We start from the raw sequence: 144,179 nt of genomic DNA, 5'->3' as shown, positions 1-144,179 counted from the left end.
AGGTATGTCCCGATACTTTTCCCGACACTAGCTTTAACTAAATGTATCAGCTATAGGTAAGACATTTGCTGGCTCTTTACCTTGCTTCATGAAGAAAACACTATAAAAACAGATGCAGAGATGGAGATGCATCCAGATATTCGGTCTACTTTCTCTGCACGCAACTGAGAGCGTACCCACCCCCGACCACCGACATCCGGCCACACACAGATTGTGCAGCTTCATCAGGTCTCATGAAGCAGCTTGCTTGTTTGATATTTCGGAATATATAACTAACCTCTGCAGTCGCCATGAACGTTCAAGATAAAAGTATCTGCAGAGTTGGGTAGTAACGAGTTACATTTACTCCGTTACATTTACTTGACTAAGTTTTGGGAAATTTTGTACTTTTAGGAGTAGTTTTGGATCACTATACTTTTTACTTTTACTTGAGCAGATTTGTGAAGAAGAAACTGTTTCTCTTACTCCGCTACATTAGGCTACGTTGAGCTGTTACTTTTCTTTTATCCCTTTTATCCGCGTACGTGTCAATCTCATGACATCACTGAGTGATTCTTTGGGAAAAATGTTTGTTTTTGCATGTTTTGTCACATTTACACAGACTCAAACACACACAGAGTTTCTATGAGTTCATGTTTGTTCTAGTTCTGCCTGGTTAAAAAAGAAAAGTACAAAGGCTGGAAATTTTGTGCTACTTGTGCTTAATTTATTTTTTTATTCTGTTATTATTTTATTTATTAAAGTACTTGAATTCACTTTAAGATTTTCAATTTAAGCTATTTTTTATTTTTTATTAATTTTAATTTATTTTATTATTTTATTGATTTAATTTGCCTGAAGATGATTATTTTGTACTTTTGTCTGTTTGAATGGTTGTGTTAAAAAAATAAATCAGACGTTACTCAACAGTTACTCAGTAGTTTTTTCACCAAGTACTTTTTTACTTTTACTCAAGTAATTATTTGAATGACTACTTTTTACTTCTACTTGAGTCATATTATTCTGAAGTAACAGTACTTTTACTTGAGCACAATTTTTTGCTACTCTACCCAGCTCTGTTATCTGTCACGTCAGTGACGTCTCTGCAGGACTGGATCTTTCTGTAAAGCTCTCACCCTGCCACGCTCCATCTCCTTCGTAGTCATGACGATGACGTGTGTGTTCTCCTGATACACCATCTTCCAGAAGTCTATGACCGTGTTCTGCAGGCAGCCCTGGGTGGCGATGAAGACTTTGCCCTCCATCACATGGCGCCCGTCTTCATGCATGCTCTGCAGGCGTGGGACAGTGAGGCGAGGGGTTTTCATGAGACATCGTCAGAGGTGTCAAGTAACGAAGTACAAATACTTTGTTACCTTATTTAAGTAGAAATTTTGGTTATCAATACTTCACTGGAGTAATTACTTTTCATTTTACTCCTTACATTTTCACGCAATTATCTGTACTTTTTACTCCTTACATTTTAAAAACAGCCTCGTTACTCTATTTTATTTCGGCCTTTGAAAAAAAACTATCCAGTTAAATTGCTCCATCCGGATAGAGTGAATTTGGTTGTGGTTGTTTCAGATGTTCTTACAGTTTTGTTCTTACATCCGTTCCCTCAGATTCCTGCAACTAAACTTGGATGTACATTCCAATAAAGGTTAGGATAAATGATAACATGCCTCTGAAGTTTGACTTTTTGCACCATTACAATACTTATAGGCAACTAGTCATCATATCTTCTGCTCTCTGAAACACATGTTAATGCTCAATAGTACACATATATGGTTCTTTAATATATTTGCATTATAGTAAGATGCATTCATTTTCAATGGCTTTTTTCCCCCTTACATTACTTTTACTTTTATACTTTAAGTAGTTTTGAAACCAATACTTTTATACTTTTACTTGAGTAAAAAACTTGAGTTGATACTTCAACTTCAACAAGAGTATTTTTAAACTCTAGTATCTATACTTCTACCTGAGTAATGAATGTGAATACTTTTGACACCTCTGGACATTGTGTAATTCTGTTGAAACTAAATGCTTTTACCCACAGAGAGACTCACTCTGATGTAGTTGGCGTTGATGTAGTCTGAACCGGGAACGTCTGGATCCGTCTCCCTGATAACAACTCTGGTCGTGTCGACTGAAAACGCAAAGTTAGACGCGTTAATACGCAAATGCTGACAGTTTCCTGAGCTCATGCAAATTCAAAATGTCAGTTTAGAGGTTGCGGGTCAATCAAAGCTAAAAATCTTCACGGCCTGCTCGGGTCTATGTGTTGTTTCCTGTCTGTTTTTTGCTGGTTTTTTTGTTTTGTTTTCGTCTTTTCCACAGGAAGCTGGAGGCAGGAAACGGCAGGTTGCTGCGTGACTTACAGGGGAGGATATTCTTGTATCTGTTTTTACTCTTGCTTTCGGGCCGCTGGCCTTCTTTCCGGGGATACAACAGCTTACACTCCTGCTGCTGAAGTACCTGGCAGAAAAAGGAGAAGAAAAAGGCTTGTTTTTCTGTCTGTTGCTGTCATTCTGAAAGGGGATTAAGGAGGTTTGGACAGGAACCAGACCGGGTGTCGCACCGGACCGAAACCAGTGAAGAACTTAAGATTCAGAGACAAACAGGAAGCGTTTGTCCGTTTCCTTCAACTGCTCTGCATTTATACTCGTTAAAAGAAGAAAAACAGAACTAAAATACACTTTCTAATGATGTACTAATAATTAAAAAAAACAAACATGCATACTTTGGTTTGGTTTAGTGTGCCTGTATGTATATGTGTGTGTGTATATGGTTTTATTTAATTATTTATTGGTGAATTCTGGATATAAGCATAGAAATCAAACAGGAAGGTTCCTATAAGGGCAATTAGACGGAGAAGGGGTATGAATAAATAAGTTTTGCTTCTTCATAACCCTTTTCAGACAATTTGCATCAACCAATGTCATATCTGAAGGTATAAATACTTACAAGTTTATTCAATTGGAAATTTTGTTTATATTATTTTTCTATTACATACACATTTATATATATATTGTGATGATGAGCATAGTGAATAAAAATTGGTTCTGGTGGTGAAACTGTTGGTAAATACTGTTTACCAATCACTTTTGTGGTAATTGTGTGAAATAAATTAAGAATTCATTCATTCCTACTTCCCTACAATCCTAGAATTAATCAATTAACTTCACCCTGGATGTGTCATATTTGACTTCTCTTCCAGCCTGATTATTAAAAACATACAAAAATAATTGAAAACAATAAAAAAATGAATAAATAAAGAAAGGAAAAAAAATATTCATAAAATGATCCTATTTATTCATAATGATGTGGAAATTATAATTTAAAAACTGTTGGAGATAAAAAAAAAACATTTTTTTTATTTCAATATATAATAAACACAATTTACTCCAATTAAATTTAAAAAAAAAGCTTTCTTTATCAATTCAAATCAATTTAAATTAAAGAATAAAGAAGAAAATAGGATTTTCTGTGCATTATTTGACATGTTAAGCATTAAAGGGTCACGTGCACCCGTAAAAACAGAAATAAATACGGCGTATACCGAAAAAAGTCGCAAATAAACTGCAACTAGCAACTTTATATGTGAATCTATGTGACAATTACATAGAAAATAGTGAACTTAAAACATTTAAAAGTCAGTGTTGAGGGTGTATTTGTAGAAAAGATTAGATCAGTTTCCCTTGGTCTTACACAGAACCTCAACTAACAAAACATTTACACACCAAACCTTTTAAATGACTGACATTAGCTGCCGCTTTACTCTCACAACGTTCTTGTGATGCATGCTGATCGACAGGAAGGAAAGTCAAATACCTCAAATTCTTCCCAGAAGCCTTGTTTGGGCTTCTCCGAGTTGTCCGCCACTTTGTTGAGCTCTCGCACGCGATTTTCAATGTTGGCTGCATTAATCCTGGTGGCATTAAAGGGCTGCGGTCGTCACGGGAACAAGAAGATTATATTAGAACACGACACAGATCAGTACACTGTCTTCCCCCGCCTCGCCCCGTCAGGGTCGAGGAAAGGGCAGGGGGTCGATCCTATCTCATCCATCCCAGAGACAAGAACAATCTCAAATTAAATCTTTTTTTCATGTTTTCAATTTTATTTCTATAAGATCCTCGAGCGCTATAGACGCTCAAGATGAAGAGATGACTCCGCCGGAGCGAGCGTTTGACCTCGTCGTGTTGTCCTTCGGAGAAAATATCTGAACCTTTACTCTTTTATCCTTCATTTAAAATACTAGAGGGGATCATAATCGGTTTAACGTCTCCTCCAAACTAAAGTTGCTTTCCTCAATGAAAATGATGACTGAATATCGTCGTCAACGAACCTTCATCACCTAAGGAAAGAGATGCAACGAAAATAATGGTCATGTGACGATAACGATAATTAAATATACAGGACTCTCTCAGAAAATTAGAATATTGTGATTTTCTGTAATGCAATTACAAAAACAAAAATGTCATACATTCTGGATTCATTACAAATCAACTGAAATATTTAGAGCTTAAGAAAACTCAAATATCCTATCTCCAAAAAATTAGAATATTCTGGGAATCTTAATCTTAAGCTGTAAGCCATAATCAGCAATATTAAAATAATAAAAGGCTTGCAATATTTCAGTTGATTTGTAATGAATCCAGAATGTATGACATTTTTTTTTTTTTTTTTTTTTTTTTTTTTTTTTTAAATTGCATTACAGAAAATAAAGAACTTTATCACAATATTCAAATTTTCTGAGACAGTCCTGTATAATGCAATATCGTAGACGAATAAACAACAGACTAAAATGTAGATGGGTGACGTTAGTCCTCAATCCCAGTCGCTGCAGCGGGGAATCAGATCCAGAAGATGCAGCTGCAGAGTTAGAGACTGATGCCGTTAACGCAGAGCTCTAGGTTCACGTCAATTAAAAACAAAGTTACATAGAGAAACACAGGGATCTGCTCTGGGAGGGAGAAGAAGAAGAAGAACCATCTTTGGATACACTTTCCTACATAGACGTGGAAAAGAAAACCCAATGTGTCGTGGAAAAAGAAAAAGACGGGGAGAAATGCGGAAAAATAAATATGTTGTAAACTCAAATTAAAGTCTTCTGTATCTGCAATGAATGTATTCTTGAGTCTATAAGGTAACACTAATATAATCATAAGATAACCTTGTTTGATGTTTGTAAAATGGGTTTGGCTAAATACAATATTTGACTAAAACGAGACTAAAGGCCACTAGTGCCACAAAAAAACTTTTTTTTATGAAAAAGGAAGTTTTTTCTGTCTGCACGGCTTCACTGTCATAAGGACCATAGATAACAGCAAACATATTTTACGGTGTTCGATGAGACGCTAATTTGCCCCGGGGGGTAGTAAATCTGCCCCCAAGGGCTTTTAAACACAGATAAAAATAGAAATAAATAAGACTTGAGGAGCATAATAATAAGATAACCTTGTTTGAATTGTAAAATTAGTTTGGTTAAATACAATCTTTGACTAAAATAAGAAATGCTCAGACTTTTAGTCGACTGAAACTTGACACGACTAAAAGGAGAATGAACGTGACTAAAACTAATAAAAACTAAAATGATAGCTTGACCCAAAGACTAAACTAAAACTAAAATTGAATCAGAATGACAGAAACAACACTCCTCCGTACCTGTTTGAGGTGAACCACGATGCCACTTTTCTCCACCATGGGGTTCTTCTTGTAATGATCCACCAGGTCGGCCAGCGTGTCGAACCGCTCGCCGCCGCCGACGTCGTACTTGCCGTCCTGCTGAAGACAAACGCCGCCGGTTCAGACCCGGGAACAGATCTCCCTCTGCAACCCTCGGCCTCCTTCCAACTACCGCTCTCACCTGGTAGCGGATCATGACGTGGGTGACCTTGGTCCTGCGGTCCACGTTCTCGTGCTTCTCCTCGTTGGTGAGAACCGAGAGGACGAAGTCTCCCGGTTTGCTCTGGCTCTCCCGGACCAGGAAGCTGCCAGCTTTGCCCTTTTCCATGAGCAGCTTCTCCGCATCCTTCCCGGAGAGATGCCCGTGGTACCACCTGCACAGAAAGTGGGCCAGTCGCACATGAATATCATCTTTTTTTATTTTTATATGTTTTTATTTGGGGGCACAGTAGAACAGGAATCAATGACACATTTACATTGAGTATCATATTATTTCTGTATGGCAATCTTCAATATATGGGATATTTGACACCATAAAAATACTGTTAATCTCGATGAAATGAGAAAAAGATATTCAGTCTACCTCCTAGGACATTTTTCTTAATTTAAAGACAAAACATTACACAATTCAACAAAAATAATATTAATAATGATAAATAACTGAAAATTATTTGAAGTACTAATAAACTATTAAAGCTATGCAGTATAAATTAAAAAATAGATGAATAAAAAAGGAAAACAAAACAAAAAAATAAAAAAACAAAAAAAACAAAGAAAAAGTAAACAAATAAATATATATCATAATTTTTAGTGACAATTTAAAATAACATTTTTAAAAAAAGGCATCGAGTGAATCAAGATGCCCTACTTGTGCCAGTTTTTAAGAGCTATTACGGTGTCTCACTCAATCTGGTGGTTAAATGGCGCCGCTCTAGTGGTGGCCCGAGGTTGTACGCGAGTTTTTCACTTTCATGTTTGAATTTTATTTAGTTTTTAAGGGATTCAATCACTTCTTAAATATTGGTTTTGATGAGTAGCGATAGCAACGGGAACTTATTGAGCGACTTATTGAGTCTTCAATTGATCAATCAGCATAGAGAATCTGGGTGGGTTGAAGAGAGAGAAAACTGGGGCCAGACGGTACCGGCAGATTCTGGAAGACCAGCAGACGAGGGGGAGGAGGACTCGTGGTACTTGTTAATAGCTGAGTCCTGGACATCTTGATGCTGAACTGCTGGTGAGAGTTTTCCTGCACCTGAACCGCTTTTACTGCTCCGACTCAGACTGGATAGAGCCCTGATTTTAAGGACTTGTGACTCGACTCTGACTTGGGCAATAACAGCTGAAACAAGTGGCCTTTCTTTTGACCCAGATCATTTTTATTTATTTATTATTTTATTTTGTATTCAAGCTAAATTGAAAAAGAAACAAGGGGTAGTTTTTTTACTTCCTCCTACTCCTTTTTGGGCATGAAGGTTTATTTCCCTTTGATTTGTTTAATGACTGTTTATTTGTGTTCTTTTCTGATGTTTTGTGTAATTGTTGTTTTTTTGTTTTTCTTTTTTATTTAATATGCTCAAAATAAAGATTTCAATCAAATCAATCAATAAATAAATACATTTAATAAATCAATAAATCAATCAATAAATAAAAATAAACAGTGGCAGGTAGGGCTGTGCGATTAATCGATTTTAAATCTAAATCGGATTTATTAATCAAGACGATGTTAAAAAAAAGGAAAATAGGAAAATCGATTTTCCTTTTTTGCAGCTGGCTGCATTACAGACAGAGCTCGTCTAGTCATCTTTGTTTGGTCAAGAAAATTGTAAATGTTGTCACTTTACTAAACTCAAGGAGGATTTACAGTATCTTTCAATTGCACTTCATTCCCAATAGGGAAATATGTTTGCTATTTTTCTTTAACAATAAAGATAAAATATTTGAAACAATTTATTCCATTGTCTTTTGTAGTTTTACCAAAAAAAATCGAAATCGAAAATCGGGTTTTCAGAGAAAAAAAAAAAATCAGGATTTTATTTTTGTCCAAAATCGCCCAGCCCTAGTGGCAGGTAAAAAAAACAACAATAAAACTCCCTTCTAAGCGGGCAGAGGTCTTGGACCTGGATCATAAGGTGGAACCTCCTCATCTTTAAACCAAAATACAAACAAACCATTTTACTTTACTATTTTACTTAAAAACGTGTTTATAAGAGATGTGCACGTGTTTTTAAAGCTGACGGCTGCGTCGTTCTCTGTAAGGACCTGGATTTGACTTGGACTCAAACACTGAGGACTCGAGACCGGACACAGACTCAAAGTTTGGTGACCTGAGTACGATGCCGCCCGCATTCATCGGTCTCTGGAGACTTCAATTAATGCTGCTTTCTCCGATGTAATTCCCAGTTTGCAACCTAGTTATTAGTAATATTTCAACTCTAATTTACGGTGTAATGTGGGGTTTTTGTGATATGAATTAAGTGGATTATTCCTTTTCACACCTTAAACGACGACAACTGTATTGTGTGTGTTTCTAAACCTAGAAGCTCAGATCTTTCTTCAAAATGACCTCAAAAGACGTTCAGACGATGAACCTTCACAACGCCGGATCAGTCTCAATAGGAATAAACTCAATAAAATACAAAGCAGGCACGTTCAGGCACAAACTCAGCCCGGGTTTTATTTCTCATTTCTTCATTAGCCGTCCGCTCCTCCGCCTAGCAGAGGATCTCAAGAGTTTCACCCTCAACAGAAGATGCTGCAAGTATTCAGACGAACAAGACAAGTGGAAAGAGTTGAGATTAAACCTGATAAAGATCTATAATGTTTCCTGTGTAAAAGTGAAAAGTGCACGACCGTATCTCCCCAGGTTATAATGTATATCTGCAGACTCCCACTCAAGACTGATACCGGCTCCTATACGTCGCTGCTGACAGTGTGTAAGTGTGTGTGTGTGTGTGTGTGTGTGTGTGTGTGGGGGGGGGGGGGGTCTCCTATACCGCTGGTATTCTGGTAAGAAGAAAAACTTGCACATCTGCAATTTTCTTTTCTTTTTTTTTCCTGCGTGGTGAGCAAAAACACACAGGAAGCGTTAACGAGAGACGAATGTAGAATGGAAAGAAACCACATAAACCAAAACCGCAGATCACAACTTGTTCTCAGACCTAAATAGAAACCCGGGGAGAAGCTGAAGCTGGTGCGTGCAGACGTGTGAGAGATGGAGATTGTACGCGTCACCTGCTCGGCGCATGCTCACCTCTCCTTGTTGTGTGACACAAACACCATCACGTCAGTCCCCAGAAAAGCGTGCACGTCATCGCCAAAGAGATGCCCTAAAAAGGACACGTGAAGGCGAAGGAGCAAACGCGATAACTGAGCGTGTTTACTTTGTGGAAGGATGTTACTTTGGGGAAAGTTTGAAACCATGAACAGAGATAAGATCAACCGCTGAGATCGACCAAACATGTCAACATGAGCCGGTATCTGAACTCTAAGAGCTGGAGAAGGTGAAGCGTCTCCTCAGAGCATGTAGGGCAGGGGTCGGCAACCCAAAATGTTGAAAGAGCCATATTGGACCAAAAACACAAAAAACAAATATGTCTGGAGCCGCAAAAAATGAAAAGTCTTGTATCAGCCTTAGAATGAAGACAACACATGCTGCATGTTTCTATATTAGTTATAACTGGAGGAAGATTTTTTTTTTTCATTATGCACTTCGAGAAAAAAGTTGAAATGTCGAGAAAAAAGTTGAAATGTCGAGAAAAAAGTTGAAATGTCGAGATTAATGTTGAAGTACAATCTTGAGAAAAAAGTCGAAATGTCGAGAAAAAAGTCGAAATGTTGAGAAAAAAGTCGAAATGACGAGATTAAAAAGGAAAGGAAAAAGTTAGAAAAAAAGAGGAAAAAAAGAAATAAAAGAAAAAAGGAAAAAAGAGAAAAAAAGGAAAAAAAGAAAAAAAAAGAAAAAAAAAAGAAGAAAAAAAAGGTCAAACATTTTTGAAAAAGCTCCTGGAGCCACTAGGGCGGCGCTAAAGAGCCGCATGCTGCTCTAGAGCCGCGGGTTGCTGATCCCTGATGTAGGGTAACTAATGCATCGACACTTGAACACATAGCACTTGTTGTTATTCTGAGGACTAGTGTTGTTTTTGTCAGCCTGTTTGCAATTTTAGTTGTAGTCTGGTCTTTGGGTCAAGCTACCATTTTATTTTTTATTAGTTTTAGTCACGTTCATTCTCCTTTTAGTCGTGTCAAGTTTCAGTCGACTAAAAGTCTGAGCATTTTAGTCTTATTTTAGTCAGAATTGTCCAGGACCATTTTAGTCAAAGATTGTATTTAGCCAAACCCATTTTACAATTCAAACAAGGTTATCTTATTATTATTATATTATTGTTTCCTTATAGACTCAAGAATACATTCATTCCAGATACAGAAGACTCTAATTTGAGTTTACAACATATTTATTTTTCCGCATTCCCCCCCCCCATCTTTTTTTCGATGGCGCTCTGCAGGACGCAGCGAGTCGAACAAGCTTAATGAAGGGAAATACAAAGTAAAAAGTCACCTCTCAAGTCTTATTTATTTCTTTATCTGTGTTTAAAACCATAAAATATGTCTGCTGTTATCCACGGTCCTTCAGTGAAGCCGTGCAGCGCTTCACCACATCCTGGTCATTGGTTATATCTCCCTGCACTCGTGGTTGGTACGCCGGCGACGCCAGTTACGACCTGTCCATCCTCTTCTATGTATCTGTTGCTCCTAATGTTTTGATTGGAAGAGTTAAGGCATGTTTTTCTCTTAATTTTGCACCAACCCTGAGTCGTATCGGATTATTTAACCGAATCTGCAGTGATTCGTAGTGTTGTTTTTGTCAGCCTGTTTCAATTTTAGTTTTAGTCTGGTCTTTGGGTCAAGCTATCATTTTAGTTTTTATTAGTTTTAGTCACGTTCTTTCTCCTTTTAGTCGTGTCAAGTTTCAGTCGACTAAAAATTTTACAATTGAAACAATCTTATTATTATATTATTGTTACCTTATAGACTCAAGGTTACATTCATTGCAGATACAGAAGACTCTAATTTGAGTTTACAACATATTTATTTTTCCGCATTTCTCCCCATCCTTTTCCTTTTTCTACGACACATTGGGTTTTCTTTTCCACGTCTATGTAGGAAAGTGTATCCAAAGATGGATGTTCTTCTACTCCAGCCCCAGAGCAGATCCCTGCGTTTCTCTATGTAACTTTGTTTTTAATTGACGTGAACCTAGATCTCTGCGTTAACGGCATCAGCCGCTAACAGCAGAACTAAACCAGAGGAAACTACTGAAAACATGGACATTAAGGATCTTTGTTAGAACATTTCATCTCGTTTTGGTCAACGAAAATGAAGACACATTTTAGCAGTTTTTATTTTGTAATCTACATTTTAGTCTCGTTTTTATTCCTCTACGATATTGCATCATATGTCTAATTATCGTTATCGTCACATGACCAGCATTTTTGCGTCTCGTTTTCCTCAGGTGATAAAAGGTTCGTTGACACAGATATTTAGTCATAATTTTCTTTGACAAAAGCAACTTTACTGTGGACTCGTCGTTGTGACAACAGCATCACAAATTAATTAGTTTTCAGGATTTCCACCTCGATGTTTTAGCTCATTCTTAGTTTACTCTTAAAAGCTTCTTTGAAGTCACATTAGGCAACTTTTCTGCAAGACCCGCTCATTTCCATCGTTGCTCTGATGACGTTCAGACGTAGCGCAGAACCCACAACTCTAGTGCTTATGTGGCGGGTGTGAATGCATCACTACCGAGGTCGTGATGAGCAGACACGGTTGGTATGCAAGAAGAGTTTACCAATAAACCAAGAAGAGATTTAAGGGATAAATAACCTTGAATGGGATTGTATTCCCCGGAGAGAAAAAACAAAGAGTTGCTAGATTGCTGGAGCTACGACGAGCTGGAGGATCGTGATGAAGACTGAAACTTTTTTGTGAAACGCACATCCATCTCACTGAGATCTGTCGCCTTCCCGCCGACTTCACTCGTCAAAAACAATGATATAATCCCATTAACTGTATTATGTCTTCTAACGCTCTCCTAGAGGTAGATGATAGCCGACGTATCACTTACAATCCACCACCACCCTGATACAGCAGAGATGCTGGGATAAGAGCGATATGAAGCAACCGCTGATGAAACGTCTGAGCAGATAATGTAACGGCGTCATCAAAATTGTTGAAATACTCAGCAAGGGATTGATACATTTATTGGATGAGAAAAATGTTATTTTTGAAACCCTACATTTATTCTCTGGTTTTATTCTCAGCCTCATTTGCAACCAAGTTTTAAAGAACTCTGCGTCCGCCTTGGAGGCCAAGTGTCTTACAATCAATTCACTACCGCCGCCGGAGTGAAACTGGGGTCGGGGTGCCGGCGGTCCGTCCCCAAACCCGCCATAAAACACCGCTGAGGGACCTGGGAATCCGCGGCGTTGGCCATCAGCGCTGGATCAGAGGGAGTGGAGAAAAAAGCAGCCAGCGGCCCTGGATTGATGCTTGCTGGGGCCCCGAAGCAGCCGGACAGGAGATCTGCACTCAAACCCCCCACAGCCATGCAGAGCCCTTTGGGACGTCTGTCATTTGAAAACAACTCTAATGACTGACTGGGCAGGGGATGCAAGCTCCGGGGAGAGTGTGACTACGTTTACATGCAGTCAAAATTTGGGTTATTGCTAGTATTCCGGTTACTGAAACATTCTGAATATTCCGTTTCCATGCGTGAGCAAACAGGGTTATCTCTGTATACGTGGTAATTCATCATTTGGGATATCTGGATCAAAACAGCGACGCGCGGAGAACATCATGACGCAGTTCCCGTCATTTCTGCTTCTTCTTCCTGTATCCAAATTCAAAACAAATGCTGCTTCGCGCAACTTTTCGCTCACCTTCTTGTAAATCTCGCTAACCCGGTACTTTCTACCGTCTACAAATGCAGAAATGTTCATATCCTTCATATTCTGGTCTTGCGTTTCTCTGTGTTTAGAACCACGTCCTGGACTAGGGCTGGGGATCAATTCAAATGTCAAGAATCGATTCCGATTCTCAAGATTCAGAATCGATTATCACGCTTTGATTCGATCCGATTCGATCCGATATTGATTTGGGTTAGTGTTAATAAAACTGTTTTTTCAGCGGTTGCATGAATTATATGACTGTAGTTCTGCAACATATTAATACTAGTATTATATTGAGATTCACCAGCAAGTATTGCAGCTAATGATGCTGTAAGGACCAATCAGCTCCCAGAATGCTGATAGAACTGCTTTCAGAAACATCATGTGGGTCAGAATTATCAAACAGATCCAGGGAGGAAACAGAGGCGGATGAAATCGCTTTTATTTTTTCCCCATTTATGAGAATTTGGTTTTTAACATTTATGCAAATGTAACCCCAAGACAGTATATAAAGCAAAGAAATATAGACAATTTATGCAATTATAACTGAAAACTTTAATGTTTTCATACCTTTAAACATATTTAAAGGCAAAAACATGGCACCAGTTATTCTCGTGTCAAACAAAATATTCCTTTTTTGGGGATAAACAAAAAAGTACCAAAAGTTCTTTTCTTCTCAACATATTCGGGTTGATAAAAATCGGAATATGAGCAAATTTGGGTCATTCAAAAGGGGTTATTGGTGTTTACATGGCCGTGCAAATTCGGGTTATTGCTAATATTCAGGTTTTAAAAGGGTTATTGATGCATGTTAACACAGTCTGTGTCGTGTGAACGGCTTAAAACTCCCAATGAACTAAAAGAGCACGACAGACGCTGCATCCCAAACTCACTTTAATTAAAACTACAGCCCCAGTTTTCATCGTCTATTCATCCACAAACTCTTGAATGCATTTCCACAAAGGACATAGACTCCTCGTCCTGTGTTTTGGGAACTCATTGAAGGGTTTGTTTACCATCATGGCAGGGGACCTGCTGCTCTTGTAAAGACATTCTTCACTAATCCTGAACCTATTAAAAGTGTAAATACACGACACCTTGTACGTCTCATTAAGAGGCCGGCGAGTGGCTGTAACTTCTGCCGAGCTGAAGTTATTCCAAGCCAAGCAGGGACATTAATTAAAACAAATTTCATGCCTCATGAATCAAACAAGGGCGTGACACGTTGCCCAGAGGTTTGCTCTCGGTACGGTGAGAGAATTTACACTCCACACAGGCTGTAAATGCTGCAGACGCTCTCAGGTGGTTTGGCGGATTCTCACCGCAGGACGAGGCTTCACAGTCTCTCACCTCCAGCTATGCTGGTGAAAATAACCGTCCGCGGTCAGGAATGAGCAGACACTTTGACCTTATTTGGGGACCTTTTTTGGATTTTTTGCCTTTATTGGACTAATGATCTGAATCATCTACTATATTAATGAATGTGTTTACACAGGACTTGATTATTTAATGTATTATTCATTTTTGTTCCAGTATTGATAGACATATGTTAAATGATTTTGAATGATGTAATCTATTGACCATATGAGGGAGGGAAGGGGAGAGGGGTGTGCTGTTGTTTTTTATTTTTATTTACTTATTTATTTTTTTAAAGTTTTTTTATTTTTCTTATTTTTTCTCTCTTAATAATAATAATAATAATAATAATAATAATAATAACAATAATAATTATTATTATTATTTACTTTGGTTTAATTAATGTTATGAAAAGTAAAAACAAAGGGGGGGAAATATTGATAATTATATTGTTATTGTAAATCTTATTATTCCTTTCTTTTTTTAATACCCTCAATAAAGATATCTATACAAAAAAAAGTCAGAAATCACTGTAACAGATGATCTAAAGCATTTCGTTTCAGCCTCAGATTCGTTTTTTTTTTTTCCCAGCAGCAGTGCGTGGAGTGGGCGGAGCTTTAAATCACCTGATATTTGATTGACAGCTTATTTAAGGATGCGGGTACGATGACGATACTGTGCACTGCCTCGTACAACAACAGGGCCGTGCGTCAAGCAGGATGACACATTATTTTAATGCAGGTAACTGATTTAATTGAAGAAAAACCTGCAGTTTTATTAAGTATACTTAACAAGGCAAAGTAGATCTCTTTATGTCTCTTTATCGCACTTCCGCCATGTTTTTTGCACTTTTTTGAGCAACTTTTTAACATTTTTGTTCTCTTTTTAAGACAAATTGTTTGACGTGTAAGTGTTTCATCCCCGATGCTCTTTTAAAATGTTATTTGTAACTATGGAATACAGTAATCCCTCGTTTTTCATGGGGGCTACGTTCCAAAAAGAACCTGTGATACGAACGGAAGAAAATAGAAGCAGGGTGTCCGACAAATGTTCAGCTCAAAAAGTGAGCGCTACGTCGTGCTGCGCAGCGCTGCAGCCAGTTAGGACAGTCCAATAGAAAATAAAGCAATGAAATTGATTTTGTCGCTGATGCTCGCTCGCATCGCATGCAGTTAGGACACGATAGGGATGGGCGGTATGGACTAAAAAATGTATCATGATAATTTCTGGCATTTATCCCGATAACGATAAAAATGATGATAAAAAAATACCAATTCAATTCCACCTTTGTAACTATAAATCTATCAACACATTCAGTCTTTGGAGCCAAAACACTGCTCTAAAAGAATACTAAATACTACTAAACTACACCAATTAAATTTAATTAATAAAAACCAATTAAATGAGTCCACCTGTACTGCAAAACTGGAATGACTCAGATCCTCCCTCCCTCCCTCCCTCCCTCCCTCCCTCCCTCCCTCCCTCCCTTCCTCCCTTCCTTCCTTCCTTCCTTCCTTCCTTCCTTCCCGTTGTGAGTCGATTTAACGCAGATCCATAAATCAGGCTTAAACACAAAAACGTCATCAACGGGAATTTATCGTTTTTCCTGCGAGATGACAAATTCTTACCATGGGGAATTTTTTTGACGGTATATCGTGAACGGTAAAATATCACCCATTACTAGGACACGGTGTTACAGGCGATAGCTTGTGGCCTGATTTTAATCAACATGCTGTGGCGTTTTTTTCATTTTCCTTGCAAATAAACGTCTGAAGTAACGGCCAGCGGGTGGAGCCCGGCGGGCCGAGGCCGGCGGGTCAACACTCACCTCTCGGAGGTGGGGTCCTTGCAGTTGAGCGGATACTTGAGCTCGATGACATGGCCGTTCCTCTCGCGCAGCAGGTCCTGCTGCTCGGTGTAATACTGCACCAGCTCTGCCAGCGTTGCAAACTTCTCGCCCCCGTACAGGTCATAGTAGTCTCCAGAGTTCTGGATCTTTATGTGGGTCACCTCATCGTTACGTCTGAGTGGGGAGGGAAGAAAAAAAACACAAAAAACACACAACAAAGAGCTTCAGTCAGGGTTATTGGTCAAGCGTGTAAACAACAAAGGATTTGTTCTAGAGAAGTATTTTTTCTCTGACAGAAATGTCCTTTTTTTTCTTCGTTACCCTGCAGGAGAGCCACCCACACGAAACAGTACACGTTTTACTTTGAATAAATGTTTATACAGACGAACATGCTCAGCTCATATAAGCTGTTTCCATTTCAAGCCTTGGAGTCGTCTTGAAGACGAAATCCCTCTTTTCCTCCGTCATCTGTTGCACGTATGAACGAACAGTGCAGGAGGATGGAGACTACTCGCTTTTGCAGTTTCAACTCAAGAAAAACTATTCATTTCCATCTGCGTTAAAGCAAATTATTTCAAATCAACCACATGAAATAGAAAAATAGCTAGAAAAATGATGCTAAATAAACAAATCTCCATAAAGGATCATCCCTTTTTTTTTTTTTTTTATATCCTGGAGTTTTTGCAGCGACGGTTTTTGGATAAAGGCTGGACTCTGATTGCAGCGCAGCAGAAAAGAAAAGAAAAGAAAAGCATGCAGCTGGTGAGGCTGATAAGCCAGGAAACATTTGGTACCACTTTGCATATCCAAAGTCCTGTGGCTAGTTTGAATAGTTGCAGCTACTTACACACACACACACACACACACACACACACACACACACACACGCTTACACACACACTTCTGATCCAGGAGATATTTGCCCAGAAGCATAAGAAGAAAGAGAAGCTTCTTAACAGCCCCGGTTATGTAAATGTGCCAGGTAGGTCGGTGAACTCGTCCCATCGGCGGCGGAGACGAACAAAAGGTGTTGAATATGACGACACACAAAGGAAACACTCAGCAGATCCACAACGGACTTATCCAGGAAGTCAGCGATATCTGATCTGCAGATCAGATACCAGCATCTTTTTTTCCCTCACTTATTTACTTTTTATCTCAAATGATCATCAGCTAATGGTCGTATCGAACGGCAAAAAAAAAAAAAACATCTTCTCCATCATTTTTTTTTATCTTTTAAAGAATTTCACATCCTTTCATCCATTTTTGCTTTTATTTCTCCAATAACCCCCTCCTCTCTTCTCAGTATTTCCTGGTAATTGTCTCATGGCTCGATTAGTGGCTGTTGGCAGGCCGCCGCAGGTCTGCGGCCCCGTTACGGCCCCGTTACGGCTCCCTCCTCGACTCTTTCTGTCAGTTTAACACCATTAACTCTGGAATGAGGCAAAACACATCACATTAGCGTTCCCCTCCTCCCTCGCTCTCCGGCTTTGACTCGCTGATAGCCTTTATGGATTTATCGCAATTTGGTTTTCTTTAGAAAACAGGGAGGCGGGAGCAGCATCCGTCGCGCTGAGGTCTGCATCACTCCTTTCCCGTCCAATACGGGAGGGATGGTGACGGTAAACACGAGCTGCTGAAGGAGAATCAGAGGCGCTGAATCTGAAGCTGAAGCTGCTCCGTTGGAAAAAAACGGCTGGACTCCTCGTCTCTGGGTTGGGGGTCGATTCAAATGTCAAGAATCGATTCGATTCCGATTCTTAAGATTCAGAATCGATTATCAAGATTTGATTCGATCCGATTCCAATATTGATTTGGGTTAGTGTTATTAAAACTGTTTTTTGAGCTGTTGCATGAATTATATGACTGTAGTTATGCAAAATATTACTACTAGTATTATATTTAGTTTAGTTTAGTTTATTTGTTTTCACATATAAAAAACATTTGTAACACAATATAAAAGTAGAAAGAAATGTGAAGGAGAAAGCCTAAAAACCCTCCAGGGGCTTGAGAAGTGGCTTTCTCCATTTACATACATCCAGAGCATTGGAAAGCAGATACACTCAATAACAAATGCAGGGGGGGGGGGGGGGGGGGGGTAAAACTAAAGTTAAACTAAATACAGAAACATTAAACAAAAATCAATAAAAATGATAAGATTGGGTACACCTGGTTAAGTTGGAAGACCATATGGGAAGTATTTATTGTTTAAAAGAGTTGATTTTAGAGCTTTTTTTAATTGATTGGATGAGAATTGCCATAGGTATGAAGGTAATGAGTTCCATATTTTTGATCCTCTGAAACCAATATTAAACTGAGATTGTGATGTGCGAGTCTTTGGGGGTCTGAGGTGATTAAAGCTGCGTGTTGGATAGGTATGGACTTGTGAGTTGTGACTAAAAATATTATGGAAGCTGTTTAATTGAGATTAAACAGCAAGTATTGGCAGATAATGATGCTGTAAGGACCAATCAGCTCCCAGAATGCTGATAGAACTGCTTTCAGAAACATCGTGGGTCAGAATTACCAAACAGATCCAGGGAGGAAACAGAGACGGATGAAATCGGTTTTATTTTTTCCCACATTCCGTTTTTATTTGTTCCATTTTCGGTCTATTTTGGTTTTTCATTTTTGAGCATTTGGTTTTTAGCATTTTTTGCAAATGTAACCCCAAGACAGTATATAAAGTAATGAAATAAGGACAATTTATGCAATTATAACCTAACACTTTAATGTTTTCATACCTTTAAACATATTTAAAGGCAAAAACATGGCACCAGTTATTCTCGTGTCCAACAAAACATTCCTTTTTTGGGGATAAACAAAAAAATAACCAAAAGTTGTAATGTAATGATGAAAAAAAATTAAAAAAAATACATAAATAAATAAAAGAAGAAAAAAATAAAAAACCCAAAAAATTAAAAAAAAAATCGATCTTTAGACATATGAATTAATTTTTAGGAATTAATATGAGAATCGATTTAGAATTGGGAAATGGATTTTTTCAACACAGGCCTAGTGCTTAGGTCTGCATCACTCCTTTCCCGTCCAATACGGGAGGGATGTGACGGTAAACACGAGCTACTGAAGGACAATCAGAGGCGCTGAATCTGAATCTGAAGCTGCTCCGCTGGGAAAAAAAGGCTGGACTCCTCGTCTCTGGGTTGGGGGTGATTTGCTTCAGCTCGGCTGTTCCTCCACGTCGTACGGCGCCCGTGGAGCCGGTCTGGGCTTCAGCGAGGCCTTCTGCTCCTCCTGATACGTCCCACTGGGAGGAGGCGGCGGGGACGATGCAGGACTTGCTGGAGAGATGATATCTCTCAGCTGTTTAGAGGAACGCCCGAACGAAGCTGGAAGAGGAGGCTGGGGGGGGGGGAGGTCTGGGAATCTCCGCTCCTCGCATCCGTCCAACATAAGCAACAGATACTGGGTGAATAGTTGGATGACGGTTGTATTCAAGAATAAGAGGGCATGCAGAACTAAGATTAGCAGCACCATAACGTTGCTTCAATAATCTACGCTGACACTTCTCTTGATTTGAATCCTGGAACTATTTTGATGTCACTTCACCATAAAAAGTGGTGGTGGAGAGCGTTTCCCACCTCGCGGACGGACGGTTCCCTGTTCAAATCTCCGCTAGGACCTCGCCAATGACAGTTATGGCGCTTTTCCACTAGTACCTACTTAGTCCACTCGGTTTGGTTCTTTCCCACTAGGGTCTAACGTGCCGAGTAGATACTTTTCTGTAACTATTCTGCCGAGGTTCTAAGCGGCTGAGTAGGCTGTATCTGACATCATCACACTACAGGCCACCGATTGGTCGGGGGGTTGGAGTCAGACGTCTGAGTCAGGATGTGACATCAGAGAAAGAGCAACTCCGACGGCTTCTTGTTCATTTTATTCGATAGGAAATGGTAGCGCAAACTTCATTTCATGATCCCACTCTGAGGTGCAGATGTTCATAAACCTGGTGCTGAGGAGAGAATTAAAAAGGGATCTAGACGGGCGATAAGGAACGACCAGATCTACCAGGAGCTCTGTCACTTCATAGCTGCTCAGCTGCAGCGCCGAGACAAACTAAAAAAAAATGTAAAAAGCTTGAAGCTACTCTCACTAATTTTTTAACTTGATATCAAGCACAAGTCACAGTTTCATTTTCATTTTATTCTTTATTTCATTCAAAAAATAAAACAATTCAATACAAATACAAATATAAATGTTCATAAATTGTGAATGAAAAGGGAGCAGAAGGAAGAAGAATTTTATCTGATCTGCCCCTTTTTCCAAGAAATAAATTCACAAATAACATAAATAAAAAAAGAACAACTAAGTAAATAAAAAACTAAAATAAAATAAAATTACCGCCGTCTATGGGTATGTCAATCAAACTTAACTAACATATTTCATTATATTTACTTAACATACTGGCTTTAATTGTTCTTTTGAATGTAATGTTTTATTTGGATTATTTGTTTTCTTTATTCAGATTGTTCCATAAACTGATTCCTTTCACAGAAACACAAAGTTCCATCAATGTTGTCCTGAATCTTGGTTTTTTTTAAATCTCTGTTCCTTTTAAGTTATACTTGCTTTCTCTTTTTTCAAATCTTTTCTGAATGTTGATTGGTAAAGTTTTTTTATGAGCTTTAAACATAATTTGCAGAATACTATAGTCTACTAATTCATGAAATTTCAACAATGTTAACTGAAGGAATAATGGATTTGTTGGATCTCTATATCGTTTTCTACTGATTATTCTTATGGCTCTTTTTTGCAGAATGAAAATTGATTGAATATATGTTTTACAGGCATTTCCCCAAACTTCAACACAGTAGGTCAGATATGGAACAATCAGACCCAGCAGCACATTATCATCTCCTCCAGGTTCTACATCTTTAGTGTTGTTGTCTTCTTCGTTTAGATCAGGTGTCGGCAACCCGCGGCTCTAGAGCCGCATGCGGCTCTAGAGCCGCCCTAGTGGCTCCTTGGAACTTTTTCAAAAAAGTTTGACCTTTTTTTTTCCTTTTTTTCTTCTTTTTTTCCTTTTTCTTTCTTTCTTTTCTTTTTTTTCTTTTCCTTTTTTTCTTCTTTTTCCTTTTTTCCTCTTTTTTCCTTTCCTTTTTAATCTCGACATTTCAACTATTTTCTCAAAATTTTGACTTTCCTCGACATTTCGACTTTTTTCTCAAGATTGTACTTCAACATTAATCTCGACTTTTCAAATTTTTTCTCGACATTTCAACTTTTTTCTCGACATTTCAACTTTTTTCTCAACATTTCGACTTTTTTCTCGACATTTCAACTTTTTTCTCGAGATTGTACTTCAACAATAATCTCGACATTTCAACTTTTTTCTTGAAATTTCGACTTTTTTCTCGAAGTGCATAATGAAAGAAACCATCTTCCCCCAGTTCTAACTAATATAGAAACATGCAGCATGTGCCTTCATTCTAAGGCTTATACGAGACTTCATTTTTTGCGACTCCAGACATATTTATTTTTTGTGTTTTTGATCCAATATGGCTCTTTCAAAATTTTGGGTTGCCGACCCCTGGTTTAGATCACAGCAGCTTCGCTCCAACCCTCCTACTTCTGCTCCAGGTGCTGGATTGTTATTGGAAAAGAAACCAGGCCGAGTTGAGTCGAGCCGAGCTGAGATGAGCAGAGCAGAGTAGGTTCTAGTGGAAAAGTGCCATTACATACACTGCTCGTCCAGCAATGACAGTCATACACACTAATACGCCGTTGGACCGCCCTCAGCTTTGATTACGGGACTCATTTGCTGTGGTATCAGTCCGATAAGCTTCTGCAATGTCACTAGATTTATTTTCGTCCAGAGCTGCATTCATTTTTCAATAAGATCTTGTATTGCTGATGGGAGAGTGGGACCGCTTCACAAAGTCTCCTGGTACCACATCCCAGAGACTCTCAAAGACGTCGGTGTCTGGACTGGTGGCCGATGAAGTTTCGTGCTCCCTGAACTGCTCTTTCACAATTTGAGCCTCATGGATCCTGGGATTGTCACCTTGGAAATTGCTTGTGTCATCAGGGAAGGAAAAAAATCCTTAGTTTTCAGTATCTTCAGGTAGAATATTTGTCTTATTTCTAGTTAAAATGTCAAATTTTTAGTCAAAACAAAATCTCATTACACTTAAAACAAGACTCATCACTGGAAAAAACAACAATTTTCACCTGTTTCAAGTAGATTTTCACTTAAAATAACTAGAAAAATCTGCCAGTGGAACTAGGGCTGGGCGATATATCGAGATTTTAATATAAACAGTATATCGATATATTTTCAAACGCGATATGGTACGAGACAATATCGTTTATATCGATTTAAAAAAAAAAAAAAAAAAAACACATTTTTTAAAAACATTTTTTTTTATGATTTTGATATAGCTTATTTTGTGACAAATTGAATTGAATGTTTTATTTGAGATTTGCACAAATGTTTTGTTATTTGCACATCTGTCAACCTCAGTGGAAAAGTCTGCCTGTTACTGTCTACATTGTATTAATTGCACAGTGTATTTTAATTTAATTGTTATGCAGGAAAGGGATATTTGTTTTATTTTATTCAAGACGCATTTTTATTCTATATATGAAGGCAGTTTATTTTTATTTCATTTGTTTTATACATTTTGATATTGTGCAGACCTCTGTTAATAAAGGAACCTGTGTGACATTTGGCACGAGGCTTTGTATTAAAACTGACCTTTTTTTTAAGGGTTTGCCTCAGAAAAAAATGAAGCTAACAGAGATGCTATGCTATAATGCTTTGGGGGAAACCCCAATTATGGCACAGAAAAAATATCGATATATATCGAGTATCGCCATTCAGCTAGAAAATATCGAGATATGACTTTTGGTCCATATCGCCCAGCCCTAAGTAGAACAAGATTTTTTTGCTTGTAATGAGAAGATAAATCTTGTCCAACTGGCAGATTTTTCTACTTATTTCAAGTGAAAATTTACTTGAAACAGGTGAAAATTGTCAAATAACAGGTCATTTTTCTGGTAATGACTCTTGTTTTAAGTGTAATGAGATTTTTTGACTAAAAATGAGACATTTTAACTAGAAATAAGACAAATATTCCTGGTAAGATTTTGATTTTTTGCAGTGCTGAACCGACCCCACAGGCCTGCACGGCAGCCACTCGGCATGTTTGGAGCTTCACTCCATCAGCCTCTCTTCTCACCCTGATGCGCCCATCACTCTGGAAATCTGGGTAAGAAGGGTCCGAGCTGGGATAGGCTCCAAAAACGAGTTTGGAAAAATGGATGGACAGAAAAAAAGAGCGATGAGACGTCACCTCCAGAAGACGGCGGAGGGTAAATGACAACAGCCGTTGCTGGACGGGGCTAACTTTGTCTGCGCGGCTGCTCGGTGCAGTTGTCCAGCTAAATATGGCAATCTGGCTCTGTTCAAATTAGATTTTCCCTACATTTAGATGCCGTTTCATCTCATTAATAACACAGGGTTCGGTCCACAAAGACGGGGAGTAATTTAATCTACGCAGGAAGTTTATAGGTTGGCAATGACAATTATGTTACGGTTTTACCGACAGCTAAATCGGATTAAAAACTTCCCATAAATGAGACCTCACTTCCTCTCGTCATTAACGTCCGTGTCCTCAGACCTTTAGAAGATCTAGGAAGCAGAATACTGCAGTTAAATCCACCAGCGGGACATTTACGAGGCGGCTCTTCCTCACAACAATGATGAAGTTCTGCATTTGAAAATGCTCCCGTCAGCATGAACAACAGTTCAATTCAGCTGCAACACAGTTCTGCATGAAAACTCTGCTCAAAGTTACTGATTTATTACCGATTACAACAATCTATAATCATTTTCTTTCTGTCTTTTTGCTCCTTCAACTGCAAACAACGTTTACAATAACCATTTTGATACTTTTCTGTGTAAAAGTGAAAGTAACGAGGCTGCAGTGTGAACATGGAGATGAAACCAGGGTAAGATTAAGTAACACGGGAGCAAATCAGTTCGGTCTCTGTGATTATTGCTGCTGCTAAATTCTCTTTTAAGATCCAAGTTAAAGTGTCTCCTTCTTGTCCTCAAAGTGTAAAAAGAGCATGAGAAATGATGTGGGAAACTGGCTCAGGACACTTTCCTCGCAGAGCAAAACTGAGCTTTGAAGAATAATCACATTTTTGCTGCTTCAGACTTTATCTTTGGCCTCGTCATGTCAGGGATGTCAGCGCTCAGAGCTGTTGCTTTTTCAGACATCTACAGTAGATCTATCAGGTTTGTGAACCCAGAAGCAGCACAGAGGTATATAAGAAATAATAATAAAGTACAAATAACTACCCAAACATTTACCGTGACTGTTGAGCTTACGTTAATCGCCGCTTCAGGCAACTTTCAGACTCAGAAATGCGTTAAAATTGTGCGTGTTTCGACAACAGAGCCATAATAACGCCAGCGGCTCGATTCTCACAGGGTTGCAGCGATAATCTGGGAATTAATTTGATAATGAGTTGTAGCCACAGCTCAGTCTGACGAGGCCCCTCGCTGGACGAGCTTAGCATCGTCGCTGGAAGCGGATCGTTTTATCAATATAAACCTCCAAAGAACTCTATTATTATTATTATTATTATTTTTTTTTTTTTTTACATGTTTTGACTTATTTTCCTGATGTATTTACAACATATTAACTTCTGCACTGCAAAAATCTAGAAATAAGACTAATATTCATGAATTTATTCAAAATTGTCTCATTTTTTATTGTTGGATTATTTTTGTTGGACTGAAGGAAAACATTAAAATGTTCTGCTCATAAGTAAATCAAAATTAAAATAAATGTCATTTAAAGTAAAAAAAATAAGTTTAAATTACCTAAAATTTCCAATTGTTTAAAGTAAATTCACAAGATTTCCCACACATTACAATTATTTCCAACGAAAAGCTTTCGAATTGGAATATTTCCAAATTCCCGCTGCTTAACTTCCCATGATAAGCTTCTGGAAAGTCTCCAATAGTTTAGACTATATTTTTGTTGCCCTTTAGCACCCTAACACTCAACAATGTAATTCAGTATTAGCAGAAACAGTGTGTGCACTCGAGTGAGCAGCAGTACATTTTACAGCTTAAGAAATAAGCTTTTCATTTGTAAGCAGAGGATTGTCTTTTTCCTTTTTTTTCTCCCCCCCCCTGCAAGTTATATAAACAGTTTAAGATGAATGGTGCACCAGCCTTGATCGTGAGGCCCCACACACTCCCCACTTGACCTCGGCGTGTGTGTTTAAAGCTCGTCGAGACCACAAGCTGCGGCTGAGACTCGCCCAGCACCTTCCGGTGGTCGATCACGACCCCCGCAGCAACACGAGGTCGGAGGCGGCTGAGGTCGCAGCCCGGACAGACAGGTCTCCCGCTCCGGAGCATCGTTTAAAACCCCACTGCTTATCTCCTCCCGTCCCTCGCTCCAGCGTCTCTCTGCTTCACGCAGAGAGACCGTGTCGCAGTCGCAGCCTGACTAATGCGTCCGGGCTCTCGTCCAGGCGCTCGGGTAACCGACGCGTCTCTCAAGAGCTTCTGTTGCCAAGGAAGAGCCGCTCTTCAAAACGGCCTCTTCTTGCATCTTAGTTTGTGACTTGTGTCGCCACAAACCTTGAAACCGCAGTCATTCAAACAGCTGGGCCCAGATTTACTACCAAAAACCCTGATTAACTGCAAATATTCACTTTTTTTTTTGTTAAATGACCCCACAGTGGTAATATAGAGACCACTGCAGGCATGGACCTGTGCCTGATTCATTTATGCATTTAATTTGTAGATTATTTAACCGAATCACTGAAAAATATGACTAAACAACGATGGAAATGAGCAGGTCTTGCAGAAAAGTAGCTTGATGTGATTTCAAAAAAGCTTTTAAGAGTAAACTAAGAGTGAGCTAAAACATCGAGCTGGAAATCCTAGAAACTAATTAATTTGTGATGCTGTTGTCATGACGACGAGTCCACAGTAAAGTTGCTTTTGTCAAAGAAAATTATGACTAAATATCGGTGTCAACGAACCTTTTATCAACTGAGGAAAACGAGACGCAACGAAAATGTTGGTCAATGTTGGAGGATAACGATACTTAGACATATGATGCAATAACGTAGAGGAATAAAAACGAGACTAAAATGTAGATTACAAAATAAAAACTCTGCTAAAATGTGTCTTCATTTTTGTTGACCAAAACGAGATGAAATGTTATAACAAAGATCCTTAATGTCCAGGTTTTCAGTAGTTTCCTCTGGTTTAATGTCCATGTTTTCAGTAGTTTCTCTGGTTTAATGTCCATGTTTTCAGTAGTTTCTCTGGTTTAGTTCTGCTGGGTGACGTTAGTCCTCAATCCCAGTCGCTGCAGCGGGGAATCAGATCCAGAAGATGCAGCTGCAGAGTTAGAGGCTGATGCCGTTAACGCAGAGCTCTAGTTAACGTCCATTAAAAACAAAGTTACATAGAGAAACGCAGGGATCTGCTCTGGGGCTGGAGAAGAAGAAGATCCATCTTTGGATACACTTTCCTACATAGACGTGGAAAAGAAAACCCAATGTATCGTGGAAAAAGAAAAAGACGGTGAGAAATGCAGAAAAATAAATATGTTGTAAACTCAAATTAGTCTTCTGTATCTGGAATGAATGTATTCTTGAGTCTATAAGGTAACAATAATATAATAATAAGATAACCGTGTTTGAATTGTAAAATGGGTTTGGCTAAATACATTCTTTGACTAAAACAAGACTAAAATGGTCCTGGACAATTCTGACTTTTAGTCGACTGAAACTTGATACGACTAAAAGGAGAATGAACGTGACTAAAACTAATAAAAATTAGTATGATAGCTCGACCCAAAGACTAAACTAAAACTAAAATTGAAACAGACAAAAACAACACGACGAATCACTGCAGATTCGGTTAAATAACCCGATACGATTCAGGGTCGGTGCAAAAAAAAGAAAAAAAACATGCCTTAACTCTTCGCTTCAAGACATTTAGAGCAACAGATACATAGAAGAGGTGGCCGAGTCGATCCCCGGTCCTGATGAACTGCTCGGTGGGCCTTTTGCCCCCAAACACATCCCAGATTGCATCAGGAAGAGTTGCGAGTCTCTGTTATGTCACCGAACACGACCGACCCGGTCCTTAGAAAATCACATGCAGCCAAACTCTAGATCAAACTTTTTTAAACAAAAAAGATAAGGACGCTTTGGGGCCCTGGATAGCTTTTGTGGGTTGAGCGGGCGCCATTTGTAGAGGCTATAGTCCTCGTGCTGGCAGCGCAGGTTCGATTCCTAGCCTGTCGCTATATATTGCAATGTCTCACACATCTTTGTAACCATTTCCTGTTTACTTTCTAAATAAAGGCTACTAGTGCCACAAAAAAACGTTTTTTTTTATAAAAAGGAAGCTTTCTCTGTCTGCACGGCTTCACTGTCATAAGGACCGTAGATAACAGCAAACATATTTTATGGTGTTCAACGAGACGCTAATTTGCCCCGAGGGGGTAGTAAATCTGCCCCCAAGGGCTTTTAAACACAGATAAAAATAGAAATAAATAAGACTTGAGGAGCAAATTTTTACTTTGTATTTCACTTCATTCAGCTCGTTCGACTCGTTGCGTCTTGTTTTGAGTCTAATACCCCGTCCACACGTAGCCGGGTATTTTTAAAAACGAATATTTCCCCCCTCCGTTTATAAAAAAATTTGCATCCACACATAACCGAAGATCTGCGTTTTCGACCACATTCATAAGCATTCTAACCTGTAGATCATCTGCGGCTCCCGGGGAAGCTGCGCCTCTGCGGCTCCTACACCGTAGGGTGTGCGTACCCTACGGTGTAGCCTCTGTGTCGGTGTAACGCAGTAAGCGGTGGTCAAGACCAGAGACCATTTATTTAATAAATAGCTTGGAGAACAGATGCTGGATCATCTGTAGTTGTGTAGTAAACAAAAGTCGCACATCAGAGCAGATTTGTTGTTGTTTTGGCGCATAATGTGACGTTCGAAAACGCAAAACTCCGGTTGTCTCTGTCTACACGCATCTACATAAACGGAGTTTTCAAAAATCTTCACTTTGCCCGGAGTTTTTTTAAACATTCGTTTATTTGCGTTTTCATGTGGATGACTGGTCCAAACGTAGGAAAATATCTCCGGTTTAGCAGATATCCGCAGATATCCGGCTACGTGTGGACGGGGTATAAATGTTACCAAATGACACTTTCTAAATGCGTCGTCTCCTAGAAACAACTGCAGTTTAAATACCACCTATTCACTCGCGGGCGAAATATTACGGTCACTGCCGACTCAACGGGGGGGGATTTCAGGGAATCCAGGGTCTTTTCCAGCACCTGAGTGGGAAACTTCCCACTTTTATCCAACCACAGAAGTCAGTCCTGGTTCACGGACCGAAAACACACAAAATCCAACGTACTGAGCAGGTTAGCTTTGCACTATGGGTAATTTTTGAGTTCATCTGGGCTCAGAAAACCACTTTTTTTTCTCCTTTTTTATAATTCTCAGGGTTAAACTTTGAACAGCTGCAAACAGTGGTGTTAAATACTAAAGCTGCTGATGCAAAGAGAAAAAAAAAAACATAAAAAAAAGGTGCTGTTACCTAACAGAGAGGGTAAAATCCCCGGGATTGCTCTTGCTGGGCCGGGCCAGGAAACTGCCGTGGACGCCCCGCGTCAACAGGAGCTGCTCTGCCTCGTATCCAGTGATGTTTGGGTGGAACCACCTAGAAACGAGTCAACATCAGAGAAAGACGTGTCACATTTAGGTCAGGAAGGAGAGTTTAGTGGTCCAGCTGGCCGTGACCAACCTTTATCAGTCTACCGATGTAAAGACCCGCACGAGTGTTGTTTTGATTCTGCAGCTTAGAGGAGGGTGAATAAAACGACGGCATCAAATCAGTGAAAAACCTTGAATTTTATTGATGAGCTCCAACTTTAAGCCAACTCCTGGTCCTCCCCTCTGCAGGAATTATACCTGATTGCACCGCATATCAAAGTGTTTTCTACACAAACATTATGCCTATTTGCTGTTATACCGATGCAACCCATGAAGAATTCACAGGAATTTCAATGAGCAAATTAGAGAGTAGCCTACAATCCTATATCTAACTAATATTACTACTACTACTAGCACTAATAATTAGGCCTGTGTTGAAAAAAATCGATATCCCAATTCTAAATCGATTCTCATATTAATTCCTAAAAATCGATTCATATGTCTAAAGATCGATTTTTTTTTCTTTTTTTATTATTTATTTATTTATTTATTTTTTTTCATCATTACATTACAACTTTTGGTTATTTTTTTGTTTATCCCCAAAAAAGGAATGTTTTGTTGGACATGAGAATAACTGGTGCCATGTTTTTGCCTTTAAATATGTTTAAAAGGTATAAAACATTAAAGTGTTGGTTATAATTGCATAAATTGTCGATATTTCATTACTTTATATACTGTCTTGGGGTTACATTTGCAAAAAATGATAAAAACCAAATGCTCAAAAATTAAAAACCAAAATAGACCGAAGATGGAAGAAATAAAAACGGAATGTGGGAAAAAATAAAACCGATTTCATCCGTCTCTGTTTCCTCCCTGGATCTGTTTGGTAATTCTGATCCACACGATGTTTCTGAAAGCAGTTCTATCAGCATTCTGGGAGCTGATTGGTCCTTACAGCATCATTAGCTGCAATACTTGCTGTTGAATCTCAATATAATACTAGTAGTAATATGTTGCAGAACTACAGACATATAATTCATGCAACAGCTGAAAAAACAGTTTTATTAACACTAACCCAAATCAATATCGGAATCGAATCGGATCGAATCAAATCTTGATAATCGATTCTGAATCTTAAGAATCGGAATCGAACCTTGACATTTGAATCGATCCCCAGCCCTACTAATAGTACTAATACTAGCAGGTATTTGAAGCGTCCAAGCAGATCTGTGTGAGTGTTTATGCACAACATGATCCATATGGAGGCTGGATGCTGCTGAGGAGGCTACAGTCATCTTTTGTGACTGAACTAAACTAAAACATTTTTAGCAAGACGATGAAAAAGACATAAAATACAACAAAAAAGCCCAACCAGCGGGAACCTGGCGACTCAGCAGCCGCCTGAAACCATCCAAGTCAATTACATAATTGTCTGATTGCAATCATTTGAACGGCACTGCAAAAACTCATTTCTTAGAAAGCTAAAAAGCCTTGTTTCAAGAAAAAATAATACTGTGTTCAGACTATTTTTGCTGGTTTTCAGAGTTCTAGTCAAGAAAATCTTTCTTACTCCATTGGCAGCGATATTTTTGCTCATAATAATACAAATTTGACTAGATTTAGGAATATTAGGCTTATTTCTAGCAGGGCTGTTTTTGCAGTGAGTTGAAGGTGTTTTTTTTGTCTGGAAATGTATTTTCCCAGTTTATTTAATTAATAATTAATTCTCTTTCTTGGTGGGTATCAAAAAATTATCTTGTACACATGAAGATTAACAATTGGAAAAATTCTAATCAGTTGTGTTTTTGTTTTATTTCTTAACAGCTGATCAAAACATGTTAAACAGTTAAAATGCATCTTTACTGTACAAATGCGTCACTGCACATTTAAAGTTGTACTACTGATAATGAGACCTTTTTTTTGGGGGGGGGGGTAAAGGTTATGCGAGTTTAACTGTCAAGGATTGAGTCAAAATATTTGTTATTAGGGTTTAAATGAAAACGAAAGCGATTCCTTCCTGATGAACCGGTGGAAACAAACCAGGCGTTTGTCCTGTCCGGGTCCGAAGGGGAACAACGTCACAGTTTACAGAAGTACGAAGCCAAAGCTAATAATTACACGTTACTTCCTCGGCTGCAAAAACACTGAAGGCAAATATTTATCACGTCCACTTCTCAGTCATGCCGATAAATTACTTGGATACAAACCGAGAGCAAAGCGCGGTGGCGAGCACAAGCGTGCTACGGAGCGGGGCAAAAAGTGTGATTAATGAATCAGGGACTAAATTAGTCTCAAAGAGGCAGTGATTCATGTCCCGGCGAATGGCTGCATGTCAGCTTATGTTTAAGCAGGGATCACTGGGTTAAAACTTCCTACATTACTGAGCTCCATTGCTGACTAATCCAACGCACCATTAGCCATCTGGGACCCTATTTGTGGCGAAGCAGGGGGTGTTGGCGGAACCCACTGGAAATGGCAGCCGTACAACAAGTACAAGTACAAGCGCAGCGATTTGTTGCGTTACCAATGACGACGTACTTCCTTCTTACAAATGTTTTCTTACAAAGATCAAAAACAACACATCACTCAGGAAGCAACACGAAAATTATACAAACTTCAACGACTAAAAAGTCACATGGTGCTTCCGAAATGCCATACTAAACAGTATATACTAAGGCCACGTTTACACGTAGCCGGGTATTTACAAAAACGGACATTTCCCCCTCTACGTTTTGAAAAATATCCTCGTTTACACGAACCCGGATAAATACGCTGTTACGGTGCTATGAGCATCCAAACCTGCAGGGGGCAGTGTAACGAGAAGCGTAAAGTCATGCTAGCCAATCAGAATCCTGGAAAAAAACATCAACAAATGACACGTGTGAAGCCTGAATAATATGGTTCCGCGTTAAACCGACGGCGTAGCCTACGTACGGGGCGCGTCGCCGCGTACCCTACGCCGTAGGCTCTGCGTTGGTGTAACGCGGAACCATAAATCAGCCTTGACTGCCAGTTACTTCCAAGACGGAACGAGAGTCTTTCGTTTGGAGTGACAGAGAAGTGGAGTTACTTTTAAGTGTGACTTTAGAATATAAGACCGGTAAAATACAAGAAAATATTGACGGTGGCCAAACAAATTGTAAACACAGGTGGCACTAAAGACGCTGATGACGTTTCTGTCTCAGAATGTGACGTTCTGAAGCCTAAATCTCCGTTTCCCTCCGTTTACAAGCAAACGTGAAAACTGAGTTTTTGGAAATCTCCACTTTGGCCGGAGTTTTCAGAAATTAGCGTTTTTGGTGACTTTGAGCTTCGTTTTCGTGTAAACGAACGGCCAAAACGCATGAAAACGCCACCGTTTTTGCTCCGTGTAAACGGGGCCTTAAAGGTATACTTAAGTTCGGCACACTTTTGAGTAAATATCAGTAGTGTCCATTAATTCGGACGTAATATTAAGAGCCACACGTCACTTCCTGCTGTTGGGAGGAAGTGACGTGTCACGGCAGCAGTAGCAGCACCGCTATTTCCTGTTTATCCTGGCCGAAACAAGATGACATTATATACAAATATTATAATAGTAATATTATATAATAATATTTTTATACTTTATATTATACTTATGACATATACGTATCACTTAGCAACCAAACACCGATGCATTGCATTGTGGGACGTTTCTGCTTAGCTAGTGTCCATCAATCCATACTAATACATTTCTCTGGAATGAGTATGGATAGCGCATACTATTGAGTACGTACTAATGTTTCAGACGCACTAAAAAATCTCACATACTGTTTTTGCTACTCATTAGGGTGGAAGTATGGAATTTTGGACGCAGCCACAGTGTCCATAATAAATTGTTTTGTTGAGACTAACTGGAGGTTTGATTGTACAATTTAATAACTCTAATACATAGGAGACATTTGGTCTTTAGGTTTTAAAGTATACATCTGTTATGTTTATGTAATAATTGCTCGGGGGGCATGTTCTGGGTCTCTGGAAAGCGCCTAGAGACAACTTCTGTTGTAATAGACGCCATTTACATAAAATTGAATTGAATCTGGAATAATTTGGAATTAATTATTGATAGAAATGTGAACAATTAACTTTTTTACATTTTAAACAGTCTGGTGTAACAAGAGCTATTATAATTTAACCATCAACCCTCCATAACTTATGGGGGTGACGGAGGTTCTCGCCGCAGGGCCTCACCTGGTTAAACATGCCCGAAACACCTGCGGAGCCAGGCATCCAGGGGGAATAGCAACCTTTAACTTGTTGCAATAGCCTTACTTAATTTGTCCTGTTCAAATAAAACTGTTAAAAAAATGTTTTTCACAGAAAAGTGGATGGGCGCATTTCTAAGAAAACAATAACAATCATTTAACTGGTTTGGCTACTCCAATGTGACAATTTCCTGCTTTTTTCCCTTTATATCATCAAAAGAGGGTTGTTGGTTTTTTCCATCGGCTGTACTAACTTGTTTTATAAAATACAGTCTATTTTCAGACATTAAATGAATTCTGAAATACATGGTCTTTCACTCATTTCAAAACCGACTATGTGGATCTAACCCATATGGTAGGTTTTTCTTAGATTTACAGGTAGCGTGTGCAGCTCCTTTGGTTACAGTACAGAAATTAACATCCAACTCCAGTTTTTGTATAAAACGATATTATTTATTGCCCCACAAAAGGGTTAACTGAACGCCCTCCCCTCACAATCTCTCTCAAGTGGCATAACAAAGACACAACAGGCTTCCATTAGTGAGGGTCTGGAGCAGTTTTACGGGACCACAAACATCGTGCATGCCCCCATTTACAGGAACTGTCTCGCAACAAGAATTTTTGGGAGGTTATACGCAGACAAAACAAGTACCATGAAAGGGTGCTGGGTGTGGGGCGGCGTTGAGTCGATATGCTGTCGGCTCAGCTGTCTCAATGTGTCTCCTTTGAGTACGAGTCGTCTCTTCTCATTAATCGCCACTAATACAGTACAAACAGCAAACAGCAAGTACGGCAACTATTGCAGCCCCTTCAAGGCTAGTTCTGTTGTTCCAGTTTGCTTTTTCTCATTTCTTTATTGAATTATTTAATAGTTGCCAGCAAAAAATGGAGCACTACTGCCACCATGATGTACAGAGTTTGCTGAATCAGTGGATCCTACCGGGTCCGTCACAGACTACGTTTACATGCAATCAAAATTCGGGTTATTGCTAATATTCCAGTTACTGAAACATTCGGAATATTCCGTTTACATGGTAATTAATCATTCGGGTTATCTGGATCAAACCAGCGACGCGCGGAGAACGTGATGATGTAATTCCCGTCATTTCCGCTTCTTCTAAAACAAATGCTGCTTCGCGCAACTTTTCTCTCACCTTCTTTTAAATCTCACTATCCCGTCACTTTCTACCGTCTACAAATGCCAAAATGTTCATATCCTTCATTACATTTATGAAGTGATTAGTCTCCTCTTCACTCCAAAAGTGTGGCGTGGTCTTGAGTTTCTCCATGTTTATAAGAACGTCCTGGACTCAAAAGACCAGGATTCCTTGTGAACAGAACATGTGCAGAAAACAAATTCATGTTCCGTTTGATCGGGATATTCCGTTTGGTGTTTATATGACCGAATATTCGGGTTTTAAAAGGAGTAACCCAGGGGTCATATTCGGGTTTTTAAAAACCCGAATATGAGCAAATTCGGGTTAGTCAAAAGGAGTTATTGGTGTTTACATGGCTGTGCAAATTCGGGTTATTGCCAATATTCGGGTTTTAAAAGGGTTATTGACTGCATGGAAACGCAGTCACAGTAAATGGAGGCGGAACGGCCGAAATGATCGAGGTTTAGCTAGGGTTGACCCGATCAGGATTTTTTAGCTCCGGATCTGATCACGATCACTTGAGTTTGAGTATCTGCCGATCCCGATTTTTCCCGATCCAATCACTTTTTTTGGCTCCCGATACATTTCCATTTTTTCCCGATCAGATACATTTTGGCAGTGAATTAAAAAAAAAAAAAAAAGTTTCTTTTATTGTCCATTGGAGAACAACATGGACATATATTTCAACAAAGCTTATCAGCTCTGGTGCCACAAAATGTAAAAACATGAAATTGTAAACTAAAACAAAAAGTGCAGAATAGTGCAATAACAAAAACAAAAATAAATTTAACTTCAAAACTTACAAACACAAGAAAATTTAAATACTTTTTGGCTTAACCTTAGTGCAACATTCTGAATGGCATGAAATGAATAGCAGCAGCTTAATGCAACATGAACATAACGTTTCACAATTCAAAACATGTAAACCATGTTAGTTTCGCTCACTTCGTCACTTCCGCCAGCCAGAAGTGACACCGGACGCCGGCTGGAAGTGACATTAAATGCAACAATATATAAAACGATTTAATATATATAAAAAACATTAATAACTAGGTATGTCCCGATACTTTTTTGGCCGATACCAATGTTTTGAAAATGCCGTGATCGGGCCCGATCGATCGGGACAACACTAGTTTTAGCTAATAGTAAACAATCTTACAAAATCAGATCTTCATACATGTAATAAGGCTTTAAATTGTTATCTCCAGGAAACCAATCTTTCCACCCATCTTATGCACAAATAATTTAATCTCACACTGAACTTGGAACTTTTTTCCCGCAAGGTTTTGAGTTTTCTAATAAGAAATAAGACAACAATTTAGATTGATAAATTGTAGCAGCCCTTGACCTTGTCTTAGGAAAGAAAAATAAATGTAAATTTGATTCAGCTATAATGAGAAAACTTTTTTTCCCTTTCACTCTGGCATATGAATCAACTGAGTCAAGGAAATCATGCATTTCACATCCCAAATCAAAGACCTTTGCCTCCGACTGTGACATCTTACGAAAGCTTGCTAATAATGAATCATTACCCAGCAGAGATCAGCGGTGGGGGACACGCCAGCGTCTTCATGAAGCTCATGCTGGGATGATAATATCTGAAGCTTTAACAGTGGGCGAGCATTTAGGCGTTTCTGCCTTTGAGCACTGTATGAGACAAACCCATGACAGTAAGATAAAAATAAGACTGGTGTCAACTCAGCAGAGCTCCTGTCACCTCGGAGTGGAAAGTACACATCAGAACACGTTTGCGGTAACTCCTGCAGCAAAGGTCTGAATCTCAGAAAGTGTTACTTGACTCATAAAACCAGTATTGAATTGCTTTTTTCAAAGTGACAATTTGAAGGAAATGAAGCGAGGGCGATATTTAACAGACACTTTAACCATTACACCATTGTTCACGTTGCTAAAGTCTGCACACAAGTGAAAGCAGGAAGCACCTTCACTTTAAAGTATCTCAGCAGAAAAAAACAAAAAAACAAAAAAAAAACCCCATACTTAAATAACTCAACGGCCTTCTGGACGATTACAGCGTAACCTTGCAGCCAGCCATACCAATGCCAAGAGTAAGAAGTAGAAATAAATGCTGTTCGTTTGCATGACCGGGTCTCTTCGGCTCTGGAGTCTTGGATGAAATTCAGAAAACTGCAGCTAGACTTAATCTGCAAAGAACCTGGAGTTAGGGCTGGGCGATTTTGGACAAAAATAAAATCCCGATTTTTTTCTCTGAAAACCCGATTTTCGATTTTTTTGGTAAAACTACAAAAGACAATGGAATAAATTGTTTCAAATATTTTATCTTTATTTTTAAAGAAAAATAGCAAACAAATTTCCCTATTGGGAATGAAGTGCAACTGAAAGATACTGTAAATCCTCCTTGAGTTTAGTAAAGTGACAACATTTACAATTTTCTTGACCAAACAAAGATGACTAGACGAGCTCTGTCTGTAATGCAGCCAGCTGCAAAAAAGGAAAAATCGATTTTCCGATTTCCTTTTTTTAACATCGATTGTGATTAATAAATCCGATTTAGAGGTGTCAAGTAACGAAATAACAAATACTTTGTTACCTTACTTAAGTAGAAATTTTGGTTATCTATACTTCACTGGAGTAATTATTTTTCAGACGACTTTTTAATTTTACTCCTTACATTTTCACGCAATTATCTGTACTTTTTACTCCTTACATTTTAAAAACAGCCTCGTTACTCCATTTCATTTTGGCCTTTAAAAAAAAAACTATCCAGTTAAATTGCTCCATCCGGATAGAGTGAATTTGGTTGTGGTTGTTTCAGATGTTCTTGTCCAGTTTTGTTCTTACATCCGTTCCCTCAGATTCCTGCAACTAAACTTGGATGTACATTCCAATAAAGGTTAGGATAAATGATAACATGCCTCTGAAGTTTGACTTTTTGCACCATTACAATACTTATAGGCAACTAGTCATCATATCTTCTGCTCTCTGAAACACATGTTAATGCTCAATAGTACACATATATGGTTCTTTAATATATTTGCATTATACTAAGATGCATTCATTTTCAATGGCTTAATGGCTTTTTTCCCCCTTACATTACTTTTACTTTTATACTTTAAGTAGTTTTGAAACCAGTACTTTTATACTTTTACTTGAGTAAAAAACTTGAGTTGATACTTCTACAGGAGTATTTTTAAACTCTAGTATCTATACTTCTACCCGAGTAATGAATGTGAATACCTTTGACACCTCTGCATTTTAATGATGCCAATTTTGTGACAGCTTCTAATTCTAATTTAAAGCTAATCAATGAAGTAATTTCATTAAAGTACTAAGACTGAGGCCAAATGAAGATCTTATTTTGTTAGAATGTAATAACAAAATAAAAAAGTGCACAATGGGGAATTTATTCCAACCTGAGTGAACAGGTTGAGACTAAAGCCCTGGGAAAAATTGTTAAACGCCACACCAGCCCAGACATCTGACCCAGACTGCACCTTATCCTACCAGGGAGCAAACATTGATCTGTTGCTCTGCTCCCTCGGCTCCGGATTGGGAGGAACTTCAAAAGTAATTCATTTTATACGATTACAAGAGGATTAGTCATAAATACATTTGAGAACAGGGGGCAAAACAATTGTAATAGGCCCTCTGTGTACGATTCAAAACATTTCACAAAGTCTAGTAAAGGATATTAGCTATTTGTAACAAATAGAAAATGATTTGAAGGTGCGGAGACGTTATTAATTGTAACATAGAAAATATAGAAAGTGACACTATGGGATATATTGGCTATATTCTTTACACTTTTAACATTAATACAGGACTGTCTCAGAAAATTAGAATATTGTGATAACGTCCTTTATTTTCTGTAATGCAAAAATGTCATACATTCTGGATTCATTACAAATCAACTGAAATATTGCAATCCTTTTGTTATTTTAATATAACTGATCATGGCTTACAGCTTAAGAAAACTCAAATATCCTATCTCAAAAAATTAGAATATTCTGGGAATCTTAATATTAAACTGTAAGCCTTAATCAGCAATATTAAAACAATAAAAGGCTTGCAATATTTCAGTTGATTTGTAATGAATCCAGAATGTATGACGTTTTTGTTTTTTTAATTGCATTACAGAAAATAAAGAACTTTATCACAATATTCTAATTTTCTGAGACAGTCCTGTATATACGTAAATAACTTCTAAAAGACATGTAGCAGTAGAAAACTTGCAAAAGGAGTAATATTTTCATCGGTTCATCCTATTCTGAGTCGTGAGAGGAAGTGTTTTCTATCCCAGATGTGAGATGAATGAAGAACAAACCTGAAACACGTGCCGAGGTTGGTGAGCTGCACCGCTCAGAGAAGACAATTTATACTCGGTGGATTGAAAGCTCCAAATGAACAAACAATCTTGCACCAATGTTCACACCATTTTGTGAAGAGCCAGGACCAGACTACAGAGGTTACAGGGATGCATTTCTACCCAGAAGTTAAGCTTGATAAATGCTTGGTTGGTTGCCTTTGCGTCAAAGTGATTGACAGCTGAGGATCCGAGCCAACACCCAATCTTCACCTTATCTCACTGCGGCTGCATAACTAGCAGCATACTGCCCTCCAGGAAAGATAGAATAATGTTGCCAGGTTAGCCCACAGCTGGAAAGGGTTTATGTCGACAAAAAGAAGGACTGATAGCTGCCATTCAGCAAACAGCTTAGAGCAGAACGCACTGATCCTTTTCTCATGACTTTGACGACTACAATAGTTTTATATTCTTTGCATTGGCTTTTTAGCAATCACATTGAGCTCAGTTGTTGATCAAAAAAGAGCCTGAAAGCCAGTTGAGACCTGGTATTAAAATGCATTTTAGCAACTCCAAACACAAGTATTGCTCTCTCTCATTGTTGTTGTCGATTTATTTTTGATAGTTTTGGGGGAGGTATTTACTATTCTTGTTTTATTTCTGTTTTTGAAATTGTCTTTTCGTATGTGAAAATAAAAACTAAAATTAAAATAAAGTGGTCAGTGCTAATGCAAGGATTGAACACAGTTCAGGATGGTTTCAAGTCCAATCTAAACACACATTTTGGGTGGGTGGATTAAAATGCCATGTGTGAACAGATGTGCTCAGTGCCAGACACTTGTGACTGGATTTCTCAGAGCGCATGTTAATGCCAGGACTGAATAGGGCCTATGATATACAAAGATCAACATGTATACATACAGGACTGTCTCAGAAATTTAGAATATTGTGATTTTCTGCCTTTTATTATTTTAATATTGCTTATCATGGTTTACAGCTTAAGAAAACTCAAATATCCTATCTCAAAAAATTAGAATATTCTGGGAATCTTAATCTTAAACTGTAAGCCATAATCAGCAATAATAAATAATAAAAGGCTTGCAATATTTCAGTTGATTTGTAATGAATCCAGAACTTATGACATTTTTGTTTTTTTAATTGCATTACAGAAAATAAAGAACTTTATCACAATATTCTATATTTCTGAGACAGTCCTGTATGTATTTATATTTAATTTCACTACAGAGTCATGATGTTGCGGAGAGGATATCCAGCTGATATAAGCAAGTCTTTATGTTAAAATATGGCCTTAAAATAAAACCTTAGATTATTTTTTTTTAATACTGTACCAATTTTTAGGTTTTAGCAATTTTTCTGGGGAAAAAAATGGAAAAATTCATTCGATTTTTGTAGGTTTTTTAACTATGAAAATGTATGACTATATACTCCAATATTTAAATTAACCATTAAAGTCCAATTTTAACTTTGAGACTTCATTCATTGTACAATAAATAATAATGCAGAAGCATTACTGTAGCCGTGGTCGACGGCTCTTTGACTGCAGATAAGAACGCAGGAAAACGCTGCTGCCTTGCTGTTTTTAGCCGGAAGTGTATGACGTGTGACATACAATGCTATATAAAATTATGCAAATTGAAGTGACCATCAATTTTTTTAACACCAAAAACTATAAATACAAAGTAATATTAAATTTGCAAAAGATGTTTTTACATGACATTTCAGAGACCTGTGTTGTCTTAGCTACTGTTTGCTAGCCCTGTTGGACTGTTGGACTAACAAATGTGAACCTTCAAATAAAAACAGCCGTGCTTTTCTTTCGTGTCATTGCACCTGATGATAAATAAAACTCCCCTAAGCAAAGAGTCACGGTTTTAATGTGATAGTTTGAAACAGGACAGAACTGTGCAAATATTTAAGACCCCGGGGGGGGTATCAGGGAATCCTGGGCAACGTCACATCTGTTGACATTTGAACCAAAGCATTAAGAATAAATAATTAAACACTGACAGCTGGCTCCTGGTTTGCATATTTAGCAATATTTCATTACAAACCACGTTATTATTCATAAGAACACCTTTAATCAGTATTACCACTATATTTCAAATTTACTGTACAACTTTGACACCCTGTGAAGATCATGCAGAAAAATTCAACACTGAATTGTGGAATTGACAGAAAGTTTTGGTGTTATTTTGTGACAATTGCATCCATCAGCTCACTTATAGCACCTTCTTTTGACTTTTCCCAGTAGTACGGGTCACCAAAGTGGATCGTTGTGGTCCACATATTGATTTGGTCCAGCCATTAACCAAAGAGGTCATGCATTTTAACGTCAAAAGTGTTCAAAGTACAGACTTGCTTCACTACAGGTCGGGTGTTTGTCTAATGTTTTGACACGTGTATGTTCTGACACTACTACTCAAATTGGCCGGTGCATTTAGGTCAGTAGTGCTGAAGAGCCACAGACGGGTCATACGTGTCAGCCGGTGGACAGATTACGTGTGTATTGTTTTTAATCCCACACTCATTCATACGGAACAATAAAAACAGTGGGATAAAAATGCCTTGTGTCACTAATCCATCTCTAATCCTTCATCACAGCGCTGCTGTCACTGGCCGCGTTATTAAAACAATGGAGACGGGCCGAAGCCAGACACACTGCATTCAAACAACTCAGGAAGAAGATCTACCGCCATTGTTCACTTTGCTAAAGTCTGCACACAAGTGAAAGCAGGAAGCACCTTCACTTTAAGTATCTCAGCAGAAAAAAAAAAAAAAAAAAAAAAAAACCCCATACTTAAATAACTCAACGGCCTTCTGGACGATTACAGCGTAACCTTGCAGCCACGCATACCAATGCCAAGAGTAAGAAGTAGAAATAAATGCTGTTCGTTTGCATGACCGGGTCTCTTCGGCTCTGGAGTCTTGGATGAAATTCAGAAAACTGCAGCTAGACTTAATCTGCAAAGAACCTGGAGTTAGGGCTGGGCGATTTTGGACAAAAATAAAATCCCGATTTTTTTCTCTGAAAACCCGATTTTCGATTTCGATTTTTTTTTGTAAAACTACAAAAGACAATGGAATAAATTGTTTCAAATATTTTATCTTTATTTTTAAAGAAAAATAGCTAACAAATTTCCCTATTGGGAATGAAGTGCAATTGAAAGATACTGTAAATCCTCCTTGAGTTTAGTAAAGTGACAACATTTACAATTTTCTTGACCAAACAAAGACGACTAGACGAGTTCTGTCTGTAATGCAGCCAGCTGCAAAAAAGGAAAATCGATTTTCCGATTTCCTTTTTTTAACATCGATTGTGATTAATAAATCCGATTTAGATTTAAAATCGATTAATCGCACAGCCCTACCTGGAGTATTATTTAAGGGGAAGAGGATGGGGCTCAAAGCAGTGCAAAGGTTTGTCCGACGGGACGGACGGGGTGGTCTGTGCCCTACCTCACCATTGTGGTCGAAGCCAGCCTCGGCCCCCTTGCCTCAGCAACCTCAGATCCTGGTAATCCAGCACTGGGCACTGTTACACAAGGGAGGGAGGGAGGGAGCCAGGGAGATATGGAGACGCGAGCAGGAGGGAAGGGAGGGAAGGGAGGGTTGTGGGGTGGGCTGAGGTGCTTGTAAAAGTGTTACTGGGTTAGACAGAGCCAGACAGAGACAGTGAGAGAAATGACAGAAGCAGAGGGGGAGGTAGTGGGGGGTGCTTTGTAAGAGTGTTAAGAGAGAGAAACAGAGAGAGGAGAGGAGGGAGAGCTGGCGGGGGGGCGGGGGCCTTTTAATCTGGGATTTGGATGAGCGTGAGCAGGCCTGATACCAGCACTCGTCCGTGCTATCAGCCGTCCACCAGCCTTCCCTCCTTTCCTGGACAAACGTGACGGGCCGCCGGCCGACCGGTCCAACCACAATCTACCTCCCTCCTCCTCCTTCTCCGCCTCATCGCGTCTCCTCTTTTTGGACCCCAAGGAGCTCGGGGGACTCTTGTCGTGGCTCCGCTCCAGACGCCACACCGGCGTCCCCGGAAGCTCTCACAGCTTTGTTTTCTGGCTGCGATGCTGGCCGGGCCAGACCAGGTCAGGATGGCGGTGCCAGGTCTCGTCTACGAGGACCTCGCTATCTCGTCAGAGGCTAAATACAACAGCTGTGTCGCCTGCGCCTGTAGATTACATGTTGTAGTTACATCGGATCATGGTGAGGCCTCGCCGGGGCTAAACCCCACAATCCAGCCAATTCAGCAGGATGCTGCGAGCCTCTATTAATTTTGTGAGAGTGGGCTGGAAAACTCTGAAGAGGAATTAAAGCATAAAAGCAATGAACAAATAAATACAAGGCTTAAGTTTACAAAAGTTCACCTCCCAATCACAACAGAGTAATTCTGATTCTGATTCAGATTTATGCATTCATTAGCATTGTGGTATTTTGATTGGCGGCCTGTGATAGTCTAGGTGCTGGTAACTGTACGAAGAGACGGCTGCAACCAGTTTTGGGATAAACTGGGAGGGTTTACAGACACAGGAGGACACCAGCTGGACGACCTCAAGTCCCCTGGCTTTTACCTCCGACAGCAGCCGCGTAGCCAGATGAAACTCCAGTCACCAAAGCTTCGGTAGCTTAGGCCTACAGGCGACCTCGAGCGACCGCCGGCTGACCGGCCGAGGCGTAGCGTGGGCCAGTCCGGTGATCAAACGACCGACTGGAACGTTACCCGCCCAACAGACCTGGCCAGTTCTGATCAGACCGACAGAAGACACTGACTGCGTTTACATGCAGTCAATAACCCTTTTAAAACCCGAATATTGGCAATAACCCAAATTTGCACGGCCATGTAAACACCAATAACCCCTTTAAAAACCCGAATATGACCCCTGGGTTACTCCTTTTAAAACCCGAATATTCGGTCATGTAAACGCCAAACGGAATATCCCGATCAAAAGGAACATGAATTTGTTTTCTGTACATGCTCTGTTCACAAGGAATCCTGGTCTTTTGAGTCCAGGAAGTTCTTCTAAACACAGGGAAACGCAGGACCACGCCACACTTTTGGAGTGAGGAGGAGACTAATCATTTCATAAATGTAATTAAGGATATGAACATTTTCGGCATTTGTAGATGGTAGAAAGTACCGGGATAGCCAGATTTACAAAAAAGGTGAGCAAAAAGTTGGGCGAAGCAGCATTTGTTTTTAATTTGGATACAGGAAGAAGAAGCGGAAATGACGGGAATTGCATCATGATGTGCTCCGCGCGTCGCTGGTTTGATCGAGATATCCCGAATGATTAATTACCATGTATACAGGGATAACCCTGTTTGCTCACACATGCAAACGGAATATTCCAAATGTTTCAGTAACCGGAATATTAGCAATAACCCGAATTTTGACTGCATGTAAACGTAGTCACTCAGAATCTAAAAACACGACCCACAAGGCCACCACATCCAAGGGGCAGCCTCAACGGATGCTTATTAAACTACCTTTGCAGGTCAACACTCGATCCGATAAGAGCAATGAACAAGGTGACTCAGGGTGCTTTCACACCTGTGGCCCGTTTGTTTTGTTCCGATTCAGGGGCTAAATCGATACAGTTGTTTTGTTTTTCATTGGTGGCGTTTGTGTTCACAAGGCAAACGTCTGTAGCGGTTCAAAGCTGTTAAATGCCATGCGCGAACCGACTGTTCTCTCATTGGTCAAAAATGAACGCGGGAGTAGTTTCCTCTTCTGTACCCCGGGAAAAAAAAAGAACTATGGAGCATCGTAAGCACAGAGTGAGTTGTGTCGGTTGCTGTGTGGATTATGTTCTCACTGCAAACGAACCGCTCCAGGTCTGGGATGGAATCGGGCCGAGACCACCTCTCCTAGGAGATCTCAGCTCGCTTGTTTTGTCCTGCATCCGAGCGTAATTGCTGTGTTCACCTATACCAGGGGTCGGCAAACCGCGGCTTTAGAGCCGCATGCGGCTCTTTAGCGCCGCCCTAGTGGCCCCTGGAGCTTTTTTAAAAATGTTTGGTTTTTTCCTTTTTTTTCTTCTTTTTTCTTCTTTTTTTTCCGTTTTTCTTTCTTTCCTTTTTTAATCTCAATATTTTGATTTTTTTTCTCAAAAATCTGAATTTTTCCTCAAAATTTTTACTTTTTTCTTAACATTTCAACTTTTTTTTCAATATTTTGACTTCTTTCTCGACATTTCGGCTTTTGTCTCAAGATTGTACTTCAACATTAATCTTGACATTTCAACTTTTTTCTCAACATTTCAACTTTTTTCTCGAAGTGCATAATGAAAAAATAAATCTTCCCCCAGTTATAACTAATATAGATACAAGCAGCATGTGTCGCCTTCATTCTAAGGCTTATACAAGACTTTTTTGCGGCTCCAGACATATTTGTTTTTTGTGTTTTTGGTCCAATATGGCTCTTTCAACATTTTGGGTTGCCGACCCCTGACCTATACCAAACGAATCGATCTTTAGGGGGAAATGCTCCCTGTTTCGGAACAACTGCTCCAAAAGGGACAGGTGTGAAAGCCTTTAATCAGAACGATAGAAACCAATCAACGGGTTCAAGTTTTTAACTGTCCACGTCAAAGCTGATTCAAACAATCAATCAGGCCGTGACACGTCAGTCAGTCAACCCACCGATGCACAGAAACCAAGACAGCCGCGCATACATCCAAGCAGGAGTACGATTTTATCCTCGAGTTCAAACTACTCAAAGCTAGTAATTTGTGAAGACTGTAAGACAAGAATAAGCTTTTGAGAACAACAGCTAAAACATTTGGGTCAGCAAACTTAATCCAGCATTGGGCATGTTCAGCATCAGTCCACTAAAACGTGCCGTTTGTGAGTGTTATCAATCTAACGAAGGTCGGTAGCACGCTACAATCAAAACCTACCAGAGCACACGCCCAGCCACCTCTTATCTGTCCCTGGTATCAGCAAGGAAACAAGTAAAGCCATAAGAAGTAGGAAAAAATAAATCATAAAATTCTCTGTCCTGGATGTTCAGCCACTTTCAGCCGTCATGGATGGAGGTTTGATAGATGCGAGCGATAACCTAAGCCCTAAATACACAACACGCCACACGCACAGGCGGCTGAGAGCCGGTCCCAGCGCAGTAATCAGGTTTACAACGAGCATTTGGATATCTGATGTCAGCTTGATGTCATTGTTGTACCACCTGGTGCTCCGGTTTGTATTTACAAAAAGGTACAACTTTCTTTTTACATTTGTTTTAAATAGAAAATATTTTTCTTTATATTCTAAGATGATTAAAAAAAAGAGAGAAGGCTTAGCACCCTGTAATCTGATGCATAAAAGGAGTATATATACATATATACAGTACATACATTTTATACAGTAATCTGCAACAATATTAATAGATTTCTGGTGACAGAGATAAAGTTATGCAAGTTGACGGGTTTTGGAAAGAATTAAAGTTATTTATGGTCAATGTATTTTACTGGCGGATGATGATAAAAGATGTGGTCAGAGGGATCATTTTTCCACGTATTTCTATAAAGACATGGGAATCACAAGCCCCACACCAAAACTGTAAAAAGATGCTCCAGACCATTTTTAAAGATTTAAAAGCAGCATAATGCTTCCAAGGCCACTTCTTTAAGGCATGGGTATGGGTACTAAACTGGCCTGCCAGTACTACTTACCTGTCTAAAAGAAAAAAAAGAAAGAATCTATGGAGAATTTTGAACCAAAAAAAAAAACCTACACTTTTGCACAACTTAAAACACACTTGCAAGAAAAACGGAAACAAAACAACATTTGAAAGCTTTTCTCATTTGGTTTCCTTGAGGTTAAAAGATCTTTAGAGGAATGGAAACGTAGTGAAGTGGTAAATGCTTTCCTGTTCCAACTTTTTTTGGAATGTGTTGACCCCCTTAAATGTAGAAATGAATGTATATTAACATATGAAATGAGGTTGACATGCAGATATTTTGGTTCAAACTGCGATTGCGTGGAGTGGCCGCTGAATAGTGGGTGGAGTCGGCTTCCCTGTAAGCAGAAGGTTGGTGGATCATCCACAAACACACTCTGGCCTTTGCCTAAGTCAAAAGTTTGTCAATGCATGTTTCAGCCAATTACGTTGCGGCTGCCCAGCTAGAGCCTCCTAGCAAATGAAATGTAACGCCAAGGTCTGGTCTAAAGTGAAAACTGGTTTCTTAGGACACACATCCGAGGACGAGCAAAAACTAATCATCGCTGTCTTCAACTGTGTTATTCAGATGAATAAAAATGGGGGTTGGCAGATCTTTGGAAAGCATAAACAATCCCAGGCCATGACGTGAATCCAGCGATAGTGCTGGTCCTCGGATAAACGGGAAGGACAACCAACATGAAAACTAAAGTGGAACACAATGATCTGAGATAATCAACAAGCGCAAACTCTGCAATGGAAAAAGCCCCAAACATTAAGTATAATTGCACTTTTTCCATACTTGATTTACATATTTCCCCAATTTAATTTAATTTGGAGTCATAAATATGTGCAAAAAATACCATGTCAATATAAAATTAAAATAAAAAAGCCGAAAATGCAATCACAGAGCCATAACTGTTCATAAATAAAGAGTTTATATGTAAGTAGAGCTCCTGACATCCTTTTCACACCTTAATAGTTTGGATTGTGGACTGTTGGTTCCAGTTTATGTTCACATTGCACTCTCTCAAATGAACCGAACCAAGAACCGTATTCCCTTCCTCGCCTGTGGTGGCGCGACATCAGGAAGTACTGAAGGAGATGAGAAGACAATGACCAAGACAACTCCTTCATCTATTGGTTCAAGCAGGGCAACCTTCTCGTTTCCGTTCCCTACAATGCCCTGCAGTCGCCGAGAACTACTGACCTACCGTTTCTAGGCAGACCAGGGTTCACTTCTTTGGTCCGTATCATTCGATTGCATCTCCCCAAATCAAAGAGTTTCCAAGCCAACGGACGAGAGCTGGAATAACGATGGGCTGGTCGGAATGCACCTCAGGACAACAACAGGTGAAAACTTCTAGTTGTTGCCCTCTGACTTAGTTGAGCGAATTCTGGAAGCAGCCAGATGTTTGTCCGTTACCTAAAATAGGCACGCTTTTGAAATAACCCAATACTTTTTTTAGCAGTTGGCATGACTCATAAAGGAAGTTATTTAAATATAGTTCAATGGACACTTATTATTATAGAAAAATAAATACTTACACGATCTATGAAGAGAGTTTTTGTGTATTTGTGTGTCTACAACCCAAACAGTTGGAAATAATTACACTTTAATAAAGGTAAAATGCTTCCCGCCACACTTTTGCTGACCAAATATTAAAGTTGTCCCCCAAGTATATGTATACTTTTAATCTAATCAAGGAGATTTGTCCATGAGGGCCTGCAGAGTGAAAAACATACCCTTCCTGTACAACCTTATCCATGCTCCCCAGCCAACCCCCCCCCCACCGGTCAGATCATGCCTGCAGGAGCAGGAGTGAGTCAGGGTTTTCCAAGAATAGGATTTCCTTTCACAACCACCGCGCATCCTATTTCCTTGCATCTGTCCCTGGGCAGCGCGGAGAAGACGAGACTAAGACAGGAGAAACCGTCCTGCAAGATTTCTAACGGCCGGGTTTAATCTGACGGGACGCCTGACGGGGAAGAGCCGAACAGAACGAGGGCAGTGTGGGAGAGAGAGGAGGGCAGCTGGGGGTTGCAGGTCGCCTGGGGCTGATCGAGGGGAAACAGGCCCGCTGTGCATCCAGCCACCGCTCTATCCTCTTACATAATGTCTCAAGTTCAATATAGCCCCGGTCAGCTATTTAAAGCATGCCTGTCTAGGCTCGCCGACAAAAAGGTGATAAACTTAGCAGCCGCAGCGCGGCACGAAAGCCTCAGCTGGGGTTAAATTGGTCGCATACAAGCCCCGAGCTGCTGATCTTGGAAATGCAACAGTTATTTTTAGCGCCGCTGATGATCACAGCTATATTTACACAAGGCCAAAAAAAAAAACTGGCCCCCTGCCCTTGATCACTAGAAAGTTCAATTCCCTCGTCCAAAAGTGATTTGCACCACAGAGCAGCTTTTTACAGAAGTCTCACCACCACTTGTGCAACGCTGACAACTAAACGTGGTTCTGAGTATTATCGGTTAATAAATAACCCGTGTTATTTGTTTTTTTCCCCCCACAAACACATCCCGCCTTATTCTGAGCAAACAATAGGAGATAGGTTTTACTGCTGGTCAGAGATGAGCTTTCAGTCAGGCGTTCTGTCCACAGGAGGATATTACTGATGGCAAAGATATCATTTAAGCAGAATACCAGAATTGTCCTCCCACCAAAGACAAGTTAGTCATAGTCAGTGGGCAGCGGTGTCGACTTTTCACCGAATCACATTCATGATTGTGACTAACATTCAACATCAGTGATGGAAAAGGCTCAGAAAACAACACTAGCAGTGGCTGAATTAACCTGGTCGCACCTCGGCTCGGGTCTGCACGACTTTTGACATGTTATGTAGTTGTCATATACCTGAGAAGAAGTACTTCCTCTCAGTTTCTAAAGCACGTGCCAACAGTGGGGGGAAAACAAAGACGTGGAGTTTTGTTCACCATCTGCACTAGGGCTGGGGATCAATTTAAATGTCAAGAATCGATTCGATTCCGATTTTTAAGATTCAGAATCAATTATCACGATTTGATTCGATCCAAATCGATCCGATTCCGATATTGATTTGGGTTAGTGTTATTAAAACAGTTTTTTCAGCTGTTGCATGAATTATATGACTGTAGTTATGCAAAATATTACTACTAGTATTATATTGAGATTCAACAGCAAGTATTGCAGCTAATGATGCTGTAAGGACCAATCAGCTCCCAGAATGCTGATAGAACTGCTTTCAGAAACATCATGTGGGTCAGAATTACCAAACAGATCCAGGGAGGAAACAGAGACGGATGAAATCGGTTTTATTTTTTCCCCACATTCTGTTTTTATTTTTTCCATTTTCAGTCTATTTCGGTTTTTAATTCTTGAGAATTGTTTTTTTTAGCATTTTATGAAAATGTAACCCCAAGACAGTATATAAAGTAATGAAATATAGACGATTTATGCAATTATAACTGAAAACTTGAATGTTTTCATACCTTTAAACATATTTAAAAGGCAAAGACATGGCACCAGTTATTCTTGTGTCCAACAAAACATTCCTTTTGGGCATAAACAAAAAAAATACCAAAAGTTGTAATGTAATGATGAAGAATAAGAAAAAATAAAAAAATAAAAAATAAATAAATAAAAAAAATTGATCTTTAGACATCGATCGAGAATCGATTCTTAGGAATTAATATGAGAATCGATTTAGAATCGGAAAATCGATTTTTTCAACACAGGCCTAATCTGCAATGTGTCATGTATAAAAAAAACAAACTGTGGAGCACTCCTGGAAATTTCTGCAGCGCTATCTTATTCCTCCACGCGGCCTGTTGTGTTTCCTGTCGGCCCATCGAGAAAAAAAACACAAAAAAAAACTGGCTTTCAACTGGTCAAAAGAGTTTCGACGACAGATGAGGTCTGCTCCGTAAACAAAGGAGAACTGGAGCGCTTTTCCATCGTGGAAAATCTGCAGCAGCACAAAGGATGGACCAGAAAAGCAGAGTCACACAGCCTCACATCTTTGGCCGGGTCCGAACCAAACAAAAGACAGAGCCGACACGTTTCTCAAACACACTGAATAACAGGACAGTAGAAATTATGATGCAACCGCTTCACTAGAAAGACAACAATGACCAAACTCGAGGACGGAAATTCCAGCGCTTCCAGTATTACGATGAACTAAAATCCTTCCCGGGGAATTTGACCATCATTGTCAGGAGAATGGGTCGCCTAATCAAGAAGCCACACATTGTATTTTTTTTTTTTGCTGCCCTGTGGTATTTTAAAACAGGAAGAAGAAGGAAAAAAAAAGTGACTCATGGAGCAACAGTCATATGTAGAAAATAACCAGAAAAGCTGGTGGATGAAAACAACGTTTTAACTCCGTCCTCCATGTCTTATCTTCGCCCACTGGAGGCGTTGCCTCTGGTGGAAACTGAGCGTCTGCTGCCGCTCACTCAGCACACAGGTGTTTATAGTAAACCTCAGAAATATCTGTACCTTGGATTAACATGAAATAGTTCTCTATTATACCGCCAACATTTCTCTCTTTTTTTTTTTAAATTAACAGCAAAAATTACGTAAACTCAACTACAAGTGTAGAGGAACGCGCTTTCGTTGACCCACGTCGTCGACTGAGTTTATTCTTCTCTTTGGAGCCTCAACAGTAGACCTGTGTTGAAAAAAATCGATTTTCTGATTCTAAATCGATTCTCATATTAATTCCTAAAAATCGATTCTTATGTCTAAAGATCGATTTTTTTCTTTTTCATCATTTTCGCCAGGTGAACTTTAATCCCAGTAGTCGGACACACAGTTTGTCATGACACTTCTGAAAAATGCCAGGTGCTTCATGGCAATATGTGTGCGTGGTGACAGAATAAATTAGATAAGCTAAAATGATTTGTTTACTGCATGAACTGTTGCAATTTCTTTCTTTTTTGCACTTTAAATGGATATTGGAAGGCATGTTTGAGTTATTTATTTCTTAGTTATTTCACAATAATTATTGGGAAATTATTATTTCACTAGTTATTTTACAGTCATATAATTCAGGCAACAGCTCAAAAATAATTTTAAATAACACTAAGCCAAATCAATATCGAATTGGATCGAATCATGTTAATCGATTCTGAATATTAAAGCGACACTACGTAACTTTTCCACCTTAATATAATATTTCCAGAGTCATTGTGATGGTACATCAACTTACAACAGGTTTAATGAACCTCTGTCATGGTCTGAGGGGTCTGTATCGCCTTCACTGGCACTATGTAACTTTGAGGTGCATGGTAGGAACCCTGCCACACTACTGGTAAAGCACTACCGCTTTTGTCCAAAGGAGACGCCAAACTCAACAAAAGCTGAAAGTTACGTTGTGCTGCTTTAAGAATCGGAATCGAATCGATTCTTGACATTTGAATCGATCCCCAGCCCTACTCAACAGTTTTTCTTTGGCCACAGTTTCACTCCTCTGCCTCCCTCCTGTCGTCACGATGCTCTCAACAGTCTTCGTGTGCTTTAGGACCTCAGTCGTGAGTGTTTGTGGCCCCTGTGCAGAGCGTGCGTCAAAATTCATCCTGGGAAACCTGATCACAAGTGGCCAGCACTAATGCAAAGTCTGAACACGACCTAAGGTGGATTCAGGTCCCTGAGGACACATTTAAAGGTGTCCACGTTGTACTCAACACAAAAGCACCCCAAAAAAATAAGAAATAGTCACATATTCAATGATAAATAAAGTTAGAGCGACATATAACTAGTTATTTCAAGCTGCTGCCTTCATCACAACTCATTTGCTGTTTCCAAACCAAAATGATGGGACATCTTTGTTTACGTGGGCACATTTTAATACCAGGTGTGACTTCGTGCATTAACAGCCATTTGTTTTCAGATTACTCAGTTTGCGTGTTGAGTGTAAATGGGGCCTGTTTCTACGTCCACACTAGTGACTTTTCATCTTAAAAGATATCATTTTGTTTTGGTTACACCTGGCATCAACAGTGCAGAAAAACCGCAGACCCCTTTTTGAGTTTGTAAACGCTCTAGTAGTTGTTGTTGTTAAATATTGATAAACAGAACTGGAACTCTTAAGAAGCGATGACATTGCTGAACAGATTTCTCTTCATAATTAACTTTTTTCAGGGTCGCTTTGCATCCCTCCCTGATTCACCAACTTTACATCACATCTCTTTACTGGAAGTTGGAAAACCAAAAACGCCTTAAGGACGTGTGTGTGTGCTAAACAGCAGCATGAAGGCGGCACAGCAAGTGCTGCTGGCTTTGCCGTCCTTGACATTCGCTGTTACGCAGTCAAAGTCCACGTTAGCAACGCTGCAAATGTCTAGAAGTGCAAGTGGAGAAGAAATGTACAGCTGCACTATGCAATAAAAGGTTATTGCAAGCAAATTTTGCATTTACAGTGGTTTGAAAAGGACAGAAATCTTATGTGGAAACATACCACGTTGGTTTTAAAATGGCTTTTTAAAAAAAACAATAACAAAATCAGATTAATATCGATGTAGTCTAAATTGAGGGGGGACAACAATAGCAGTGAGACGTGCACCCACTAATTCTTCATATATTTTAGTGAGATTCAAACTGTAAACGCAAATCTTTCGGAAAAATAATAAACTGCCATTCAATTCAGTCGAAGCATTTTTGTGACATTGATGTAACACGTGTTTTTATCACAGTAAAAAAGAACATTTCAATATATTGTTTAGCACAGTGTTTCTCAATCCTGGTCCTCGAGTACCACTGTCCTGCATGTTTTAGATGCTACCCTGCTTCAGCAAACCGTGATAAAAGTACGTGTGTCATCAACAGAACTGTGCAGACCTTGGTGACAAGCTAATGAGGACCTTTAATTAGAATCAGGTGTGTTGGTGCAGGGAAACATCTAAAACATGCAGGACAGGGGCCCACGAGGACCAGGATTGAGAAGCACTGGTTTAGCATATTAATATGACATGAAAGTTTGGACACACGTTGAACTTCAGCTGCAGGGATGGACCAAACAAAACAGGCATGTGAGCTACGGCTGGGGATCCATTCAAATGTCCAGCTCACTTTTCTTTGCTGTTGTTTCTGAACCCGAAATGGAACCAGATACGAGATTTAAATCTTTCACCAAGTTTCAAAACCGGCGCTTTGTTAACGCTACCACTACTTTTCGACGCCATGTTGATTGTTAAGATAGTTTTACACCACGTGCATGCTTGAATTAAATTACGTGACCACTGGGATTAAAGTTCACTGGGTGAAAATGTAATAATAATTAAAAAAAAAGATCTTTTGACATACAAATCGATTTTTAGGAATTAATATGAGAATCGATTAGGAATCAGAAAATCGATTTTTTTTCAACACAGGCCTAATGTTAACACCAATTTTTGTTGAGCTTTACATCTGTATGCGTTTGCGAAAAATAAATGTAGTAGAAAATCGAACTAAAAAGCCTCGCAAACATCCTTATAGTCTGATTTACTAGCAGCAACAAGTTTGCAAGTATTCCTGTTTTACTTGATAGGTCACAAAGTTAAATCACAATGGCAATAATTATGGAAACAATTTCAAATTTAAATGTTTTTTCCGGCCCCATTGCTTTATTGTTTGCGGGTCAAAGCCATGACCTTGAAGAACCTTATGTTGGATGGAAAAAAAAAAAGAAAAGTGCTTTTGCAAAATTCAACAGTTTTCGTTCCAGGAAAAGGACAAAAACATGCTGCTGCTGAGTTATGAGAAACTTAAAATGAGCTTACTGGACTTTTTTTTTTTTGCCTCAGATTCAGCGCATCACCTTCTTAACCTTTGGAGGATTAAGTTTCCTGCAGAACACGACTGCATGTCAAACACCATGTGATACAGCACATCTGCTACCTTCTCCGCCCATATAATGCCGGCGCGTCTGTATCGACTGTAAACTCTGTGGCTGCAAGCGCAGCAGTTTCTGGAGTCCACATCGGGCGTTTCGGTCAAGAGACACGCTGAAGAATGCAATCAACATTTTGTAAGTCACCTTGAAGAGAATCACTTCATTTTGCTCATGTAAATGCTTAGTGGGTAAGAAACTACTACGCTGGAGAGGGGGAACTGGAGTTGGTATGACCTGATCTCGCTGCAAGAGGTCAAAAAGATGTACATGTAGTTTATGATTTATTTACTTATTTAAATTAGGAAACAAAAATTATTATAAAAGTCACTGGGCAAGATGATCTTATCTTCCAAAGAGTAGATAAATAAAAAGTTCAACGATAAGTTGGACAATGTTTCAAGAAGAGCTATAAACTATTACTGACTCAGTGATGAATATGTTCTTAATAATAACAAAATAAATATATGTCATTAGAACAAAACAGCTCCAACACACACATATACAATTAAAAACGCATCTAAATAAGAACCGATTAAGGTTTCTTATGATGTATAAGCACCTTATTTGTAAGACTATCATTATCATTATTATTATTATAAAAACAATAATTTTTTTATTATGTGTATTATTATTATTGCTTATTTAATTAATAATAGTAATTAATATTATTATGTTTTTGTTTATTCTGTATAAACCTTTGTAATTAAAAACATTGGACAGCTTTTGTTTGTTTGAATTTAAAAAGTGTAATCCTCTACTTCAGGGTTTATCCTGTAGCTGTGACAACATCCTTCACCATGCACATAGAAAACAAATGGATTGAGCAAAAAGTAAAACAAAAAAACAAAACATTCAAACAAAATTAAAGACCAGCTTTAAGAAATTGGGTGTAAATCAAGTCATTCACAAATCCACGCACCAAACACTCAGATTATACATCACACAGTAGAAGTAATAATTACTGTCCTGCAGAAAGTAGAGGAAAACCTCCTCCTGTCTTGTCAAAACTCTCACTTTAGACACTTTTGTGTCTAAATGTCAGTTTTATGCTGCAGTTCAGAGTTAGGTTATTGATAACAGGATGAAGATAGAAGTTTCTCTGCATGAATTAAGAGAAATCAAACATCAAGTGTTGAAGTGCGCCGGCCGGCAGGAGTTAAAGGCTGATTTATGGTTCCGCGTTACAGCAACGCACACCGTACGGCGAAGCCTACGCCGTAGGCTCTGCGTCGATTTGACGCAGGACCGTAATTCAGGTTTTAGTGCTCCTCCGCCGCGCTCGCTCGGGGACTATTTCCTGACCAAAAAGAGTCCGAAGAGTCTGCGAGACAACGCGCAGGGAAAGGTGACAGGTAAGAAACACACGGCAGACTTTACCTGCGAGATGTCATAGCAGTCTCTGGAAGTTGGCGAGTTCCCTGAGATGTTGCCTGTGCCGAGCCGCTGCGGGGATTGAAGACTCCGCGGAGTTGAACATTGAGCTGCACATGATTACCGACACCTCTTCCGGTCTGCGCCTGCCAAAATAAAGGCCGCCTCTCAAACAGAAATCCGCAGCTGAGACTTTTATTTTGTAACTTGAAAACTACCAACCTGGAGATAAATTTTTACTCCTCTTATTATGTTTTATGCATAGGGTTTCCACCTTTCAGAAATAGAAATAAGGGACGCCCCGATTTCAGCAGCGCAGGAGCCAAAAAAAAGGGACATCCCCAAAACTTCTAAACTGCATAGAAATGTATTTATTTTATATGAAAAAACTAAATGCTTTGATTTAAAGTTTAAAGTGCTTTAATAGCATTGAACTTGCATGACTGTACAGACAGACAACCATACCAGCAACTCAATAATTCGATTTAAAAAGGTGAAACTAATATATTACATAGTCTCATTACATGCAAAGCAAGATATGTTAAACCTTTATTTGTTATAATTTTGATGATTGAATTGTTTATTGATAAAATATTCTAAGTTTTTATTTGGGGTTTTCATAAACTGTGAGCCATAATCACCAAATCATAGCAAATAAAGGCTTGAAATATCTCACTTTGAATGTAGTGGGAAATAATATATTTGTTTCACCTTTAGTTGAATTTACTACGAATTAAGTTTTGCAATATATTCAAATTTTCCGACCTTCACCTGTATATTATGACATAAATAAATATGAGCATAATAAATGTCCGTATTGGTTTAATATAGAACGCAACTTTTAATTCCCAATTACGGAACAATTCCGTATTTCAAGGGATGGGTGGCAAGCCTATTTATGCGTGTTATTCCTTTCAAAACCTGTCAAAAGTTTAATTATTTGCCCGATTTCTTTCGGTGACTTTGATTCTTTGTTATTTTCATATACATTTTCAAATACATGCTTGATCTGTTAGTTCCCTCTGAAGCATCCAGACCCCTTAGGTCATCTGGATCTGGGGCCTCATTTATAAAGCTTGCGTGCGCACAAAACAGGGCTTGAAAGATGCGCACGCCACCTTCTACGCAAAGGTTGGGATTTATAAAAAAAAACGTAACGGGGAAATGTGCGTATCTCTACACAAACTTTGATCCTAGCGCACAAGCATTTTGAAGATATGGGGAACTGGCGACGCAGACGGTGAGGTGGTGAAATGAAGCCAGATTCATGTCATTCTTTTAATGTCATCAAATATCAGACTTATAGATCCATGTACACCCAAGCCGGGCGGCAACCTTTTTTCAGTGATGAACCCCCTGTGAAATATTTTTTCAGCCAAGTACCCCCTAACCAGCGCAAAGCACTTTTGGTTGTTAAAAAAAAGACCTAAAACAGAGCACTGTGCCATCAGTAACTGATTTATTAAACATACAAATATTGCTGCTATGCTTCAACCACGACTCCATCGTTGGTCCAAGTGATTGACAGGTGAAGCCAGGTGGCATTTGACAGGTTAGGTGGAACCATCCTGGTGTGGGGGATACTCTGGGGTTTTAGGATAATAAGCTGAATAGCCTACTCCTGAAGATAAAATTCATTTTATGAATTTAGACCTATATTTTCCTCAATTATTTATGAAATATTTATTTTTAAAGGATTTTTGCATGGATGCTACTTTTTAAATATATGTATATTTTAAAATCTCACGTACCCCCTGGAGTGTCTTCACGTACCCCCATTTGAGAACCACTGTTATAGATCTATGTCTTCCGTAAGTGAGCCATTACGCCTCTATTTGCAGTAGGTACTACGTTCATATATCATACTTCCATCTTCAAATGGTATGGAGTGGTGAATAGCACCAGATTGATTATTTATCTTGACAAGGTGTGTAACAATCAGTAAGAATATAAATTGCATGGTGACAGCCGTGCGTAATGCTGCACAATGGATGCGCTGGCACTGCTTGAGGATCACGTAAATGGATCAGGATGGAGACAGTATTTAGGGACCATGAAGATTTCCTGGCCCATGATGATGACTGGCTAATAAGATGATTTGGATTCCCTAGAGCAGTGCTCTTGGATCTATGTGCTGAACTGGGTCCAGTGTTAGACAGACCGACCTGCCGGAATCGGCGGGTCGACCCGCACTCACATAGCTATAAGAGCTCCGAGCAAAAATGAATTTGGTTGTCTTTGTCTGTGAACCGTAAAAATTCGCATTCCATAAATGTACAAGTCATTTGTGCCTCAAACATGATTCTGACAAATTTAGTGGCACGGTGGCTCGACACGACTCATTCATCCTGACGCACAGCAGTGTAGTAAACAGACTGCAGGATCACGCTGCACATGATCAGCAGACTCATTTATATGCAAATACAGTCATGAAGTAGTTTGCATTGACCATTCATGGTAGAAAGTGGGCGTGTAGAGGGCGAATTCACCTGTGCAACCTTCCATCTGGACTGTGATTTATAAAGAGGACGTGCAAGTGTGCGTGCACACGGTTTTATAAATCAGGATTTTTTTGTGCACACGCCATTTTCGGCTTTGAGCGCACGTACACTTTTAGTATGAATCCTACGCACTCTTTTATAAATGAGGCCCCTGGTTTGTTGTGGTTCCAGAACCAGAACCAAGCAAGGTGAGGCAGCGTTCAGTTATTCTGCTCCTCACCGGTGGAACAAACTTCCTGTAGACCTGAGGTCTGCTCCAACTGTCAGCTCCTTTAAATCAGGCCTAAAAACATTACTGTTTACTGAAGCTACTCTTAAATTAAATACGTACCTGCTGTACTACTGCCCTTACTTTTTAACAACTTGTGCTTTTTATTATTTTAACTCTTTTCTTATCATTTTTTTTGTTATTTACTGTTTAATTGTGACTTGCTGCTTTTAATGTTGATGTAAACACTTTGAATTATCTTGTGTTGAATTGTGCTATACAAATAAACTTGCCTTGTCTTATTTTCCTGACTTATTTACTTTTGTAGCTACCGACGTGGCTGCCATGTCTCACGATGAAACACTTGCAGTTTTTGTTACTTCAACATGCAAGTGAGATTGTTGCTGCTTGAAAGCTAAAAAATTAGGTGCTTATAAACCACCATGATTCATAAGAAACCTTAATCAGTTCTTATTTAATTGCGTTTTTAATTGTATATGTGTGGATGTGCTGTTGTTCTAATAACATACATTTCTTTGTTATTATTAAGAACATATTCATCACTGAGTCAGTAATAGTTTATAGCTCTTCTTTAAAGGAGCTTGAGGCAGGATTTATGAAAAAAATTCGTAAACGTTTTAAGTTTTCTAGTAATAATGTCAGATGAAGCGTTCCAAAACCAAAACGAATGAGCCCTCTACCGTATCTCTCCGTTGCCTCGAACAGGCTGTGTGCTGCAAAATGTGCTGCAGTGCTGGGGCCGAGTTCCCCGCGCTGTCCTGCGGATGTGACGTCACATGACCCTGCATGCGCGTTCTCCCCGTTCTCCCGTGCCGGCTTCGCTGTTGGCTGCAGTACCCCCGACGGCCGTCGTGGCGAAGGGTGGCGCTAGAGAGTCTCATTTCTTAAAGGAGCCTCAGGCTCCTTTAAATATTGTCCAACTTATCGATGAGCTTTTTATTCATCCACTTTGTGTGAGATAAGATAATCTTGCCCAGTGACTTTTATAATAATTTGTGTTTCCTAATTTAAATAAGTAAATAAATCATACACTTTCAAATGCGCAGGATTAGTAATATTTATGATAATATTCTAGGGTGCGGGGCCACGACGGCATTTGCCCCCTAAAATGTGAACGACCACGATTCCCTGCAGACTCTTCCAGTCGTCGTTTCAGCTCCGGCAGAACCTGTTTCAGTCGTCGTTTAGTAGTTTGGCTGAATATGAGGATGTTTGGACGGCTCTGATGAGAGTGAATGGCTGAATGTGATTGATATAAAGCGGGCGTGTCCGGGCCAGCTTCCCTGATCCTTTTCTGCAACATCTACAATCTTACTTGCATGTTGAAGTAACAAAAACTGCAGCTTGTCTACTGACCTCTTGGGGCTCCTATCTTAAAATGTCCAACTTTGCAGAAAAAAACATATTTACAGCCTGGTTCAATAAACAGTTTGGGTCTTCTGAGTTAGATTTCACATCCACAACAACTCTGGGGAGATAATTTAACATATAAAGCCATGCATTTATCTCCAATGTGGGGCTTACTAGCCTTTTGATTGGCAGTTGGCTCCATTATCCACATTTTAAAAGTAAATAACTTAAATAGACTATAGATAAATAATAAATGTTCCATCTCTCTCTGTTTATGTCTTTACCGACTGTCGATAAAATTCATTTTCACCTGGGGATTTAAAGCAATTTTGTGGTCTTCAAGTTCTGGCATTGCAGACAAATTTAATAATTTCTGAATGGCATTTAAATAAAATTTATAACATTGAACAATAAATGAAACCCCTGCACGTATAAATACTTTATCTGCAAGGGAAATTCACAAATACTTTGACTTTAAAAGTAATTTTCATTTATTATTTCCACTTCGATTTATATCCCCTTTTTTCTTTTGCAAACAACACAATGGCAGTAACTTCTGCAGGGTATTGTTGAGTTTCAGTAAGGCTGAGCTATTGTCATGTGAGAGATAACGCTGATCTATACCTCCTCTTCAGTTACACAATCATCACGGGGGGGGGGCTTCTTAGTGCAGGAGAATGGTGCATGTTGGTGATTCAGGAGAGGGGAAAGTATTGAGGCAGAGCGGCATTGACGTCAGCAGCCTTTAGTTATCAGTGTGGGTTAATCTGCTGGATGGATGGATTTATGCAATTGTCTGTGAACCCACAGGCTTCGGCTCCGTGGATTTACTTCCCCACCGCCAGACTCGGTGTGCAGCTGCAGCCACAGAAATGCTGAGGTTACGGGGCGGTATTTCCTTCTCTCGGTGGAATTTCAATTCATCTTTATATATATATATATATATATATATATATATATATATATATATATATATATATATATATATAATTTATTGTTTTGGGTCATCGAAATTATGATTATTTTCTCTGAACGGGGTTTTCAACTCTTTTCCACGTCCCGGTTCATCTATACACTGCAAAAACTCAAAATCTTAACAAGAATATTTGTCTTATTTCTAGTCAAAATGTCTCATTTTTAGTAAAAAAAAATCTCATTACACTTAAAACAAGACTCGTCACTGGAAAAAACAACAATTTTCACCTGTTTCAAGTAGATTTTCACTTAAAATAAGTAGAAAAATCTTGTCCCACTGGCAGATTTTTCTACTTATTTCAAATGAAAATTTACTTGAAACTGGTGAAAATTGTCAAATAACAGGTAATTTTTCTGGTAATGACTATTGTTTTAAGTGTAAGGAGATTTTTTGAGTAAAAATGAGACATTTTAACTAGAAATAAGACAAATATTCCTGGTAAGATTTTGAGTTTTTGCAGTGCACGAACTAGCAGCAACAGGAGAGGAGACCGGGGTCAAGCAGAGGAGATACAGGTGACGATGATGATTGATGAGGTCACACCCACCAGGCACATGATCAGACAGCAAAACATAAAACCTGACACAAACTGATGAAGATGCAAGAAATATTCAATACTGGAACGACAGATACGATGAACTCAAGAGTGAGAGACATTGTGATATGATCGAGCAGCTTTGATAAGATGTTGATGAAAGGATTACTAAACCTGCCTAAGTGATAGAAAGAAGGTAAAACTTGCCTAAAAGCTCAAGTTTTCTGATTTACATGACTTATTTTGCGTAAAACCAATCTTACAAGCAGGTGTCTCCGTCAGCGACCCGATCCGCCGTCTGCAATCAGCGTCCGAGGCCCGTGGCTCTTCCTGGCCTGGGAGGATACGGTTCCTGAAGTCATCACCATCCGTCATCGCCTGACCACGGTTCGCTGCGACAGTCAGAAATAGTTCACGTTAGCTGCTTGACGGAAGCCGTGTTACGTTTTAAGAAACAAAAACTGACAGATAATGAAACAACAAAAGTATGAATGAACAGCTTTATGACTTGCCGTGGGTTTGTGAGGCTGAGGCGGCACATTGGGGTTTTATCACCGTGCCGACTGATGTCCTGTGAAGTCTGGGAGGGACCGGCCGACCCGCCAGCACAAAGACCAGTTTCCTTCAGGGAAATGGAAACCAGGATGTCGCATCTACCTCGGGATGACTTCCTCGACTTGGGTTGTGACCTTTGACCCGTCAAAGCGGCTTCAGACTTTTTTGTCCGAAGACAAAACAAAGCAACAAAGAGGCTCAAGTGTGATGCAACGGGACCGCTGGGGTCTCGTCAGAGAGAACCGTCCAGGGAGACGTTCAGGCAGGCCAGCTGACAGTCTGGCCGGGGCCCCGGACAAAATAATCTAAGATGGGCCCCCCTACGCCCGGATCTCTCCTTCTCCCTCTTCCTCTCCTCTCCCTCTGCTCTTCAGGTTTTTATACAAGCTAATGGACGTTAACATTAGAGCTAGCCAGTTAGGTTAAGTTACAAGGTTGGTAAACGTTGGCTGCTCTGTTTCTTACCTTGCTCTATGCCGACTTTATTAATTCCAGCTTCACCGTCACCCCCTTTTTAAAATATTTGTGTAGAGAATCTCTGAGGCCTCTATTTTCTTCTTCTCTTCTTTTCTGAGCACCGGACTTGTGCTGACCGGACATTTTGACTCTTGTTTTAAGTGTAATGAGATTTTTTGACAAAAAATTTGACATTTTAACTAAAAATGAGACAAATATTCAAATATTTATGTAACTTAAATACTACATATTTTTTCCACAAATAGGCATATTTTGAAACATTTTGAAAAATGATTCCATAATTTAATGAGAATAAAAAAAAAATTAAAAAAAAAAAAAAAAAAATATATATATATTTTTTTTTTTTTTTCCAGTTCTGGGCCCCCCCCTACCCTGGGCCCGGGACAACAGACCCGTTTGTCCCCCCCTATCGGCGGGCGTGCGTACAGGGGGTGACGACATCCTCCTCTGTCATCTGAAGCCGTCAGATTTTTTTGCTTTTGGCCCGGGGTGAAGAGATACGCTGAAACTTCAAGACCCGAGTTTGTTGCATAATTCATGAGCTCATGTTGACCTTTGAGCAAACCGCATTACCCAGCATGCTCAGAAGCAGGCGCGTATCTGAAAATACTCCGGCTGCCTCGCAGCTCTCCCCCCCCAGAGTTACTCAGCACATGAATCAAAATGAGATTTCTGCGCGTCTTTGTGCCGGAGAATCCCGCGTCCCCGGAGTGACTCACTTAATCCTGCACAAACTAGGCCTGCGTCGTCCCCTGGGTGTCACCGCCGTGCTGACGCTCCTCTCCCTCCTCATTACTTAACCACGTCTGCGGATCCATGTCGCGTTTTGTTTTGATTTAATTCCGGGGGAAACCCTTTAATCAAACTACTTACTCGTAATAATGTGGAAAATGATGTTTCCCCCTGGTAGGATCCTTCGCCGGGCTAAAACTATTTTATTTGAAGCATTTCAGCGAGTTTTAATTAACGCGCCACGACTGCGGTGTCCTTCTCTGTCATTAGCGAGGAATAAATCCGTCTCATTAAATCTCAGGCTCAACGCGAAGGCGAGGAACAGATTTGGGATGTGAGGACTGACGCAGTGAACTCTGGGAACTTTAGTCAAAACTCCTGCTGTTTACAGACGTTTGCATTTGTGTGTAAGTTAGTTCTGGTCTCGACTAATGCAGCTCGTCTTGGATATTCACTTCAGACTGCGGCAAGGTGAATTTATTAAGAGATGTTGAATATTGAGGCTTTAAATTGGCAAGAAAACAAACCATAGAGACAAAATCTTTACCATCAATTGGCTCAAAAGTGACCTGTTCCCTGAAATATCTGTCAGATGAAACCCTGGAGCTCCTCCCTATTCCCTTCGCTCTTTTAATGCAGAAACTAAGCGAGTATTTTGGTATTAGTCTATTAGTATTTGACATAGACAGAGGTGTCAAGTAACGAAGTACAAATACTTCGTTACCTTACTTAAGTAGAAATTTTGGTTATCTATACTTCACTGGAGTAATTATTTTTCAGACGATTTTTTACTTTTACTCCTTACATTTTCACGCAATTATCTGTACTTTTTACTCCTTACATTTTAAAAACAGCCTCGTTACTCTATTTCATTTCGGCCTTTAAAAAAAAACTATCCAGTTAAATTGCTCCATCCGGATAGAGTGAATTTGGTTGTGGTTGTTTCAGATGTTCTTGTCCAGTTTTGTTCTGACATCCGTTCCCTCAGATTCCTGCAACTAAACTTGGATGTACATTCCAATAAAGGTTAGGATAAATGATAACATGCCTCTGAAGTTTTACTTTTTGCACCATTACAATACTTATAGGCAACTAGTCATCATATCTTCTGCTCTCTGAAACACATGTTAATGCTCAATAGTACACATATATGGTTCTTTAATATATTTGTATTATACTAAAATGCATTCATTTTCAATGGCTTTTGTCCTTAATGGCTTTTTTCCCCCTTACATTACTTTTACTTTTATACTTTAAGTAGTTTTGAAACCAGTACTTTTATACTTTTGAGTAAAAAACTTGAGTAGATACTTCAACTTGTACAGGAGTATTTTTAAACTCTAGTATCTATACTTCTACCTGAGTAATGACTGTGAATACTTTTGACACCTCTGGACATAGACTGTATAAAAATAACTGGACAAACTCGATGTTAGTCTATTTCAACCCATTTTACATCATAAAAGCTCCTACCATATTGGTATGACCTGAGTCTCACTGGTTAATCCAAAAGACAAATGACATCGTTAGCTGTTCAGAGCTACGATGCTAATTAACCCGAATCTCTAATTCTGCGTCAAACTTCATCGAAACTCAACTATCCCCAAATGCAACTACATGTTTTGCAACAAATGCGATTGGTAGATTTGTTCCCGTTTTCAAATTTCCCACCACTATTAGCTCCTCCTAGTGGTTGGGTGTGGAATTACAGAGCGGCGCAAACAATAACGCAGAAATATGAATGCCCCAGATGGACCAGCGCCGTGTGTAGCCTGCTAAGCAGGAGTATAAAACAGGTTTAAGTGTTTATATCAATTCCATCCATCCTCATTTCTGATGTTGCCACCAAGATGACATGTTGGAGTTAAAACAAGGAAACGAGGACCCTTGTAAGCTGATGCTAAACGACCTCAGCTTCAGTCCTCCGGCTCTTCCAGCTAAGCCCCCCTCCAGGCTGACGTGCGCCCTTTCAGATTGATTAACTTTGCCCAGATCTGCACCGGGGGCCAGCGGTGATAAAGCCATGGGAGCCGCAAGGCTGCAAGGTCATCTAGAGTCGGCTCATCGAGGGTCTCGCCGCGACCTCCAGGCGACTTCCCTCATTATTCATTATCTGCTGTTCTTGGGTATTAAACTGAAGCTCTGACTTGCTGTGGCCGATAGTCAAGGATGGAAACCTTCGTCATAAACCTGCTACGTCAACAATGTATTATTAATCCTTAGTATTAGGTTGTATAAAGAAAAAACCGGAGAAATTCTTCCATCCAGGTTTTTGAAAAATTAGCGAAGCCAAATTTTGTAAGTTCTGGTGGTCTTCGTATTGGCAGGAGCTGACGCTGCCCGATCCCTGTTTAATTCTAAATCCTAAATGGGGCTAAATGGGTGGAGCTAACAAGCCTGGCAGTTACATGCCCCCCTCAGCTCAGCTATGTTAGCTCAGATTACCCTATGATGCTAATTTCAGATGTTGCTGTCACATTGACATCTGAATCAAACACTGGAAGAAGAGGGCTTGTCCGGGCCTGTGCAGCTGATGTGCCTGAGCTGCAGCAAAATTACCTTTAAAAACATGAATAATTATGCCTGTTTAGGTCTTAATTCCTAGTTCAGAAGTCAACTGAAAAGTGCTAAGCAGCTAAAGTGATGACTGACTGCCAATTGACCCTTTGTCAAGCCCTGCCATCGTTGCTAGGTCGGACAAACCTGTCATCTCTCTCGTCCACTTCCGATGTAAAAATGGGGCTTTACATTACTTTATTTCGAATTATTTTAACAAAGAAAATCAACAGCACTTTGGTTACCGTGTAGTGAGTTTAAAAAACTGATGTTTTCGGGAAAAACAAGATCTTTTGAGTAGTTTAGCTGATAGCACGATGGAAGGTGTGGACGTCCACATAGCCTTATCCAAAGCAGACATTTTTTGTAATTTACCGTTGGTTTTGGGATAAAATGTATTCCTGGTATTCTATGGGTAGCGGGTGTCACTTTTACAAGTGCCCAAAGCACAACGCTTAACCATTTTAAGATAAATAAATAAAAGGCTTTCGCGGTTGTAGCTAAGGCTCGTTTTTCTGCCAGTTTGGGGATAAAAATATGCTGCACCCTCACTACAATTACTTTTTTACATGCAGTCAAAATTCGGGTTATTGCTAATATTCCGGTTACTGAAACATTCTGAATATTCCGTTTACATGCGTGAGCAAACAGGGTTATCCCTGTTTACATGGTGATTAATCATTCGGGATATCTGGATCAAACCAGCGACGCATGGAGAACGTGATGACGCAATTCCCGTCATTTCCGCTTCTCCTTCCTGTATCCAAATTCAAAACAAATGCTGCTTTGTGCAACTTTTTGCTCACCTTTTTGTAAATCTCGCTTTTCCGGTACTTTCTACCGTCTTCAAATGCAGAAATGTTCATATCCTTCATTACATTTATAAAATGATTAGTCTCCTCCTCACTCCAAAAGTGTGGCGTGGTCTTGTGTTTCTCCGTGTTTATAAGAACTTCCTGGACTCAAAAGACCAAGATTCCTTGTGAACAGAGCATGCGCAGAAAACAAATTCCTGTTCCGTTTGATGGGGATATTCCGTTAGGCGTTTACATGACCGAATATTCGGGTTTTAAAAGGAGTAACCCAGGGCTCATATTCAGGTTTTTAAAAACCCGAATATGAGCAAATTCAGGTTATTCAAAGGGGTTATTGGTGTTTACATGGCCGTGCAAATTCGGGTTATTGCCAATATTCGGGTTTTAAAAGGGTTATTGACTGCATGTAAACGCAGTCACTGTGTGCAGTGTGTTTCCAAGTGTTCCTTTTACTAATACAAAGTTTAAAAAAATAATCCAGCGATTTAAATTTCAATACAAGGCAAGTAAAAACTATGCTTTTTCCATTGATGTGAACGAGAGAGCCGGCTGTTTTGTCCAACCGGATAGACCGGATGTAGCAGTGAAGAAAGATTTTTCTGATTGGTCAGTCAGTGACCAATCAGAAGGCTGACAAAGGGGGTGAATTGTTAACAATAGACTCCCATGTAGCTGTCACTCAATCAAATTAATTCATTTTTGGAGCGACCTAGTGGTCATTTGAGGAACTGCACATTATCGGCTTTACAGAAGGGAGTTGCTCCTTTTGGTGGGTGTTGAGCTGCCAAATATTGAATTACATTTCAATATTTGGCCAAATACTTCTAACCAAAAGATAAATTGTTAGCTTTTGTCTTACAGCGATGGTTGTTGGGCTGCTACACCTGAGCTATATGGCCAGTACTGCAGTTGTAAAAAAAAATCAGGGGGGATGGTGGATTTTATCATATGGGGACAGATAATTTGTGCTGATTACAAATAATATAATATATTACAAATAATAGCACTGACCAAAACACCTGCAGAAATACTGCAGGAATGACATAGCAGCAGTTAAATGCAGCCTTCTGTAAGCTTTAAATATCCACTGGGCTTACATCTAATACATCAAAACACAACAATAAAAAACAGTTTTCTGAACTTATCAATATGACTCTGTCCTTCACAGGATAAGTAAAATGGATCACTGCAAAAACTCAAAATCTTAACAAGAATATTTGTCTTATTTCTAGTTAAAATGTCTCATTTTAGTAAAAAAAATCTCATTACACGACTGGAAAAAAACAACAATTTTCTCCTGTTTCAAGTAGATTTTCACTTAAAATAAGTAGAAAAATCTGCATGTGGAACAAGATTTTATTGCTTGTAATGAGAAGATAAATCTTGTCCCATTGGCAGATTTTTCTACTTATTTCAAGTGAAAATTTACTTGAAACAGTTGAAAATTGCCAAATAAGTTATTTTTCTGGTGATGACTCTAAATGTTGAAATAGCAGTAAAACCACATTCATTGATTAAATGACATAAGGGATGGAAAGGGGGGATGATTTGGACCGTTTTTATTTCGTGGGGGATGCCATCCCCCCTCATCTTGAGTACTGTATGTGGCCTCTTCTGCAGGTGGTGAAGAACCAATAGGAGGGCAAACTCATATAGGCCGTCAAACTGAAGCTATAGAGCCCCATAAGTGATGGACCGGAGTTCACCTTTTCACAAAAACCTACGCAGGAAACGGTGCGTCAGAACAGAAAATGAAGACGACGGGCGAGAACGGGCTCCGTTTGGTTTGACTTTTTATTTCATGGTGGTAGGAACACAAGACAAAGGTCATAAAGTTAGTAATGCTCAGGTCATGCCACTCTTACTCGGTGCACTGCCTTTTGACGAGGTCTGCACAGTCAGACAGTAGTTTACAGAGGTCAGACAGTGAGGATAAACCACATGTAGACATAAATAAGGAACCCAAAACAGATTCAAAAACAGTAAATAGAAGATTTTTTTGTTTGTTTTTTTTAGAAAAACCAGGCGGGACGATTGCAGAAGCCCTCTGGGGTACTTTTTTTTTTTTTTTCATTTTCTTTAAATGTATGGGGATTATTACTAGTATAGTTATTATTATCATCATTATGCATTATTACTGATTTAACATTATTGGGATGAGGCTAATACACTGGCTAAAGTAAGGAAAAGGATACATGGATGACGTCTTTGTCACCTGCTCGCAGTCAAGGCGACAGGATTTTAAGGCAATTCATAGTTTCCATCCCAGCTGTGGACCGTGGTCGTCTTTACGGGTGTCGGGTCCATCCAATTACACAGATCCTTATTTTTGTGTCAGATTCGATTAAGAAAATGTCCAAAGTTAACTGAGAGGGTGCAGGGATTTGAACGTGCCTCGGGACAAAAGAATGATTTCCCATGTCAGGCGTGGACACCCAGAGTTTGAACACAAATAAAAGAATATATCTATATATATATATATATATCTGTATGTATATATATATATAGTTACAGTTTTAGGGGCCATCCCTCTCCAGAAGTACAGAGGTGCATCATTCTATGGGTGAACACACAAGTCAGACATGGCTCCAGTGTATATTACTAAAAACATAAACCTCCACAGATCACACATTTGTTAAATTTACACTTGGAAATCGCAGGGCTGTACAAAAACAGGTTGTTCGATGACTTAAGGAGGGAAACATATTAAAACAAAACCAAAAAAAAAAAAGAAAATAAAAGTACAGACCATTCGATACTCGACCACGAACAGGCATGATTTTTAGTCTTAGTATATTGCCAAGGTTCTCGTATATCAAAACAAACATCTCTTAAAGTCGGTCGCCTCGGCCTCTAGCGTTCGGCCCGAGTCGACGTCACGCTGCGACAGTCCGCTGAAAGGTACAGGATTCGCATTAGCAGTACAAACTCATGCGTTGCTATGTTAACTTGCAAAGTACTGTGGGATTAAAGTATCTTTTCCTCAGTTTTTGCGGCTGTTATGGCTTCAAAAAGGTCATAAGAACAAACCAGTGTCTCTCTCTCTCGCTCGCTCTCTCTTTCGCTCGCTCTGTTTTTCTCTCATTCAACAGCCAAGAAAAATAAAAAAGGTGTTCCTCTGGGAATGTTCTGAGGTGAAAAGGATGGGTGGGTGTTTTTTTGTTTTTGATTGATTGACTGCTGCGTGAGCGGCGGCTGTCCTCGCCTCCTCTCTGTCCGTCCTTCTCCTCAGTCTTTTGCTCTCGGCGCCTCCTCGAGGTCGGAGACGGAAACAACTCCTCCCTCGCGCTCCGTTCCAGTTCCTGCAAAACTAACTGCTGCCAAGAAGAAAAATACAGAAAAAAAAGAAAAAAAAACCAAAGCCAGGTGGGAGGAGAGAGAAAATAAAAATATACACGGAATAAAAAAAAGTCTTAAAACTTGACTCCCGATTTTGTACTTTCTGGAATCATATCAGGTGGAAATGACAGGAAAAGTTAACAGTGACATTTTTCAAATATCTTTTTTTTTTTTTTGTTTGTTTGTTCTGGAACAAAATGTGATTAAAAAACAAACAGAACCCAGATCCAAACCAACACTGCAGAAGTGCATGCATTTATAGTGGTCAACAGCAGCTCATCAGCTGATGGGAGAACAGAACGCACAAAGAGCACATGGGAAGCGCAACGCTCCAAAGGAAAACCCATCTTACATATTCACAGTCTCAGGTATTATTTATATAGTCTATATTTAGAACATTTATTTGTATCTATGATTCATTTCTTGACTTATGACTAATGGGATGGGAGTCGTCGTGGAAAGCGGCGCTCTCTCCGCGGCGCCGCGCTGCCGTGTTAGTGAGTCATATTTCAAAACTAAAGGCTCTGATGAGATCGACAGGAGAGTTTTTTTTTTTCCTCTTTTTTTTTCGTGTTGCAGCGGTGAGATGTGGGTCGATCGAGTGGCTTCGACTGTGGACTCGTTGGCTTGTAGCAGCTTGACGGAGATTTGAAAAGTCCCTGTTAGGAAAAATATAGCAGACTGGATACCGGGGTTCAGTTTTTGCTCTCGAGCAAACGCCGTGTTCCCGCTCTTTTGGGTGGTTGGGGGGGGGGATTCATCCTCGAGGGTGCGAGGGGGGGCCGTGCTCGAGAAACGGGGGCCGGAGTTGGTCAGCGAGGTCCGCCGCTTTCAAGCGAAGAGTGAAAAAACAAAAAAAACAACAAATATAGCAACAAAAAACCTTTCTGATGACTAAAATTAAGAAAATATCTCTTTTTCCACAGAGATGCTTTGAAGGAATTACTGGAAAAAGATGATGCATAATTAAAAAAAAAACAAAACTGCAAAATATATAAAACAAAAATTAGAACAACATATTCATTTTCGTTCCATATAAAAAGCGATGAAAAGTATACAAAAATAGAAAATAATTACAGCAGGAGACACGGGCGCGATGGAGGGACTGGGTCGGGAGGGTTTATTCATTTATGCTTTTTTCTTTTTCTTTTTTACTTTTCCCCCCCGTTTCTTGCAGTATTCTGTCTCTGCTGGTTATTTGGCGGCGGCGGAGCAGTGTAAGATTTTGGGGCTGTTCAGGGCGTCCTCCACCAGGTGCAGCTCCACGCCGTCCACCACCACGTCCTTGATGCAGCCCACGAAGCCGGTGCTGTAGGCCTTGGGCAGCCGGCGGGCGGCCGACAGCTCCTCCAGTCCACCTGGGGGCAAACACACACTCATCAGTTCCTCCGCTGTTTTCCTTTTAACCTTTTATGACCGGCTGGAGCGCCGGCGCTCCCGTTTTCATATTGATTTTAAAACCCGAATATTGGCAATAACCCGAATTTGCACGGCCATGTAAACACCAATAACCCCTTTGAATAACCCTAATTTGCTCATATTTGGGTTTTTAAAAACCCGAATTCAGATTTTTTCCCGTGAAAAGGGAGGTGACGTCATTCCCCCGGGAAACTAGTCGGTTTGAATTTGCGCTCGTTCGTGCTTTTTATCAGATTTTCACGAATTCAGCGCCGGATGAAGATGCGATATATAAACGGGATATATAAAAAAAGATATACAGTAATCCCTCGCTATAACACGCTTCACCTTTCACGTCTCGCTGCTTCACGGATTTGCATTGTGCATCTTGTTCTGCATTCTGATTGGCTAAACAGTCTCCCCGCTTCTTCACTTCCTGTGTCAATAACGTTGGTTGCTTAGCAACAAGCTGAGAACGACCAATGAGCTTCAGCAGCAGCTCAAGAACGGGACCCTTTGATGAATCGTTCATTACAGTCTCAGATATAATCCATGGTGGCATGTCGGTTTATAAGAATCTTTTTGCCCAGAAGAAAAAAGAGCGACAACCACGACCCATAACTATGTTCTTCTCTGGAAAAAACACACCTGCACCGCGGCTTTAGGAGAAAAAGACGCTACAGAGTCAGGATGCAGCGGCATCAGAAGAGAAGGGAAATACGCGCAAGTCACAATTTGTCCTACTGTACTTATTGTAGTTTTTTCATTTTCTCTCGTTAATATCCAATTACTCGGTGGGGCTGATCTCCGCAATTTGAAGGCTTGTAAATAATAATTGTAAAAAAAAAATGAGGTTGCTACTTCGCAGATTTCACTTATCACGGGTTCTTTTTGGAACGTAACCCCCGCGAAGAACGAGAGACTTCTGTATCTCAAAAAGTATGAATTAATTCCAAATAATTTCCTGTGGTCTGAAAGGCTTCTGTGTTACATTTTTCCATTAACAGTTTTGAGGGATCTACTTATGGGATTTCTGTATTTACAAAAATATGTGTAAAATTAAGAAACAATTAAAAAATTTTGTTAATTATTTGCACTTTTTAGCAATGTATTTAGTTAGTATGGACTTGTAACATACAGATTATTAAAGATCAGTTTATATGGGTTTTTTTTATGCATAGCAAATAAAAATACTCCATAAACTGGCAGTATAGCATGTAAAAATGTAAAGATATGCTTATACTTGTTCTATGGTAGGTCATAAAGGGTTAAATCATCAAACAGCAAGATGAGGATTTCAAACAAATTAAACCTGAAAAAATCCTTGAGGTATTTTGACGCTAATCAGCGAAGCCGTTCCTGGGTTTCGTCAGCGAGCATTAAGGTTTTTAAAAGTTGACGTGACGGATGTAACGGCTCGACAGTTTTTTGTTTTTTGAAATCGCAGCGATCAAAGGGAGACGGTCCTGAAGCTGAAGGAAGACAGACGGGAGGTTTGTTTTGTTTCACGAGAGAGACGAGGCGCTCCGAACAGCGGCTGTCACGCCAGCCTCGTTATCACGCGCCCGTTTCCGTTTCAGGTATCCAACGTCGTGTTCTCCGCTGCGACGGGACTTTTCTTAAAGTTTTTAAATTCTTGCGCTGAGCTTTTCTCTGACAGCCGCTCTCTAAAACCGGGCCGGCCGTGTTTACTTCAGCTTTAAAAACATTAAATGAGCACTTCTCTCTGCTCCAACGGGTTTCTGTCAGAGAAACGGCGTCTTCGAGGAATATTTTCCTCTCTTAAGTTCTTTAATATTTTTTAACATCTTGAGCAACAGGAGACGTTTTCCCTCTCCTGTCAGTCTACTAAAAGATTATTGGCAAAACAAACTTTTTTAACATCTGCAGAAGCATCTTGTCTCTCCGGTGCATAAGAATATCAAGATGAGACGTTTTCCTCTCGGTCGTAAAACCACCTGTGACCACCGGGTGGCAGCAGATCCCAGGAGGTTTCCCTAAGCAGAGGCTGTTTTGGCTCGTTTTACCCCCCGGACCGGAGACGGTTGCCCACCGGGCCCATTTAGGTGGTTTCTCCAGGCCTGCCGGACCGTCTTCACTCATTAGAACAGTATTGTGGATGCAGAGGATCAGACTGCCACCATGTGGCCAAAAGTGGCATTGCTACGTACAGAGGAGTCGGCCATTAAGGTCCGACCTGCTGGTACCGACTTCAGCAGCGAGTCATGAAAGTTACAGAGGAATTAACGATGAAGAGAGAGAAGGGGATTCAAGAAGAAGATGGGCAGAGCAAAGCTTTTATATATACATATATGTGTACATATATATATGTATATATGCAGGGCCGCCACAAGGGGTGTGCACCGTGCGACCGCAGGGGGCCTCGTGCCCCAAGGGCCGTTTTTTTTTTTTTTTTTTTTCCTTCTTTCCCTTATAAATATCAACAGTTACGTTCCATTACAGACCTAAATGTGTACTAGTCTGTGCATATCAATAAATATATGTGCAATGATGCGCGTGTCTGTTGTTCAATACAACTGATCAGACCAAGCGCAGACACAAGGTGCTCTGATCCAGACGGGTGGAGTTGGAACAAACTGTCACACAATGTCGAGAGAACGAGACAGAATCAGGAAATTTCCATCAGGGGATGAAAAAAGAAAAAAACTAAAGAAAATGGAAGAGTTTAATGCCTCTCTGAAAGGCTTGTTTGATAAATTTGTTACAAAAATCACTGATCCGACCGGATCTCAAGCAGCCGTGGGGCCCGGCGTCGAGGCAAGAGATGATGATGAGGCAGGGGAAGGTATCCAGTATTTTGCTAATTGGAGAGTTAAAATGGCGCATATAGACACCCGATCCGACCCGGAAAACCCAAAAATTTTGCGCGTGCCCCCTACGCTTATGCGCGATCGAGATATATATATATATATATATAAATATATTCAGGGCTGCAGCACCTGCTCAGCACCTGGTCCACTACGCTCGTTTGCAGGGAGGTGAGTCCACCTCTTCACTCAGTGACTCTCTTAAATGTCACCACTCAGACCGGCCTCTCCTCCTCTCCTCTCTTTTTTCTCTTCCTCTCTTCCTCTCTCTGTATTTAAAGCAAGAGCCGGACTCCCTCTCGCTGCACGTCTTCCACCTTGTCTCCTCTAAAGCGGTTTGTCCGAGCCGAGGTCAGCCCCCGAGCACGTAACGGGCCGACTCTGGTCATTTCCATTCAGGGCAGCAGCAGCCGTCGGTCCGCCCCGTTAGCCTTTTCGCTCCAACATTCACACTCGAGTCCAGACCTTTTTTTTTTAACCAAACTGACATCATTTTTCCTCGACACGCACTTCAGCCGTCCTCGGGAATGCCAACGAGCCTGACAACCTTCCAGCGCCTGGTGAATAACGGCGTGCGCTCACCTAACCAGAGGGCTCCGTCCGTGTCCAGCTGCGTGGCCGCCAGGGGAGACGACCCCGTCACCGGCGCCTCGTTGCCCACCTGCAGGGATCCGTCCCGCAGCGCTCTGAGGAGGACAGAGGAGCAGAGGTGTCAAGTAACAAAGTACAAATACTTCCTTACTTTACTTAAGTAGACATTTTGGTTATCTATACTTCACTGGACTTTTTACTTTTACTCCTTACATTTTCACGCAATTATCACTTTTTACTCCTTACATTTTAAAAACAGCCTCGTTATTCTATTTCATTTCGGCCTTAAAAAAAACTATCCAGTTAAATTGCTCCATCCGGATAGAGCAGGGGTCGGCAACCCGCGGCTCTAGAGGCGCATGCGGCTCTTTAGCGCCGCCCTAGTGGCTCCTGGAGCTTTTTCAAAAATGTTTGACCTTTTTTCCCTTTTTTTTCCCTCTTTATTTTCTCTTTTTTTCCTTTTTTCTTCTTTTTTTTCTTCCTTCCCCTCAAAATTGTACTTCAACATTAATCTCAACATTTCAACTTTTTTCTCGACATTTCGACTTCCACTTTTTTCCCGAGATTGTACTTCAACATTAATCTCGACATTTCAACTTTTTTCTCAAAATGTCAACTTTTTTCTCGATATTTCGCCTTCTTTCAAAGGCTTATAGAAGACTTTTCATTTTTTGCGGCTCCAAACATATTTGTTTTTTGTGTTTTTGGTCCAATATGGCTCTTTTAACATTTTGGGTTGCCGACCCCTGGGATAGAGTGAATTTGGTTGTGGTTGTTTCAGATGTTCTTGTCCAGTTTTGTTCTTACATCCGTTCCCTCAGATTCCTGCAACTAAACTTGGATGTACATTCCAATAAAGGTTAGGATAAATGATAACATGCCTCTGAAGTTTGACTTTTTGCACCATTACAATACTTATAGGCAACTAGTCATCATATCTGCTGCTCTCTGAAACACATGTTAATGCTCAATAGTACACATATATGGTTCTTTAATATATTTGCATTATACTAAGATACATTCATTTTCAATGTCTTTTGTCCTTAATGGCTTTTTTCCCCCTTACATTACTTTTACTTTTATACTTGAAGTAGTTTTGAAACCAGTATTTTTATACTTTTACTTGAGTAAAACACTTGAGTAGATACTTCAACTTCTACAGGAGTATTTTTAAACTCTAGTATCTATACTTCTACCTGAGTAATGAATGTGAATACTTTTGACAGCTCTGCAGAGGAGACACGTGCAGCCATCATCATCATCATCATCATTCCTGAAGTCTAATAAAATCTTTATCTCAAACGGATGCGGGGGATCGATTATCCCCGCCTCCAAAGATGGAACTAATCTAATCCCGGCCCGGCGCGTCCACGGATCGGTTCGGCAGCAACAGCTGCAGGGATCACACGGGTGATCAGTCGGTTCATTTGTTCCTAATGAAGGAATCCATTAAGGTGAGGGAACTGCTTTGTGTTTTTCTACATCTTCCTCTGCGGTTACGAGGAAGAGAACGCCAGCTTCTGATAACAAACTGTTTGACCTTTTAACCTTCAAAAAGTGACGTCAGTGTCCCTGGGATGATAACTGGTCTGATGGTGGAAATAGTGAGAGGACGAAAGAAATCGCTGTTATTTTTTCCCCATTTATGAGAATTTGGTTTTTAACATTTATGCAAATATAACCCCAAGACAGTATATAAAGCAAAGAAATATAGACAATTTATGCAATTATAACTGAAAACTTTAATGTTTTCATACCTTTAAAAATATTTAAAGGCAAAAACATGGCACCAGTTATTCTCGTGTCCAACAAAATATTCCCTTTTTTGGGCATAAACAAAAAAGTACCAAAAGTTGTAATGTAGTGATAAAAAAAAATTTTTTTTTTTTAAATTGATCTTTAGACATATGAATCGATTTTTAGGAATTAATATGAGAATCGATTCAAAATCGGAGAATCTATCTTTTCAACACAAAAAAAAAAAAAAAAAAAAAAAATATATATATATATATATATATATATATATATATTTTTTTTTTTTTTTAAATCGATCTTTAGACATATGAATCGATTTTTAGGAATTAATATGCTGAAAAGAAAATCGTCCTCACCTGCTGGCCTTGACGCGCGTCCAGCGGTTGGTGTCCACCCGCACCGACGAGCGCAGCACCACCGGCTTGGAGCCCAGGTCGTAGGTCATCTGCACGTGTCCGTCCACGATGGCGAGGGCGATGTAGTCGGAGCGCTCCACGCCCTTCCCGCTCCACAGCACCAGGCCCTGCGTCGCCTCGGTGCGGACGCTCAGCTCGAACTTGTTCACCAGCAGGGCCTTCTCGCTGCGGGAGCAGAAAAACAGGCCTGAGCAGCTGCAGCGGCCGACGCCACACACTCACACACACTCGCACACTCACGCCTGCTGATAGAGGGGGACAAACGGGTCTGTTGTCCCGGGCAGAAGTACATTGTAAGGTAATGAATTCATAAGCCTTGATCATCAGCCGCTTTCTGTTGTAGAAGACATCGGGTTTAAATGCGTCGTTAGCAGCTTGGATCCGCGGTACGTGCTGCTGAGTCAAACATTTCTCTGATGAATGTCCGCTGGAGTTACACCAGAATATATACAGTCCAAAGTCTTATGCAGGACGACAATCGTGTCAGTCGCTTCACGAGTGACATCTGGAGTTCTAGTGTGAAGAGTTTCCTCACACGCGGCGGATGCTAACGCTAAAGCTTCCACAAAGCTTAATAATTCATAATTAATTTTTATTTGAAGATTTAATTCCTGTTTCCACAGGAAAACTAAGGTTTATAGTTTACAACTTGTATCAACTGTTAGAGAGTGACATGTCTGCTGTTGTCTGTGCTGGTGCACATTTTGTACATAATTATTACCACAGGAAAGCTTAAGCTAGTGAGCTACACTTACTTTCAGTAAGCCGAGTCTAAGTCTAGGGTTGCCACCCGTCCCGTAAAATACGGAATTGTCCTTTATTTGAGAAAACAATGTTGCGTCCCGTATTGAACTAATACGGGACGCGATTTGTACCGTATTTTCATTAACTTTTACACCATATTCTAGTTGAATTATTGAAATAAATGAACCTTTACACCAAATTCTAGTTGAATTATTGAAATAAGTAACTTTTACACCATATTATAGTTGAATTATTGAAATAAATTAACCTTTACACCATATTCTAGTTGAATTATTGAAATAAATTAACCTTTACACCATATTCTAGTTGAATTATTGAAATAAATTAACCTTTACACCATATTCTAGTTGAATTATTGAAATAAATTAACCTTTACACCATATTCTAGTTGAATTATTTAAATAAATTAACCTTTACACCATATTCTAGTTGAATTATTGAAATAAATTAACCTTTACACCATATTCTAGTTGAATTATTGAAATAAATTAACTTTTACACCATATTCTAGTTGAATTATTGAAATAAATTAACTTTTACACCATATTCTAGTTGAATTATTGAAATAAATTAACTTTTACACCATATTCTTCACCTGTAGGCTATATTCTACATCTGGGCTGATGTGGACATACGTAGCATAGGAGGCTATTTCAGATGCTAGTATGGTTGTCTGTCTGTACAGTCATGCAAGTTCAATGCTATTAAAGCACTTTAAACTTTAAATCAAAGCATTTTGTTTTTTCATATAAAATAAACACATTTTTATTCAGTTTAGAAGTTTAGGGGCTTTTTTTTTTTGGCTCCTGCGCTGCTGAAATCAGGGCGTCCGTTATTTCTATTTCTGAAAGGTGGCAACCCTATCTAAGTCGTCTCTAAAGGGTGAAATATTGTATATTGCCTCAGCCTGCAATAAAACAGTCAATTCATGATACTTTCTCATCTCCTAATTTTTATACCTAATAATACGATGTCAGTGTTGTACATGAGACAACACTATTGACGAATTTATGGATTTCACCCTGTGATCGGTGATCTGCAATATCGGGATCGGCAGATACTGATTTTGGAGTTCGGTGATCGGTGATCGGTGATCGGCCCTCAAAATCCTGATCGGTGCGTCTCTACTCGTAGGTGGCGTTGGAGCGCTCAAGTCTCCTTCTCAGAGGTTTAAAACGATTTTCTTTTCAGCAAAATCAGGATGCAGACTGAGTTCCTGAGCAGCAGGGGGCTGTTTTGCTGTTAGCTTTAGTGCGTCCTACTGAGTCTGAGTGTGTGTGTGTGTGTGTGTGTGTGTGTGTGTGTGTGTGTGTGTGTGTGTGTGTGTGTGTGTGTTCAGGCAGCTGCCGTCTCTCCGCTGCCGGAGCTGCAGGGGTGATCTGGATGCACAGACTACGTACAGTAGGAGACTTCCATCTATCCTTAAGAGGCACCGTAGCGCCGCCGCCGCCGCCGCCGCCGCCGCCGCCGCGGCGTGACGCTAACGCAGCTGCTGTTCCTGCATAATAATGCACCTACTGAAAGGTTGTTCGGGAGTCCTGCAGAGTTACAGTTACAGTCGGCTCCCACACAATCACAATCTGAATTTGCTGTTTGCACGACTGTCGAGGAAGCGACTCGAGTCCCGACGTCTTCAATTCAAACACGGGTGTTTACAGAGAGAGGGATAGAGATAGAGAGACAAAGAGAAAGAGAGAGAGGACACGTACGCCGGAGCGCCAATGTTGTGGCTTTAACGCACAAAAAAAAACACAAACACACACAGGAACACAGCAAAGTTGGAGACACAGATCAGACGAGACAAATGGGAGGACAAAGTAAGCAGCGCTGCACAGGGGGAGCACGAACAGCGCGGGGCGGGGGGGTGATGGGGGGGTGATGGAGACGAGGCTCCTCCTCGGCCTGGAGGAGAGACGCCTCGGCTCGATAATAACCGGGAATCATGGGAGCCGACAGCTCAAGCCAACGGTAGCGTTGGTTCACCTCAGCAGACGCCGAGCAGGGAAAAAAAGGTCAAATTTATCTCCAGGAATGTGTTTGAGTTCCTGAACGTCGACCCGCTGAGGGGAACCACAACCAACACAGGTGAGATTGCAGAAAAAACTGCTTTGGTTTTGTTTTTTTTGAGGAAAAAAACAAAACAAACTTAAATAAAATAATAAAATGAGTCAGTGAATCCTCTCCTGGCAAACCCTCAGCGAGCTCGGGCGGGGCGGCTGGAAACCTCCGTCAGAGCGGCTCGTCAGCGATAAGGTCAAGGTTATTAAAGGTGTAAGATAAATCAGCCGTCGCAGATTTCTGGAGCAAAGCTGTTTCTTTTCTTTCTTTCTTTTCTTTCTTTCTTCCGTCCTTGTTTGTATTTATCAGAGGTGTCAAGTAACAAAGTACAAATACTTCGTTACCTTACTTAAGTAGAAATTTTGGTTATCTATACTTTATTTTTCAGACGACTTTTTACTTTTACTCCTTACATTTTCACGGAATTATCTGTACTTTTTACTCCTTACATTTTAAAAACAGCCTCGTTACTCTATTTCATTTCGGCCTTTAAAAAAAAACTATCCAGTTAAATTGCTCCATCCGGATAGAGTGAATTTGGTTGTGGTTGTTTCAGATGTTCTTGTCCAGTTTTGTTCTTACATCCGTTCCCTCAGATTCCTGCAGCTAAACTTGGATGTACATTCCAATAAAGGTTAGGATAAATGATAAAATGCCTCTGAAGTTTGACTTTTTGCACCATTACAATACTTATAGGCAACTAGTCATCATATCTCCTGCTCTCTGAAACACATGTTAATGCTCAATAGCACACATATATGGTTCTTTAATATATTTGCATTATACTAAGATGCATTCATTTTCAATGGCTTTTGTCCTTAATGGCTTTTTCCCCCCTTACATTACTTTTACTTTTATACTTTAAGTCGTTTTGAAACCAGTATTTTTATAATTTTACTCGAGTAAAAAACTTGAGTTGATACTTCAACTTCTACAGGAGTAGTTTTAAACTCTAGTATCTATACTTCTACCTGAGTAATGAATGTGAATACTTTTGACACCTCTGCAGAGGAGACACGTGCAGCCATCATCATCATCATCATCATCATCATCATCATCATCATCATCATCATCATCATCATCATCATCATCATCAGCCATCATTCCTGAAGTCTAATAAAATCTTTATCTCAAACGGATGCATTCATTTTCAATGGATTTTGTCCTTCATGGCTTTTTTTCCCCTTACATTACTTTAAAAACCCCATATTGCCACTTTAAAAACACCATATTGTACATTTCTGTTTATACATTTTATCCGTCCTAAGTCATCCTACGTCACTTTTTGTAAAGACTCATATCCGGCCCTTTAAAACCTCATATTGTACATTTCTGTTTATTTTTGTTTATACATTTTATTCTATCTCTTTTTATCTCTTATATATTTGTTTGTTTTTATATTTTTATTTTTATTGTATTGCACCAATCACCACAACAAATTCCTCTTGTGTGTTAACAAACTTGGCAATAAACCCTTTTCTGATTCTGATTCTGATTCTTTTACTTTTATACTTTAAGTAGTTTTGAAACCAGTACTTTTATACTTGTACTTGAGTAAAAAACTTGAGTTGATGCTTCAACTTCTACAGGAGTATTTTTAAACTCTAGTGTCTATACTTCTACCTGAGTAATGAATGTGAATACTTTTGACAGCTCTGCTTGTATTTATACAGTAAATCCTTTTAAAGTGCAGTTCTCCATTCCAGCTGTAGGGGGCAGAAGTGTTTAGACTAACGACACCAGTGGATGGAAAAGCCGGTCCTGTGGTCTCGTCAGAGCTCTGATTCAGGTGATTAATGGAAGCGAGATGCTCCCTGTGATCGGTTCTGGAGGCCGTGACGAGGCCTGAGCCCGGAGGGAGGAGTGCAGCCCCCGCCGGGGGTCGGGGAGGGGTTTGCCCTGGAGAGAGACGGCGGAGGAGGCGGCACAGAGACACGAGCACAAGGCTGGAGGCTCGGCAGCTTCGGGGGACTCACCTCTGCTCGGACGGGTTCTCCAGGGACTCGGGACTTAAGGGGGCGAGGGGAGAAAGGCACCGGCATGCAGAGTAAGCGCAAACAGGCCACAGGGAGAGAAAGGGAGGGAGGGGAGAGGGGGAGGGAGGGAGGGAGGGGGGACATCATGAGCCCACGGGTGACTCTCAGAGGTCTAGCAGAAGCTCGGAGCTGCAAAAAGCACAACTTATCTGCTCTGGTACGACACGGAGGAGTGGAAAGAAGATTGGAAACTCCTGTATGTGACACCGCCAGGGCCGTACAGGGAGGATGAGAGGGTGGAAGATGGGAGGAGGAAAGATGGAAGAATGGAAGATGGGAGGATGGAAAATGGGAGGAGGAAAGATGGAAGATGGGAGGAGGAAAGATGGAAGAATGGAAGATGGAAGAATGGAAGATGGGAGGGTGGAAGATGGGAGGGTGGAAGATGGGAGGGTGGAAGATGGGAGGAGGAAAGATGGAAGATGGGAAGAGGAAAGATGGAAGAATGGAGGAGGAAAGATGGAAGAATGGAGGAGGAAAGATGGAAGATGGGAGGAGGAAAGATGGAAGATGGGAGGAGGAAAGATGGGAGGATGGAAGATGGGAGGGTGGAAGATGGGAGGATGAAAGATGGGAGGACGAAAGATGGGAGGATGGAAGATGGGAGGATGGAAGATGGGAGGATGAAAGATGGAAGAATGGAAGATGGGAGGATGGAAGATGGGAGGATGAAAGATGGGAGGACGAAAGATGGGAGGACGAAAGATGGAAGAATGGAAGATGGGAGGGTGGAAGATGGAAGAATGGAAGATGGGAGGATGGAAGATAGGAGGAGGAAAGATGGGAGGAGGAAAGATGGAAGAATGGAAGATGGGAGGAGGAAAGATGGGAGGATGGAAGATGGGAGGATGGAAGATGGGAGGATGGAAGATGGGAGGGTGAAAGATGGGAGGAGGAAAGATGGAAGAATGGAAGATGGGAGAATGGAAGATGGGAGGGTGAAAGATGGGAGGAGGAAAGATGGAAGAATGGAAGATGGGAGAATGGAAGATGGGAGGATGGAAGATGGGAGGGTGGAAGATGGGAGGGTGGAAGATGGGAGGGTGAAAGATGGGAGGAGGAAAGATGGAAGAATGGAAGATGGGAGAATGGAAGATGGGAGGATGGAAGATGGGAGGGTGAAAGATGGGAGGACGAAAGATGGAAGAATGGAAGATGGGAGGATGGAAGATGGGAGGATGGAAGATGGGAGGATGGAAGATGGGAGGGTGGAAGATAGGAGGATGGAAGATGGGAGGATGGAAGATGGGAGGGTGAAAGATGGGAGGACGAAAGATGGAAGAATGGAAGATGGGAGGATGGAAGATGGGAGGAGGAAAGATGGGAGGGTGGAAGATGGGAGGGTGGAAGATGGGAGGGTGGAAGATGGGAGGATGGAAGATGGGAGGGTGAAAGATGGGAGGGTGAAAGATGGGAGGATGGAAGATGGAAGGATGGAAGATGGGAGGGTGGCCGCCGCCATCAGCAGCGAGGTGCCAACAACTACTGTACATTCACACCGTCCGTACAAATCCCGCTTTAAATCAGCACCCAATTATCCAGCAGCTGCCTTCCTGCTTTATTTATCAGGGGAAGATTGGCCAATAGTAAAAAAAAACAACAAAAAAACGAGGTTAAGCGCCGTATCAATCGAGAGTCGCGGCCAGATCTGATTTGTCACCGGAGTAACGGGGCTGGAAGCGAATGGAGGGGTGAGGGCGGCGCGATCGAAGGCCGGCGCCACCAGCAGCAGAGTTTGGCCATCTCTCCCCCCACAGCCCCCACTGGCCTCTCCGAAGAAACATATTCATTTTCTTTACAAAACAAGATCAGGCCGGATTGATTGGCGCCGCACCGGCGGCTCCGGCGGCTCCGGCTCGCTGGGACTCGGCTGCGACATTCATTAAACTTTTGACAGTCTGGCTGGGAGGACCACCGCCCCCCCCCAATCACCCCCGCTAAGTGAGATTGATGCCCATGGCTACACACCACAGAGAGGTCTCAATCGGAGGTCTAATCTCCAAAAAAAAGGGAGATAAATCTGTGATTAACGTGTCAATTCATCCCACTCTGTAATTATTCACAATTACAGCTGCGGATCCGGCAGAAACGAGGCGACAGAAACGCTGGCGTGGATCCGGCGCCCGGGCCGGACCCCGTTGGCACCGTCAGCTTCACCACTCGGTGAAACTTTAGAGAAGGGTTCTTACCGACTAATGAGCTAAAATACAGAACAACTTCAGCGAACGAAGGTCAAAGGCCGTTTAACGTGTAACGTTTTCCTGCAGTTTGATAACCAGTTACAATCATGCATGAATTATTGTACAGTCTTGGTACAGAGATTCATTTTGGTCGAGCACGATGCTTCACATGCACGCATGCATGCTTCCCTTTGCTTTGAGACAAAGAAAAGAAAAGAAAAGAAATGATCTTAATGACACTGCGAAATGTGTTGGAAATAATGACAACTGCTGGGTAAAAATGGATGGGACTGAGGGTTAAATATGACGTCTGGGTGGAGGTTAGGCCCTTAAACTGGATGTACTTGGGAATCTCTTCTTCTGGGTTACGGGTCAAAAACATGGACTTTTGCTCAGGTGCTGTTAGTGTTAGGGGGGCTGGATTTTGAAAAAAGCCGGGCCACAGACCCAGTTATCACGTCTACTTACTCTGGGATCTCATTGGTCAGTTGGCTTGAGTGGAAAGGAGAGACAGCGAGGACATTCACATGAGACAGAGACAGGTGAGGACACGGACAGGCTGAATGACAGGACACAGACAGACACAGGAGTAGGTGTGACGGGCGGCTCTCCTGGGGGGTGGGGCCGCCGCCGGGCCTCCGCCCCCCCTACGATATCTTTCCAGGTTCATTTTTTGTTTGTGTGGACCTGGCGGGGGAGAGGGGGGCGCTCAGGCCCCCTGGTCTCGCACTCAGAAGGCACGCTGATTTTTCCCAGTGGCCAGCCGCGGTACTGCAACAAAAAATCCCATGGGGCCCAAAAAGCTTTTTTCCCATAGACCGCAATAGTAAAAGAGAAGCCTCTAAAACTGTTCACAGGAACCTCCAGCTGTAATCACCGGCAATTACTAATCTTTGTATTCTATATTTTTAAGTCATGGACTTTATATCCGTCAAAAATGTTTTATAACGGCCAGAAAAGTCAAAGAAAAGTCTCTTTCTGGGCGTGACGTCACGGCTGTGTCCATGCACTCCATGGATGTATTATATTAATACATATTATATAATTATATTATATTAATACATTAATAATATATGTAATAATATACATTAATTAATATATTATATTAATACATATTATATTAATAATTAATACTATACTGCGCATGCTCTATGGGCCCCTTAACGCGGAAGTAAACCCGGAAGTCAGGAACTTTTTTCGGCGTATGCGCCAGGCGAGCAACTTCCATTGAAATGAACGGCGGCCATTTTCCTGTCTGGTATCCAGGTTAAATAATACATCCATGGGGGCGCTCTTGTCCTCCATTTGAGGAGGACATCTCTCCAGGTTGTTTTTCTCACTTACATCCTCTTCTTTTTCTTCTTTTCCCTCATTTCTCGGCGGATGAAAGTGACGGCCGACGCGTCTCTGGACCCCATTTGGAGGAGCGGTCACATTTAAACGGAGTGAAAGAGGCGGGTGGTCGTGTGTGTGTGTGTGTGTGTGTGTGTGTGTGTGTGTGTGTGTGTGTGTGTGTGTGTCGTCCGGCGCTGGCTGGAGTGAACCGGTGGCTCAGGGCGACACTGTGATCGTTAACTGTCGCGCTAATTAGTGAAATCTTGTCAAAAGCGTAACAAAACTGCAATAGACCGGGGGTGGGGATGGGGGGGCTATTAGCGAAGCGATTAGTTCACTCTGAAGCCCCAACACTGATGATATCATCAATGGGGGGGGGGTTATTACACTTCTGATATATGGATGAGGATGAGACCTTTCCCTCCTTCCTTACCTCCTCGTAACAGCGTTGTGGTACTCGATGAACGTCCGTCCGTCAAAGGCCACGGCTTCGGTCTGGCCGGCGGACTTCTCGTGGATGGCTGTGGAGGAGGAGGAGAGGAGGAGAGGGATGAGGATTGTTCAGAGAATGAGATCACACCAATCAATAAGAGTAAGGGTTCACTTATCAGAGCTGCAGGAGATGGGATGTGAGCAAATGGGTTGCAGGGAAGAGGAGGGAAGGGGGGCATTTGTGCCTTTTAATTACGGTGAAAGGGACAACCGATCCCACGCACAAGGTTAATGGCGAAAGCGGCGGCCGACTACGTAAAGACGGATCGGGCCCGACGCGGCAGCACGTCTGGCGCGGAGATGATGAAAGAGACGCGCAACGCTTTCATTTCCAGAAAAACATCCATCATTTCATAAAAACGGCCACATTACTCCGAAAATCAATACACAAGAGCGGCGGCTTAAAAAAGAGGCGTATGTGTATAATATACGGCGTCGTCCTCCACGGAAGAGACACAACGGTAATAAAGGTCTCCTGATCCAGGAAATGAGGCTCGTATTTCACCTTGCAGGGAGGTGAGAGATCACGCTGCGTCACGGCGAGGTTCGCCCACGTAAACCAGAAACAACAAACGCTGCGTATCTCTTTGGAGCAAAGGATTCTGGGCCAGCCGATGGAGGGATGCTGTGATTGGCTGCAGACGACCCAGAACCCCCTGGGACGCAGCAGCCTTCATCTGGTTGGTTCAGACAGAAAAAACTTTGCGCCTCAAGCCCCATAATACGGTTTGATGTACATGAACGAAAATCGGTACACACCTGTATCATGTTGCAACTTAAAGAAAAGTCTCTTGGCGCCATGGCCGAAACCAACAGGAAGTCGGCCATTTTGAAAATTTTGAATTAATTATGTAATTTTGGTGCAATTTATGCCATTCCTTCAGCAGGTAATACGGCCCGAACCGTAACGTGCACCCAGGTGTGTTATACATCAAAATGTGCGTCTCTATCCTGTGACTACGTGTATTACTTTTCTCTTTCAAAAGTGTTACCGTGGCGACGCTAGACACCAAAAGGCGCGCCCCCCTTCATCTGATTGGTCCATATTTGATAATTCCCCAAAAGTTGCCAAATTTTGTACGCAAGCCAGGCCTGGCGAAAAATGTTATATTTGATGGTTTGCATTAATGGGCGTGGCCTAACGGCTCAACAGCGCCCCCTAGAAAAACTTTTCTCTACCATAACTTTTGAATGGTTTGACATAAAGAGTCGTGGGTGGTGTCATCAGACTCTGTATGGACTCCTTGACCTTAATTGGTGCAAATTGCGCGAGGGCCCGTTCATCGCTGCTTGCAGCTTTAATTTATTGTTGTTATTACACTATTCTGCACTTTTTGTTTTAGTTTACAATTTCATGTTTTTATATTTTGTGGCACCAAAGCTGATAAGCTTTGTTGAAATATATGTCCATGTTGTTCTCCAATGGACAATAAAAGAAACTTGGGATAATTTAGTTTTAGTCTTTTTTTTTATTCATTGCCAAAATGTATCTGATCGGGAAAAAGTATCAGAAATGTATCAGGAGCCAAAAAAAGTGATCGGATTGGGAAAAATCGGGATCAGCAGATACTCAAGTGATCGGGATCGGATCTAAAAAATCCTGATCGGGACAGCCCTAGTTACACCCCTGTGTATGCCGAGGTAAATTGTGCCCCCCCCAGAATGTGTTGCCACTCACCGTTCTGGCAGTTCTCCCCCGAGAATCCGGGCGCGCAGGCACACTCGTACGCCTCCATCTTGGGGCTGCAGCGGCCGCCGTTCAGGCAGGGCTCCCGGGAGCAGGGGTGGCCCTGGAACATGGCCACGTTGCTGGAGCTCATGGCGTACTCCTCCCTGAGGACCGGCGTGCTCATCAGCATGATCTGGGGAAAGAAAGCAGGATCAAAGTCCGGACCTGGAATCAGCTGACAGACCTGAACCTGCAGGTGGAGTCGGTTCCAGCACCGAAACAGATAATCTCACAAATCCTCTCCGTTATACGTTTTTATTCCTGTTTTTTGGGGGGATGCTTGGCTTCCCAGTGCAGTTATCGTCTTTAGTTTAATTGCTTTTGTTGTCAAAATGATCCGATTACTTTTACTCCCAGCAACGTTTTTTAAATTCTATTTGTTTTGATTATCGTCCAAAAGGAAACATCCGGTTAAATGATTATGATTTCTCTGCTCGGGGATCATTAAATCGTTGCACACGTCCTTCCAAGTAAACGAGGGATTACGGTGAAGCTGCAGGATGCAGATCATCCCGTGTTAAGAAAAACAACAGTTAAACGGCACATCAAGACGTGATTACGCACCGTCTTCCTCCTGATTACCTGCTCCCCGGAGGCCGGAGACGACAAAACGGCACATTTAAGCTTCTGAATCGCTCAAAACTGTCGAGGGAAAGTTTTGCGCACAACAACTTATGACAAGTTTGTCCCAACACCGACTGCCAGCCTTTGTTCCATCTCACTTATTTTTGGCATTGAAGAGATGAGATCTTTTTTTATTGTCTTTCTCTTTTGCTGGAAAGTGAAGGAACAAAAACAAACTGGAAAGCTGTCAGGGAAAAAAGATCTGAGAGCAGCAAAGTGGAGGGACTTCAAAAATGTGGATTCTATTATTAGCGCAATGCTAATCCAAATGAGAAGAGCCACTTCTCGTCACAGTGTGAGCTTATAATGGAGAATTACGACGGCGAGGCTCCGCGCCGTGACAGCAGGGCGGCTAATGGCATCATTTGACTCTGCAGCAGTATACATTTTTAAGTCTCGAGATCTGCAAGTCATTAGAATAAGCAGAAGTAGCTTGAAAATAAAGATGAGTAGCCTGTTTTTTTACCTTCTGGATCGTGCCCTTGAAGCCCTCCGTGAGCGCGGCGGCTCTGGCCAGCTTGCTGTAGTCGGGAGCTCCTCCGACGTACAGGGACTCCTTCAGGTTGAGTTCAGAGTGCTCGTTCTGATGATGCAGAGCAGGGAAATGAGTTACACACATGCATCCTTAAAAAGTTCCCACTTGCATCTCTTGCATGCATATGTCAGACATCAGTCATATACAGGACTGTCTCAGAAAATTAGAATATTGTGATTTTATGTAATGCAATTACAAAAACGTCATACATTCTGGATTCATTACAAATCAACTGAAATATTGCAAGCCTTTTATTATTTTAATATTGCTGATCATGGCTTACAGTTTAAGAAAACTCAAATATCCTATCTCAAAAAATTTGAATATTCTGGGAATCTTAATCTTAAACTGTAAACCATAATCAGCAATATTAAAATAATAAAAGGCTTGCAATATTTCAGTTGATTTGTAATGAATCCAGAATGTATGACATTTTTTTTTGTGAAGATGTCTTTATTGAAGGCATTAAAAAAAAAGAAATAAGATTTACAATAACAATATAATTATCAATATTTTCCCCCATTTTTTTTACTTTTCATAACATTAATTAAACCAAAATAAATAAATAATAATAATACATTTTTTTTGTTTTTTTTTAATGCATTACAGAAAATAAAGAACTTTATCACAATATTCTAATTTTCTGAGACAGTCCTGTAGACTGTCCCACGTGCAAAAACGTTGACAATTATCTTCCGTGCGACATATAAACAGACAATCGGGAGCCGGCCGGACTCGATATGTGGATTATTATTTACAGACATCTCTAATGAACGGCTTATTCTGAGCCCCGGCGTCTCAAGACTTTGGCGAGTGTGGAGACGGTAATTGCAACCCGTCTGCAGGCCAGGCAGCTATGAAATTCGATTCTTTCCACCAAACCTTGGGGACAATTGCTCCGCAGTAGCAAAAGGTGACGCTTTCTTCTTCTTCTTCTTCTTCTACTTCTTCTTCTTCTTCTTTTCTGCGGCCCACTTCAGAGGGAAGGAATTAATTATCTCTGTTTTATGTAGGGCAGTAATTGCCAGAGGGGTAAAGTGGAGTTAATTGCTGGATGGGATAAACGGAGGGGGGACAAATAAACAGGCGAGCTGGCGAGGGCTCGGCTCTTATTTAGGACGGGGATGTGGAGCGGGCCGAAGCCCGGAGGAGGGGGGGGGGGGGGGGTCTGTGTCGCTGCACCCCGAGCTGCTTCCAGCATCGTCCATGGGCCAGACCAGATATCAGCACTCAAGGTGACCAAACTTACTTATGATTTTTGAAAAGATCCATGTCTATAGATGATATTTTAGTAAGATAACCTTCCTGAGTGGCAGCTGGGGCTAGGCGATTTTGGACAAAAATAAAATCCCTATTTTTTTCTCTGAAAACCCGATTTTCGATTTCGATTTCGATTTTTTTGGTAAAACTACAAAAGACAATTGAATAAATTGTTTTCAAATATTTTATCTTTATTTTTAAAGAAAAATAGCAAACAAATTTCCCTATTGGGAATGAAGTGCAATTGAAAGATACTGTAAATCCTCCTTAAGTTTAGTAAAGTGACAACATTTACAATTTTCTTGACCAAACAAAGATGACTAGACGAGCTCTGTCTGTAATGCAGCCAGCTGCAAAAAAGGAAAATCGATTTTCCGATTTTCCCTTTTTTAACATCGATTGTGATTAATAAATCCAATTTAGATTTAAAATCGATTAATCGCACAGCCCTAGTGGCAGCTGTATCATAGTTATCAGCTCATGAAGTTACCACCCCCTTCAGGTTCATTGATGATTCTAAATTGGGTGTTTTATACATTTCCTGAATCCTTATGGTCCTGTGAGTATTCACGTTTTTGTATTTATTTATTTTTTTTGTATTTTGTGTTCTAATGTTGTTTCTAAAACTAAGCTGGTTCCTTATCTCATTGTTATGTCCTTTATGTCGTGTATTTGCAGATAAAGACCAGTTTGTGACATTAGTGTCTGTTTATAGTTTCATAGGAGCCTAATGATGCTCTTCTAGTTTAACGCTCACAATGACCAGTAACAACAGTATAGTAGGGGTATATTATACATTTCCTGAATCCTTATTGTCCTGTGAGTATTCCAGTTTTTGTATTTTGTGTCTCTGTTGTTCCTAGATAACACAGGGCTAAAAGATAGTATATCATTTAGGCGAAAATTGTGTAAAAATGTGTGTTGTCGATAGTTTAAAGAGCTGCAGTGACCTCTATGTTGGTCAGAAAGATTCACATCTTAGCTTGAATGAATGCTTAAAATGATACCAAAGACAATATTGTGAAATATTGACAGAAATCCTGTACATGAGTCTAAACCAGGATATGCAGCAGCATCTAAAATGTAATTTTCTGAACTTCATGAGCTGATAACTCTGATCCAGCTGCCACTCAGGAAGGGTTATTATACCAAAATATCATCTATAGACATGGATATTTTCAAAAATAGTAAGTTTGGTCACCTTGAGTGGTACTGACAAGTGAAATTTTGGGCTCTGGCCCACGGCCTAAGCAGAACCGGGGCGGGACCTCGGGCCGAAGCCGCCGATCGCTGCTGCGTCCGACGCCTGGGGGGCTTTTTTGCACAAAAGTGTCCGCCAACTGCAGGGCGAAGTTTCCCACCTCGGGCTCTCGGTGAGAGCATCACTGCTCTGCAGGAGGCGGGGATCAGTACCGAGCCCGCTGCCGCCGGGTTTCATCATCCACCGTGTAAAAGCTCCTTTTCTAAGACGAAGTGAAACGTCATGCAGTGAAACGGCCCCTTTATTATTTCCTCACACAGGTGATGATTCCCAGCCGGATGAAAGGAGGTGAATGTTTGGTTTTAAAGTCGTGCAAAAGTTAGTACCCCCTTCACTTCGGTGTTATTTGATGTAAATACACAATAAACATAATAAGTGGCACTTAATCATCATGTCATTATTCTTTTACCACAAATAAAGTGAAAAACTAAACTAAACAAAAAGCGTGTGGGTAATACTAAGTACCGCTTTCTGCTAGGATCCAAGAGGGTAAAGCTGCATCCAGGTACTGCTAATGATCTGTGTTTGCTGCTCTTGAAATGGGTCAGTGTTTACCCATTGCCAAGAGGGAAAGACATACTGTATTTTCTGGACTATAAGCCGCTACTTTTTTCATAGGTTTTGAACCATGCGGCTTATACAAAGGTGCAGCTATTCTGTGGATTTTTCTTCCACCGCTAGGGGGAGCGCTAACCGGAATTAGAATCAAAACTAAGACAAAATAAATGCAAAGAAGAATACGTTACTTCTTCTTTAGCAGATAGAAGTAGGTAGAAGCAGATTTCAAACAGATAAATAGATAAATAAATACCGGTTATTTTCTCTTGGTTCTATTGGATCTATTTAGTATATACATGTACATCATTTTCAGTTCAAAATTGTTCTGTACATGTAGTAAATATCTAATCTAACAACATAAATATCTGCGGCTTGCATATCTTTTTTTTAAAATAGAGCGGGTGCAGCTTATAGTCCAGAAAATACGGTAACCCCCGGTTTTAAGAGAACAAATGCATGCTGCACGTCAATCTGGAACGAGTAAAACAATCATTTCCAAGCAATTGTGCAGCTGGAAAAGGTTGGAAACCATTTAAGGCAGTTGTCAATCTCCCCCGTAGTGGACGTCCAAGCAAACGTGCTCCCAAGATCAGTTACAAAGAAATATATTGAACGAAATTAAAGTAAAATAAAGCCAGGAGCTACTTCCTGGACCTTACAGGCCTCACTGAGCATGTTAAATATTAAAGTCCATGACAGCTCCATTAGACGTAAACTGAACAAGTGTGGTTCGTTTTAAAAGGGCCAGAAGAAATATTTGTTGGTTTTAAAACTAACCAACAATAAAAAACAACATCTTAGCGGGACTGAAGTTGGCGAAAAAGCATCTGGACAAACGAGGCCAGAGCAGAGTCAAGTGAAGACCAGCCCAACAGCGTTTCAGCTGAAACATCTCGTACCTGCTGTCACGCACAGCGGTGGACGGGTCATGGTTTGGGGTTATTTTGCAACCATGAACTCTTCAGCACCCCAGAACCTGAGCCTCCTTGTTCGATAGCAAAGGACAAAGGTCCGTGTACTTCGCGGCCATCCGTTTTTTGTTTTGAAATGACAAAATAAAAATAGAGAAATAATCCAAAATAATCCGTTCCCATCTTTTGTTTTGATAATAAAAAACGTAAAACGGATCGTTATCAATTATCCGTTATCCGATTTCATTGATGTGTTTGAAAATCGAAATTGGGAATTAAAACAGCGAATGGAAAACTCTTTTCTCTATTTCCTATTCGTTTCCAAGGATACTGAAAACAAGGATTGGACAAATGGGGGGATTGCACATGCGCAGTAATAAATGAAGAAAGTTGTTTCTGGTTCTTTTGTTGATCAGATTGAAAATTAACAGTTTTAGATTTTTTTAATGTTGAAACAGAAAATAAATCAAATATGAAACCTGGGAGTGAAACATAAGTTTAATGTGTAATCTGTCTTCACTCCGTCATGAAACTGCAGTGATGTTGTGACAGTCCGTTCAGCTGCAGCGTCCAAAAAAAAGCAGCGTCCAATCAATAACATGTACTGAACTCTAACATACTGCCCGTTGGAAACGAATAGGAAATAGAGAAAAGAGTTTTCCACTCGCTGTTTTAATTCCCAGTTTCGATTTTCAAACATCAATGGAATCGGATAACGGATAACGGATAACGATCCGTTTTCCATTTTTTATTATCAAAACAAAAGATGGGAAACTGATTATTTTGGATCATTTCTCTATTTTTATTTTGTCATTTCAAAACAAAAAACGGATGGCCGTGAAGTACACGGACCGACAAAGATCTGAAGCGCAGCAGTAAACCTGCCGTCGGCTAAAAAAAGTAAAAGAATCGAGTCCTGCAGGAACCAGCTACGTCAAGCTGCCGCTGCTAAAGGTGGATCCACACGGCATACTTAGTATTACCCACATTCTTGTTTTATTTTTGATAAAGGTTTAATGTCATCTGAGGTTGTAAGACCAACTATGTTCACATGATTTTATTACGTTTCCCTCTCTCTGAACTAAGTCCAGGGCTCGAGGGATGGAGGGATGGAAGGAGGGGGCACTGATATTTGCACACGACCTCACAGGTGAGTGGACGGGTCGCAGAGCGAGTGACTGGATGATGTCGGGGAGGATTGATCCCGCGTGCGACACAAGTGAGAGCAGATGACGAGAGAACAGCCCGGCTTGGCTCAGCACCTCCTCGTCTTCCTGCGGTGTTCGTCCTTCCTCGCCGCCATATCTCCTCCGCCCACGCCGCCGCTAATGAAGACGTCTCTTTGTTGCTTAAAACAAAGGCTGCCTTAAAGATGGCTGCCTCCTTTCCTCCCTCCCTCCTTCCCACCTCCCGCCTCCTCCGCAGCAGATGGACCAAGGTGAAAGCCAAACCGTGCTCTTCTAACAGCATCTCTCCTCCTCGGCGCTGTGCGTGCGCGCGCATGTATGAGCTCATCAAAGTTTTCATTTATTTATTTATCTATCTCCCCTCCCTCCCTCCCGACAGAACTGGCACTTTCATAAAAAAAAAAAGAAAAGAAGCTTCCTGCGGCTCTGCAGACGCGTCTTTTTTCCCCTTCTTTTCCCCGTCTGTGCTGTTGTTGCATGGAGAGGATGAGAGTGAGAGGACGCGGTGAACGGCTCAAATGAAACACGGCTAAGGTGCGACGGGGAACTTGTCTCATTACCTTGCGTGATTTCTTATTTCCAGACAGCATACGATAGAGAAGGAAAGAAAAATAAGGAGGAAGAGAGTTATTAGAGGGGGAAGACTAGTAAGTGTCTGTGCACAGAAGATTCATGCAGAGCCTGGCAAGTGCAAAAACACATGAAACACATATCAGCGGGGGCATAAAAATAGCTGCTCCGCGGCTCAGAGGAGTGTCACGAGCACATAAAAGACAAGCAAGATAAATGTGAGGAAACTACTTTTTTATATACTGTACATATATAATCAAAAGCCTCGCGAGGGGGTGAATGCAAATACAGCGCACATCTAAGAAGGCCATGCACGAGGCAGGTGGTGCCGTCAGGAGGAGATGAAAAGAGGGGAGCGTGAGAGCGAGTGAATAGTGCCACTTAACCCGGCCGTTAAATGAGAAGTAAAGCACATTTTTATTTCCTCTATCTCAGGGGTCGGCAAACCAAAATGTTGAAAGAGCCATATTGGACCAAAAACACAAAAAACAAATATGTCTGGAGCCGCAAAAAATGAAAAGTCTTGTATAAGCCTAAGAATGAAGGCAAATGGCGAAAGGAGAAATATTGAGTAAAAAGAGGAAATGTCAAGAAATTTCGAGAAAAAAGTCGAAATGTCGAGAAAAAAGTCGAAATGTCGAGATTAAAAAGGAAAACGAAATAGGAAGAAAAAGAGGAAAAAAGGAAAAAAAGAACAAAAAAAGAAAAAAAAGAGAAAAGAAAAAGAAAAAAGAAGATAAAAACGAAAAAAGATCAGAGAAAAAAGACAAATGTTGAGAAAAAAGTCAAAATTTCGAGAAAAAAGTCGAAATGTCGAGAAAAAAGTCGAAATGTCGAGATTAAAAAGGAAAACGAAATAGGAAGAAAAAGAGGAAAAAAGGAAAAAAGAACAAAAAAAAGAAAAAAAAGAAAAAAGGAAAAAAAGAGAAAAGAAAAAGAAAAAAAGAAGATAAAAACGAAAAAAGATCAGAGAAAAAAGTGAAATGTTGAGAAAAAAGTCAAAATGTCGAGAAAAAAATAAAAACTTTGAGAAAAAAGTTGAAATGTCGAAAAAAAAGTCAAAATTTCGTGAAAAAAGTCAAAATGTTGAGAAAAAAGTCGAAATGTTGAGAAAAGGAAAAAAAGAAGAAAGGAAAAAAAGGAGAAAAAAAGAAAAAAATGAAAAAAAAGGTCAAACATTTTTGAAAAAGCTCTAGGAGCCACTAGGGCGGCGCTAAAGAGCCGCATGCGGCTCTAGAGCCGCGGGTTGCCGACCCCTGCTCTATCTGCATCTCTGAAAGTTGGTGTTTCATCGCATCCACTTTTGAGGACGTACCTGTCCTGTGGGCTTTTTACCGCTGGTACTTTGAGCTGGAGGAGGAGGGAATTAGCTACACTGGATCTGGAGTCTGGAGTCTTTTACATTGAGCTCCATAACTAGTCTCGGCTCATCCCTCGTGACCTCCGTGCCACCCCCCCCCTCCGTGCATCTTTGCCCTGCTTTCTTCTTTTAATAAGATTTTCTGCCTCTGCAGCCGGAGTAAGACACAATTATCATCCCGATGATGGGAGGCAGCGGGGGAGGGACGGAGCGATCAGAGAGACGGAGAGAGAGACGCTGGCATCTTATAGACGATGATGGGGCTGACAGTGTGCATGTTCATAATCATAAATTACACCCTTTAATATAATTGGATGACTTAGAGACTAATCAAACGATCAGATCGCCCTCATTTGGAGGCATGTACCTGCTTTATTGGTCTAGGCGCGGGGCTCAAGAGTTTCATTACCCTCTCCTCACCGCTGATATCTCCCTTATCTCCCCCCGCCTCCCCAGACGCCGCAGCCAAGGCTGAATTTATAAAACTGACTGTATACCAGCACTGAAGGCTGCTTTAGATATCTGCGTGCAAGACCGAGTTTTTTATCTCCAGGGAGTGAGAAAAAAGAGAGAGAGAGAGAGCTGCGAGGCTGAGTCAAAAAAAAAAGAAAAAAGAAAAGAAAAGAAGAGCAGAGCTGCAAAATTAAGACAGCTTGTCAATCTGTTGCTATGCACCCGCGGCTCCCACTTTTACCTGAGCGAGCAGCACATCCAGAACATCACCTGGTATTGCCAAATAAAATGATGCCTCGTGTTTGCTTTTTTCGTTCATACAAACCAGAGAGCTGAAGTTAAACTGAAACTAATAAAGGCATCAAAAAACACAAGTTTGGTATAATATCTTACTTGAAAAATGAGAAATGGATGCATTTCCTCTGGAGTTATTTATCATAATTTAATCTGAGCATCTTATTACTGTTACTTCCACATATATTTCCCCTTTTTCTCTCTTTTAATTCACCAGAAGTTAACTTTGTTTGATATTATAACGTCATTTGTTTGCATTGAACTGTTGCTGTTCCATTTAAAGGCACTGTATGTAGTATTTAATCCTGTAATGTCGGATATGTTGCGCATCATAATGACACAAAGAAAACTATTTGGCACTCGACTGATGCCGTATTTACTTTGATATTATTTGCTGCAGAATAAAAAGCTATTAAAAGGTGATAAAATGCGCCCCCAGGTAGGAATGGGCGATATTTTATCGTTCACGATATACCGTCAAAAAGTTTCCCACGGTAAGAATTTGTCATCTCGCGGTAAAAACAATAAATTCCTGTTGATGACGTTTTTGTGTAAAGCTGATTTTTGGAAGGAAAGAAGGAAGGAAGGAAGGAAGGAAGGAAGGAAGGAAGGAAGGAAGGAAGGAAGGAAGGAAGGAAGGAAGGAAGGAAGGAAGGAAGGAAGGAAGGAAGGAAGAAAGAAAGATATGAGCCAGAAAGAAAGTAAGATATGAGAAAGAAAGAAAGAAAGAAAGAAAGAAAGAAAGATATGAGAAAGAAAGAAAGAAAGATATGAGAAAGAAAGAAAGAAATGAGAAAGAAAGAAAGAAAGAAAGAAAGAAAGAAAGATATGAGAAAGAAAGAAAGAAATGAGAAAGAAAGAAAGAAAGAAAGAAAGAAAGAAAGATATGAGAAAAGAAAGAAAGAAAGATATGAGAAAAGAAAGAAAGAAAGATATGAGAAAGAAAGAAAGAAAGAAAGAAAGAAAGATATGAGAAAGAAAGATATGAGAAAAGAAAGAAAGAAAGAAAGAAAGAAAGAAAGATATGAGAAAGAAAGATATGAGAAAAGAAAAAAAGAAAGAAAGAAAGAAAGAAAGAAAGAAAGAAAGAAAGAAAGAAAGAAAGAAAGAAAGAAAGAAAGAAAGAAAGAAAGAAAGAAAGAAAGAAAGAAAGAAAGAAAGAAAGAAAGAAAGAAAACTTCCCATTGATGACGTTTAGTAGCATTTAGTATCTTTTAGAGCAGTGTTTTGGCTCCAAAGACTGAATGTGGTGATAGATTTATAGTTAAAAAGGTGGAGTTGAATTGGTATTTTTTTTATCGTCATTTTTATCGTTATCGGGATAAATGCCAGAAATTATTGTGATCCATTTTTTAGTCCATACCGCCCATCCCTACCCCCAGGTCCTGAAGTAGTTGCTACTACGGCAAACACTGAAGCCCCAGACTGTGTTTCTGATGAGATGCGAGCTGCACCGACAGAAGCAGGGTCAAGCGCATCGGCCAAAGCAAAGATAACCATTAGCAGGAGCTCGCTAGCTCGCCGTTTCTTACTGGTGCCTCTCCCCGGACGGCGTCCTTCTTGTTAACCATGATCTCCCCTTTGCGGTTGGAGCGCTCCAGGTCGATGGTGTTCCACACGTTCATCTGGATGGGTTCCCTGCTCCTGCACGCAGACACATCAACACACACAATGAGAAGGACGACTCCGCCCGCGGCTCCGCCCGCTCGCGTCTCCTCCCGGGCATACGTTGGTGGGACGTGGGATGTCTTAAAGTCACGAGAACCTGATAGTGGCCGGGCCCTTGCCCAGGTCGTAGCGGAACTCCAGGAAGCCGTTGTTCAGGGACAGGGATATGAAGTCTCCTCGGCCGTCCGACTTCTGGCCGTTGTAGAAGATCACACCGTTGGAGTCGTTGGCCATCAGGACCAGCGTCATGCTGACCTTCTGACTGCAGGAGGAGTCAAACAAAACCCGGTGAGAACAGCCCGACCCCCGTAGTGTAGTCTCAGCCTGTTTCAGTTGTAGTTTTAGTCTAGTCTTTGGGTCCAGCTATCATTTTAGTTTTTATTAGTTTTAGTCACTTTCATTTTAGTCGGGTCAAGTTTCAGTCGACTAAAAGTCTGATCATTTTAGTCTAGTTTTCGGTCTATTTCGGTTTTTAATTTTTGAGAATTTGGTTTTTAGCATTTTATGCTAATGTTACCCCAAGACAGTAAATAAAGTAATGAAATAGACAATTTATCCAATTATAATTGAAAACTTTAATGTTTTCATACTTTTAAACATATTTAAAGGCAAAAACATGGCACCAGTTATATTATTGTGTCCAACAAAACATTTATTTTTTGGGCATAAAGAAAAAATACAAAAAAGTTGTAATGTAATGATGAAAAAAAATAAATAAATTTTAAATTTAGACATACAAATCGATTTTTAGGAATTAATATGAGAATCGATTTAGAATCGGAAAATCTATTTTTTCAACACAGGCCTATTCAGTTTTAGTTTTAGTCTAGTCTTTGGGTCAAGCTATAATTTTAGTTTTTATTAGTTTTAGTCACGTTCATTCTCCTTTTAGTCGTATCAAGTTTCAATCGACTAAAAGTCTGAGCATTTTAGTCTCATTTTAGTCAAAGATTGTATTTAACCAAACCCATTTTACAATTCATACAAGGTTATCTATAATTTATTATTATATTATTGTTACCTTATAGACTCAAGAATACATTCATTCCAGATACAGAAGACTCTGATTTGAGTTTACAACATATTTATCTTTTCCTGTGATTTTGTGGCCTCAAACTGCCGCGATGTTTATTAAGGATCTTTGTTATAACATTCGTCTCGTGTCGGTCAACGAAAATGAAGACACATTTTAGCAGAGTTTTTATTTTGCAATCTACATTTTAGTCTGGTTTTTATTCCTCTACGATATTGCATTATATATTTAATTATCATTATCGTCACATGACCAGCATTTTCGTTGCGTCTCGTCTCGTTTTCCTCAGGTGATGAAGGTTCGTTGACGACGATATTTAGTCATATTTGTCGTTGACGAAAGCAACTTTAGTACAGACCAAAAGTTTGGACACACCTTCTCATTCAAACAAATGGGGAAGTGTGTCCAAACTTTTGGTCTGTACTGAATATATATATATATATATATATATATATATATATATATATATATATAAATAAAAGCATCTACAACAGGTGATTATGAGATTTGGATCGTCGCCTGCAGGTCCATTTTAGTCTAGTTTAAGTCAAAGATTGTATTTAGCCAAACCCATTTTACAATTCAAACAAGGTTATCTTATTATTATATTATTGTTACCTTATAGACTCAAGAATACATTCATTCCAGATACAGAAGACTCTAATTTGAGTTTACAACATATTTATTTTTTCTCCCCATCTTTTTCTTTTTCTACGACACATTGTGTTTTCTTTTCCACGTCTATGTAGGAAAGTGTATCCAAAGTGTCTCTTCTTTTTCTCCAGCCCCAGAGCAGATTCCTGTGTTTCTCTATGTCTCTTTGTTTTTAATTGACGTGAACCTAGAGCTCTGCGTTAACGGCATCAGCCGCTAACTCTGCAGCTGCATCTTCTGGATCTGATTCCCCGCTGCAGCGACTGGGATTGAGGTTCGTTGACTACGATATTTAGTCATATTTTTCAGTGATTCGGTTAAATAATCTACAAATGAAATGCATAAATGAATCAGGCACAGGTCCATGCCTGCAGTGGTCCCTATATTACCACTCTGGGGTCATTTGACAAAAAGAAAAAGTGAATATTTGCAGTAAAACAGGGTTTTTGGTAGTAAATCTGGGACGTGACGTCACCCAGCAGCAGAACTAAACCAGAGGAAACTACTGAAAACATGGACATTAAGGATCTTTGGTAGAACATTTCGTCTCGTCTTGGTCAGTTTTTATTTCATAATCTACATTCTAGTCTCGTTTTTATTCGTCTACGATATTGCATTATATATTTAATTATCGTTATGACCAGCATTTTCGTCTCGTTTCCCTGAGGTGATAAAGGTTCGTTGACGACAATATTTAGTCATAATTTTCCATGACAAAGCAACTTTAGACCCCTGCCCCCTCATTCCCCCCCACCAGACACCACAAGCCTGTTAAAAATGCAAAAGCTCACAAGTAGATGAAGTTATTTTCGTGAGCCTCATTATGAATTCAGCTCACGCTCGTAAAAAAAGAGCCGGCGGCGCCGAACAAGCTCGGCCCCATGAAAACTACATGAGCTCCGGCGTTCAGTAATACATATAAAGACTTAACGCGCGCCGACAAACATTGGACTTACTGCAGCTTGTGCCCGTAGTGCTGCAGGCCCTTCAGCTCCAGGTACGAGTCCCCGTTGAACTGCGGCATGTAGGCGCCCCTCCTCTCCGCCACTGTGGGAGAAAAACAAAAAAAACATTCCCGGATTCAATCAGCAGGTCCTTTTGCTTTTGTTGCGGAGAGAATTGAAATCTGGGGATCGTCCGCACATCGCTGACGGGACCTGTCAGTGTTTTGTACAGACGGAGATGGGTGCGCGTGTTTGTGAATAGCCTTTGGGATTAAGAGTCTCTGATGACAAATATTATGAAAAAAGAGAGAGAGAAAGAAGAAGAAAGTCTGAAAAACCTCACGCCAGAATGATTACACAGCGTGCCACTGCGCGACAAAGGATGTTCGGATACACGCAGACTCTAAAATACAGCTGGGACGTATGAAATAACGCCGCCATTGTCCTCTGGCAGGCCCCTTTCCAGAATGGAGTCTCTGCCAGGCCGTCATTAGCAGCGCCGCCGCCGCCGCGCCATCCTTCTAACAAGTGGATTGACTTTAGAAATCCCGGCCACCCCGGGGGTATGTGCTCCCACTAAAAAAATAAAGAAAAATAAGACCCTCATTCAGAGCTATTTTAGTTGCAAGACTCTCACACAGAAACACACGAGCGAATGGCGCTCCCGTGCAGCCGGCGAGAAGGCTTTTATTCATAATTGGCCCGGATTAGCTGAGACGAGTCGGGACGGAGAAAGCAGACGAAGATGAGAAAACTAATTAGCTATTGTGTTGAAGACTGCTAATGATGGTGGCGCGCTTGGAATAGGGTGGAAAGTAGTCGTGCGCTCTTCATGGAGCTGTGCACTGAAGCTCAAACGACGACCGACACGACAGTGGAGGTCAAGCCTTTACTAGCAGCTGAAGCTAACAATGCTAATGAGCCTGTTGCATCATGTTTTCCAGACTTGTCTTAAAAGTCGTTTTATGCTGAATTATCATCTTAAATCTGCCCAGAGGCTCAAAAATGAGGTAACGCGTGCGTTAGCGTCCCTCAGCGTAGAATACCGAGTTTCCACGGCGCTGGGAACGCTTCCTCGTGGAGAGTTTTTTTTAACATCACAGAGGGGGCGGGATTTCCTTAAATGTTTCTAATCTCCAGGGCAGGGCAGGTCCACAAAACCAAAACCTTTTAACGGTTAAAATTTTAAAAGCAGAAGTTAACAATTATTTAATAAAGTTCATTTTGTCTATGGATTTACGATTAAATTTGCTCATTCTTTTTGTCCGATTACCTTTCATGTTTCAGCGATTCCTTTCTCCTTCATCAGAGTCTCCCTTTTAACATCAGCTGATAAATGACGGGTCACACACATCCTCTTGTAACTCTGATGAAGGAGAAAGGAATCGCCGAAACATTTAAGGTATTTAAAAAACCTGAAAAATCTTTGTCGGACAAAAAGAATTAGCAAATTAAGAAGTTTACAATGTTTGTTCTGCTAGAAAAGGTGTCGGCAACCCGCGGCTTTTTTCTTTTTTTTTCTTTTTTTCTCCTTTCTTCTTTTTTTCCTTTTCTCAACATTTCAACTTTTTTCTCAACATTTCAACTTTTTTCTCGAAATTTTGACTTTTTTTTTCGACATTTCGACTTTTTTCTCAACATCTTCACTTTTTTTTCTCAACATTTTCACTTTTTTCTCGACATTTCAATTTTTTCTCGACATTTTCACTTTTTTTCTCAACATTTCAACTTTTTTCTCGACATTTCGGCTTTTTTCTCAACATTTGACTTTTTTCTCGAAATTTTGACTTTTTTCTCGACATTTTGACTTTTTTTCTCAAAATTTTGACTTTTTTCTCGACATTTCGACTTTTTTCTCAACATTTCGACTTTTTGTCTCGAAATGCATAGTGAAAGAAACAATTTTCCCCCAGTTAAAACTAATATAGAAACATGCAGCATGTGTTGCCTTCATTCCATTGCGGCTCCAGACATGTTTGTTTTTTGTGTTTTTGGTCCAATATGGCTCTTTCAACATTTTGGGTTGCCGACCCCTGTGCTAGAACCTCTCAAACATTTCCAAATATATGTTTTCCTTTGTGATGGAAAGTGAGTTTTATCTCTTAGACCAGCAATGGATCCCGAGACGTCTGAACCACAGCTGGCAAACATCTGCGTGTGTGTGGTGGCAGCGAGCAGCAGAGCATTCTGGGTAAACGGTGACAGTCGTTACCGAGTCTCTGCAAATTATCACGCGATGCAGCCTCAGCAGATCAATTATAGACAGACCGACATACTTTATTTATCCCGTAAGAGAAATTAGTGTTTCAGCTGCTTATCAATTTACAGACAAAGTGGAAATTTAGAACGAAATAATTAAAATTATAATGAAAACACTGAAAAAATAAAACTCCGGCAGTGCCAGAAGGGACATGTTTACAGGACTGTCTCAGAAAATTAGAATACTGGGATTTTCTGTAATGCAATTACAAAAACAAAAATGTCATACATTCTGGATTCATTACAAATCAACTGAAATATTGCAAGCCTTTTATTATTTTAATATTGCTGATCATGGCTTACAGCTTAAGAAAACTCAAATATCCTATCTCAAAAAATTTGAATATTCTGGGAATCTTAATCTTAAACTGTAAGCCATAATCATCAATATTAAAATAATAAAAGGCTTGCAATATTTCAGTTGATTTGTAATGAATCCAGAATGTAGGAACATTTTTGTTTTTTTTAAATTGCATTACAGAAAATAAAGAACTTTATCACAATATTCTCATTTTCTGAGACATGTGTACATGTGCAGGTGTGATTATCCGTCACAATATTTCATTGTAACGTGACAGATGCAACGTGTTGCTCGTTGACGTGCGAGACGTCTGTAGCCGACAGTCTTTGTTGTGCCGGGTCTTCTCACTTTTATTCTCTGAATCCAGTTCTGACTGGGAGGATTTTGGGGAGTGGAGCTCGTTCCCAGAACACGATGAAAACGTAGAAGCAGCAAACGTTGTGAGCGAGTTTACTCGTCACTGACGGGTGTTTATGGCCCGACAGAAGCCGGCAGGCCCGGCCTGAGAAGGGATGAGGTGTTTTTCACACCTGAGTCGGTCAGAGACCGTTATCTTGGTACTTTTCCAGAACCTGCCGTAACCTAATGTCTAAATTACTCACACCGTATCGACTCGTCGGCCACTTTCCCGTCGCCTGCGACGCTCTAAAGAGCCGACCCCTTGAACGCCATCAGAGTAAATCAGATTCAGCTCTCGTCAGAGTCTTTTTCTTCTTCCCTGGTTCAGTCTGACGAACCGCACGATCGAGAGCCGCCAGACTGACACGCCTCCACGAAATCAGCCAATCAAACAACCTGCAGGCTCTTATTCTGAAATAATGATTCCCTTTCAGAGCCACACAAAGGCCCCGTTTACACGGAGCAAAAATGGTGGTGTTTTCATGCGTTTTGGACGTTCGTTTACACGAAAACGGAGCTCAAAGTCTCCAAAAACCATCATTTCTGAAAACTCCGGCCAAAGTGGAGATTTTCAAAAACTCAGTTTTCACGTTTGCTTGTAAACGGAGGGAAACGGACATTTAGGCTTCAGAACGTCACATTATGCAACAGAAACGTCACCAGCATCATTTGGCGACCTGTGTTTACAATTTGTTTGGCCACCGTCAATATTTTCTTGTATTTTACCTGTTTTATATTCTAAAGTCACACTTAAAAGTAACTCCACTTCTCTGTCACTCCAAACGAAAGACTCTCGTTCCGTCTTGGAAGTAACTGGCAGTCCAGGCTGATTTATGGTTCTGCGTTACACCAACGCAGAGCCTACGGCGTAGCGTACGCGGCGACACGCACCGTACGTAGGCTACGCCGTCGATTTAACGCGGAACCATATTATTCAGGCTTCACACGTGTCATTTGTTGATGTTTTTTCCAGGATTCTGATTGGCTAGCATGACTTTACGCTTCTCGTTACACTGCCCCCTGTAGGTTTGGATGCTCATAGCGCCTTAACAGCGTATTACCTCGTTCGTGTAAACCAGTGTCTCCCAACCTGGCGTCCGGGCCCCCCCTGGGGGGGCGCCAGAGATCTCTGGGGGGCGCGAAAATTTGTCTGCTTTGAGGATATGCAGATGTAAAAATTATATTTACACATGTTAAATAAATAAAAAAATCATAATAACACACCTAATGGAATACAGTAATCCAAGTCTGTATAAACCCACTTAGAAATATATTTTGATCATTTTAAAATACTTTTAAAGTTATTTATCAGGATAAAAACTTAAAAACGTATTATTATATCATTATTCAACATTTAATCATACTACTACTCCGACAAGTTTTTCAAGGAAAAATGTTAAAAAATGTTGCTCTCATATTAAAAAAGAGACATTTTTCAGAAATATTTTTATGTCCTTGCAATTATTTTTTGTGCCTATTTTATACATTGGTGACACAAAAGGAAGGTGAGAAAAACAAAGTACAGGGTAAACCAAAGAGAAATGTATCAAAAAAAGATAATTAATGTTCATTTTTTCAATTAACGGTTTGTAACAAATAACTTTACTCTTTTGCTGCTAGTACGTACGGGTCGGGGGGCCCGGCTGGTCTGAGACACAAGTAGGGGGGGCTACAAGGAAAAAAGGTTGGGAACCACTGGTGTAAACAAGGGTATTTTTCAAAACGTAGAAGGGGAAATATCAGTTTTTGTAAATACCCGGCTATGTGTAAACGGGGACTGACACGCCTCCACGAAATCAGCCAATCAAACAACCTGCAGGCTCTTATTCTGAAATAATGATTCCCTTTCGGAGCCACACTAAGATTAAGAATCGATGGTTAGAAAAGAACCACTTCATTACGGTTTTGATTGTATTTCAGGAATATTATCTCATTATGAGTCCCAGTAAAAGCCATCAATGAAACCGGGAGGAGCAATAACAGCGAGCAGCTAAAATGACACATTCTGCCCGTTGGGGGGACTTTGCGGCTGCTGGGACGACGTCTCCCGGTCAATAAGTCCTGCAGACGGGGAAGCGATCCCTCTGAAGCTCCAGATGATTCACACCCCGACGGGCTGAAAGCACTGGACCCTCCAGAGACGTCTCTGGACTAAAAATGGAAACGGCGGCTTAGCTGAGCTCTCAAGATACGACTCCACTCACCTTTGGGCGCCCGCCGACCCGTCTTTTTTACTGCTCTGAGACGCCGGCCCGCCTGCTTGCTTATCTCCCAGCTCCTGCCTGGGACTGACACTGATGCCGCCATTAATCACGGCGGCAGGGGACGACTGACGCAATAAGTCATCTCATTGATCCCCGTGTTAAAAATAGCCTTCTGGAAAGAGAGACGCTCCCGCTGACACGCCATTGATTCTGGTTCCATCTCCATTTGTTTTAATCAGCCGCTAAACTGGGGCTGGAGGCCTCGGCGGAGGTTTTCCTAAATCCCCCAGTAGAAATATTTAATTTTTGTTTGTCCTTTTCCTTCTACATGCACGTTCGTCAATAAATATTTATATTTTGTTTACCTTATGTCCTAATTTTGGCCCGATCCTGCTCCTCCCTGTTTACTGACCAATAGTAGAGGAGTGCAGGACCAGGAAGGACCGCCCTCCTCATTTAATAATGAGGTAGAAATGCATAAGGTAAAGGAAAAGGAGGTGAAGAGGGAGAAATGGAATACAGTAATCCCTTGTTTTTCATGGGGGTTACGTTCAAAAAAGAACCCGTGATAAGTGAAATCCGCAAAGTAGCAACCTTTTTTTTTTTTCTTTTACAATTATTATACAAGGCTTCAGATTGCGGAGATCAGCACCGCCCAACCGCGACCCGATTAATTGGATTTGAACGGGAGAAAATGAAAAATGATTATGAAAAAAAATACAATAAGTACAGTAGGACAAATTATGACTTGCGGGTATTTCACTGCTCTTCTGACGCTGCTGCATCCTGACTCGCTCTGTAGCGTCTTTTTCTTCTAAAGCCCGCGGTGCAGGTGTGTTTTGTCGAGAGAAGAAAATAGTTATAGGTCGTTGTTGTCGCTCTTTTTTTTTTCTGGGCAAAAAGATTCTTATAAACCGACATTCCACCATGGATTATATCTGAGACTGTAATGAACGATTCATCAAAGGGTCCCGTTCTTGAGCTGCTGCTGAAGCTCATTGGCCGTTCTCAGCTTCGTTGCTAAGCGACCAACGTTATTGATACAGGAAGTGAAGAAGGGGGAGAATGTTTGGCCAATCAGAATGCAGAAAAAAATGCACAATGCAAATCCGTGAAGCAGCGAGACGTGAAAGGTGAACTGCGTTATAGCGAAGGATTAATGTATATAATTTTATATATCGCATTTATATTTCGCGTCTTTATCCGGCGCTGAACTCAGCTTCGCTCACGGTAAACCGTTTCGCGCGCACGGACTTTGGTGGATCCATAATACGTGCGTGTTTGGGCTTGTATAGTGAGTCTGTATTGGTTGTCGCTGAGTAATCTTTCGTGAAAATCTGATAAAAAGCACAAACAAGAGTGCAAATTCAAACCGACTAGTTTCCCGAGGGAATGACGTCACCTCCCTTTTCACATACACACATACATATGTATATATGTATCCGTATATCCGTGCAAAACAGGTGCAAAACATGGCCAGTCCTCCAATTGCCGCCAAAACTTAAAAACCAGCCGGGTCGTGAGCGGGTCTCCTTCCCGGCAGCGGCGCCGGTTCTTCCCTCTGAAACCAGACTGAGTTCAACACCTGTGGGTGGGGGGGTGAAGGGGGAGAAGGGGGAGAAGGGGGCGGGGGGAGGAGCAGCTACCGGCTAGCGTCTCCCGCTAACAGGCCCAGGCGATGCGGGCGAGAGGCCCGACGGGTCCAATCCTCTGCCTCGGTTCTGTAACATCAACCCCAAGGCTCACCCCCCCCCTCTGCTTTTGATCTCCCACTTCAATTCGGGACGGATGGGAATGCCGTGGAGTGGAAAGTAAAGGAGATAAAAAATATGCAAATTTCTGAAAAAAAGGCTCTGCTTGGATGAAGAAAGAGAGTAGATGTGGAGAAGCTTGAGCGCGGCGTCAGCGCGGCGTCAGCGCGGCGCCGTGTTCAGGCAGATTACCTCTCTCGCAGTGCTTGCCCTCGCGGCCCATGGGGCACTCGCACTTGTAGCCGCCCTCGGGCAGAGCCTGGCACTGGGAGCTCTCGTGGCACTTGCTGGGCACGCACGGGTCGTGGACGTCGGCGCACGTCGGACCTGGGGAAACAACGACAAGAGAAACTCAGCCACACATTCCAGCAGTTTCATCCGAGCCGGGCGGGAAGCAGCGGCGGCGAGGATTTCCTCTTTAATGGGGGTCACGTTTTAATAGGATTTGGAAACATTACACGTCCAGATTAAACCGGCGCGTTTCTGGGGGGAGATTAGCCGCAGCTGGCGGTGGCGGTTCTGCCCTCTGCCACGCCGCGTACCAGCGCTCCGCGCCCGTGCCGAGGATGAGGAGGCCGCGTTAACGAACCGCATCCACACCCAGCTCTCCGGGATTCTCCTTTTCCCTGACTCGCACTTTTTATCCTCCTCTCCTCCAGTTTCTTCCTCTCCACAGGTTTTTATTTTTCAGACTCCTCCAGCTGTCCCAACACGACCAACTACGGCTCTTGGAAACTTTTAAGTTGACATGATGATAAAATGACCTGCAGGCGACGATCCAAATTTCATAATCACCTTTTACTTTTGTGAAGTTTTAAAGTACATGCTTTCATTTATATATATATATATTCAGTACAGACTTTTGGTCTGTACTAAAGTTGCTTCCGTCAACGAAAATTATGACTAAATATCGTCGTCAACGAACCTTTATCACCTGAAGAAAAAACGAGAAGAGACGCAACGAAAATGCTGATCATGTGACGATTATGATAATTAAATATATAATGCAATATCGTGGAGGAATAAAAACTAAACTAAAATGTAGATTACAAAATAAAAACTCTAACGCTAACGCTAAAATGTGTCTTCATTTTCGTTGACCGACACGAGACGAATGTTATAACAAAGATCCTTAATAAACATTGCGGCAGTTTGAGGCCACAAAATCACAGGAAAAGATAAATATGCTGTAAACTCAAATCAGAGTCTTCTGTATCTGGAAGAATGTATTCTTGAGTCTATAAGGTAACAATAATATTATAATAAGATAACCTTGTTTGAATTGTAAAATGGGTTTGGCTAAATACAATCTTTGACTAAAATGAGACTAAAATTCTGACTAAAATGAGACTAAAATGTTCAGACTTTTAGTCGACTGAAACTTGACACGTCTAAAAGGAGAATGAACGTGACGAAAACTGATAAAAACTAAAATGATAGCTTGATCTAAAGCAGGGGTCGGCAACCCAAAATGTTGAAAGAGCCGTATTGGACCAAAAACACAAAAAACAAATATTTCTGGAGCCGCAAAAAAATTAAGTCTTGTATAAGCCTTAGAATGAAGGCGACACATGCTGCATGTTTCTATATTAGTTATAACTGGGGGAAGATTTTTTTTTTCATTATGCACTTCGAGAAAAAAGTCGAAATGTCGAGAAAAAAGTTGAAATGTTGAGAAAAAAAGTCAAAATTTCGAGATTAATGTTGAAGTACAATCTTGAGGAAAAAAGTCGAAATGTCGAAAAAAAGGCGAAATTTCAAGAAAAATTCGAACTGTGGAGATTAATGTTGAAGTATAATCTTGAGAAAAAAGTCGAAAAGTCGAGAAAAAAGTAGAAATGTCGAGAAAAAAGTCAAAATTTCGAGAAAAAAGTTTAAATGTCGAGATTAAAAAGGAAAGGAAAAAGGAAGAAAAAAAGGAAAAAAAAGAATAAAAAAGAAAAAGAAAAAAAGGGAAAAAAAAGAAGAAAAAAAAAAGGAAAAAAAAAGGTCAAACATTTTTGAAAAAGCTCCAGGGAGCCACTAGGACGGCGCTAAAGAGCCGCATGCGGTTGCCTAGGGTTGCCGACCCATGATCTAAAGACTAGACTAAAACTAAAACTGAAACAGGCTGATAAAAACAACACTAGTCTGTACTGTATATTTCTTCAGGAGCCTAAATAACTAAATCCAGCTCTTATTTGAAATGCAACGTACTTTTCTATTAACCCCAACAAAACTAATAGTTTTTACTGTTCAAAGCGTCAAATTAAACTCTGACAGGCTGGTTTCTGAGCTTTAGCATGAGAGGAGGAAGAGGAGGAGGAAGAGGATGAGGACGCCGGCCTCTCTCTCCAACTGTGTCAACATTTGAATCATTTCTGCGTCGGACACTGGGATTTGGCGGTTTGGTTTTACGGGAGAACATCCGGGGTTCTGCCGGGGCCTTGAGTTACGCTCCCAAATGAGGCTGTCAAAGCCGCTCGGGGATTTGTGAGGAAGACACGACGCCAGTGAGATAGCCAGAGATTTATAATCACATAATTTAAAAACTACCGAGAACTAAGTGGAAGTTTCAGAATGATGTATAACCCCCCACACTCCCCCCCACAAAGCTGGGAAGCTGCGTAAAAACTGTAAATAAAAACAGAAACCGAGGAGCGTCGTTTCCGCCTGATGTACGATCTCAGCAGCTAAAGGACCTGATTCCTCGCTGTATTTCTCCTTTCATGAGGCGTCAAGCGGCTCAGACGGATGAGGCCACTTCTGCGTGTCGTACCGCCGGGCCGGTCCTGCAGGAGGCAGCGCAGCGGCGTCTTGCTGAAATCTGCAAGGGCTTCCCCGAAAAAAGACTTTGCAACTTTACAATAATCTGAAATTGATTTGCAGATAATTAAAATAAAACTTATGTTTACGATCTTCCAGGCGTCTCTTTTCTGAACCTCTTTCTAGCCTTTTTAAAAAATTTTATCATTTTAACGTCTCAATTTAAAGGTGCCATTACGTTAAATTTGATCACCGTTTAATGTAATTTTTTATGATGCATTACATATTGTGTTTTATCTTTGTTTAGTGAAGCACTTTGGTTCTAAATGTGTAGTATAAATAGAGTTCACTCGACCTAAAAAGCCTTTAGTTGCTCTTTTCTCAACTTTTTTGAGACATTTTGCTGCTTTAAATTTAAAATGTGCTCATATTATTCATGATATGATTTGTTTCTATGTAATATTGAGGAAAAAAAAGTGTCATTTTGAGCAGCAAAGCATTGCATTATGTTTTATTTTTATATATTTTGAGTGTATTGACCTCTTCGGAGGTGAAATTGGGGAACTCATTTAGACTTACTCTCATTTAGACTTACTCTAATCAACAGCTCAGACGGATGAGGCCACTTTTGCATCCGGACTTGGTGATTTGCAGATGCAGATTCAGTTTCCTGTCAGGCCAACGTCCTCTTTCAGATAAACCTCGTTATGTTTAAGATCTTCCAGGCGTCTCCTTTCAGAACCTCTTTCCAGCTTTTTAAAACATTTATTTTATCTGTTTTATCATTTTAACATCTCAATTTAAGGGTGCTGTTACGTTAAATTTGATCACCATTTAATGTAATTTTTATGATGCATTATATTTTGTGCTTAATCCTTGTTTAGTGAAGCACTTTGGTTCTAAATGTGTTATATAGAGTTGACTCAACCTAAAAAGCCTTTAATTGCTCTTTTCTCAACTTTTTAGAGACATTTTGCTGCTTTAAATTTCAAAATTAGCTCATATTTTTCATGAAATGATTTGTTTCCGTCTAATATTGGGGAAAAACATGGTAATTTTGAGCAGCAAAGCATTGCAATATGTTTTTTTTGAATATATTTTGAGTGTATTGACCTCTTCAGAGGTGAAATTGGGGAACTCTTTTTGACTTACTCTCCTGCACATTTCCTGGTATGTGTACAGAAATAAAATGACCAACAACAAACTACCAAGCTGCACCGCAGCAGTGAGGAAACTGGAAACTGATGCATCAAGCAGCTCAGACGGATGAGGCCACTTCTGCATCCGAACTTGGTGAATTGCAGATTCAGTCTCCTGTCAGGCCAACGTCCTCTTTCAGATAAACCTCGTTACGGTTAAGATCATCCAGGCGTTTCATTTCAGAACCTCTTTCCAGCCTTTTCGTTAATTCTTTTTTATCATTTTAACGTCTCAATTTAAAAGGGGCCATCACGTTAAATTTGATCACCATTTAATGTAATTTTTATGATGCATTATATATTGTGTTTAATCTTTGAGTTGACTCGACCTAAAAAGCCTTTAACTTTTTGGAGACATTTTGCTGCTTTAAATTTAAAATTAGTTCAGATTTTACATGAAATGATTTGTTTCTGTCTAATATTGAGGAAAAAAAGGTATAATTCTGAACTGTAAAGCATTGCATTATGGGTTTTTTAAATATATTTTGAGTGTATTGACCTCTTGGGAGTCTTGATTGTGACTTACCCTCTTCACATTTCCTGGTATGTGTAAAGAAATTATCCCCGGTATGAATTCCCTCTAGGAATGGGTGATATTTTACCGTTCATGATAAACCGTCAAAAAGATTTCCCACGGTAAGAATTTGACATCTCGTGGTAAAAACAATAAATTCCCGTTGATGACGTTTTTGTGTAAAGCTGATTTATGGTTCTGTGTTAAATCCACGCACAACGTACGTGAAGGAAGGAAGGAAGGAAGGAAGGAAGGAAGGAAGGAAGGAAGGAAGGAAGGAAGGAAGGAAGGAAGGAAGGAAGGAAGGAAGGAAGGAAGGAAGGAAGGAAGGAAGGAAGGAAGGAAGGAAGGAAGGAAGGAAGGAAGGAAGGAAGGAAGGAAGAAATGAGCCTGAAAGAAAGAAAGTAAGAAAGAAAGAAATGAGCAAGAAAGAAAGAAAGAAAGAAAGAAAGAAATGAACAAGAAAGAAAGAAAGAAAGAAAGAAAGAAATGAGCAAGAAAGAAAGAAAGAAATGAGCCAGAAAGAAAGAAAGAAAGAAAGAAAGAAATGAGCCAGAAAGAAAGAAAGAAAGAAAGAAAGAAATGAGCAAGAAAGAAAGAAATGAGCAAGAAAGAAAGAAAGAAAGAAAGAAAGAAAGAAAGAAATTAGCCTGAAAGAAAGAAAGAAGGAAAGAAAGAAAAAAAGAAAGAAAGAAAGAAAGAACGAAAGAAAGAAATTAGCAAGAAAGAAGGAAAGAAAGAAAGAAAGAAAGAAATGAGAAAGAAAGAAAGAAAGAAAGAAAGAAATGAGCAAGAAAGAAAGAAATGAGCGAGAAAGAAAGAAAGAAAGAAAGAAAGAAAGAAAGAAAGAAAGAAAGAAAGAAAGAAAGAAAGAAAGAAAGAAAGAAAGAAAGAAAGAAATGTAATTGGTTTTTATTAATTCAATGTAATTGGTGTAGTTTAGTAGTATTTAGTATCTTTTAGAGCAGTGATTTGGGGGCTCCAAAGACTGAATGTGGTGATAGATTTATAGTTACAAAGGTGGAGTTGAATTGGTATTTTTTTTATCGTCATTTTTATCGTTATTGGGATAAATGCCAGAAATTATTGTGATACATTTTCTAGTCTATACCGCCCATCCCATCCAAATGTAAAACAACAAACGTTCCTCCGTCTTACCCCAGAATCCCCGGCTGCACCGGCAGTGGAACATCTCGGCCTCCTTGATCTGGCACTCTCCGGCGTTCTTGCAGGGGTTGGGCTGGCAGGGGTTGTTGCCGCACTCGCCCACGCCGCTGCCGAACAGGCTGTCGCCGCCCGTCTCCTGCAGGTTGAGCATGCGGTTGTTGACGTCCAGCAGGCGGATGCAGCCCACCAGGCCGGCGGCCACGCCGGTCCGATCCCGCACACTGAGGGGGAAGCGAGACGGAGATGATGCAGAGAACTCACGGCAGCGCGGCTGCGAGACGTTAACGGACGAGAGTCTTACTCCTGCTTCAGCTCCTCCGTCACGCCCCCGATGAACAGGTTGGTGTCCAGGTTGAGGCCGTCGGTGCCGCGCGGCGTCTCGCCCTGGATGTGCGGCTCGTTGTCCACGCTGAGCATGGCGGTGCGGCGGTTACGCGTCACCACCAGCTGGTGCCAGTGGCCCAGGCTGATCTGCACGTTGCTGAGCACCGTCCCCGTTCCTGATCCCGTGTTGAACCTGGAGGGAGATCGAACACAAAACACATGAGACGCCGGCTCGGCCAGAGAGTGTTGTTTCTGGCAACCTGTTTCAATTTTAGGACTGGGGATCGATTCAAATGTCAAGAATGGATTTGATTCTGATTCTTAAGATTCAGAATCGATTATCAAGACTTGATTCGATTCGGATATTGATTTGGGTTAGTGTTATTAAAACTGTTTTTTGAGCTGTTGCATGAATTATATGACTGTAGTTATGCAACATATGAATACTAGTATTATATTGAGATTCAACAGCAAGTATTGCAGCTAATGATGCTGTAAGGACCAATCAGCTCCCAGAATGCTGATAGAACTGCTTTCAGAAACATCGTTGGGCAGAATTATCAAACAGATCCAGGGCAGCAAACGTATGAAATTGGTTTTATTTTTTCCCACATTCCGTTTAAATTTTTTTCCATTTTCGGTCTATTTCGTTTTTTAAATTTTTGAGAATTTGGTTTTTAGCATTTTATGCAAATGTAACCCCAAAACAGTATATAAAGTAATTAAATATAGACAATTTATGCAATTATAACTGAAAACTTTAATGTTTTCATACTTTTAAACATATTTAAAAGCAAAAACATTGCACAAGTTATTCTCGTGTCCAACAAAACATTCCTTTTTTGGGCATAAACAAAAAAAATACCAAAAGTTGTAATGTAATGATGAAAAAAAAAAAAAAGATCTTTAGACTTACAAATTGATTTTTAGGAATTAATATGAGAATCGATTTAGAATCGGAAAATCTATTTTTTCAACACAGGCCTATTCAATTTTAGTTTTAGTCTAGTCTTTGGGTCAAGCTATCATTTTAGTTTGTATTAGTTTTAGTCACGTTCATTCTCCTTTTAGTCGTGTCAAGTTTCAGTCGACTAAAAGTCTGAACATTTTAGTCTCATTTTAGTCAAAGATTGTATTTAGCCAAACCCATTTTACAATTCAAACAAGGTTCTTATTATTATATTATTCTTACATTATAGACTCAAGAATACATTCATTCCAGATACAGAAGACTCTAATTTGAGTTTACAACATATTTATTTTTCCGCATTTCTCCCCATCTTTTTCTTTGTCGACGACACATTGGGTTTTCTTTTCCACGTCTATGTAGGAAAGTGTATCCAAAGATGGTTCTTCTTCTTCTTCTCCCTCCCAGAGCAGATCCCAGCGTTTCTCTATGTAACTTTGTTTTTAATTAACGTGAACCTAGAGCTCTGCGTTAACGGCATCAGCCTCTAACTCTGCAGCTGCATCTTCTGGATCTGATTCCCCGCTGCAGCGACTGGGATTGAGGACTAACGTCACCCAGAACTAAACCAGAGAAACTACTGGAAACATGGACATTAAACCAGAGAAACTACTGAAAACATGGACATTAAGGATCTTTGGTAGAACATTTCATCTCGTTTCGGTCAACGAAAATGGAGACACATTTTCGCAGAGCTTTTATTTTGTATCTACATTTTGGTCTGGTTTTTATTCCTCTACGATATTGCATTATATATTTAATTATCGTTATCGTCACATGAGCAGCATTTTCATTGCGTCTCGTCTCGTTTTCCTCAGGTGATAAAAGTTCATTGATGACGATATTTAGTCACAATTTTCATTGACAAAAGCAACTTTTCAGCCAGAACACAATAAAAACACGAGCGCGGGGTTAATAATGTGCTTTCTAACAGAGACGGAGAATACAATAACACTGACGGCGCCGTGTGACTGGAATAAAACAGCTACCTTTCACACCCTCGTTTTTATTCAACCTTTTATCTAATGAGGTTTCTTGCTGGGGAAAGAAAAGAGAAAAGGAGAGAAAGAAGCCACATCATCACAGAAGAGGGCTGTTGTGTTCCTGCGCCCACACATACGGCGGTATTAGCACAACCTGAGAGCAATTATCTGCCACAAATAATTAGCTCCTCTCCCCACGTGGTGGATTTGCGGAGCTGTGGGCGGTAATCTCACAGCTGTATTCCTGCCGTCCGGGCAGAGCTCTCTTTGAACGTACAAGTGACTAATGATCTCCCTAAGTTTGCTATTGATTTCCGTCTCTATAGAAAACTCCCAACCTTGGTCGGAGTTGCCAGAAAAAACCGGAGGAACCTCGGAGGGGTCGGGGGGGGGGTGATATCCAAAAGACTTGGTAAGCAGGCGGCGCTGGAAATAACGGGCCCGAATCCGCCGCGGTGCAGAATTTGCAATTAATCTATTCACGTCTCTGCTGAAGATGCTATCTCTCTCAAATTATTCCTATTCACACTATTCGTGGCGGGAGAAGAGAAGAATACATATTATTATCACCACTGCTATAATACATCATGTTTCTGCAAGTTTCTGGAAGGAAAATTGGTCAATTTCAAGGGATTGGTTTAAACATGCGGCTGCTGATAATGAAATGTATTCATGCTTCTCTCCTGCGACGCTCCAGCGGCATTAATGCCGTTAGTGCCGTTATTGGAAACTTCTAAATGGTTTCAATTCATTCTTTACCCAGCTGAAAATGTGTTTTGTCATTAAAAAATTCAAGTACCTCGAGTAGTAACATCATTTTTACCAGGCGAGCGCTGGTTAAAGGTAGGGTAAGCCATTTCTGAATGAGGTCAAACGACAAAAATATCGACAAAACATGGAGATTCCTCCCTCAATTGTTGTTGTTTGAGGGATTTAACGCCAATTCTACAGTTTCCTAGCTTCTGCCATGGTGCGTAATAAATGACGTGGGGTACTGATTAGGGATGGGAATCGAGAACCTGGGGCCGGATTCACAAAACATTAAGACATTTTTTTTTCTTAAGTGTCATTTTTTTCTTTTCTAAGTATTTTCTCAACTTTCTTCTTAAGTTTCTTCTTAAGAAAAAACTTAAGAATAAATGGTATTCTTGAAATAAAAGTTCTCAAATTTGTTCTTGACTTTTTTCTTAACTTTAAGACAACCTTGACCCGTCTTAAAATTTCTTCTGTGAAAAAGGTAAAAAACTCTAATATCACCTTTTTCAACACATTTTAGACAAGTTTAGACTAGTAGGTCATAGTTTGGGGATATACTTTGTAATTAATTACACAAAGAGCCTGTTAACTGTTTGTTAGCATGTTAGTTAGCGTGGTAGTTAATTATTATTAATTTTCCCCAATAGTATTTTTTTTCGCACATTAATCTCATCCACCATAACCTTGAAAAGTTCCTGCATCTCTTTTTCTCCTTCTCCATGTTTAGTGAGTGACTGACGGTTAAGAAACAAACTACCTGTATAAATGTTGTTTGTTGGCGCGTGCAAAGCAATGACATATTTTAAGAAGTTCTGAAGTAAGAAAAATAAGAAATTCGTAAGAAATGACAGTTCTTAAGACAGTTCTTAAGAAAATATTGAGGAATTGCACTTAAGAACTTTCTTACGAACTTCTTCATTTTAGATCTTAAGACATTTCTTAAGATCGTTCTTAAGAACATATTGGTGAATCTGACCCCAGTTCTTGTTGAGAACCGGTTCCCAGTGTTTCAATTCCTTGGAATCGTTTGCCTTTTTTTGAAAACGATTCCCTTATCGATTCCAGTCGGCGCGAATGACGTCACCACACATTTGCGCCCAGCAGGAAAACACGGCGACAAAGCAGCATAAACGCTTGAAAGTTTGGTTACATTTTAGCAAAAACGATGACAACATGACGACTTGCAATACTTGCATAAAGGAGAATTTTAATTTCTATTAGAGAACAATATTTATTTTATTATTATTATTTTGTATTTTATATTTATTTTCAAAACAAATCATTTTTTCTGGGGACCCCCTGGTTCACATGGAGGAGCACAAGGCTGGGGCGTCTTAATACCTCACTTGTATTTTTTTGTCCAAAGATACAAAACAAAGTTGATGCTAATCGACCTGTTTGTTCTCCTTTTTTCTAAATGAGAATCAATAAAGAATTGAATCGTTAAACAGAATTGAAAATGGAATCGGAATTGGAAAAATCTTATCAATTCCCATCCCTAGTCCTGATTCTCTGGTGGAAAAGCAAAGTGGTTCTTGGTAGAACCTGATTGGAACTGGCAGCAGCACTAGTAGCAGTTGAAAAGCCCTTTCTGGGGCTGAAACGTGTCCTGACCTTGGCAGGTCGTTCAGAGGAATGTGTCTACCGGGTCCTGATTGGATTAGGCAGGAGGGGATGTACCGTAGTTTCCGGACTATAAGTAGCGTTTTTGTTTCATAGTTTGGCCGGGGGTGCGACTTATACTCTGGAGTGATTTATGTGTGAAATTATTAACCCTTGTACTGTCTTTGGGTCAAAATGACCTAATTCTCCTATCCTTTCCTCCTGCTCTCTCCTTCCTTCTTCCCTTCCTCTTTTCTCCCTTCCTACCTTCTTTCCTTCTTTTCTCTCCTTCCTTCCTTCCTTCCTTCCTTCCTTCCTTCCTTCCTTCCTTCCTTCCTTCCTTCCTTCCTTCCTTCCTTCCTTCCTTCCTTCCTTCCTTCCTTCCTTCCTTCCTTCCTCCTGCTCTCACCTTCCTTCTTCCCTTCCTCTTTTTTCCCTTCCTTCCTCCCTTCCTTCTTTTTTCCCGTCCTTCCTGCCTTCTTTCCTTCTTTTCTCCCTTCCTCCCTTCCTTCCTTCCTTCCTTCCTTCCTTCCTTCCTTTTTTTTCCATTCCTTCCTTCTTTCCTCCTGCTCTCTCCTTCCTTCTTCCCTTCCTCTTTTTTCCCTTCCTCCCTCCCTCCCTCCCTCCCTCCCTTCCTTCCTTCCTTCCTTCCTTCCTTCCTTCCTTCCTTCCTTCCTTCCTTCCTTCCTTCCTTCCTTCCTTCCTTCCTTCCTTCCTTCCTTCCTTCCTTCTTTTCTCGCTTGCTTCCTTCTTTCCTCCCTTCTTCCCTTCCTCCGTCCTTGACCCGGAGACAGCACAAGGGTGAACACATTATTACCGGTGTATCATTTCATATGTTATTTTCACACTAAACTGCAAGAGGGCGAACTGCAACTGCGGATGAGTCTGACGTAAGCGACGTGGAAGAGGAAGCTCCGCGTCTTCTACCTCCGGAGTTACCGGAGTTGTTTAAAAGTGACACCGAGGATGAAGATTTCATTGGATTTTAGTTATTTGGAGAAACACGGATGGTTTGGTAAACTTCTTAGCTTGTTATTTATGCTCTAGTTATCTGAATAACTCTTAATATGTTGTGTTAACATACCAGGCTCGTTCTCAGTTGTGTCATGTAACGTAAGCAAACCCGTACAATTATTCAGACTGTTGTTGCCTCTATTTTATTTCTATTTTAAATTACCTTTCAAGATGGCATGTCTGTTCTTGCTGTTGGATTTTATAAAATAAATTTCCCCCAAAAATGTGACTTATACTCCAGTGCGACTTATATATGTCTTTTTCCTCCTGCATTTTATGACTGGTGCGACTTATAGTCCGGAAAATATGGTAATCCAGCAGGAACTGTCATCTATTGGAGTTTGGGAAATAGGGAAACCAGGTGGTGTGGAGTTATATTTTGCAAAGTCAGTGGATCCTGCCAGGTCCATCCCTGTAAATGGATGATGAAGGGATGAAACGGGACAAATCCAGCTTCCTAGGTTTAGGTTTGATGGAAACCCACCTTATGACACAATGAGACACCTGAGAGCATCAGCAAGTATTTCAGTGCAAATGTGTTCACCACCTGTAAATGTGGAGACCATCTTTCTCAATACAAACTTTCAAGACTTCAATCTCCAAATTGTCCAGAAGTCCTTGATATTTTCAATTTCAATTCTCACTATTTACATTGCTTCCCCTCCCGATTACACTTAGGCCCCGTTTACAATCTCTACAATCATGGAATTGATTAACTGGTCTCTCAGCACAATTGACCAAATTTTTGCAACCAGAAGACAGGGGGTAAGGGAGCCCTCTTGCCCCGATGGGACATTTTTTTCTGGATATACAATGGATTCCTACAAATATTGCAAGCCTTTGTGTCTCAAAATTCTGTCTGTCGAGGATGTTGAAGATACCTTCATAATTGGAATTATGATAGCAGGATTTCTCCTGATCACCCTCCTGATCGGAGGGGGGGGATTCCTGGTGTATCGACAAACGCGTAAGACGTCGACAGCTGTTTTGGCTCTTTCAGAGCTGGCGGACGTGGCTGAAGGATTAAGCAAGGCAACCAATGCTCAGACTCTAACGTTGGGGGAGCAGGGCCGCGAGCTGGATGCGATTCTCGAACAGAATCGCAGGCTAGCGGCGGTGTTTGAGCTCATTGGCAAGATTGATAACACCCTGGAGAAGTTGGAAGCTCGGCTTGGCGGGAAGTGATCACAAATTCGTCTGATTGGAGTCGCCATTGATGAACCAGAGACTGAAGGCAGATGGAAAATTACTGGGCTGCCTGTTTTTCAATATAATTGTTGATTCTATAATCTTCCCTTGACAGAGTGGTCTCAGGCCGATCGCTCTTGGTCACAATCTTCCTGGTGGAATGTAAACAAGATGACTCTGCCCCCACTAATCCCTCCCCCTCTCCCACGAACACCTGCGGATCCCTGTCTCAGAACTGTACGAGCCTCCTGATAACATCAAGGACATTTGGCTGAGAGCAGCTCTGGGCGAAGGTTCATGGACTTATCGCGTCAGACACTTACTGAAAAACACACACACTTCCCTCAACTTCAACGCCTTCCTTGGCTCCTCTCTCTTATCAGCCCCCCCCCCCCCCCCAACAGTCTCCGGATTTCGAGCGCCACGACGGCGATCACTTGTATGTACTTGGCTAGCATGACTTTATGCTTTTCGTTACACTGCCCCCTGTAGGTTTGGCTGATCATAGCACCTTGACAGCGTATTTATGCAGGTTCGTGTAAATGATGGTATTTTTCAAAACGTAGAGGGGGAAATGTCAGTTTTTGTAAATACCCGACTACGTGTAAATGACCAAATCAGACGGATCGATAGCCGACAAAGCGGCCGCTCCTCTCGTTCGCGCCGCCGCTCACCTGAGCTCCACCTTGCCGTTGACGAGCGCCAGAGAGATGAAGTCCTTCTTCTGCATCTGGCCGTTGAAGAGCAGCAGGCCGGTCGTCTCTGACGCTCTGAACTCCATGGCGATGCGGACAGTATGGTACGCCGTCATCGTGCGGAAGGCCAGGTAGGACTGTCCTCCGAACGACGGGATGAAGTACTTGATCACTGCGGAGAGGGAGGATGGGTTGGAGTTAGATGACACAAGCCAAATCTGTCACTCTGATTTGCTTCGTGCCGTTTGAACAGAAACGTAACGAGCCTAATCAAGCGTCGGTGATGAGTCACTGCCTGTCGACGGAGAAAGAGAATAAATAAACCCGTCAGTGGGTTTATTTTGGTAACGCTGTTTTCCTGAAATGCTTGTTTGAGTCTATTAAAAGCAGAAGGTCAACTGGAGTGATACGATTGTGTTTATCCCGTCACCTGCGTCCCGTTCCTCTCCTCCCCACTCATCTCTCTATCCGTCCATCTCTCTGAGAAGAAGTGCAGCTGATGAAACTGTGTGTGTGTGTGTGTGTGTGTGTGTGTGTGTGTGTGTGTGTGTATGACTTCAGTTAGCCACTGTAAGTAAAGAGTGATTTTCACCAGCTAATCCCCATCAAGGCAATTAGTGTCAATTATCTAAAGATGCAGCTGCGTGAGGCCGCCCCCCCCCCACCCCGAAATCCCAAAGTAGGGCAAGTGGGGAAATAACAGAGAGAGAACTTGTGTTTCTCAAGAAGTTGTACTTGATTTATGATTTCTCGGCAGAGCTGATTGGGTTCGGCGCTACCTTTGGTGAACGGCTCAGTGGCTGCACATTTCTGAAATGCTGAAACTGTCTGAATCGCTTGAGATGAGTTTGAAGTGGAGCCAACGGGGAGCGCGGCAGGCTCGCTTCTACCTCGCCGCTTTGTTCTTGAGCGGACAAAAAAAAAAAAAAAAAGAGGATGGGGGGGAGAGAGAAAAAAGAAAAGAGGGACCATAAACCTGACATCCCGTCATGTGCTGCGACTGCTGCTAACTCGTTGAGCTTTACGTCAGCCAATAAATCCGCGTCTGCGACCACTTAACGCCTCATTTACATAATCCGGCGGCGAGCCGAGAGTCATTACTCCCGCTGCATTTAGGGGTGTCACCTTGCGCTCAGTTTAATTAGACACGAACACAACAGGACGCGTGGATCTATAATGAATACGTCTTTTAATAAAAGACCTGTTTTGGACCAAATTAAGTTATAAAACACGTTTAAAGCAGTTAATAAGACACTTGTACGACGAGTGAAGCGGTTAAAACCTTTTAGTCGCAGTTAAATGTTTATAAATAAATACTTTAACTAGATTCTTGCAAGAGTGGGAAAATGCTGATGCAGCTAGCACGTCTTTTAACGAGCTTAGACTTTACAAATGATCCACATTCAGCTGGTTTGCTGCATGAATTTTCAAGAACGACATGATCTGATCCTAATACACATATAGACCCATTAAAAATCACGATGCTCCTCATTGGGATGACGTTCTGGCGCCACAAACGTCTCGCCGGGAGCATTTAGGGACAGGAGTTGATGGGATTTCATAAATACTCATCGATGCTGCTCAGCCGTCTGATTCTTTATCGATCCCCTCATCAGTTCTGGGCCGAGGGTCAATGAGGAAAACAAGAACAGCTACACAGGTTTGTTTTTTTGTCTCAACACAACTGCTTTACTGCCTTTAAATTGACAAAACCATCACGCCCCACAGGTCAGTGAAGCACAACGCACCTCTGCAGGTCACAGCCGAGCCTTCGCTTCCTCCACAACTGGAGAGCAGCTGCTCATAACTGTGAATTTGTCCAGGCTGCCTGTAAAATGAGTTGCATATAACGGTCTTCAAACCTCCAGCTGGTCTTTTTAATCTCATTGAGGATTCTGTGGATGCCCACTCCTAGGAAGAGTAACCACAGTAACCGCCTCTGCTTTTACACAGTTTATCTGACGGAGGACTGACGGATGCCGAAACACTCGGAGACGACTTTGGTCACCCTTTCCATTCTTGTACTTTTTGACCGCATGTTTTTAGAGACGTCCTGCTTTGTTGTCAGTGGTTCACATGCACAGATGCTACGTAGAATAATCAAAACCAAACGTCTTTTATCAGATAAAGTAGCTCTAAACCCAACATCCAAGCTACATCACATCCAAAACTGTCTGGAGCCCTTTAGGGCAGGGGTGTCAAATGTGAGGCCCGCGGGCCGCATGTGGCCGGAGAGAGATTTTCATGCGGCCAACGCAAAAAACCGAAATGTTAATTTACTAAAAAGGAAGGCATAAATAATTGCCATGAATCGCAGCATATCCGATAATATATTTCTTCTACAAATCCATAGTTATTCCACAAAGAGAGCAGTTTTTGACATTTTTTTAGTTTTCTAGAATGCATTTGCCAATTTTATTTCTTTGTAGACGGTTGTTTATTTTTATTAACAGACTACTATTATATATTTTTGCAGGAAAAATATCACTGCTAAAAAAGATGATAGAAGATATTTATTATTTATTTAGAGAATTTCAGTTTTGAATACGAGGAAAGTGACAAAGTAAAACAGTTAAAAGAGAAGTGCTGACTTTTTCGGCACACTGGCGTAAATATCCGTGCCAATTTTTAAAAATAAATACACTTAATTGTACTGGAAAAATCTCTAAATCACAAAGAAACACTCTCGGATGTAATAAAAAAGATTTAGTTTTTTATTCAATTTCCTATAAAAAAGCGAAATATAAATATTTTCAAGACAAGATCCTGAAGAAACATATTTTACATAATTATAGTGTATACAAAGTGCATATTTCCTTTAAAATTAACTAAACTGATATTGGATTAGATAACAATAGTAAAAAAAAGAATTTAAAAAAAAATTTTCGCACCGTTTTTGTTATTTTGAGCGTGCGGCCCGCAAGAAAAAAATTGGTCAAATCCGGCCCGCCAAGCAAAATGAGTTTGACACCCCTGCTTTAGAGCCAATGGAAACCAGATGTGCCACAGCGTTCTGGACCAGGCCCTCCTGGAATACGACTGCCGTAGTCAAGGTGAGTGGTAACCATGGTAATTTACCAGGACTTGGGTGGCGTATTATCTACAGAGGGATTTTCTTTATGTTGTACAATGTCAATTAGCAACCTGGTTGGCGGATATCTGGTTATGGCACCCAGATTTTAACCACCTTGGAAGCTGGGATAAATGTAGAAGTAAATATTCTGGTGGACAGACTAATCGACTACGAGTTTATCCTTCGTCCATTAATAGAGACCAGAGAGGCAGGCGGACGTCCTTGCCGAGCTGGAAGGGTTATCTTGCAAGAATAATAGGAAAAGCTGAGTATCATCTGCATAGAAGTAAAACGAGAACCCATGACAGCAGATGACCTAGATGGAAAACTGAAGAAACTCCAGCATCGAGCCTTGGGGAACCCCTATGGAGAGGGGAGGAGAAAGGATTGAGCTGGTAAGGGTCTAGGTCAGGGGTCGGCAACCCAAAATGTTAAAAGAGCCATATTGGACCAAAAACACAAAAAACAAATATGTCTGGAGCCGCAAAAAAATGGAAATCGAAATGTTGAGAAAAAAGTCGAAATGTCGAGAAAAAAGTCAAATTTCGAGAAAAAAGTCAAAATGTTGAGAAAAAAGTCGAAATGTCCAGGAAAAAGTCGAAATGTCGAGAAAAAAGTGGAAATTTTGAGAAAAAAGTTGAAATGTCGAGATTAATGTTGAAGTACAATCTCCGGGAAAAAAATTGAAATGTTGAGAAAAAGTCGAAATGTCGAGAAAAACGTCAACATTTTGAGAAAAAAGTCGAAATGTCGAGAAAAAAGTCAAAATGTCGAGATTAAAAAGGAAAACTAAAAAGGAAGAAAAAAAAGTAAATAATGAAGAAGGAAAAAAGAAGAAAAATGGAAAAAAGAGAAAATAAAGAGGAAAAAAAAGGAAAAAAAGGTCAAACATTTTTGAAAAAGCTCCAGGGAGCCACTAGGGCGGCGGTTGCCGACCCCTGGTCTAGGTGGTTGTTCAGAGAGAGGATAAACATAGCAAGACCGGCCTTTTGGTTCTCACCCTGAAAAAGGACTTAAAAACGGTTTTAGACAAATATCATCAACTATCTAAAAACAGATTCGATCACTTTTCCTCCACCGGTGTTCAATAAAGATCTCCCTGTGGGGTTCACGTGCTTGCACAAATGTGACTCACCCTTCTCACAGACGGCCCCTCCTCGCCCCGCGGGGCACTTGCAGCTGAAGTCGCCGCCGTCGTCCTCGCAGGTGCCCCCGTGCAGACAGGGGTGGGAGTCGCACGGCTTGCCGCCCGTGTGGTGGGGCTTCCTCCTCGCCGGGGCCACGGTGGTCGCCGGGGCAACGGCGGTGGTGGTGGCGGCGGCGGCGGTGGCAGGGACGGGCGTGGTCACCGGGGCGGCCGTGGTGGTGCGCCTGAAGGGCCGGCGGGTGGTGCCGGCTGGGCGGCGCGTGACGTAGTTGGACGTGTGCGGCGGTCGGGTGGTGGTGGCCGGGGCGGCGGCCGTGGTGACCGCCGCCGTGGTGATGGTGGTGGTGGTGGTGAAGAGCTGCGTGGAGGACAGACCTGACGGGGGAAAAGGAAAAGCTGCTCAAGTATTTTAGCATGATTGCAGATGTCATCAAACTGATCAGTTTAAGGTTTTTAAGGTTTTTGCCGCCTTGTTAACAGATCTGCTGAGATCTCCTTGAACTTCACAGTAACCGATATCAACTGCAGACCTTTTATTCACTTCAATTCTTTTTAACCCATGTACTGTCTTTGGGTCAAAATGACCTAATTCTCCTGTTCCTCCTTCCTTTTTCCCTTCCTTCCTTCTTTCCTCCTGCTCTCTCCTTCCTTCTCCCTTCCTCTTTCCTTCCTTCCTTCCTTCCTTCCTTCCTTCCTTCCTTCCTTCCTTCCTTCCTTCCTTCCTTCCTTCCTTCCTTCCTTCCTTCCTTCCTTCCTTTCCTTCCTTCCTTCCTTCCTTCCTTCCTCTTTCTTCCTGCTCTCTCCTTCCTCTTTTCTCCCTCCCTTCCTTCCTTCCTTCCTTCCTTCCTTCCTTCCTTCCTTCTGCTCTATCCTTCCTTCTCCCTTCCTTCCTTTTTCCCTTCCTTCCTTTTTCCCTTCCTTCCTTCCTTCCTTCCTTCCTTCCTTCCTTCCTTCCTTCCTTCCTTCCTTCCTTCCTTCCTTCCTTCCTTCCTTCCTTCCTTCCTTCCTTCCTTCCTTCCTTCCTTCCTTCCTTCCTTCCTTCTGCTCTATCCTTCCTTCTCCCTTCCTCTTTCCTTCCTTCCTTCTTTACTCCCTTCCTCTTTTCTCCCTTCCTTCCTTCTTTCCTTGTTTTCTCCCTTCCTTCCTTCCTTCCTTCCTTCCTTCCTTCCTTCCTTCCTTCCTTCCTTCCTTCCTTCCTTCCTTCCTTCCTTCCTTCCTTCCTTCCTTCCTTCCTTCCTTCCTTCCTTCCTTCCTTCTGCTCTATCCTTCCTTCTCCCTTCCTCTTTCCTTCCTTCCTTCTTTACTCCCTTCCTCTTTTCTCCCTTCCTTCCTTCTTTCCTTGTTTTCTCCCTTCCTTCCTTCCTTCCTTCCTTCCTTCCTTCCTTCTTTTCTCCATTCTTTCTTCCTTTCTTCCTTCCTTCCTTCCGCTTTTCTCCCTTCCTTCCTTGTTTTCTCCCTTCCTTCCTTCTTCCCTTCCTCTTTCCTTCCTTCCTTCCTTCCTTCCTTCCTTCCTTCCTTCCTTCCTTACTTCCTTCTTTCTCCCTTCCTTCCTTCCTTCCTTGTTTTCTCCCTTCTTCCTTCCTTCCTTCTTTTCTCCATCCTTCCTTATTTTCTCCATTCCTTCCTTCTTTCTTTCCTTCTTTTCCTTCTTTGCTGCTGAGATTTTCTTTTCAAGGGCTGTTTTGATAAAACCTCTCATGAATAACTTACAGTAAAGCCCCCATTTCATTTTATTAATCCTTGTACACTCCCGTTAAGTCCAAATTATATTACCGTAATTGGTGAAGCGAATATTCTCCTCCTCGGGCTTCTTCACGGAGATGCTGGTGTCTTTGGAGGCCTTCAGCTGCTTCATCAGCGCCCTCACGATGTCCTCCACCTTGTACCGCGTATCTACAATCAACCAGAGGCACAAACGCTCAAGACGAGGCGACAGGAGGAGCGTCTCCACGGACCACTCGTCCTCCAACCGCCGCTCTCTTTCCAGATGAATCGCCCCTCGTAATACACTCCACAGATGTCTGTTTTACAGGCCATGAAGGAGCCGCGTCCCAGAATCCACGGCGCCACGTGAAGGGGATGAAGGACGCCACGCGGCGCTCGTATAATAGCCGGGAAAAGAGAGAAAGGACGAGTGGAGGAGGCCGCCGCTCTTTGTGTGAGGCAGAAGAGAAGAGAGCGGAGGACGAGTCGGAGCAATCACACTTCACACTTCATTTTCAAATCAATACAAGCAAAAAAAAAAACCCAGTTTCACATTTTTCAGCGTTTAAAAAGCTTTAAAAACTCACACACTTCACGCACCGATGTATGCGACTTTGAAAACTCACGTCTGAGCAGAAGTGAAACACCTCTCTGGGAGCCGTGAGCTTTTACGAGCGAAGTGTTGCAGGTGAGGAATTACACCACCGTTAAATTAAAAAATAAAAAAAATTGGAGAAAAAAAAAAAAGATGCGGCTGAGGGCAAAACCTTTAGTGGCCCACAACATTATGACCCAAATAAAAAAATAAAACAGCCCCGAGGCGCTGGATGCATCTGCTAGCGTCCTCTGAAAGTGTTATTTCACGAATAAAACAGCAAACGCTTGAAATCCCGAGGAGCTTCGGAGGACACTTGAACAAAAAATGGGCACAAGTCGTCCAAATTTGACAAACTTTCCCACTATGAGGGAGAAAAGCGGTTATTACGGCGGCGCTCCACCTGCTGCTACCATTGATTACGCGCCGGCATGACTTGATTGCTGTTATGTTTTCATTTGGAAGACAAAATACAAACCAAAAAAAGTGAGTTTCTATCCTGATCTGCGACGAGCCGAGTCCTCGGGCGAAGACAGAGACTAAATTGAGCGTTGTGCAAACACGGCGGGCACGTGATTGTGTCTCGTTGTGCAGTTAGACACGTAGGTAAGTGGACGAAGGAAGGAAGGAAGGAAGGAAGGAAGGAAGGAAGGAAGGAAGGAAGGAAGGAAGGAAGGAAGGAAGGAAGGAAGGAAGGAAGGAAGGAAGGAAGAAAAGAGGAAGGGGAGAAGGAGAGAGCAGGAGGAAAGAAGGAAGGAAGGGAAAAAAGAAGGAAGGAAGGAAGGAAGGAAGGAAGGAAGGAAGGAAGGAAGGAAGGAAGGAAGGAAGGAAGGAAGGAAGGAAGGAAGGAAAGAAGGAAGGAAGGGAAAAAAGAAGGAAGGAAGGAAGGAAGGAAGGAAGGAAGGAAGGAAGGAAGGAAGGAAGGAAGGAAGGAAGGAAGGAAGGAAGGAAGGAAGGAAGGAAAGAGGAAGGGAAGAAGGAAGGAGAGAGCAGGAGGAAAGAAGGAAGGAAGGGAAAAAAAGAAGGAAGGAAGGAAGGAAGGAAGGAAGGAAGGAAGGAAGGGAAGAAGGAAGGAAGGAAGGAAGGAAAGAGCTGGAGGAAAGAAGGAAGGGAAAAAAGAAGAAAGGAAAGAAGGAAGGAAGGAAGGAAGGAAGGAAGGAAGAAAAGAAGGAAGGAAGGAAGCAAGGAAGGAAGGAAGGAGGAAGGGAAGAAGGAAGGAGAGAGCAGGAAAAAAGAAGGAAGGAAGGAAGGAAGGAAGGAAGGAAGGAAGGAAGGAAGGAAGGAAGGAAGGAAGGAAGGAAGGAAGGAAGGAAGGAAGGAAGGAAGGAAGGAGAGAGCAGGAGGAATGAACGAAGTAAGGGAAAAAAGGAAGGAAAGAAAGAAGGAAAGAAGGGAGAAAAGAAGGATAGAAGGAAGGGAGAAAAGAAGGAAGGGAAGAAGGAAGGAAGGAAGGAAGGAAGGAAGGAAGGAAGGAAGGAAGGGAAAAAAGAAGGAAGGAAGGAAGGAAGGAAGGAAGGAAGGAAGGAAGGAAGGAAGGAAGGAAGGAAGGAAGGAAGGAAGGAAGGAAGGAAGGAAGGAAGGAAGGAAGGAAGGAAGGAAGGAAGGAAAAAAAGAAGGAATCTGCGACGAGCTGAGTCCTCGAGTAAAGACAGAGACTAAATTGAGCGTTGTGCAAACACGGCGGGCACGTGATTGTGTCTCATTGTGCAGTTAGACACGGAGGTAAGTGGACGACCACAGAGTTTGTGTCGTTCTGCCCTCAAGACGCCGTCGTCGCGCACGAAAACCAAAACAGTCAAGATGTGATCAAAGTTTAGACTTTCAGCCTCAATTAAAGACAAAAATAAAACATTTACAGTTTAGAGCAATGAGTTTTAAGCAAAGTACCTCCATTCATTGAGGGCAGTTACACATAGTTAGAGAATAACTGCCACTTTTGCATCAAGAGCTGCGCTTTTCTTTCTATCTTCGTATTTTATCTTTCCATCATTCTGATACGTGTTTCAGTTTCTTTTTTACTTTATTTTTTTATTTTCCATACTTAGAATTTATCTTTTATCTTTATCATTTATTTAGTCTGAGTTCATGTTGTCCGATTTTGAGCTGCTGTAGCATCTGAGTTTCCCCTCTGGGGATCAATAAAGGACTATCTTATCTTATCTTATCTTATCTTATCCATCTAAACAATCTGAAACCAAATCATGGGAGGTTTTATTTAGACGTTTTTCCTGTTCTTGAACGTTACCGACGGTTACAGGTGAATCTCATGATTGCAGATCAAACTGATCCGTTTAAGGTTTTTAAGGTTTTTGCCGCCTCAGATCTGCTGAGATCTCCTTGAACTTCACAGTAACCGATATCAACTGCAGACCTTTTATTCGCTTCAATTCTTTTTAAAGTAACGAAGGGGCGGACCACACCTGAATGATTAAATCCTTCTCAGTCCATCGTACTTTTAAACCTGTGAAGATGGAGGTACTTTGTAAGGCCCTGTCCCAATACTCCCCTTACCCCTACTTTTCAGCCCTACCCCTAAATTTTGCGTGTTCCCGTGAGGGTAGTGGTGTCCCAATTCCTCTTTTCACCTAGGGGGAGTGGAGAAAACGAGTGTAGTGGCTATGAATCTGTCCCTACGGATCGAGGGTTTTCGGATGCTCACTAGGTGAACTAGGGCCAGAAAAATGTTCCCAGAATGCTTTTCGTCGTCATTTGCGGACTGAATAAAAAAAAAAAAACATGGCGGACATTTCTTATTTTTTAGTGAATAAAATCAATATTTTGAGTTAGTTTCTGCATAAAAATGCATTTTGATTACATTTATAGCAAGAAATATATATTTTACTTTCATAATATTCACTCAGTGAATCGTTTGCCCGTTGTTGCGAAGTCTTTTTCAAACCTCGCCAGAATAAAGGCTGATTTATGGTTCCGCGTTACACCAACGCAGAGCCTACGGCGTAGGTTACGCGGCGACGCACGCCGTACGCCGTACCCTACGCCGTAGGCTCTGCGTCGATTTAACACGGAACCATCAATCAGCTCCGAAAATGTTGGGCAGAAATCCCAACATTTTCGGAGCAAATTTCTTAACAGGCCTAGCTACAATTGTTAGATTTCATCTATTAAACCAACATTTATTTTCCTAACTGATTTATTTCAGCCAGCGGTAATTCTCCACAGAGCTGCAGGTTTCTCCCCAGGAAGACGGCGCAGGTTGAGCTGGCGATCACGTCTGTACTCCGGCGGCTGCTGCTCTTCTAATCTCCGAAAACTTCGGATCAAATTACCTAACAGGCGTTATTTGGATAAACTGAGCCCAGGTTGGGGAACTTAACGGTTACTAACTTAATAAAGTGGCATATTAACAGCGCTACAGCTGAAATTAAAACAGCTTTTGGCTCTCGGCTTCCTGATTTTAGTGGTGGTGCTGAAAGTAGGAGTAGTGGGAGTATTGGGACAGGCCCCTGGGAAGATTTCAAGTGCCCTAAAATCTGTGGCTTCTTTTTTAGGGGTAGTGGTAGAAAGTAGGGCTAGTGGAAGAACGTAGGGGGTGTATTGGGATTGGGCCTAAGTGGCTGTAACATTTTTGTGAATCCTTTTCTTTTCACCACATCATCATGGTTTCACCTCCGACCCGCCGAGCCGCCGAGGCCAGAGCGGTCTCACCTGGTCTGAAATGGCCAGAGCGGTCTCACCTGGTCTGAAATGGCCAGAGCGGTCTCACCTGGTCTGAAATGGCCAGAGCGGTCTCACCTGGTCTGAAATGGCCAGAGCGGTCTCACCTGGTCTGAAATGACCAGAGCGGTCTCACCTGGTCTGAAATGCGCATCCACGAAGGCCAGGATGGAGTTGCTGGGCGCCAGGTTGCGAACCCTGACGCTCATGAAGTCCTTATGCACCTTCGACTTCCTGAACAAGTCGCTGAGCTGAAGGAGAGAGAGAGAGAAACAAGCGGTAAGAAATAAGTAGCATTCCATGTTTTGTTTTCGAACAGTACAGGACTGTCTCAGAAAATTTGAATATTGTGATAAAGTTCTTTATTTTCTGTAATGCAATTAAAAAAACAAAAATGTCATACATTCTGGATTCATTACAAATCCACTGAAATATTGCAAGCCTTTTATTATTTTAATATTGCTGATTATGGCTTACAGTTTAAGATTAAGATTCCCAGAATATTCAAATTTTTTTAGATAGGATATTTGAGTTTTCTTAAGCTGTAAGCCATGATCAGCAATATTAAAATAATAAAAGACTTGCAATATTTCAGTTGATTTGTAATGAATCCAGAATGTATGACATTTTTGTTTTTGTATTTGCATTACAGAAAATCACAATATTCAGTCCTGTAACGGTGATGAAACAACGACAACAACTGTCCTCTCATCGGCCCTCACTTCAGCTGCTGGTTCAAATCCCAGTGACCTCAGGGCTCGGCAAACCCACTCACTCCTGTTGTTTGTAGATTCCAGGAAAAACTCAATCATCCTTCACAAAAGGACTTTATCAATGAAGCCGTCATTACGCGGCACGTCGCCGTGGAAACTGTTGTGATGCTTTCAGGCGCTTTGGCAGAGCTCTGCCGTCCCGCTCGACGAGCGCTCGTCCTCTTCACCCCCGACCGCCGCCGAGCCAGATAAGTGGCGCTCCGCTCAGGGCTCTAATGACCCGGCCCACTTGGGCGAGCGTTCGGCGCGTTAACGATTATGTCCCTGCAGATGCAGCACCTCTGATCTGGGGAGTGAGGTGTGTCGGCAAAGCAGGGAGCAGAAATCCCCCAAAGCTGGATTAAAAGGAGGAAGTCACGGTGGAGGAACGCTGATCTTTCTCTTCTTTTATTCTTTCCATCGTGCATTTAATTTGCAGTGACCTGTAAAAGTTACCACTTCCTCTTTTAATCGTTTGTTTTTCTTGCAAAATCAATCAGATAGTAGTGGGTTTTTCTTTTTTTTTATCATGCCATTATCTACTTAACAAAAAGGGAGCATTAAAGACTTTAGACAAGACTAAGTACCCCCTTACTGCCTCCACGGAGGGTAAAGGTGCTAATCAGGTGCAAACTTCTATAAAAACAGATTTATTTGCCAATTTTGTCGGTCTGAAACCATCTACTTTGCGTGTAGACACAGCGCCAGACGGAAAGACATAAGCAATGATCTAAGATAGGGGTCAGCAAACCCGTGGCTCCAGAGCCGCATGCGGCTCTTTAGCGCCGCCGTAGTGGCTCCTGGAGCTTTTTCAAAAATGTTTGACCTTTTTTTTTTCTTCTTTTTTTCTCTTTTTTCCTTTTTTTCTTTTTTCCTTTTTTTCTTCTATTTCCTTTTTTCTTGTTTCGTTTCTTTTTTCTCTTTTTCTTTTTTTTCTTCCTTTTTCCTTTCCTTTTTAATCTCGACATTTCGACTTTTTTCTCGAAATTTCAACTTTTTTCTCGAAATTTTGACTTTTTTCTTGAGATTGTACTCCAACATTAATCTCGACATTGTAACTTTTTTCTCAAAATTTGGACTTTTTTCTCAACATTTCGACTTTTTTCTCGACATTTCGACTTTTTTCTCAACATTTCGACTTTTTTCTTGAGATTGTACTTCAACATTAATCTCAACATTTCAACTTTTTTCTCGACATTTTGACTGTTTTCTCGACATTTCGACTCTTTTCTTGACATTTCGACTTTTTTCTCGAAGTGCATAATGAAAAAAAAAATCTAACCCAGTTATAACTAATATAGATACATGCAGTATGTGTTGCCATCATACAAGCTTATACAAGACTTTTCATTTTTTGCGGCTCCAAACATATTTGTTTTTTGTGTTTTTGGTCCAATATGGCTCTTTCAACATTTTGGGTTGCCGACCGCTGATGTAAGAGAATCAATCTCTGCTGCAAATCAAACTAAAAAATAATTTGAAGTTCAGTTTTCTCCAGTGAGGATGCTACTTATAATGTCGGCCAGATGATTTATTTTCTTTTTTGGCCTCTTGTTTCTTAAATATACAATGGTATAGGGAAAAACATATTTATTATTATTATTATTATTATTATTTTGTCTGAGGTTGTTTTTGCCTAACGCTGAGATCCACAATAAACATGATTTATGACTGTAATGTGATTACTTTTGCCAGTAAAGAATAGTGTAATCAATTACTACCAATACTTAGTAATAAAACCATCATTACTGGAATAAAATAACTCATTCATTACTTTTACTGACCTCTGCATGAAGTCTGCAAAATGAGTCATGAAATGCTGCAAAAATCCAGACGGAGATGGAAACGCTCGGTGGGTCTAAACACCTTCTGGTCTCGTCTCGTGTCCTTTTGGACATCGATCGCAGCCAGATTACCGTTCCAGATCAAAATTACAGCCAAGTACGACCCGGATGACTTCTCGAGCCTTCTCTGGGTATCTCCGTCCCGTTTTTATCAAAGATGCATTCAGTGGAAACTTGTGTAGTATCCCAGAAAGCATTTATCACCAGTAGAACCCTCTCAAGTTACATCTTCAATATACTACACTCTAAAAAAAAAAGAAGAAAGTTGAGAAAACTTTAAGAAGTAAGGAAACCAGCTGCACAGCGTTTTAACTCAACTAAATCATCGTCTAATGCGTGCAGTACTGGAGTTGAGGGGGGATGAGGGGGGATGGCATCCCCCCTGAAATAAAAACAGTCCAAATCATCCCCCCTTTCCATCCCTTATGTCATTTCATCAATGAATGTGGTTTTACTGCTATTTCAACATTTAGAGTCATCACCAGAAAAATAACTTATTTGACAATTTTCACCTGTTTCAAGTAAATTTTCACTTGAAATAAGTAGAAAAATCTGCCAGTGGGACAAGATTTATCTTCTCATTACAAGCAAAAAAATCTTGTTCCACTGGCAGATTTTTCTACTTATTTCAAGTGAAAATCTACTTGAAACAGGTGAAAATTGTTGTTTTTTCCAGTGATGAGTCTTGTTTTAAGTGTAATGAGATTTTTTTTTACTAAAATGAGACATTTTAACTAGAAATAAGACAAATATTCTTGTTAAGATTTTGAGTTTTTGCAGTGATCCATTTTACTTATCCTGTGAAGGACAGAGTCATATTGATAAGTTCAGAAAACTGTTTTTATTGTTGTGTTTTGATGTATTTGATGTAAGCCCAGTGGATATTTAAAGCTCGAGTACTGGTTGCGTGAATCTTAAGAAAAAAAAGGTCAGTTAAAGTTTAATCTTCAAACATAAGATTACTATTCAGAAGCATTTGGATAATGGATTTGAGACAGCTCATGAACACAAGTTGATTCAACTTCATCAGGGCCATTTCCAACTAAGGTTCATGAATAAAAACCAGAGAATTGGGTTTATTGCGCCCAGTACTCGAGTTGTAAAAAAGAATCAGGGGGCCGGTGGATTTTATCATATGGGGACAGATAATTTGTGCTGATTACAAATAATATAATATATTACAAATAATAGCAGTGACCAAAACACCTGCAGAAATACTGCAGGAATGACATAGCAGCAGTTAAATGCAGCCTTCTGTAAGCTTTAAAAATCCACTGGGCTTACATCAAATACATCAAAACACAACAATAAAAAACTGTTTTCTGAAATTATCAATATGACTCTGTCCTTCACAGGATAAGTAAAATGGATCACTGCAAAAACTCAAAATCTTAACAAGAATATTTGTCTTATTTCTAGTTAAAATGTCTCATTTTAGTAAAAAAAAAATCTCATTACACTTAAAACAAGACTCATCACTGGAAAAAAACAATTTTCACCTGTTTCAAGTAGATTTTCACTTAAAATAAGTAGAAAAATCTGCCAGTGGAACAAGATTTTTTTGCTTGTAATGAGAAGATAAATCTTGTCCCACTGGCAGATTTTTCTACTTATTTCAAGTGAAAATTGACTTGAAACAGATGAAAATTGTCAAATAAGTTATTTTTCTGGGGTTATTTTTCTGGTGATGAATCTAAATGTTGAAATAGCATTAAAACCACATTCATTGATGAAATGACATAAGGGATGGAAAGGGGGGATGGCAGTTTTACAGGGGGATGATTTTGACCGTTTTTATTTCAGGGGGGGGTGCCATCCCCCTCATCCCCACTCAACTCCAGTACTGATTGCGCCACATCAGACTTCCCTGGTACCAACTACCGAGGGCAGAACTGCTTCTCCAACGTCGCCGGTACCTCGACTGCTAATCACTGAGGTTTTTCTCAAAGCGGGCTGTTTAGATTCATTTCCTACGTTTAGACTGCAAACAGCGAACCACATCAGCGGGAATCTCACTCACGATGCGGCCGGCGTGGACGTGGAACTTCCTAATGACGCCGACCTCTGTAACTGATCACGGATCAAAGAGGGTGTGATGCAACGGCCAGTAATGTCATAACAAACTGTTTTTCTGGCACGGATTATTAAGTCAAATAATAATCAGACTTTATGAGAAGAAGTTGTGAAGATTATATGGTGCATTTATTTATTTATGTTGTGGGTAATGAGCCCGGCAGTACATATTGCTGTGAATGTGTTTCTGGGCGAGTGTACTTGTGTAAGTGGAGTTTGTGCCGTGCGTTGGGGCTGGAAGATGAAGAGGGGTTGGCGGCTGTCAAGAGGCACGCCGGGGCTTCAAGAGACCCACAAGCTGCGAGCGCTAACGAGCACACGCACACACTCCTGCACAAATGGCTGCGAGGGAGCAGATTAGGTCCCAGTGGGGGCCGGCGACACCGATTTAACAGCTGGTACATGTGTACTGCGCGCACGTTAGCGGGCGCGGGGAGACAGACGCACGTGCGAGCGCACAAGTGGCCGTTTCATCAGACGAGTGCAGCCCTGGCTTGTCAACAGAGACGTTTGTTCAAAAGGTCCGAGCGCCGCGGAGAGAAAAACCAACAGTGGAGAAGAAGCTTTGGCTCGTGAGCGGCAGCTGGCAACGTGACCGGCTAAACTTATGAGACTCGTTTTCACAGTAGGAACTCTTAATTTCCTGCTGAAACTTTCCAGAGCTGTAATTGTTTGGTGACGATCATTATCACCTCCGTAAATCTGCAGAGAGAAGCCACTTAGAGAGACGTATTATGACTTCCCTTTTGTTTTTTTTCCCCCAAAACAGCTGAAACACTTTTCTAAGGGTGTAATGAAATGTCTGCAATATTATTTAGTATTTAGTTAACCCTGGTGCTGTCTTTGGGTCAAGGGAGGGTGAAGGGAGAAATGAAGGAAAGAAGGAAGTAAGGAAGAAAGGAGAAAAGAAGGAAGGAAAGAAGGAAAGGGAGTAAGGAGGGAAGAAAGGATGGGAGGAAGGAAAGAAGGAGGTAAGGAAGAAATGAGAAAAGAAGGAAGAAAGTAGGAAAGGGAGTAAGGAAGGGAGAAAAGAAGGAAGGAAGTAGGAAAGGGAGTAAGGAAGGGAGAAAAGAAGGAAGGAAGTAGGAAAGGGAGTAAGGAAGGGAGAAAAGAAGGAAGGAAGGAAATAAGGAATTAAGGAAGAAAGGAGAAAAGAAGGAAGGAAGTAGGAAAGGGAGTAAGGAAGGAAGAAAAGATGGAAGGAAGGAAAGAAGGAATTAAGGAAGAAAGGAGAAAAGAAGGAAGGAAGTAGGAAAGGGAGTAAGGAAGGGAGAAAAGATGGGAGGAAGGAAAGAAGGAGGTAAGGAAGAAATGAGAAAAGAAGGAAGGAAGTAGGAAAGGGAGTAAGGAAGGGAGAAAAGATGGAAGGAAGGGAGAAAGAAAGGAAAGAAGGTAGAAAAGGAAAGAAGGGAGGGAGGAAGGAATGGAGAAAAGGAAAGAAAGAAGGGAGGGAAGAAGGAGAGAATGGAGAAAATAAGGAAAGAAGGAAGGAAAAGCAAAGAAGGTAATAAGGGAACAAATGACGGAAGGGAGGTAGGAAGAAAAAGTAGTAAAGGAGGGTAAAAAAGGAGGAAAAGAGGAAGGAAGAAAGAAGGAGAGAGCATGGCAGGAGGAAAGAAGTATAGAAGAATTGGGTCATTTTGACCCAAAGACAATACAAGGGTTAAAATATCAAAGATACAGCAGCAAAGCTCCCTCTTCCACCACATCTCTACAGCTCTGCTCAAAGCAGCTGCTTTTTAGTTTTCAACCCACCTATTCTGCAAAAGCTCTTGGAATCGGACATGTGTTCATTTATTCGTTCTCACGATCCGTCGTGACCGATTTGAGTTACGTCTGTGGTTTATTGTCCAATCAGCATGAGCGGTCACGCCTCTTTTGGGGAAATTAAAAAATTGCACCAGATCTCTCCAGCAAACTCATTTGTTATCAGTTGTTTTTCACATTTCTGTCATACGAAGCGCTGGACCGACGCCACTTTCATAGCCGATCTGAAGTTCCTTTTAACAGCATAAATGAATTATTATAATAATAATTGGGCCCCCGAGACCAATTATATAACATCAAACTAGTTCCTGTGAAAGGTGGGAAATGGTACAATTGAGGATTTTCAGCCGTTACGTTTGGCAGCAAGTCAATGAGGATTTATTTATTATATCAACTGTTTGGCTCAGGTTTGTCCACAAGGTGGCACCATAAATAGCTAAAATTATTATCTAGTAACGAATCTCTTTATGGGATTTTGACTGTTTTACTGGTAATTTTGTAACATAAAAGTCACATTTTAGCAAATTATTTCAATTAATTAATAATTACTGTCATTTATTTGAAGAGTTTACTAAGTGAGAACTTTTCTGTCCTTACATTTCAGTCCTAAACTGCCCTAAAACACAAAAGATTCTTCGTTTAGAACAGGGGTCGGCAACCCAAAATGTTAAAAGAGCCATATTGGACCAAAAACACAAAAAACAAATATGTCTGGAGCCGCAAAAAATGAAAAGTCTTCTATAAGCCTTAGAAAGAAGGAGAAAAATGTTGAGAAAAAAGTCGAAATGTTGAGAAAAAAGTGTAAATTTTGAGAAAAAAGTTGAAATGTCAAGAAAAGGAGTGGAAATTTTGAGAAAAAAGTTGAAATGTCGAGATTAATGTTGAAGTACAATCTCTGGAAAAAAGTGGAAATGTCAAGGAAAAAGTTGAAATGTCGAGAAAAAAGTCAAAAAGTCGAGAAAAAAGTCAAAATTTTGAGAAAAAAGTGGAAATGTTGAGATTAATGTTGAAGTACAATCTCGGGAAAAAAATGGAAATGTCAAGGAAAAAGTCGAAATGTCGAGAAAAAAGTCAAAATGTCAAGTACAATTTTGAGGGGGAGGAAGAAAAAAAGGAAAAAAAGAAGAAAAAAAAGAAGAAAAAAGCAAAAAAAGAGAAAATAAAGAGGAAAAAAAAGGAAAAAAAGGTCAAACATTTTTTAAATAGCTCCAGGAGCCACTAGGGCGGCGCTAAAGAGCTGCATGCGGCTCTAGAGCCGCGGGTTGTCGACCCCTGGTTTAGAAGAATCTTTGAGCTGGTATCGACTTCAAACTCCCAAATCGATGCTTTCAAGTACATAAACATTTATTTTTTAAACAATATGCCTTCTTTTCTTCAAGTTTGATCGGCGTGTTTTCAGGCCAAGTTGCACAAAATCTGTGAAAAGTCTGATTCAGCCACAATGAAATGAAAAAAATAAATAAAAAAGACTGTAAATCCCCTAAAAAAGTATCTTAAAAAAATGAAAGACGACTCTTAGAAAAGCCTCACGCTCCTCTGATCCACCTCCTTGGCTCATAAATGATGGATTCGGTTTCTAAACCCGCTCTTTCCCGCAGATCATCTGATGTAACAGATTGCCAATATGCCCCTTTATATTAAAACCCACATATCAGCCGGGGCATGTTGTCCCCCGTAATATGATGTATGCTCCGCGGCCGCCTAATGTGTTTCTGTATCATTGTTATTCCTGCGTCAGACGTGCGACCTGAGAGATCGCTCCGGCTCAGAATATTACCGAGCAGCGTCGGAGGTGTCGGCTCGGGGAAACGTGCGGCGACACATGCCTGAAGGAGCCGACGCAATTTGATTAGTCGGGCTCTCGGCGAGGAGTTTTATTGTGTCGTGATGCTTTGAATGTTGTTTCACAAGCTTCGCACCCTTGACAAGAACATTCGAGGGGAGAGGTAACTAAATTCTCTTCCCTCCCTCCTCCCTCTCAGCGACTTCACGGTAAAACTGGAGTCAGTCGAGCCGGTTGTCAGCTGGACGGCTGCAAGAACGAGTTGGACATTTTTATTATTGTTTAAGAAAAACCTGCCGTCTTTGCAGGGAAGCTGATGGACGCTACTCGGATATTTAACCTGCCGGTTGGTTCAAAGCGGCTGTCGGCTGTCGGCGGCTCATTGATCATCGTTTCAACATAAAAGTGAAAGATTTGAGACAAAAAAAGCTTGTAAAAGATAAAAGAGATGGAAATTTGTTTACACAAGAAAACTGCTTGTAAAAATGGTTAGTACTAAATCATAATAAAACACCAAGTGCCTTTTTTCCCAGATATTTAGGAAAACGAAGCCAAAAAGATGAAAGTCAAACGGGAACTGCTAAGTACCCCCTAACTGCTGCCGGAGGATTTAAGAGGTTGCTGCTAATCGTCAGACCCCGCTGGATTGATCTCATTAAAGCAAGTGGTTTGGGTTGACGCCAACGCCAACAGAGAAAGACATAAGCCATGGTCTTAGGCCCCGTTTACACGTAGCAAAAACGGTGGCGTTTTCATGCGTTTTGGCCGTTCGTTTACACGAAAACGAAGCTCAAAGTCACCAAAAACCATCATTTCTGAAAACTCCAAAGTGGAGATTTTCAAAAACTCTGTTTTCACGTTTGCTTGTAAACAGAGGGAAACGGAGGGAAACGTCACATTATGCAACAGAAACGTCACCAGCGTCATGTGTGCGACCTGTGTTTACAATTTGTTTGGCCACCGTCAATATTTTCTTGTATTTTACCTGTTTTATATTCCAAAGTCACACTTAAAAGTAACTTCTCTGTCACTCCAAACGAAAGACTCTCGTTCCGTCTTGGAAGTAACTGGCAGTCCAGGCTGATTTATGGTTCCACGTTACACCAACGCAGAGCCTACGGCGTAGGGTACGCGGCGACGCGCACCGTACGTAGGCTACGCAGTCGATTTAACGCGGAACCATATTATTCAGGCTTCACACGTGTCATTTGTTGATGTTTTTTTCCAGGATTCTGATTGGCTAGCATGACTTTACGCTTCTCGTTACACTGCCCCCTGCAGGTTGGGATGCTCATAGCACCCTAAACAGCGTATTCATGCGGGTTCGTGTAAAGGAGGGTATTTTTCAAAACGTAGAGGGGGAAATATCCGTTTTTGTAAATACGTGTGTACTATGTGTAAACGTGGCCTTAGAGAAGCAAAAGTTTTTTTTTCAAGTTTTTTCTTGAGAACTATTTCCAACAATTTCGAGTTTAAAGTTCGGTGAGAAGGATTGTTTACAAGTAGAAAACATTCACGTGCCAGCAGTGGGTGCCCCAGCAGATTTACGTCATTATTAGATCGTACAAAGCTCAGAGAAATATAAAAAAAAGTTTAAAAAAAACAACAACTCAGAACTTGCTGGACTCACTGAGTAAGTTGATCTTTTACCAGCCAAATAATTATATTTGGTAACTTCAGGAGACATGTGGTCGATGAAAACCTCTGATAAAAAGTTACAAGAGTCAAACTCCTCCATAACCCCTCTGGGGTTGAAATGATTAAATCTCATGAATTTGACAGGACAATTACAAGAAGATTGAACATGTGGGATTTGCTTGGGAGGGTTTACGAAAGCACGGACGCGGCGGCACAACCGCCGTTCACAAAACTGAATCTGAACAGAGGTTTTCTGGAATAATATCTCTGGGACAGAAGAGACCCCGGCAGAGCCGTTTAACAACAAATGTCAAATTTAGCAAAAAATCAAGAAGCGTTTCTGAAGAAACACCTCACGTCCACTAGGAATGGGTGATATTTTACCGTTCACGATAAACCGTCAAAAAAATTCCCCACGGTAAGAATTTGTATCTCACGGTAAAAATGATACATTCCCGTTGATGATGTTTTTGTGTAAAACCTGAATTATGGTTTAAAAAAAACATAAATCAGCCTTAACAAACATGGCGGAAGGCGGATCTGAGAGCGAGGAGCTCGTTGTTAAACGAGGCTCCAGCTCCGTTATCTGGAACTGGTTTGGATTTAAAATTTAAAAAGAGTGACGAGGAGCAAACATCATCTATTATATGCAGAGTCTGCAAAAAAACAGTGAGTGCAAAGGATGGCTTTTATTTATTTGTTCTGTTTCTTTATTTATCAGGTTGTATCTTTTTTCTACTTTGTGATTTTATAAGCTGAGAAAACTTGAAGGACAATGGTACTTTTGCTGTTTGCACTGTTATCCCAATGTTTAAGCCATACAGTTTGAATAAATGTTGAATCTGTTCTTACATTTCAAACTTGTTTCATTCAGTTTTGCAGTACAGGTGTACTAATTTAATTGGTTTTTATTAATTCAATTTAATTGGTGTAGTTTAGTAGCATTTAGTATCTTTTAGAGCAGTGATTTGGGGGCTCCAAAGACTGAATGTGGTGATTTATAGTTAAAAAGGTGGAGTTGAATTGGTATTTTTTCTATCGTCATTTTTATCGTTATCGGGATAAATGCCAGAAATTATCGTGATACATTTTTTAGTCCATACCGCCCATCCCTAACGCCCACTGTTAAGCACGGCGGAATTATTTTTAATTAGAAGCACGGGATTATTGAGGAGAGGCAGCACCAGGGCACCTACAGCTGAAGCCCGGACTTCCACCTGATTGCAACCTTAACGTTCCAGTCGGTAAGTCAGCATTTCTGTTGAAATTACAGCTATTTTCTGATATTATGACATAAATCCAGTAACTTGAAAAACAAATCCCGTCCTTTGGCGACACCTGCAGCTCACATCAAGAAGCTCCTCCAATCACAGCCAGGGGGCGTGTTTATGGACTGTCAATCACAGACACACACACCCCCAAGAGAGTCTTGGACGTCTAAAAACCTCAAAAAAACTTAAATAAATACCATCACTGATGCCATACGTCTTCAGCATAATACTGGTACGGTTTAATCAACACGGAGAACTGATAAGACCTTCATTTTGACATTTCATCAAAGAGAAAGCACTTACGGCGTTCTCGATGCTGCGGGCCGTCTCTCCGAACAGCTCAGACTTGGGGTCCTCCATCTCCGGCGTGTAGAAGACGTCCTGGCCCTCCACCTGGTCCAGGTGCATCAGCCCGCTGAACTTCATGGTGGCTGCAAAGAAGAAGGACGGCGAGGAAGAAAGATGTGATACGGGAGCCACTCAGCAGCTTCAACCCTTCTTCTTCTCCTCCTTCTTCTGTCACTCTCTTCCCCACTGCCTCCATAAAACACTCTATCTGGGACGGTGCCAGTCTCAGGTTAGTGATGGATCGTGTGCTTTTGTGCGTCTGACAGGAGGGGGGGGGTCGTGGTGAGGTTGCAACAGGCCGGAGTTAGAGGTGAAGGTAGCGGTGGGGGGAGGAGGGGGAGGTGGCGGTGGAAGAGGTGAAGTGTGAAATATGAGGAGAGAGAATAAAAGAGAGGGAGGTTGGGGTTGGGCAGGGGGGGGGGTGGCCCAGTTTTACCAGATGGAGACTCGTCCCAGAGGCTGAACGTGGCGCGGAGGGCTGGGCAGAAACACAGGAAGTTAGACAGACACACAAATGCATCGAAAGCAGAAGAAGAAAAAGCTCAGACGAGGTTTCAGACGAGAGAAAACAGAGAGGGAGAATCCCCGCGGCGCCTGGGGGGGGCGTGATGTCCGGCGTATATCAACGCTTTCCTCACGCCACCGCCGGAGGAGAGGCGGGTGGATATGAAGCTAGGAGTCAAGGGTATTCCTGAGTGTGTGTGTGTTGTGTGTGTGTGTGTGTGTGTGTGTGTGTGTGTGTGTGTGTGTGTGTGTGTGTGTGTGTGTGTGTGTGTGTGCGCGCCGGGCTTTCATGCCGCTCGTAATCAGCGGAACAAATTGCCCGAATCAATCACGGCGGCCGCTGGCCGAGCATCGGCGGCGAGGAAGGGAAGAGCACTTGTATGATTATCGCAGCAGATAGACGTAATTGTCTTCTTAATGCCGGCGAACCGATGACTGACACAGTCTGGTTAGAGCTGCATGAAAGGGACAGGAGACGCGCACGCACGTATTAAAACACACTCTGCAGCGCCGCAGTCGCCCGGCGTCACGGTGCTTTCACGGGCGCCGCACGTGGATTCAGATGTGAGAGCCGGGGCCAAGAAACGGAGGCTGCAGCTGGTGATGAGAGCAGGGGCGGGGCTAGAAGAGGCGAATGACATCAGACTTTTAATCCGGGAGGAAGACAAACATCTGAGACGGCGATTTTCCAGCCGGCGGCCACGACGGAGGAGCCGCAGCAGCTCACGGCCGGGTCAACCTGCGCCGTCGTCCCGGGGAGAAACCTGCAGCTCTGTGGAGAATTACCACTGGCTGAAATAAATCATTTAGGAAGATAAATGTTGGTTTTATAGACGAAATTTAACAGTTGCAGCTACGCCTGTTAAGAAATTTGCTCCGAAACTTTCGGGATGAGAACTCGGGAGCTGATTTATGGTTCCGCGTTAAATCGACGCAGAGCCTACGGCGTAGGGTATGGCGTACAGCGCGCGTCGCCGCGTAACCTACGCCGTAGGCTCTGCGGTTGGTGTAAGGCGGAACCATAAATCAGCCTTTATTCTGGCGAGGTTTATATGAAAGTATTATGAATGTAAAATATTAAATTCTCGCTAGAAATGTAATTTATTGCATTTTTATGCAGAAACTAACTCAAAATATTGATTCTATTTGCTAAAAAATAAGAAATGTCCGCCATGTTTTTTTTTTATTCAGTCCGCAAATGACGACGAAAAGCATTCTGGGAAATGTTTCTGGCCCTAGGTCAGCTAGGGTGCATCTGAAAACCCTCGCTCTGAAGGGCTAGATAACGATCCGTTTTCCGTTTTTTATCATCAAAACAAAAGGTGGGAAACTGATTATTTTGGATTATTTCTCTATTTTTATTTTGTCATTTCAAAACAAAAAACGGATGGCCGCGAAGTACACGGACCATGTCACATCCTGACTCAGACGTCTGACTCCAACCCACCGACCAATCGGTGGCCTGTAGTGTGATGACATCACAGCCCGACTCAGCCGCTTAGAACCTCGGTAGAATAGTTACAGAAAAAGTATCTACTCGGCACGTTAGACCCCTAGTGGGAAAGAGCAAAACCGACTGGAGGCGAGTTGAGTCGGGCTGAGTAGGTACAAGTGCAGGGGTCGGCAACCCAAAATGTTAAAAGGACCATATTGGACCAAAAACACAAAAAACAAATATGTCTGGAGCCGCAAAAAATGAAAAGTCTTGTATAAGCCTTAGAATGAAGACAAATGGCGAAAGGCGAAATGTCAAGAAAAAAGTGGAAATGTTGAGAAAAAAGTAGAAATGTCGAGAAAATAGTCAATGTCGAGAAAAAAAGTGGAAATGTTGAGAAAAAAGTTGAAA

The 144,179-nt window shown here is 41.0% G+C and overlaps 2 protein-coding genes across 7 annotated transcripts in view; both read right to left on the bottom strand.

The window, feature by feature from the left end:
* The window catches only part of ptpn11b (protein tyrosine phosphatase non-receptor type 11b), a 98,179-nt gene extending 42,943 nt beyond the window's left edge, over positions 1–55,236 (bottom strand). For 3 of the 6 annotated variants that reach the window (XR_009783859.1, XR_009783858.1, XM_061736766.1), the window contains exons 1-9: positions 55,138–55,236; positions 28,449–28,571; positions 15,805–15,999; positions 5,855–6,047; positions 5,653–5,772; positions 3,817–3,930; positions 2,364–2,460; positions 2,040–2,131; positions 1,116–1,271 (exon numbers count right to left, since the gene is read on the bottom strand). Coding sequence is in view for 4 of the 6 variants with exons in the window: in XM_061736766.1 (XP_061592750.1) it covers positions 1,116–1,271; positions 2,040–2,131; positions 2,364–2,460; positions 3,817–3,930; positions 5,653–5,772; positions 5,855–6,047; positions 15,805–15,999; positions 28,449–28,571; positions 55,138–55,151 (1,104 nt within the window). In the remaining 2 variants the exon portion in view is untranslated. The remainder of the gene's footprint in view (positions 1–1,115; positions 1,272–2,039; positions 2,132–2,363; positions 2,461–3,816; positions 3,931–5,652; positions 5,773–5,854; positions 6,048–15,804; positions 16,000–28,448; positions 28,572–55,137) is intronic. The other 3 variants (XM_061736768.1, XM_061736769.1, XM_061736770.1) reach the window with 3 other exon arrangements.
* Positions 55,237–67,639: 12,403 nt separating this feature from the next.
* Positions 67,640–141,931, bottom strand: LOC133457451 (agrin-like). The gene is made up of 17 exons (XM_061736761.1): positions 141,785–141,931; positions 130,490–130,604; positions 126,153–126,272; positions 124,368–124,754; positions 120,139–120,331; positions 112,932–113,147; positions 112,622–112,851; positions 107,198–107,332; positions 100,104–100,194; positions 97,558–97,722; positions 97,325–97,436; positions 87,870–87,986; positions 86,729–86,912; positions 84,992–85,079; positions 76,125–76,349; positions 74,005–74,108; positions 67,640–70,554 (listed from the first exon to the last, which is right to left on the bottom strand). Exons 1-17 carry the CDS (start codon positions 141,905–141,907, stop codon positions 70,391–70,393), a joined length of 2,769 nt encoding a protein of 922 aa, XP_061592745.1. The 5' UTR covers positions 141,908–141,931; the 3' UTR covers positions 67,640–70,390.
* Positions 141,932–144,179: the final 2,248 nt, after the last annotated feature.

The sequence above is a fragment of the Cololabis saira genome, chromosome 12, assembly GCF_033807715.1.
Source record: "Cololabis saira isolate AMF1-May2022 chromosome 12, fColSai1.1, whole genome shotgun sequence".
Taxonomy (NCBI): Eukaryota; Metazoa; Chordata; class Actinopteri; order Beloniformes; family Belonidae; genus Cololabis; species Cololabis saira.
The sequence above is the reverse complement of the archived record's forward strand: the minus strand, read 5'-3'. Positions and strand labels throughout refer to the sequence as shown.

What these genes read in the sequence shown, in the direction of transcription:
- LOC133457451 (XM_061736761.1), bottom strand. Translation starts at nt 141,907, where the DNA reads ATGAAGTTCAGCGGGCTGATGCACCTGGACCAGGTGGAGGGCCAGGAC. An exon ending in AACGGCAAGGTGGAGCTCAG is followed by an intron (nt 113,148 to 120,138) that starts GTGAGCGGCGGC and finishes ATCTCCCTCCAG; the next exon opens with GTTCAACACGGGATCAGGAA. An exon ending in GGGGGAGAACTGCCAGAACG is followed by an intron (nt 85,080 to 86,728) that starts GTGAGTGGCAAC and finishes CCTCCTCCACAG; the next exon opens with CCATCCACGAGAAGTCCGCC.